The following is a 144,179-nucleotide window of genomic DNA, read 5'->3' as shown; positions in this document are numbered from 1 at the left end:
TGGGCTTCTCCTATGGGTCACAGGAGTGCCATTCATTTTGCACTCCTGTCCCCCGTTTTCAGCAGAGAGCTCTCTGAAATCCACTCTCTGCTGACGTCACTAAGATCAGTCCAGGCACCCCGTCATCCCGACTCTAGAAGTCTGCATTCGCCAGGTGCCTGGACTGATAGGCGTCCCAGCCAGGCGCTGAGATGGCTGCTCCCTGCCCCTCCACAGCTCAGCGCTTCAATAAGCGTGGAGGAGCAGAGCAGGAGAGCTGCTGATTGACAGGCAGCAGCACTCCGCTCGGGGAGGTGAAAGAACCAAGCCATCGGTAGTGTTCGATGGCTCGGTTCTCAGTGAAGAGGTGGCAGGGGACAGATGCAGCATCCACTTAGGCAAGTATGATTATGGGATATAAAAAAAAAAAAAAAAACCCATACTTCTCTATTTAAAAGGCAGCTCTAGGAGTATAGAAAGCCCGATAGCAATTACCAAAATGTCACCATTTACAATTGGACAGGAGGGATGCTCCAACTGCATGTACAACCATTTAAATTCAAGATCATACATTCCATTTATGAACGATTAATATGAAATACTTAACATTGAAAACCTCAATTCTTTGGAACATCTTGCAATTCAAAAATTTCAGTTACAGTAATTTATGCATTTCACAGTTATATGCAGATAAGGAAACCCAGCTAATACAGATTCAGGATTTATCACAAGTATCTGATTTTAATTACTGGGCTTGTCAATCTGCTCATCTTGGTAGGTAACATCTTACCCTCCTCTGCTTTCTCGTCCACTGAATACTTGAGCACTTTCTGCAGCTCTTCAGCCTCATTCCAAAGGCTGAGACCTCTGAGTAGCTCTGATGGGTCTTTCTGAGAGCAGTGCTGGGCAATCACCATCTTTTTAATGTCCTTCAGCTCATCATAGGTAAAATATTCCATCAACATTGGCTGAAATACCTGAGAAAATTAATGTCTCAATTAAACATCTAGACATATTTATATAACAAAAAAAAAAATATATATATATTATATATATATATATATATATATATATATATATTATATTATATTATATTATATTATATATATATATATATATATATATATATATATATATATATATACACACACACATATACACACACACAGGCCCCGAGTTACGAACATCCGACTGGCGAACTACTCCTACTTATGAACGGGAGGCGGCGTGACGTCTCTGCCGTTGTGCGCATGCGTGGGCACATCAGAAAAGGACGTCTGCTCATACGCGTCTACTTGAATGAACATCGTAAAACGACGTTCCTGCATATTTGATTCAAGAACAAACCGGCAGTCCCTAACCCGTTTAACTCTGGGCCTATATACATTTTTGTTAAATATAAAAGACATACCATTCCTAAAAGTGTCACTACATAAGCATACCTCTGCAGGTGGATCCATGACCATTTAATTAAAGTGGGTGTATCAATTCCCTACAACTTGTGATCTGGCCAGACTTACAAAGTATCTTTCCCCTGATCCCCATGAATCAATTAGCTACTCTGAAGCTGTACTCTGAATCTACTACTCTGCCTTAATGTCGGTTCACACTGAGGCAGAACGCCTTGCAGTGCGACTGCCTCAGGCGACCTGGACACGACAGAAGCGGCGACTTGCAAAACGACTTCTGTATAGAAGTCAATCCAAGTCGCCCCAAGTTGTACAGGAACCTTTTTCTAACTCGGAGCGACGCACGGTTCCATTGTACAGAACGGGGCACTACTTGTCAGGCTAGGTCGCCTGACAAGTCGTCCCAGTGTGAACCAGCACTTAGGGTTTATGCATCTGTGCTGAAGGGAGTCTGTAAAGTAAAGAGTTCCAACCGTTATTACAATCGCTGGTCACACTAATAACCACTAGGGCTGAACTACCATGTTTAGGACCTTCCATTAAACCTGCACATTACAAGACTAGGGGAAAAAAAAAAAAAAAAACACTTGAGTTCTTGGGCTGCTGGTGCAGCAGGAAATTAGGAGCAGCACCATATATACACCAGCAGGAATCTTAAACAAAAATGCTCTAAAATCATTTAATCAAAGCTACACAAAAAAAAAAAAAAGAAGTTGATGAAAACAGCATGCTGCAAATTTTTGATCAATATTAATTTGATTAATTGAAGGAATGTCAGGGCAAAGCAAATCAGTAAAAGCACAAAGAGGAACCTCTTGGTAGATTAGTAAAGCCAAGCAGTAGATAATGGAACATTCCACCCACCTCCTCTTCTTCCTTCATATGCGGAATGAAGTCACTGGTAAAAGCCTCTAGCCTCTCCTTCAGTTGCTGGGCATAGTTCAGCTGTTCATATTCATCCTGAGAAAGAACCATAATGTTTAAGGTGTGCCATTTTATATGAAGCTTAAAACTGGTAAACCAAGCCTTTAAACCACTAAGCTAGCAAAATAGGATTGAGAAGGGAGACCTGTAAGCAATTAGCTTCCTAAAGAACTAAGTGTCATGAAAAGATTTTTCACATGAGCAATGTCACAACTTCCTATAATCTCAGAGTTCCTTAAACACTGCTAGTAAAATGCAAATTGCCAGTAATGCTGGCCATACAATATACAAAAAATCAGCCGAATCAATTTTCGAAAAACGAACATTCGGCCGTGAGCGCAAACGATGCCATCATGTAATGACCGATAAATCGTTCAGTGGACATAAATGAAAGCATTTTTTGTTTGTTTTTTTTACATATACCTAGTGCAGACAGTTCGGACGGGAAACACATTAACCTTCGAATGTATCGTTTGTTTGTTCGTCAGAAAATTTCCAAACTTGTCCTTCATTTTTTCCAAGTTAAAATAATTTATTCTGCCAGATCCTCCTATATACTCCTTATTTAAAATGCTATGCATAAAGTAGTCACCCCCTTGTATGCACCATTGTTCTGTGGCCTTACATCTTGGAATGACACATCACAGGAAGCACCTCCATGGTTAACAGAGGACAGAATTAAAATTAGACTTGGGAAACTTAACATTAATAAATCACTGGGACCAGATGGCTTGCATCCGAGGGTACTTAGGGAACTCAGTCAAGTAATTGCCAGACCATTGTTCCTAATTTAATTGGCGAAAAGCCAGTGTAGCACCAATATTTAAAAAGGGCCCAAAATACATCCCTGGGAATTACAGGCCAGTTAGCCTAACATCAATAGTATGTCAACTCTTGGAGGGGATGATAAGGGACTATATACAAGATTTTAGTAATGAGAATGGTATCATTAGCAGTAATAAGCATGGATTCATGAAGAATCGTTCTTGCCAAACCAATCTATTAACCTTCTATGAGGAGGTGAGTTGCCAGCTAGATAAAGGAAGGCTCATAGACGTGGTGTATCAGGGCTTTGCAAAAGCATTTGATACAGTTCCCCATAAATGTTTACTGTACAAAATAAGGTCCATTTGGCATGGACCACAGGGTGAGTACATGGATTGAAAACTGGCTACAAGGGTGAGTTCAGAGGGTGGTGATAAATGGAGAGTACTTGGAATGGTATGGGGTGGGTAGTGGGGTCCCCCAGGGTTCTGTGCTGGGACCAATGCTTTTTAATATGTTCATAAACGACCTGGTGGATGGGGTAAACAGTTCAATCTCTGTATTTGCAGATGATACTAAGCTAAGCAGGGCAATAACTTCTCCGCAGGATGTGGAAAGCGTGCAAAAAGATCTGAACAATTTAATGGGGTGGGCAGCTACATGGCAAATGAGTTTCAATGTAGAAAAATGATAATGCATTTGGGTGGCAAAAATATGAATGCAATCTATACACTGGGGGGAGAACCTCTGGAGGAATCTAGGATGAAAAAGGACCTGGGGGTCCTAGTAGATGATAGGCTGAGCAATGGCATGCAATGCCAAGCTGCTGCTAACAAAGCAAACAGAATATTGGCATGCATTAAAAAGGGGATTAATTCCAGAGATAAAGCAATAATTTTCCCACTCTACAAGACTCTGGTCCGGCTGCACCTAGAGTATGCTGTCCAGTTCTGGGCACCAGTCCTCAGGAAGGATGTACTGGAAATGGAGCGAATACAAAGAAGGGCAACAAAGCTAATAAAGGGTCTGGAGGATCTTAGTTATAAGGAAAGGTTGTGAGCACTGAACTTATTCTCTCTGGAGAAGAGACGCTTGAGAGGGGATATGATTTCAATTTACAAATACCGTACTGGTGACCCCACAATAGGGATAAAACTTTTTCGCGGAAGGAAGTTTAACAAGACTCATGGCCACTCATTAAAATTAGAAGAAAAGAGGTTTAACCTTAAACTATGTAGAGGGTTCTTTACTGTAAGAGCGGCAAGGATGTGGAATTCCCTTCCACAGGCGGTGGTCTCAGCGGGGAGCATCGGTAGTTTCAAGAAACTATTAGATAAGCACCTGAACGACCATAACATACAGGGATATACAATGTAATACTGACATAGAATCACACACATAGGTTGGACTCACCTACTATGTAACTATATCTATGTAATGAATAAAAATGTATGCAATTGGGACTGAATGTGAGATCTGTTCAAAATATTCCATAATGTGCAAGAGGAAGAAATATAAAAGTTCTGAACTGCAGATTTTCTGATAAAGCTGTAAATTTGCTGTAGAGCAACTAATTGCTTTTTTAAGATACACATTTAGGTCAATGGAATCCACTGTGTGCCAATAAAATGTTTTGTGACCTCAAAATATACCTAATTTCTAGAAGGCCGTACAACTTAAAGCCGCATTCACGTGGCCAAATAGCAGTGGCTGCCAGTAAGAATCAGTAGATTGTGGTTGTAAACACTGCCTGCACAGAGTTGCAGCTGTCAGATTTGTACAGAGGTATTTGGCCATCTCCAAATGCAGAAAGCTATCCGCAGATATGCTGTGTGTGATTGTAGCCTAAAACAGAACACCTAAACAGCATTAAAAAGACCAATGGCCCTTACACACGATCCGAAAATTGGACGACAGATCATCCGTTAATATCGGAAGTGATGTCACGTGTTGTAGTGAATTTCTATTGTATTTTCGGACGACAACTGTACTGAACAAAAATTGTACTATCTGGTATCGTTCAAGAAAAATGTTTGTGTTTGTCCGATCAAATAATATCAGATGAGCTGTTGTGAACGGCTCTCGAAAGCTCTGTACTAACGATCCGATGATCGTACAATTAGGGCTGAAACTAATCGATTATGAAACTAATCGATTATGAAACTAATCGATTAATATTTTCATAATCAATTAATCGGCCAGTAACATAATGTGGTTAAAAAAAAAAAAAAAAAAAAAAAAAACTAAAATGAGCCCTTTAGAGCAAATAATCACTACTGTAACTATTTCTTTCACAGTTCTACAGAAAAAAAAAAGTGAACCCCTTACAGTAGTGATTTGCTTTTGTACTTTAACCGCTTCAATACCGGGCCAATTCTGACACTTTGCTCCTACATGTAAAAATCATCATTTTTTTGCTAGAAAATTACATAGAACCCCCAAACATTATATATGTTTTTTTAGCAAAGACCCTAGAGAATGCAATGGCGGTTGTTGCAACTTTTTATCTCACACAGTATTTGCGCAGGAATTTTTCAAACGCGTTTTTTTTTGGGAAAAAAAACTGTTTTGTGTTTAAAAAAAAAAAACAAAACAGTAAAGTTAGCCCAATGTTTTTGCATTTTGTGAAAGATGAAGTTACGCCGAGTAAATAGATACCTAACATGTCACGCTTCAAAATTGCACACGCTCGCGGAATGGCGCCAATGTTCGGTATTTAAAAATCCCCATAGGCGACGCTTTAACATTTTTTACTGGTTACATGTTTTGAGTTACAGAGGAGGTCTAGGGCCAAAATTATTGCTCTCGCTCCAACGTTCGCGGCGATACCTCACATGTATGGTTTGAACACCGTTTTCATATGTGGGCGGGACTTGCGTATGCGTTCGCTTCTGCGTGCGAGCACACGGGGACAGCGGCGCTTTAAAAAAATTTTTTTTTTTTTTATTGTTAATTATATATTTTTTTTTTATTTTGACACTTTTTTGAAAAAAAAAAAAATTGATCACTTTTATTCCTTTTGTAAACATCCCTTGTAATAGCAATATGACATGACAGGTCCTCTTAATAGTGAGATATGGGGTCAATAAGACCCCATATCTCACCACTAGGCTGGGAAGCCTGAAATAAAAAAAAAAAAAAAATAAAACGATCGCCGCTTCCAAGCCGAAGCGGCGCTGTTTTTTTGAATGGAGAGGCCGGGCGTGACGTCATAACATCGCGCCCGGCCTCCGACGATCATAGAGACTCCGGGGACCATCTGGTCCGCCAGAAATCTCTATGATCTACATCCGGAGCCGGCGGATCTACTCTCCGCCTCACCGATCGTAACGGTGAGTCGGAGCAGGCAGCGGAGGGCGGCGGGAGGACGTCCCCTCTCGCCTCCCATAGGAACGATCAAGCGGCGGAACAGCCGCTATGATCGTTCCTATGGTGTAGAGATTCGCCGGCTGAAACCGGCAATATCTGAATGATATCTGTAACTACAGGCATCATTCAGACATAAGCGCTCATTGAAGTGGTTAAAGGGCTAATATTCGTTTTTTAACCCCATTATGTTACTAAACGTCTTACACCTGGTTCACATCTTTGTGTTTTTTGGTGCTTTTTGCAGAAACGGACTACAGTTCATTTACATGGTTTCCTATGGGACACATTCAGATCTATGCTTTTTCAGCCGCCGCGTATTTGGAAAGGGTCAAGGATATTTTTCAATGTAAAAGGCTGCTTTTTTGGTTCAACATACTTCAATGGAGAAGCTGCAGAAAAGCATGTAATGCGTTTTTGCAGCAATTTGTGTTTTTTAATCTGCCCAACAACAAATTGGGCAAAAAAATGCAAAAACGCAAATCGCAGCAAAATCATGTGCGCAAAAATCAAAACGCACAGCAAAGGGCACTGCAGAAACAGATCAAAAGCAAACTGCATAGGTGTGCACCGAGCCTTATGCTGACCACACCAATCAATTTTCAGATGAGAATATTCAGAAGAAAAATCTTTGTACATTCAATGAAAGAAAGAATGTTTGAAATTTTCACTTGTTCTTAACATTCTGTTTTTAAAATAATTGTAATTTCTGAACGAAAACCACATACACTGTCTGATAATTCCTTTCACCAAGAAGTTTTTTATTATTTCCAAATTTTCTCATTACTGTGGTTGAAAATGAACGTCGTTTTGACCCCACTAGCGATTAGAAAATTGAACGAACGTTCTTATCTCTCCTCTAATAGTATATACCAGGGATATGGAATTAGCGGATCTCCAGCTGTTGCAAAACTACAAGTCCCATCATGCCTCTGCCTGTGGGAGTCATGCTTGTGGCTGACAGAGTCTTGCTATGCCTCATGGGACTTGTAGTTCTGCAACAGCTGGAGGTCCGCTAATTGCATATCCCTGGTATATACAGTATATCTCCTCTTATAGTATATACAGTATATCTCCTGTCTGTTATTCCCAGAGTGGATTAGATATTTTGCTCCCTAACCATATAGTTGGCTATTTTTATTTACCACTGCATAGAGATATTTAAGAATAAATTGCCTTTTTTTAAAACTTTACATATTAACTAAATTATACATCACGCTTTTTTTTTTTAAGGTTATTAACCGATTAATCGAAGCAATAAATCGGCCAACTAATCGATTATGAAAATAATCATTAGTTGCAGCCCTACGTACGATCGATTCGAAAGTGGTATTTTTCAGCCGATTTTCAGATCGTGTGTACGAGCCATAAGGAACTACATAAAACACATCCAAGATAAAGCTCTGGAGAAATACCAGTTAAGAGTGGGGTTGAAACAAAATACCCTAGGCTCTGAACAAAGTCTGTTAAATCGATTATTTAAAAAGTAGACAAATAGCAACTGTGCTTAAATAAGGTGGATAAGGAGTATAGCTGGCCATACATTAATCGAAATTCGGCCGGTTCAGCAGGGACCAGCCAAATTTCGGTCCATATATGGGCAGGCCGATTGTATCGACTTGGGAACAACCAGCCTGTCAGATTTTTCTGCATAGGATTACTGCCAGCTGCTATAGCTGCAAGCAGTAACCATTGTATTCTGCCTGCCGGGAATGCACTCTGTGCCCCCCCACTGGCAGAATACAATAGCACCTCGGGAGGCATCCCCTCATTAACACCAAATGTGCTGATGGGGGAATAGAATGAAAATCGAGTAATCTATATCCTGCTTAAGAAATATATTAGAGAAGCTACCAAGAGACCATGGGTAACACTAAATCAGAGAAGTAGCAGGTTATTGGAAGCTCTGCTACTCATCCACTGATCTCAAAAGCGGTTTCAGTCAATGAGAGATCTAGAAACCCAATACTCCCCTATAGCAGGGCTTTATAGAAAAGTGACATGGAAAAAACGATTGACAAATTGCAGGATCTATGTGCAAAGCTGGTAGGAGACTTGCCTCACAAGCTGTAATTACAGTAAATCTACAAGTGGGCCACTTCTGAAAAAAAATACAGCGGGTAAAATAAGTATTGAACACGTCACTATTTTTCTGGGTAAATATATTGTACTACCTTTCCTCATGTGTTCAATACTTTTTCCTGTGTTATTCCATTTTGATTTGTTTGTGTGGAAGAATGGGCCAAAATCACACCCGAGTAATTCTTTCGACTAGTTTCTCCATACAGGAAGCCTCTTGAAGCTGTCATTACCAACAAAGGACTTTGTACGAAGTATTAAATACATTTTAGTTAGCATGTTCACTGCTTTTTATCCCTGTATCATTCCATTTTATTACACATAACTTAATTTCTGAACGCATTTGTTTTGGTTTCTTTGTATGTATGAATTGCATGGGTTGTTAGACATGTGGTGAATATTTCAAGTCAATAGAACCTTTGGAAATATATTTACCTAGAAAAATGGTGACGTGTTCAATATTTATTTTACCCGCTGCATATATTTATAACTATATATACTGTAATTTTTGTGTCACATAAAACAAATTTGCACATTTAGAGTGTTGAGTATGTTGTGTTTATCAAATGGTGAATATCCCCATGAAACCCATTTCTTAACACTACAGACTCATGTCCAATTATTCTAACAGAAAAAAATATAGTTATTAGAATTTTTGGCATTTATATTTGATATGGGAGCACTGCTTAAAGTGTTTGTTACCACAAAAAAAAAAAAAAAAAACACAGATTCTGTTCCCTTAAAGCATGAACAGCAGAGTGCTTGTGTTGTGTAATTTGGCCCCTATCACCCAAAAAACCTGGCTGATCCTGCCTGGCTATACCTTCCCCCTGTAAACTGACCACGTTTTCTCTGCCCAGCTGACAGCTATAGTGGAGGAGGGGAGGAGGGAGAGCCGAGGAGTCACGTGAGCACAAAAAGACGCTCCAATATTAGGTACAGATTGGCAGCATTTTTATATAATACAGGGACACATATTGTTATGTTACAGAGGGAATGGGAGGTTTTAATTGTACTGGATTAACAACCACTTTAATGCTAGAGTCCTATGAGTTCAGGCTGCATTATGACTCAGACTGGGGGGAGCTTGTAAAGGATTGCACCCATGATCAACAGATCACTGGTGCAATCTCAGGCTCTTCAGACTGTCTGTGTAGCTGTCTGCCCATATCTCCCATACAGGTAGGCAGTTACTGAATTACAGGATGATCAATGGACTACCCAGAGCGCTCACCAGCGCCCTGGTAGTTAATTGAGAACTACAAGCCGACAGCCACAAAGGTCGACGCTACTAGTAGTCCATTAATTCACAGAACACTGAATGAATGATGCAACCATGTAGGCGGAGGCCCGCATGGCTGAGCTCTTTTTAAAGAGCAGGCAGATGCTGGACAAGTTAAACCCCAAATATGGATGTAACATGTTCACAAAGATGAAATTATCCTTTAAAGTAGTGACAATAATAGTTTCTATATCTTATCGTTTTATAGATTTATTGTATACTAGCAATAAAACTAGTTAGGGGGGACATTTATAATGAGCTCTTTCTGCTATAAACATCTGTGAGCCTACATTCACACTGACAGCTGGATTGAAATCGTGTGAGTTCAGCTGAACTAGCACAATTTCATTCCTGCATGTCAATCCGACTTCGGGGGTGATTTCATAGACATCTGTGTGAGTTGTTGCACAGATGTCTATACAAATCGCACCCCGAAGTCACCAAAGGTAGTACAGGAACTACTTTTGGGAATCGGTGCGGCGTCGCACAGATTTGGACGGTGTTATTGCCGCCGATTTGGCATGCGATCTGACATGTCAAATCGCATCAATGTGAACCTAGGCTAAAGCACACCTCTGCACAATTATATTTTTTTTTTCTCCCTCAAGCGTCAGCAGGTCAGCTGTTCGAACCATCCTAGGTAACGGTGACTGCAAGCATTCCTAACGCATAGTTTACCTTAATGTTTTTCAGACCCCTTTCAAACAGAACGAGCATTTCAGACAGCTTGTTGTCAGAATGTACATTGTACACGGTCCGGCTACGTTGCTGCAGCAGGCCAATGATGCACTCATTCTCAATCTGCTCATGCATCTTAAACTCCTTGAATGTCTCATAAAGGGACTGCAGAAGAGCTCGGAAGTCATTGTTGTTGGAAAAGTTGGTCTTGGAAAGCTGCAAGAGAAAAGAGAACAAACAGATTAGTTCTGTTCAAACAGCTCATCTCACAAGTTAGGATTATAGGTCAGATGCTTTTAAAAGTTTCTACAACAGAAACATGTACAGAGGAATGCATGGTTTATAGAATTTGATCAAGCAGTAGCTCTTTCTCTTTTACCAAACTTATTTATGAAAGTGCAAATATCCACTAAGAAAAGAAAACCTTCCAGTTCCACAGAGGACTAATTCCTAATGTTTAATAGTATCACAACCACACCCTTTCTGAAATTTATGTGGATACAGTAATCTGAAATATAATTGTGACAGGTTACTGCACCCTGTGCACCTCCTGACTTTCTGAATAACCTTAGTATGAAAAAATTACAGAGCAGGACACAGTGGGCAGAACCGTGTACTGATCAACAACCTGAAATTGCAATCCAGCAGACCAACAAAATGTTTTCAGTACTCCAGAACAGGGGTAGGCAAGCCCCGACACGGGTGCCACAAGCGGCACACAAAGCCTCTTTTGCCGGCACTCGACTCTCTCCCCATCAGCAGAGCAGCGCAGGGAAGTGTCAGTGAGACACAAATGCATTCTTAATTTTTAGAATTCCCCACACCGCACCTGTACTGAGGGGGAGGCACTGTGCACCCACACATTGTAAAAGAAACATTGTTTGGTTCTCTAACTTTGCTGTAGCTGCGATTGTCAGTTTTTGTAACGGGGAAGAGATTGAGTGCAGTTCTGCTAGGGTGGGGGGTCCCTGTTTCCAGGAGGACTGTCATTGGCCACTGCTAAAGCCAATCACAGTCCTGCTAGCCCCACCCACCATCTGGAGGAAGATGACTCACTTGGTTGCCACTACCAATCTCACACATAAGGGATTTTGACTGAGAAAACCACAATCAGATGACAGTTTGTGGAATTACTGTTGAGCTTCTGGGAACTTTGTTGAAATTATTTCTGAACCTTTACGTCACTTTCTACTAAACCCCTCTGCACTTTGTGCCCCTTTAAGCCACAGCCAGTATTCAGAGCAATGAAAAGCACACCCAACATTTGCTGCGGCGCAGAGCGCCACACTTTTTCTCAGCTGCGGGGGCCCAACTTATGATCCTGCACACAGGCCCACCGCTTTCAGAAAATGCCCCTGATCTGAGATCATTGCCATTCATTCCAGATGCTTGTATGTGACATCACATACATCACACACAAGCATGTGGGCTGGATGTGAGAGGTGGAACAACAGGATGAGTGTGCCAGGATAGGTAGATTTGACTCATCTGATTCCTATCACTACTCTGCATATCATAGAGGAGGGGAGGGTATAGCGGTGAAGCAGATTAGCAGGAGGGTACAGGGTACAGTGGTGGGGCAGATATGCATGGAGGTACAGTGATGGAAGAGATGAGAAGGGGGTTCAGTGTTGGGCCAGAAAAGCAGGGGGGTAGAGCAGTGGGGCAGATGTGAAAGGAGGTGTATTGGTGGGACAGATGAGCAGAGTACAGAGGTGAGACAGATGCGCAGGAGGTACATTGGTGGGGCAGATGAGAAAGCGGGTTACAGTGGTGGGGTAGATACCAAGATGGGTTTAGTGTTAGGACAGATGAGAAGGTGATTCAGTAGTGAGACAGAAGAGCATGGGGATACGGCGGTGGGGTAGATGTGCAGGGTAGTACAGTGATCTGGGGTGTGGCGTTACAGGAATTGGGGCTGATTTGAGGCGTGAGAGTGCAGGATGTTAATTTTTCACTAACAAAGTAGTTTACAGCATTTACTTTATAAAAAAGAAAAAAAAAAACAGAGTTAGGTACCTGGTAACTCTTTTTCTAAGAAGTCTTCCAGGGCAGCATCCGAGAGATAGGCTCCTCCTCCCTAAAACAGGAAACACATTAGTCCACCATTATAAATTTCACACTCTTACCTGTGTGCCTCAGTTATGTTAAAGCACCGAAGGAATTCCCTGTAAGCTGCAAGCTCCCCCTCTGTACCTGGTTTTTGTTGTTTCAAGGGTGGGAACTAGTGCTGCCCTGGAAGACTTCTTAGAAAAAGAGTTACCAGGTACCTAACTCTGTTTTCTCGAATCGTCTTCCAGGGCAGCATCCGAGAGGATATATCAAGCAATACTTACTAGGGTGGGGTTAGAGACTGGAGCACTTTACGATCAAATGCTTGGTCTTGGTCAGACAGCTGGTCTATGCGGTAGTGCTTAGCGAAAGTACTGAAGCTCGACCATGTCGCTGCCCTGCAGATCTGCTCCGGAGTTGCCCCTGCTTTCTCTGCGGCCGAGGTTGCCCAGGCTCTAGTTGAGTGCGCTCTGATTTCACTAGGTGGAGTGAGATTCTGTGCCTTATAGGTAATCTGTATGGCCATCCTTATCCATCTGCTGATGGTGCTTTTTGAAGCTTGTTTCCCTCTGTTGATTCCTGCATAGAGGATGAAGAGGGAGGTCGTTCTACGCCATTCTTTTGTTCTTTCGAGATACGCTATGAGCGTGTTCCTTACATCAAGTTTGCTGTAAATGTTTCTTTTCCTACTATCCATGGTTGTTGGAAGTGAGGGTATGACGATGTTTTGGGTTCTGTGAAATGTAGAAGAGACCTTGGGTAGAAAGGCCGGATCTGGAGAGAGAATTATCTTGTCCAGATGTATTAGACAGTATGGTTCTATTGAAGATAGAGCTTGGATCTCACTCACTCTTCTGGCGGATACTAAGGCCAGAAGGAGCGCAGTTTTTAACGTGAGGTTTTTGTCTGAGCTGTCCTCGATAGGTTCAAACGGAGGGGAAAGAAAGCCCTTAAGTACTGTGCCCATGTCCCAGGTGGGAGTTTTGTACAATTTGGCTGGTTTGGATCTTTTAAGAGCTATGAGGAATCGTCTTATCAGCGGGTCTTCCGCTAGTCTAGTATCCATGACCGAGGAAAGTGCTGCAACTTGTACTTTCAGGGTACTTGGTGATATGTTTTTGTCTGCACCATCTTGTAGGAAGTCCAAAACTATTGGAATTATCCCACCGTTGGAGATTGGTCTGTCTTCGTACCAAGAAACAAATTTTTTCCTTATTTTCTCATAGATGGCTCTCGTTACCGGCTTTCTGCTGTTTAAGATGGTGTTGATTACTCTGTCTGACAGGCCTTTGTTCTGGAGTTTTACCCTCTCAGTAACCAAGCCGAGAGCTTCAAGATTTTGTGGTTCGGATGGTTGACTGGGCCTTGTGACAGTAGATCCGGGCGGTCCGTCAGTGTCAGCTGAGGTTGTATGCTGAGATTTTTTAAATGACTGAACCATGCTCTCTGGGGCCAGTGTGGTGCTATTAGTATCACTGTTGTTTTCTCTGCCTTGATTTTTTGGATTACTTTTGGGATTATGGCAGTTGGAGGGAATGCATAGCACAGATGCCATTTCCAGTTTTGGTTGAAAGCATCCACCCCGCTGTTGCCATCTGTAGGGTCCAGGGAGAAAAATATCGGAGATTTTGCGTTCGCCCTGGGAGCAAATAGGTCTACTTCGGGTATTCCCCACTTCTGGGTGATTTGAGTGAAGGTTGTTTGGTTTAGCGACCATTCCGTGTGTTTTATCGTTTTCCGGCTCAGGAAATCTGCCACTGTATTGTCTGTTCCTTTTAGATGAATACCGGATATCGATCTTATGTTCACTTCTGTCCACAGTAGGATAGATTGTGTCAGTCTCATCAGTTTTTGGGATTTTGTGCCCCCTTGTCTGTTTAGGTATGCGACTGTCGTTGCGTTGTCTGATTGTATCTTTACATCCTTCCCCTGTAATGCTGGCTTGAAGGTTTTTAGCGCTTCCCCCACAGCTTTCAGCTCTCTCAAGTTTGAGGAGGCTCGTGCCCATTTGGGTGTCCATTTCCCTTGCGAGAACCGCCCTTCCATGTGGGCTCCCCATCCTAGGGCGCTTGCATCGGTGGTGATGCTGACTGGATTGACTTGAGCCCATCTGCGCCCCTCGATGACCCGAAGTGGGTTGAGCCACCAGTAGAGTGTTTGTTTGACTGTGGCGGGGACGGGAATGGATTTTTCTAGGGATGCTTGCCTGCCATCCCATTGGGACAGAATGTAGTTCTGTAAGGGTCGCATGTGAATTTGTGCCCAGGTGATGGCTGGAATGGAAGACGTCATCAGTCCTAGTACGGACATTCCGTGCCTGATCGTTGTGGAATGGTTCCTTAGCAGGGACGTAATTGCTTGTGTCATTTTTACGTCTTTTTCCTTTGTTAGGAAAATTTTTGACAGTCTGGAGTCCAGCACGTATCCCAGGTACACTACTCTCTGGCTTGGGATCATTTGCGATTTCTCTGCGTTTATTAACCATCCCAGGTTTTGCAGATAGATCATACTCTTGCGCAGGTTGTTTTCTAGGATTGCTGCTGAGTCCGCAAAGAACAGGAGGTCGTCTAAGTATGGTATTATTCCAATACCCTCCTGTCTTAGACCTTTTAGCGCTTCCGCCATTATTTTTGAGAATATTCTTGGAACTGAGGAGATTCCGAAGGGGAGAGCTGTGTACTGTAGGTGCAGCGTAGCTGCTGGCCCCTGGATTGCGAACCTTAGAAACTTTTGGTGATCCTTCCTTATGGGGACATGTAGGTAGGCATCCTGTAAGTCTAGTGTTGCCATGAATGTCTCCTGCGGTAGGATGTTCCTGATTGAATAGATAGATTCCATTCTGAATCTCTTGTATCTTATTCCTCGGTTGAGTGGTTTGAGGTTTAGTATCAGCCTTAGTTTGCCTGATGGTTTTCTTTTTGCGAAGATGTGTGAGTAGAAGCCCTTCTGTTCCTCCTCTTGGGGAACGTGACAAATCACCTTCTGATCTAATAGTTTCTGTAGGGATTCTAGAAACACCTTTGCTTGATTGCTGTCCTTGGGTAGCATGGTCGCTAAGTATTTGGTTGGGGGGCGGTTGGAGAATTCTATTGCGTAACCGTCCGCTATGGTGCGCAGTATGAATTTGTTTTCTGTTATCTCCTCCCATTGGTGGGAGAAAGTCGCCAATCTGCCCCCCACCTGAAGGCAGTCATTGTTTTTTGTTCTTTTGGGTATTAGGCTTGAGGATGAATTCACCTTTGCCTTTCTTGTTTTGTTGACCCCAGTGCTTTTTTGCCCCTGGCTTATTGAATTTCTTGAAATGCCGAAAGGGCGCCTTCCCTGGTCTCTTCTTGGTTTGAGGGAACCCCTTATTTTTTGCTGCAGTCCTATCCAGGACTGTTTCTAGTTCGGGACCAAACAGTAGGTCTCCAGTGAATGGTATGCCACATAAACGGTTCTTGGAAGGTGCATCCCCCCCCCCAGGATTTTAACCACAGGGCTCTGCCGAGTTTAGTAGTGCCGTGGTCCTAGAGGATATTCTGACAGTTTCTGCTGAAGCATCTGCCAAGAAAGCTGCCGCTCTAGTTAGTGTGGGGATGGTTTTAATTAGTTCCTCCCTGGGTGTGTCGTTCTCCAATAGATCTTGCAGCTGGGTTAGCCAGATTAGCAAGGTTCGGGCTGTGCAGGTGGAAGCAATAGCCGGATTTAGGTTTGCCGCCCCTGCTTCCCATGCCCTTTTCAGGAGAGCTTCTATTTTCTTGTCCATGGGGTCGCTGAGGGTACCCCCTTTGTACATTCTGTCATGCATAGTGAGTTCTGCGGTTTTCTGTTCTTTAATGCCTAGAGTGTCAGTGATGGCTTTGAGAAGACTGTCTGTGTCCTCAGAAGGAAACAGGTTGCAGTCTGTCGTGTCATCTTCCTCCTCTGAGTCTGAACAGATACCGTCTTCTGATTCAGATTGTTCAGATTCATCTGAATCCACTTCTTGTTCTGCCTGTACCTTGTTCTCCCTTGGAATGTGTGTTCCGCTGGTAGATGGGATACTGGCCTGAGCGACACTTGCTGGCGTTTCTAATTTCTCTATAGCAGAGCGTAGTGGTGCCATGGTGCTCTGAATTTCTTTCTTAAAAGAATTGAGCAGGTCTTTCAAAAATCCCTGTGACTCTTTTGCCACCATTTTGTCTAAGCATTTCTGACACAGGGGCTTTTTCCAATCTGGGGAAAGCCTGTGGCTGCATGAGGCACATGTTTTGCCTTTAGCCTTCCTTTCCTCAGGGGTCTTTGCCTGCAAGCGAGCATAGAGAACAAAAAAACCCCGTGAGTTTAGGTGGTCAAAGGAACTGCCTGTAGATAGGCAGTAAAGAGGTTAAGACAGAGATAATTCAAGAATATTCTGGCTTACCTTGGAGCTGTCCTGATTTGCAGGATCTGCAGGGCAGGGTGGGGAAGCGTCAGACATGATCAGCCACCAGGATCCTCTGCTTAGAGGCCTTTTTATCTGCTTCCTGCATAAGCTCCGGCCCCGCCCCCGGCTGACCCCGTGCAGGTTGGTGGACACACCTGCACATGCCGCTGTATTGTAGAGTAACTGTGCTGGTAGTGAAGGGTAGCATTGAACAAATTAGCTATTTGTATTCTGTTTTCTTTTTTTTTTTTTGAACTTCCCGCCCCTAGGTGTCCCTGCTCTATCTCCGTAGTAGATAGACTACGGGAAAATGGCCGCCAACCCGGAAGCGGAACTTCCTCGGCGCCATCTTGGTACACCCCCGACTTCCTGTAGCGGCCTGTGGCGGTGAGGACGCTGCTGCGCCGCCCGGAGAGCGGTGGATTCGTTTGGGGGGACAGCCGCAGCCACCAGGGACCTAATTTAGAAGGTGCAAAACCCTCCCTGCTAGACCCTCTGCTGCTGAGGTTTTCGGCAGCGGTCGGCGGCGGCGGCGGGGGGGGGGGGGGCGCCCATCTATGCATGTATCCATCCCCCCTGGCGGGCTCCAGATTCTGCGGAAAGCCAGAGGGGGGTGCTTGCGGAAGCATACACAGGCCTAACAGCGGCATGGGGTGGGGATGACAGAGTCCTCCTGCAGCCTGGGGGGATGATTGCAGACCCCTCAGTAGGGGCGAAATCTCAGGCTTTGAGCAATGTTGCCCAGTGCTGCGCCTGCTCGCCCTCCCAAAGCCCCTTGGGCTGTATGGGATGCTGGCAGGGGGTCTCCTGCAACAAGCACAGAGACAGGTGAAAATAAAATAACAAACGTTCTTGCAGCTCCTGTGGGTCCGGAGGAAACACAAACAACTGAGGCACACAGGTAAGAGTGTGAAATTTATAATGGTGGACTAATGTGTTTCCTGTTTTAGGGAGGAGGAGCCTATCTCTCGGATGCTGCCCTGGAAGACGATTCGAGAAAAATCCTTTTCATGATTGAGAGTGTGAAGCTGACATTTCTTATAAAATCGGCATGCTCAATTTCTTTCAAAAAAAAATTTTTGGCACACTGTGCTCAAAAGGTTGCCTACCCTACAGAGTAACTTCCCCTGAACCAAATCTGTAGGTTTTGGAGACATTCTATAAAAATGGAGACATGAATACAGTCAACATTTAGAAGGCCAAGCTCTCTCAAGAAACAAGTCATTGGTTATACAGTCAAAGCACCTGTGATGCATGGCTTAATTCCAGGAGTTCAGCTCACCAAATCAGTAAGAACAGCCGACATTTCAACATGAGGAACTTGGTGACATGATTGCAGCAATGTGGCAAACATTTCTACTAAAATGAAAAGCTGGATTTTTAGCATGACTACTTTTACAAAGCAAAGGTACTTTTAATAGGAAAAGGAAACTGGTGAGCTGGGGAAGGAACCCTCCCACAGGTGCAAAACCCGACTCACCTGCCGCGCAAAGGACATGGGAGGAAGAAATGGTGGCTGCACACCAAAGATGACAAAAAGTCCCTTTATTCCTTGATCAATAAAACATGATTTAACACCAAAGGATGGTAACAAGTGCAGGTACAGATAGACGTGTTTCACACAGTGACACGGTGCTTAACATTCATTATTCATTAATGAATAAGCACTGCGTCGCTGCGTGAAACACGTCTACCTGCCTGTACCTGCACTTGCTACCATCCTGTGGTGTTACATCATGTTTTATGGATCAAGGAATAAAGGGACTTGACATCTGCGGTGTGCAGCCACCATTTCCTCCAAAGGTACTTCTAGCCATAAAATGGCAGCCAACCAATCCAGCAGATTTCAGCTCTATAGAAGACAATCTTTAGGTCTATAAATGTCAGCACAATTGGAAGACTAAGCCAGCCAACCAGGTTCAGGGAAAAACAGCGCAAGGACATGTTAGATAATTTTAGCCCATCGCCATGGTGTCCCCTTGATGACAAATGCATACTCAGCCAATGCTAGCACACACATACTACAAACAGCATATTAAAGGAAGAGTAAAGAAAAATAAGAGGTGGTAAGGCCACAAACAAGTGCAGTATTACAGTGTAAGTCACATAATGGCCTGGGTCACCAAAGCTTTTTTTTGGCCATACTTCTCTTGTAGGTCATATAAAGTGCACTTAGACCCCTTTCACACTGGGGAGCTTTGCAGGCACTACATCGCTAAAAACAGCGCCTGCAAAGCGCCCTGAGAGAGCCGCTCCTCACACTCCAGTGTGAAAGCCGGAGTGCTTTCACACTGGAGCGGTGCGCTGGCAGGACGGGGAAAAAAGTCCTGCTAGCAGCATCTTTGGAGCGGTGAAGGAGCGGTGTGTATATATACCGCTCCTGCCCATTGAAATGAAAGGGGCAGCGCGGCTATACCGCCAGCAAAGCGCCGCTGCAGCAGCGCCTTGCGGTGGTTTTAACCCTTTCTCGGCTGCTAGCAGGGGGGTAAAATCGCCCGCTAACAGCCGAATAATGCCACTAAAACGACAGTGAAGCGGAGCTAAAAATAGCGTAATAGTGTGACACAGGATCAGCCAACTTCAGGCTCTGGAAGAATATTGTCAGGATTCGTCCAGCTGCCTCTGATTGACAGCTGGCTCCAGCTCAGCTGAGAGAGTTGAAGCCACCTAAAACCCAACCCCCCCTCCCAGCCTGGCACTCCAGTGAAGTGACCGACAATCACTGCTCTCCGCTCCAAGCGGACTGACAAAGGAGTGACCAGAGGTCATGTGATCTCTCAGTCTTAGAGCTGACATGGGAGTTGCAACACCACAGCGACCTGCAGAATTGGGGCAATGCCTCCACCACCAAAATGTATCCCACACTGGGGACACACAAAATACAGGGAGAGAGGGTCCCTTCCTCCCACCCATAGGTCCAACTGGACAGAGGGACCCAGGATGGCCCCTGTTGGGATATAACAGCCAGGATGCCCCTGCCACCTAGCATGGAGGCCAGACAGAGATAAACAAAAAAACTGACTGGAGTTTCTGTCTTGGAACCTGAGGGGCTACTGACTGTGGTCTCTCTTCTATAATGTGGATCACGCATTTCCTGTGCTAGGTGGGAGCCTCTCTGTAATTAGTGAGGGACGTTAGTAAGGGACGTGGCCAAGCTCGTCCAAACTATGTCCCTCACAAACATGTGAGGTCACTGGATGTGCGGTATAAACTGTATGTGGCTGTATACTGTACTTGTGTGTTCTGGGTTCGAGCCAAGACCTTCCGGTCTCATACCTGGAACAGACTAGAATCTATATGAACATCGCTCAGCCAATCAGAGAAAGCAATGTATTCTAGCAATCAATACAAAGCTTTCTCTGGCAGAGATTGGCTGAGTCAAAGAGGCGGGCTGATGATGTCACAACCCCTGACTCAGCCAGATGAAGATTTGTATTTATTGCTAGAATACAATGTGTTCTCCGATTGGATGAGCACTGATCAGATAGTCTGTTTCAGGTATGAGACAGGAAGGTCTCGGCTCGAACCCGGAACACAATGCGGTATGTTGTATGTAGCCTCAGCCACATACAGTTTATACAGCACATTTAGCGGCCTCACGTTAGTGAAGGACATAGTTCATTTTGGCCAAGCTGGCACAAACGAACTATGTAAAGTGTAGCAGAAGCTGGAGTTCAGCTTTACGTTCCAGAGGATTGAGGGTACCTGTTAGTTGGCCTAAGTGGTACCAGTGTTCTTGAAAATTAACATTCAAGTCAATAGGAGGTGGGGTTTGGGTAATTATGAATCATAAATGGGGTCCATGTTTTGAAAAACCTTAAAAAGCAGAAGAAGAAGTACAGCCAAAGCTCCACAGCTCAGCGCTCCAGTGAGCGAGGAGGGGGCAGAGCAGAGAGCTGCTGATTGACAGTCACCAGCTCTCTGGTCATGGAGCTGTGAGAACCAAGCAATCGGCGGTGTTCAATCGCTCGGTTCTCAGTGTTAGTGTCCCATGCTGCATCCACCTAGGTAAGTATGAATCGAAACCAAAAAAAACCCCATACTTCTCTTTTCAGTATTGTCTCTTTTGTGCTGTCTAGTCTGTCAAGGAGCATAATGGCCCGTACACACGATCCGAATATCGTATGAAAACAGTCGTCCGAGGAAGGATCGTACAATTTTCGGGTTGTGTGTACACTACTTTCGACAGCCGATCACGACAGTTCATCAGATATTATTCGATCTGACATGCACGAACATTTTCCTCGTACAATTCCATATGATTTTCATTTAGTCAGTATAGTTGTCATCCGAAAATACAATACAAATACATTACAACACATGACATCACTTCCGAAATTTTTGTCTGTCATACGAGAATTTTCGTGGCTTTATTTACCTATTCAATTTCTACTTGCGACTATTAAACGAAAACGGTCGTACAATATTCGGCTCGTGTGTACAGGCCATAAGATTATGGAGGGCGTGACCAAGGTCTGGAATCCCAGAGGCCTGGGTTTATAACCAATTATGTAACAAACAAGGTTTGGCTGCCAGGTGGCTAGTGTGTTTAAGGTTTTTTTTATTTTTTAATTGGGGGCAGTTGGGGGGACTCTGTCTGTGATTTACAAGACAAATGTAATGTATGGGAAAGGATCAGGCTTTCTATGATTATATTGTAAGTTACAGAAGGTAGTAGATCTTTGTACATTTCAGTGAGGCAACTTCCAGGTATAACACCCTTATCACAACATGTACACTTTCTAAGAGAATTTGTGTCAAATGATCATTTAAAAACAGTATCTTGGCAATAGGTAACAGACAGTGATGACGATGTAAAGATTTCACAACAGACCACATCCATGCTCAGCAAATACAAGTAAACCAAACAACTGTCTACAAAATGTAGCAATTGCATTACTAACAGTACTCAAAATAAACCTGTCAGTTCAATAAGTGCCGGTTCACATTAGTGCACGCTGCAAGATCGCATGTGATTCGCACTGCAAATCACATGCGATGTTCGTGTTATAAAATAAAAAATCAAAAGGTTATACTTACCTGCTCTGTGCAAGTATATCGCAAAGCAGTCCCTTACCTCCTCTTCTGTGGTCACCCGCCAGCACTCTCCACTCCTCCTCTTCCGAGTGTGCTCCCGATAGCAAGCTGTGCAGATGTGCTCCAGAGCGGAGCTGTGCGTGTCCACAGGTACTTTCAGCATGGCTTGGCTTCCCCTTCCCCTTCCAGGAGGATGAAACTTTTTTTCATGCCCTTGTTGCTGATCTCCAACCTTTACCAACTATGCCACCCATGTTCTTCTGAGCTCTGTAGTTCCGCTGCAATAGCCTGCTGATCTTGCTGAAAAAAAATTGTTACTGCCTGCTGACATCCTGTTTGTAAGACCGCTGGCTTCTATCCTTCTCCTAAGCTCAGCCATCGCTCTAACACTCCCATTTGTAGTTCAATCCACAGGGAGTTCTATTTCCTGTAATGGGCGGAGGGGTCTCACAGCCCCCGGTCTGTGCCGCCTATGGAGGTGGTGTCCACCGATTGCTGTTAGAACGATCTCAAAGCTGCAGCAGGAGCAATATTTCTAATACCGAGTTACAGCAGAGTAGAGTGTGTATAATATATAGTTATGGGATGTGTCTACAGTTCAGTAATGATTACATAAGGTAAGGGCAATATGATTATCTCCTGTTGTGGCTGGAGGGGAGAGAACAGACATGTTTTACCTTTATAAGGGGATGTAACCTATCATACCGTGTGTTATGTATGGCTTGCTGGCTGCAGAATGAGGGGTGTGATTTATGTTGAAGAGGGCTTGTTCACATTTACAAGCCTAGTGTACCTCCCACATTCATTAGATTTTGCAAAGCATGAAATGAGTCTTGATTACAGTGTAAAGAGAGGAGAGAGGATATGATGCAATCCCTGTTCTAACACCTCCTCTTGGGCAGAATACATGATGCATTTTTTGAATCACAGAGCTGACTTCCTGAAAATTCAATCAGACATATCTCTTAAACTGTAATAAATTTCACAAATTTAATAACTGTTTAATGGTGTGTATGTACTAATGGGGGATTTTTTGAAAATCCCGGAGTTCTGCTTTAAAAGTTAAAAACTTTTGACTTCAGAACCACTTCGGTATTCTATTTAACTTTGCTGTTCTCTGAAATTTTCTCTTATCATACAAGTAATTGTGCCCATGAAGTACTATCAGCTTGCTTTGAGCAATGGTAATCAAAGCCTTAAAGATACTCTCACACTGGGGCAGGCTGCTCTACTGTTTTCAATGGGCAGGGGCACTTTAGGAGCAGTGTATATATCGCTCCTACAGTGCTGCAAAGATGCAGCTTGCAGGACTTTGACCGTCCTGCAAGTGCACCGCTCCAGTGTGAAAGCACTCGGGCTTTCACACTGGAGAGGCTCTTTACATTCCTGCATTTTAATTTGTATGCTTGAGAACTTATCAAGCTGGCCACGCATTGATTGAAATTATATTTCAACCCATGTATGGCCATTCCCGTTCATGAGAAAATGATCAATCGACTTTTCATGAACAGGCTTGTTAGAAAAATTTTGCTCAATCAGCACATGCAGCCAATTGGCGGCAGCACTGATCAACGTATTCTGATGGCAGGGGAGTCCCCCTGTCAGAATACGACACAGCATGGAGTATTTTCCCATCCACCTCAAATGTATGGATGGGGAAATCAGCTCAGGTGTTCTCATTCAGCTGCCTGGCAGAACAAAAAATACTGTGTAATTTATAGCCAGCTTAAGGGTGAAGGAGATTCTAGAATAATAAAGGCAAAGCGATTTCATTTATATTCTCACCATCTCCCAAGAGCTGCCATTTAATTATCAGGGGAGCAAGACACACTCAACGTCATACACACATTGCCCCGCAATATACTAAACACAATTTGTACTTTTGTTTTAGTACTGGGTCAAGAAAGAGACCGGTACCACAGCTAGAGTCTGCACTACTTTCAGTCAGTCTAGTGCTGACAGAGGAACGGTAGAACACAATCAAAGCCTCACTGACAGAGCCCATACCATGCAAATTGTTTATGCGAGTCAGTGGAGATACAGCGGCTGTATGGAGCCACCCGAGATACTGCATGCCCCAAATGCTATTAGTATGCACCCGGTGTCATGCACCCGTGCCTCCATGCCGCTCATCCTTGGAAGTGAAGGTGACTTTGTACAGTCGCTGCATCTTCATTGACCAACATAAACTACCTGCACGCTGCTTCAGACACAAACGGCTCTTGCACGCTGTGCAGGCCTCTGAACACATGTGAGGTAGCCAACAGACCATGTATGGGGGTCTATATATAAATGTATTCATTTTCTAATTTAATCTCATGTGGAAAATTGGTAAACGTTGTGCCAATCTTGGTGAAAACATTAATAAAGGCTACTATCAAAAGCAAATGTGGTTGTCCCCCATACATATACAGGAGAAAGATTTTGGCTCAAACAAGCACTGATTTTTTTTTTCTTTTTAATTTAACTAAAAAAAAGAAGTCAGGAAGTTTTTTTTAATTAGCCACTTCAGCCCTGGAAGGATTTACCCCCTTAATGACCAGGCCATTTTTTGTGATACGGCATTGTGTCGCTTTAACTGACAATTGCATGGACGTGCAACATTGTACCCAAACAAAATTGACATCGTTTTTTTTCCCCCCACAAATAGAGCTTTCTTTTGGTGGTATTTGATCACCTCTGCGGTTTTTAGTTTTTGTGCTATAAACCAGGAGCAACAATTTAGGATTTTTTTTTTTTAACTTTCTGCTAATACATAAAAAAATTTTTAAAAAATCAGTTTATGCCAAAATATATTCTGCTACATATTTTCGGTAAAATCGCAATAAGCGTATATTGATTGGTTTGTGCAAAAGATTTAGTGTTTAAAAAATAGGGGAAAGATTTAGGGACTTTATTTTTTTTATTGTTTTTACTAGTAGAGGCACCGGTCTGATTTTTAGCGGGACTGCAACATTTTGCGGCATTGCAGCGAACAAATCTGACCCTAAGTGACACTTTTTGGTGACCAGTTCTATAAAAATGCACTGATCACTGTACTGTATAAATGGCATTGGCAAAAAAGGAGTTAACACTAGGGGGCGATGAAGGGGTTAAGTGTTCCCTACAGAGGTTCTAACTGTATTGGGGACGGACTGACTGGGAGAAGAGAGAGATCACTGTTCCCGATCACTAGAAACAGCTGATCTCTCTCTCCTCCCGTCAGAATGGGGATCCGCCTTCTTTACACTGGCTGATCCCCATTCTGTCTCTCTTTCCCGCGATCCCCCAAAAGCTAGTGCACGGACCGCCGTACATGTACGGCGATTCGGGCAGGAGAGCCAACCTGCTGCAGTTTAACTGCCAACCTGCTGGAACTGTTTAAAGTGATTGTTATTTTTTTTTAAACTAAACTTTACAAACATGTTATACTTTCCTCCTCTGTGTAGTTGGTTTTGCACAAGCGGAGTTCCACCCAAAAGTGGAAGTTCTGCTAAAAGGGGAAGGTGACCCACTGACATGCCACATTGGGCATGTCATTTTTTATGGGGGGGACCCTCTTTTTAGAGGGTTCCAACTCCCACTTCCTCCCGGGGCACTGCGGCGTCGGAAGTTCACCTCTCCCCCCTCCGTCTCGGCAACCATCTGGGAAGCGTCACAGGTCCCAGATGATTGCCCGGACAGTCACAGCGCGGCTCGTGCATGCGCAGTGCGTGCCCAGCTGTGAAGCTACAGCCCGGTGGCCACAGTGACAATGCCTGCGTTGCAGAGAGGAGGGGGGGAGATGAGCGGGGGGCTTCGCTTCCCTGCATCGCTGGACTCTGGGACAGGCAAGTGTCCAATTATTAAAAGTCAGCAGCTGCAGCATTTGAATTGAACGTTCATGAAGGTGGAGGCGAAGCGCACAGGCAAGGAATGAGCTTTACAGCAACACATCAACCAAGCTCAAACTAGTGTGTGTGTTACAAATACGCAGGAAATCAGTGCCTGCGTATGCATAAAAATGCTGATGACAGTATTGCAAAAATACAGAGCACATATAAAAACAACAAGGCCCTAACTGGAATTCACACGCAACGGCGTGCAGATTACAAAACAAAAAGACATTTCATCTGGGTGTGCCAAGCCATTATGCCTGTTCACATTAAAATTGTAAACATTAAACTAATTCTGTTTAAAGGGAACCTGTGAATAAAAATATGGAAGCTGCAATTGGTGGATTTTAGAAATGTGGGTTCAAAGCAATAAGTTGCTATGAGTGAAGCCCGTAAGGGTGGAAACGAGTCAGTGTTTGTGCATTTGATTATTTTGTATCCCTATGGGTATGGAATAAAGAAGATTTTTATGTGCATTGCACACCCGGGTGCTAACCTTTTGATTTGTGGATGTTGGGTTGACAGCTTGGCACGGTTGGCGTTTGCTACATTCTACATGAAATATAGGGGTTGTAGCACTATATCTACATGTTATGGACTTTCCAAGGCCATAAAGTAGAAGTCCAATCTAAACTAAATTATCATCTAATAATCCATCTATTTTATTTAATTATAAACCTGCTCCCACCCCCATTTTAAGTCCTATACTAACAGGCTCTATTCTAAAGCCTCGTACACACGATCAGATTTTCTGCAGACAAAACCTCAGACTTTTGTCTGAAGGGCGTTGGCCGGGAACTTGTCTCGTATACAAACAGCAAGGAATTGTCTGTCAACAAACACGAATGTAGTGACATACTACGTGGTTTTTCAGCCCTTTAGCACCACCCTTTGCTCTCCTTCTGCTAATTTTGTGTTAGTAGAAGTTTAGTGAGTGTTGATTCGCGCTTTTCAGTTCGTTTCTGAACGGTCGTTCGTCAACCAGTCATGCTGCGGAATCGGAGGAGATAACGTGTCATTTATTATTGGCCTTGGAGTTATTGCTTTGACCAAGTCCAGTCCAAAAACAGGAGGAGGATTTCTTGGACCAAAAATTGGTTGCTTTATTAAATCGTGACCAATTATGTCATATGCCTTTGCTGCGGGAGCTCCAGGAGAATAATCCGGACGATTTTCAAAATTATCTCCGGATGACGGACCCCTGCTTTCACCAACTCTTGGCATTGTTGACCCCCTATAATAAGAAGCAGGACACATGCATGAGGCTTTTATTTAATTTTTTGGTTGAATAATGATTTGGTATATTTTTGGATGCATAGAAGGCACTTTTTGGTTAAGTTCTATTGGCAGATAGCATGTCTAATTTTATTTGTTTTCTTTTTTTAATGCACAATAAAATAATTGTGTAGAATAATACTTGGCTATGTGTTTTACTTCAAATGACAGTTTGGGAGTAGGCAGTTACATTTAAAAAAATACAATGTAAAATTAACAAGGGACACCAACATAGTTGTATCTTTGATCTTAAAAACTACGGGATAATGATGTTGTGGTAACTTGCCCCCCCCCCCCCCCCCCCAAAAAAAAAAAACATTATTCTTGATATCACTAGAAAATAAAAGCCATTTAAAATATGTTTGGCAGAACTCATCAGTATCACCAAAGCAGCTTCATTATTAACCCATTAAAAGAAGAAGAGAATGTGTGCTACATTTCAAGATTTCATAATATGCCACGTCACAAATGTTAATTCTCCATTACGAACGCTAGTTTACAAGACCGACCGCTTCTGGCTCGTCCTTGCTTCCGAGTATGCGTGTTTGTACTTTGGACTTTTGTCCGACAGACTTGTGTACACACACTCGGAAAATCCGATAACAGACATTTGTCCGCAGAAAAATTTTAAAGCCTGGCATCCAACATTTATCCGCGGAAAATCCGACAATTGTCCAATGGAGCATACAAACGGTCAGATTTTCCACCAACAGCCTATCATCACACATTTCCCGTTGGAAAACCCAATCGTGTGTACGAAGCTTAAGGGCACTCCAGGCCAGTCATGTGATCAGCTCCCAGCGCTGGGTTCAGGGGAAGAGTGACAGCTGACAACAGATGCCCTATAGTAGGGCTATTGGTAACGTCACCACCCAGGCACTGCAGCCGTTGTCACCAATCTCCCCTCTACCCTGATGTTGGCCACTGGGAAGATCATATGACCAGAGCGGAGTGCCCAGGAAATAGATAAGTATACATGTTGTTCTTCTATAGGCTTGTTAGTATAGGGCTTAGAATGGTAGTGGAAGCAGGTTTAAGATCAGACAAGTTTAGACCAGACTTCTACTTCAAGTTATTCAATTTCCTAGGACAAGCAAGCAGCCAAGTGAAGCCTGAAAACACTGCATCCGGCTTCAATCACCACAGGTAATCGCTGGTCATCCGGACAGCCATGAATAGATGACACCCTTTCATTGCAATGCATTTGCTTGGTGGCCGCAGCTATCCACACACAGCTATCAGAGGTCTGCCGCCTCAGATGTGTTGCATACACCCTGTTCCTGAGAACTTTCCGTCTTTTACTATTGTGTATTATCTTACCCTGTTCAACTTGGGGCACTTTACAGAACGCACAGGGCTGTGCCAATGACACATGCTTTCATTCTGCAGCATATAACGTTACTGAAAAAGCAACATTACCGAGTTGGTTCTGATAAATAGATTTGTTTTCCTGTGGTAGTTCAAGACATACGGGTTCTGGCATTTAAAACATTACTCAATTATCACTTCCTTCCGATGTCTCAATTTTGTACAATGTGACATTATTTCTCGTGAATACGTTTCCTTGGACTTCGTATCACTTGCAGCAGTCTGTAAAAGTTCTAATTTATCTAGTTCCATGATATAAACTATTAGTACTAGTCAGTCATTCACATTGAACTGAAATTTTATAATGTTGAAGCCGTTTCATAGTTTATTCAAAACAGTAAAGCAAGAAGCGGCTTAGATAAGATGAGATGAGAAATGTCTTCAGCATTACAGAACAAATTCAGTTCAACTATCACTACTACTAGCGATACTTGCAGCAGTGCGCTTTGTTAAAGTTTAACCACTTTGAGATCGCCCGCCATCGCTAGACGGCGGCAGTATGGCAGTGCTGGGCGAATCACCATACCTGTACAGCACTTGAGGGCGCATGCGTGCCCCCACAATGCCCGCGGCGATCAGATTTGTTACAGAACCGATCAGTCTTCAGGTCCAGGCCATAAACCATTGGTTTATTACCTGGACCACCTGCTGATCGGTTCTGGCGAATGAAATGCCTCCCTGCCTGTGGAAGTGATGTCATCTTCCCTTGTGGAACGCTTTTCCGTTCCAGAGAGAGGAGAGATGACATCTCTAACAGCGAGTTGCACAACATAACACTAACTTGTCACCCCCCGATCGCCCCAACACCCCCCCCCGTTAACCCCTTCAATCCCTGTCATTGTCACCAAGTGCAGTTTTCTGATTTTTCACCGATCACTAAATGACACTAATCAGCGTTAGGGCAGATCACCCCCCTTCACCACCGTCACAAATGCAGCGATCAGAAAAGAGATCTGTACACTATATTTAGTGTCACGGGTGATGCCAGTTAGCTAGTTACTGTCACCGTCAGGCTTTTAAAGCGTCAGGGTAGCCACCGTATATTGCCGAATAAAGGTTTAGACACCCAAGGTATTTGCTAAGAGGCACGGTAAGTATTTTGCAGCTCTCATTTGCTTTTGAAAAATGAAGAACGAAAAAGGAAAAACATTTTTTTTTTTCAATTTTCAAAACTGAAAAAAGCGAGATCTGCAAAATACTCAACATGCCTCTCAGCAAATAGTTTGGGGTGTCTACTTTCTAAAATGGGGTAAGTTGGGGGGATTTTATGCTATCTGAGCATTTCATGGCTACTTATCACGAAACTGTGATAAGTAGTGAGGAGTAAAATCAAAAATTTACGCCTTTAGAAAGCCCGAAGGTAGTGGTGGTTTTCGGGGTCCTGTGTGCGGTTAGACTGCCAAAAAGTCTCACACGTGTGGTATCCACGTACTCAGGAGAAGCAGCAGAATGTATTATGAACATATGTGAAATTACACCGCAAGGCATGTTTAACCACTTAAGAACCAGTCTCGTTTTGGAATTTAGGTGTTTACATGTTAAAAAGTTTTTATTGCTAGAAAATTACTTAGAACCCCCAAACATCATGTATTGTTTTTTTTCTTAACACCCTAGAGAATAAAATGGCGGTCATTGCAATACTTTTTTTCACACCGTATTTGCGCAGCGGTCTTACAAGCGCGCTTTTTTTTTTGGAAAAAATTCCGTTTTTTGAATAAAAAAAAAAATAAGACAACAGTAAAGTTAGCCCAATTTTTTTTATATTGTGAAAGATGTTTCGCCGAGTAAATACCCAACATGTCACACTTCAAAATTGCGCCCGCTCGTGGAATGGCGTCAAACTTTTACCCTCAAAGATCTCCAAAGAAGACGTTTAAAAAATTCTACAGGTTGCATGTTTTGCGTTACAGAAGAGGTCTAGGGCTAGAATTATTGCGGCGATACCTCACATGTGTGGTTTGACCGCCGTTTTCATATGCGGGCGCTACTCACATATGCGTTTGCTTCTGCGCACGAGCGTCGGGACGGTGGGTTTTTAAAAACATTTTTTTACTATTTTTATTTATTTTCCATGATTTTATTTTATTTTTACACTGTTTGAAAAAAAAAAAATTGTGTCACTTTTATTCCTATTACAAGGGATGTAAACATCCCTTGTAATAGAAAAAAGCATGACAGGTCCTCTTAAATATGAGATCTGGGGTCAAAAAGACATCAGATCTCATATTTACAATAAAATGCAAAAAAAAAAAAAAAGGCAAATGTGCCTTTAAGACGTATGGGCGGAAGTGACGTTTTGACGTCGCTTCCGCCCAGCAGTGTCATGGAGACGAGTGGGCGCCATCTTAGCCTCAATCGTCTCCAAGCACAGCAGGGAGACAGACGCGATCGCATCCGCCGCTACCGACGGCTCTGGTAAGTGGCGGAGGGCACTGGATCGCGGCGGGAGACCACTTTTATCTGAAAGCCGACCTCCGCGCGAAAACGGGGATACCGGGGTTATGGCAGCTAGCTGCTGCCATAACAACGACATCCGCCGCCAAACTTTAGACGTACATCGGTGTGTGGCGGTCGGCAAGTGGTTAAGCAATATATTATATATATCATTTCAGTGACAACTTTGTGTAAAAGTTTTTTTTTTTGTCATTTTTCAATCACAATGACAAACAAAAAAAAAAATTTCAATGTGCTCAACAAGCCTCTCAGCAAACTCCTTGGGGTGTCTACTTTCCAAAATGGGGTCATTGGGGGGGGGGGGGTTGTACTGCCCTGCCATTTTAGCACCTCAAGAAATGAGATAGGCAGTCATAACTAACAGCTTGTAAACGCTATAACTTTTGCACAAACCTTATTGAATTTTTTTTACCCGAAACGTGGCTGAATGCTTTTTGGCCTAAATGTATTCTCTTGTAAAAAAAAAAAAAAATGTATGACTAAAATGGAGTTTATTGAGTTTATAGTATTTTTTTTATTACAAAAAGTAGAAAATGTCATTTGTTTTCAAAATTTTCGGTCTTTTTACATTTATAGTCCTCTGGTCAAGAAGGGGGTAAAACCTTCCGGGGCTGAAGTGGTTAACTTTGGGAACATGTTACATCCGTTTTTTTTAGGATACGCAACAAAAAATGAATGCACATTTTATTGCAATTATTGCATTTTCTTTTTTTTTTTTTGTTTAAAAAGTAAACTTATCCTTTAAGAAGATTAGTCCTCTGGTCTCTCATAAGCTAAAAAGTGAGACTGGACAAGTGTGTTAATTTTGTCAACGAAAACGTTTGACAAAGTTTTCGTTTTTACAGTGACGAAAACGAAGCGAAAAGTACAGCACATTTTCATCCACTGACGAAAACTACAATAAAAATCAAATCTGTTTTCATTAACTAACAAAAACTGGACTAAAATGTGAGGCAGGGACGTTTACCCTTGTGAACTAACTTCCAGTTTTCACTGGAGCTCCACCTGCTTCCGCACCCAGCAAGCAAGTTGAAGGCAGCGACTGTGTGCACCGTACGATGACTGCCAGAGACCAGAGCAGCACTGTGCATTACAGCCAGGCCTCCCGAGTCCCGACACAAGATGACCACCAGGGGCCTATGTCCAGAGCAGAGCACAGAGCAGACTGTGTGTAGTACATTACAATTACAGCAGCCTGAGGCCTTCCCTCAGAAGTCCGTCCATCCAGAGCACTGTGCGCGGCTGCGCGCATTACAGGCCTCCTCTGACCACTGGCATCCAGGGCACTATGGATTACAGGCCATCCCTCAGACCACCATCCAGCACTGTGCAGCATTACAGGCCATCCCTCAGACCTGCCAGAGCCCACCATCCAGAGCACCGTGCAGCATTACAGGCCTCCTCAGCCCACCATCCAGAGCACCGTGCAGCATTACAGGCCTCCTCAGCCCACCATCCAAAGCACCGTGCAGCATTACAGGCCTCCTCAGACCACCGTCCAAAGCACCGTGCAGCATTACAGGCCTACTCAGACCGTCCTGGGTGGCTAAATCTGTATCAGAGTTTGTTCAAACCATAAACACCATATTAGGCGTTTTTTTTTTTTTTTAAATAAAATTAAGACTAAAACGAAATTTGCTGCCAAAATTAACACTGCTGAAAGTCTTAATAAAAATGTGAAGCTAGTTCCAAAAGCCAAGATAGATAAAAGATTTGTACCATAAACAATTACAAAGCCATCATTGTGAAAACAACTCTACACAAAACCAGAAATAATGTTTGGTAGAGACAGCAACAGGGTTGAAATATAGGTGATGTGGTAATAGAGGGGAAAAAAGGAAGGGGGTAATTGGCAAGAGATGACCGAGCAGTAATATTTCCTTGCCCGTACACAACTTCATTACCTGCAATGGAGACAACTCAGTACAAACGCAATATAAGGCATCACAGACGACCTAAAAAGGAGCACTTCCAAGAATCACTGCATGTTCCAATGTCTGCATAAACTAAAACCAATAGATGTAAATAGTGTTTGAAGCTGAACTCCAGGAATTCAGCTACTTTGTAAAATGTTCTGGCATACTATGAGTTAAGTACAAACAGGTTGACCTGACAAATGTATGGAGCTCCAGGAGTACAGCTATGGCTACACTCCCAGAGCTATGACAGAAAAGATGCTGCCTTTTCACACAGTCTCCCTACTCAACCCTTCCCTCTGCTGTTTATTCATAGAAGCCCTTGTAGTTTGTGATTTGCCAGGGAGAAATGAGGGGAGGGCACAATGTCTGCATGCAACGGTGCAGCTGTAGGAGCCGAGATCAGAAGGTAGGAAGGCCAGAAGTAGAACGATAGCTATGCTCCCTGTGCTCAATAAAACTATCAACAAAATGTAAATTAAAAGAGAAGTCCATGAGTTTGTATGTGCCTTGTTGGACCTGGAGTTCAGATTTAATGTTCACCCCAGTATAATGCAGAGATGTAATTATTAGCAATGACTGTACACCTAATTAATGAAAGTGTGTAAATAAACTGTCCAGGACTGTTTGCTCTGACTCAATGCAGTTCACCTGTGTGAAGAAGAATGAAATGTAGACTCTTATAGGCTGCATTTGCACCGGAGTGTAGTGTTTGAGCGTTTTTCGAGCAACTGTGTGCACATTAGGCAAGTTAAGTTCATTATTGAACCACTACAGTGCTCTCGGTCAATCCAAAACGTAAATAAACCTCAAACCTGAATATTTAAGAAAGTAAAGTTTTGGCTTTCTTCTTAGGAGAATAGCTATGTGTGCGCAATTATTGGGCAACTGAATGGCCGCATGCAGACATCATTCCAGTATAATCACTGAAACCTAAGGACATCCATGGACATGATACGTGCAGCAAGTGGTTAAAGTTGCAAATGTGCATATTAACACACAAGCATTATGCGTATTCATCGCTCATGCTATACGTTTAACACACTGCTTGGTTTATGAGAAGCATATTGAGTCAGGACACAGGCATTTAAAAAAACCAATTGATGACCAGCACCATACTGGCTGGATTTTTCAGGAGGAAGGGGGTCCACCGCCCCCGCTTTTACCAGGCAATTGGGGAGCCCAATAAGGATGCAACTGGCAGCATCCAATCCCTGGCACACAGCGAGAACAACTGATGATGTCCCTCTCACTGTGTGATGTCAAACTGCAAGCGACGAGGAGTTCGTCACTTCCGGTTTTGGTTTGTTGTTTACAGTTACCGGCTTATACAAGCATCTGATCAAACCAATCTCAGTTTGATCAGATGCTTAAGAGGCAAGATGAGAGAAATGGGGTGTAAAAGATCTTTCTATAAAGAGGACCTGTCACGACCCATGCTATTCCCCTCCCCCCAGCAGGTGCAAGTATTTGACTTGTCAGAGCATTGAAATAAGTTACCCCCAGTTGTACACAGTGGTTCCTCCTACCAGATCATACATCCTTTTGTGACATACAAGTCAGCAGGAGAAACCACAAAGTGCAGCAGGGGAGCAGTTATTACACATACCTATAAGTGTGGAATAGTTGCTGTGTCAGCATTTCATGAAATGAACCACTGGAAAAATATGTATAATGCCTCTTTTAGCTGCATTATACCGTATAGAAATGATCCTGTGCTGACAGTCTCTTTAAGATAAGTTGTGTTTTCAGAAGATAGGAGATCGTGTGCAAGATCAGGCTGTTTACAAGTGTAGGACTTCAGATGACCTATGATCCTTAACACGCAACCAGAAGTATCAGACCCAGAAAAAGGAAGTAAAGCCAAGACAGGCCATAGATGATTTTGTTTTGTTTTTTTAAATTCATTCAAGTGTATTTTTTCCCCCAAAAATTGTGATTGAAAGACCGCTGCGCAAATAGTGTGACATAAAATATTGCAACAACCACTATTTTAGTCTCTAATGATATATAAGTGTCAGAAAAAGGCTGTCTCTTTAGGGCTCCGTTCACAGCAGGGGTCCGGTGCATGCCGGTTCACTGTTTCAGGTCTGATTTCAACCTGAATTTTGGGCTGAATTCGGACCTGAAACGGACCAAAAGACGCACCGGACCCACTGCGGAGATATGTGAGCCGGCTCCATAGAGAGTCGGTCAAAATCTCCTGCTATTGCTAATTGGATTTGGGGATCCCACATCCATTTCGCAATGGTGTGAACCCAGCCTAAAGGAGTTCTAATGTCTCATGGTTTTTCACCTTGATGCATTCTGTACATTACAGGTGAAAAACCTTCTGTGGTGCAGCTGCCCCCCCAGAGCCCCCCCTTTTACTTACCTGAACCCAATCTTTCCAGCGACGAGAACAAGCCCAGCAGCTCCAGCCACTCTCGGTCCTCATTGGATAGACTGATAGCAGCGGAAGCCATTGGCCTGCACCGACATGGATATCAAACAGAGTACAGCGGCTGTGTCTGTGTATCCACTGCATTCCAACTGACATAAATAGGACAGCCTGCATGCAGATACATGGAACACCTGTACATCCCATGCAGGTAAAACACAACCCTCACACGGGTGTGCGCTTAAGAACACCCATGTGAAAGGTCTTCATTTCTTAAATCACTTCTGAGACAGACAAGTCCTTGCCTTGCGCTTCTCTGCCCCTTGGCTTTGGCAACATTAATGTCATTTTGCTACCCAATGCTCTCATCTCCCCAGGCTCGAGCAACTCCCACTGCCTGAGCGGATAGCTCCTGTTCTGATGCCCTCACACCTCCCTCCGCCACCGGGCGCCGATCACACAGTACATCCTTTCCTGCGGGGGGGGGGGCGCTTGAGGGTGCAGAACTATATCCTGTAGTGTCACAGGGGGTTGGAGGTGGCTATTCTGTGGTGTGAGGTGCAGAGGAGTGTCCAAAGGCGTCACAGAGGAGGGGGGGGTGGAAGAAAGGGGAATCAAGTGGTGTCACTGAAGTACAGAGGGCTATCCTGTGGTGTCACAGAGGAGCCACGCATGCGTAGCTCACATTTTCGGCCTGCTCTCTGTGCCTTAGCTATGTGACTCTCGTTCGCATGTGCAATAGTGGCATCACCCCGGCCAATCAAGCAGCCAAAAGATACAAAACCCAAAAGAAATACCAGGCGAACATCATGAAAGCGATGGGGAGCCGGCCAGAGTGCAGCGCTGGAGGGCTCAGTTTGTCGATAAGTCTGTCATAATGTACCAGTATGCAGTGCATACTAGTACCTGCAGGGGGCCCATTTCTGTAGCTTTCTCGCTAACTTTACCACCACTTTAGGAGAACGCACCAACCAAAAATATGGTTACCTGCTAACTTCAAAAAAGCTGAAAAGAATAATGACAATAAAGAATAATAAAGTAATTGATCAAGAAAAACATGGCAGCTACTCTAAGGGCTTGTTTACACTTGCTTCAATTTCTGCACACATTAAAGAGCCTACCGCTTCAACCTGCTTTTTTGATGATTCTGGAATGCTTCGGTGGAGCTGAATCAAAGCCTCTCGAAAGCTGCAGGTGCTTCAAGCGAGCTTTGCCATAGGCTTCTATGGAGGCTTTGAAGTACCAAAGCGACATGGAGTATCATTTTTAAAGAAAACGCAAGGTGTAAACAAGACTGTAAGATAACCATTTTATTTAGGGACAGGAGCTTTGACTGGCATTCAGAGAGCTTTAACAAAGCGTGTCTGAAGCCATGTTTTGGAGCAAGTGTAATTGAGCCCTAAAGGTGCAACTGCCAGGACTCGTCTTTTTTTTCTGCTTCACTACATGGATTGTGTCAACGATTGTGCATTCTTATACAAGGCTGGATCTTCTGGAAGCTATCTGACTTCAAACATTGCAACTAGTCATTGTGACTGCCACAGTATTACTGAAGGCGGTCACCTGATCTTGTCCATTTCAGCACAGCATGTCAGTGATCACGATGTCTACAGTCATTCTTGTGGGATGGCGGAGGATGAATCAGCATGAGTGGATTTCTGACTGATTGGTGCTGCCTGAGATGTCTACTGAATAACCCTAAACATGTATTTCTATGACTGAATATGCAAGTTAAAATGACCAGAGGGCACAATCCAACTGCATTAAAGGCAAAGTTTACCTCACATTTTTACAGGAACAGCGACCTACAGGAGCCTGCAAAGAATTGCATCTGCAATCAGAGGATCATGGGTGGGGATTGTTGAAGTATGCTTAAAGTGGACCCTCACTCCAAAACTAGACTTCACTTTATTGAAATCTATCCCCCTCCAAGATACAATGCCATTTTTTTGTTTGCCTTCTTTTCCAGCTCCACCCCACCCCCTGCCTGCATTCTTGCTTAGGTGATACTTAGGTCTCCTACAGTCTCTTGGGATACGCATGTCACACCAGCTGGAGGAACCTTGTAATGTGCCATCAGGAGGCTGGCTGCCTGAACCAGGAAGAGACAGCTGTCTCCCAATGACATCAGAGGTAAAGATGGTGACAGGACCCAGCAACACCAAATTCCCCAGGCATGCGAGTACATTTTATTTTTTAAAGCTCATAAACCTAAATTTTATTTAAAGTGGTGTTCCACCCCCCCCCAAAAAAAAAAAAAAAAAAATGCATTAATGTGCCAAATAAAATTAAAAAAAAAAAACATTTGGAAATTTTTTTTTTTTTTTAAACTCACCTCTAAATGCCTGTTGCTAGGGGGTCCCTCGTAGTCTGCCTCTTCCAGTGCCTGGGCTGGTGACATCACTTCCCCTCGGCACAGGAAGGGCTCTGCTCCCTCCCTCTTGTCAATCATCTGGGACCCATTACAGGTCCCAGGTGACTGAGCGGCCAATCACGGCGCGTGGCGCTGCTCGCACATGCGCAGTGGGTGCCCGGCTGTGAAGCCACAGCCCGACACCCACAGTTGCAATGCCGGCGCCGCCGAACGGAGGGGGAGACGAGCAAGGCTTCGATCCCCCACATCACTGGACCCTGGGACAGGTAAGTGTCCAATTAAAAGTCAGGTAAATAGGGTAATTTTGAAATTGATGGCAACATGTCTCAAAAAAGTTGGGACAGGGCCATGTTTACCACGGTGTAGCATGCCCTCTTCTTTTAACATTCTGTAAACATTGGGGAACTGAAGAGACCAGTTGCTGGAGTTTTGGGAGAGAAATGTCACATTCTTGATGATATAGGATTCTAACTGCTTTAGGCCCCTTTCACATGTGCGGATCCGTATTTCACCATCCGCTTGCACAGCAGGGATCACTCCGTTGATCCCCGCTGAGCCAGCAGGTGACAAGTCAGTCTCTGCACACTGTGCAGAAACGGCCCTGTCAGATCTCCACTCTCCTCTATGGGGGTGGGAAATCGGATGAAAATGGACTGCCTAGATTCCATCTGGATTTGGCAGAGTGGATCGGATGTCAGCGGACATGTCACTGCTGACATCCGTCGCTCCATAGAGATGTATGGAGCGATCGTTCAGGTCCGCCTGAAAAAACTGACAGGCGGATCTGAACACGTGTGAAAAGGCCCTAACAGTCCTGGGTCTTTTGTCATATTTTTCAATTCAAGATGCAACAAATATTTTCATTGATGAAAGGTCTGGACTGCAGGCAGGCTAGTTAAGCACCTGGACAATTCTAAAGACAACAGCATGGCTTTGTGGTAGGTGTGATATAGCATTGTCCTGCTGAAATATGCAAGGCCTACCCTGAAAAAGACATCTGGATGGGAGCATATGCATATATCTTTTAGCATTGGCGGTGCCAATGTGCCCCCCACCCCCATACCATCAGAGATGCAGGCTTTTGAACAGAGCACTGAAAACGAGCCAGAAGGTCCCTCTTTATTCCAGAGGACATGGCGGTTCCCATAGTTGGCAAAAAGAATGTCAAATTTAAATTTGTCTGACCACAGAACAGCTTTTCATTTGCAACAGACCATTTTACATAAGCTTTGGCCCAGAGAAGACGGCGGCGTTTGTGGATCATGTTCAGATGTGGCTTCTTTGCATGATAGAGCTTTACCTTGCATTTTTAATGGCACAGCGAACGGTGTTCACAGCAAATGATTTTTGAAGTATTCCTGAGCCCATGCAGTGATGTCCCACACATAATCATGCCTGTTTTTAATGCAGTGCCATCTGAGAGCCAGAGATCAGGGGCATCAAATATTGTGTTTCTGCCTTGTCCCATGCACACAGATTTCTCCAGATTCTCTGAATCTTTTATGATTATATGCGATAGATAGATAGATAGATAGATAGATAGATAGATAGATAGATAGATAGATAGATAGATAGATAGATAGATAGATAGATAGATAGATAGATAGATAGATAGATAGAAGTTTTGAAATTTTATGTTGAGGAACATTATTCTGAAACAGTTTGACAATTTTTAGATGCAGCTTTCCACCCCTCATTACTTCTGAGACAGACTGACTCTCTAAGATGCCCTTTTTATACCCAGTCATGTTACTGACCTGTTGTCAATTATACCCTTGGCACCAGGCCCTTTAAGGAGTTTCAAAATGCCAGGAGGCAGGGTGGGGTTTCTGATCATGTGACTGCCAGTATGCATCAGGAGCTTTCCGGTACCCGCTGGCTACTGCACTGGGAGCGCACTTCTCAGCACAGTAAATTATTTCAACAAGACTGCATATATGCAGCCAATCGACTGTAAGGCCCACCCACCGAACGGCTGCATATTTGCATACGGCCGGCATCAGGGGGTTAACCACTTAAGGACCAAGCCTCTGACATTTGGTGTTTACAAGTTAAAAACAGTTTTTTTGCTAGAAAATTACTTAGAACCCCCAAACATTATACATTTTTTTTTCTAACACCCTAGAGAATAAAATGACGGTTGTTGCAATACTTTCTGTCACACAGTATATTTGCGCAGTGGTCTTACAATTAAAAACTTTTTTTGAATTAAAAAATAAGAAGACAATAAAATTAGCCCAATTTTTTTTTATATTGTGAAAGATAATGTTACGCCAAGTAAATTGATACCCAACATGTCACGCTCCAAAATTGTGCCCGCTCGCGGAATGGCGACAAACTTTTACCGTTAAAAATCTCCATAGGCGATGTTTAAAAAAATTCTACAGGTTGCATCTTTTGAGTTACAGAGGAGGTCTAGGGCCAGAATTATTGCTCTAGCTCTACCAATTGCGGCGACACCTCACGTGTTTTGAATATGCGGCGCTGCTCATGTATGCGTTCACTTCTGCATGCGAGCTCGGCGGGACAGGGTGCGTTTAAATTTTTTTTTTTTATTATTATTTTACCTTTTATTTTACACTGTTCTTTTAAAAAATTAAATACAAATTTTGTCACTTTTATTCCTATTACAAAGGATGTAAATATCCCTTGTAATAGAAAAAAAGCATGACAGGACCTCTTAAATATGAGATCTGGGGTCAAAAAGACCTCAGATCTCATATTTACACTAAAATGCAATAAAAAAAAAAAAAAAAAAGTAATTTAAAAAAATAAATATATGTCTCTTTAAGAGCTATGGGCGGAAGTGACGTTTTGACGTTGCTTTCGCCTTGCAATGGTATGGAGACGGGTGGGGGCAATCTTCCCCTCAATCATCTCCATACCAAGCCAGTGAGAGGACCCAATCGCCTCCACCGCTACCGACAGCTCCAGTAAGCGGCGGAGGGCAACGGAAAGCGGCTGGAGGGCCCCTCTCCCACCGCCGATAAAAGTGATCTCGCAATCTGAAACCCGGACCGCTCACTGAAGAGGATACTGGGGTTATGGTAGCTAGCTGCTGCCATAACGATATCCCTCTTCAAAGTGCCAGCGTATATCGGTGTGAGCCTGTCCGGAAGTTTTTAATCTAATTAGTTGCAAAATGTTCTTCCAGCTCTTCTTTGTTAGCATCACGTACTTTGCCAGCTTTTTGTTGCCCTGTCCCAACATTTTTGAGACAGGTTGCTGCCATCAATTTCAAAATTACCTTTTTTCCCCTTAAAATAGTACAATTTTCCCAGTTTAAATATTGACATGTTTTCTAATTTCTATTGTGGATAAAATAAGTGGGTTTATAAGATTTGCAAATCATTGCATTCGGTTTCTATGCAGATTTAACACAGTGTGCCAACTTCTTTGGAATGGGGGCAAAATATCACCAGCCCTTGCGCAATGGCGATCCAACTTGGTCAATCACTATTTAGTAGAGATGCACCGAAGTTTTGGCGGCCAAAACATAATCGGACGAAAATGGTGTTATCTGCATTTTGCCGATAATTGCACCGAAAACACACTTCAACAGGAAGGTGCGGTTTTTTTAACTGACCAAAAATGCAGCAAGCAGGATTTTTAACACCACAATGGACCAGTGTGAGGATATACATAGAATTTAAAGGGATGCATTTTTCTTGAGCTAAAAAGGTGCCAATAATGGCAAAAAAATGCATATAAATTCATGATATTAAATTAAAAAGTCAAATACAATTTTATATATATATATATATATATATATATATATATATATATTTTTTTTTTTTTAAAAACCTCAGGGCCTGCCTGATCAGATACAGACTGAATGGATTGTTTAGGTTTGTCCTCATATTACGTAATTTTGGTACATCTAAAAGACTGTATGGAGATTGTACAGTGTAAGACCAGCTTAATGGTAGCCATACACACTGAGCTGATGGCAGACCTAAAGGAGATCGTACCAAGCTGAACATAAAATGTGTGCCATTAGCTTGAGGGAGGTCATACACACTACAACCTGATTGAAAATCTTTGTACAAATACCAAACTATGTAATGTAAAGATAAACTTTAACAAGCCATTCCATTTGTATACAATCGGTCAGTCCCTTTGTTATCCCAACACTTCATATCCTCGATATGTGCCTGCTGTATCATGTACTTGTATGAGAAAGTATCCTGTTCTCTTTGTATTGCATCCCTAGTGTTCCTACCAGTCCTTCTGCTTTCCTATTAAAAACGGACCACACTAAGCAGGAGAACACATCGTGGTCAGTTCTCCAGCTGTGATAGGAACTCAGTGTACTCTCCTGCAATCATCAGACTTGTCCTGACACACCCCTTCCCCCTCACACAGCCATTTACTGGGAAGCTCAGGGTACTGTTGCTTCTCCTCCCCAAATCTTATGTAGCTGTGAACAGAGGTAATGTGATCACTTATGAAAAAAAAGAAAAAAAAGGATTTTTTTTTTTTTTTATCTGTACACATATGTTTTGCCTTTCATTTCTATTTTAAGCTTGCCAGATCAAAATTAGGTCAGTTCAGCAGGGATCAGCCAAATTTCAGTCCATCTATGGTCAGGCTGTTTATACTTAGACCCCTTTCTCACTGAGGCGTTCTTCAGGCACTTTTGGGCTAAAAATAGCGCATGTAAAGCACCTGAAAAACACCTCCCCTGCAGCCCCAGTGTGAGAACCCGAGTGCTTTCACACAGCGCAGTGCCCTTGTAGGACATTAGAAAAAGTCCTGCAAGCAGCATCTTTCTGGCGGTGGAGGAGCGGTGTATACACTGCTCCTCCACTACCCCTTGAAATGAATGGGCACCGCTGCTGAAGCGCCTGCAAAGCGTTTCGGCAGCGGCACTACATGGGCGCATTTAACCCTTTATTCGGCCACTAGCAGGGGTTTAAAAGTGCCTCGCTAGCGCCCCCAAACTGACGGTAAAGCACCGCTAAATACTGTCTCCCCCCAAATACTGTAGCCACTGACTTTTAATATTAGGACACGTACATGTCTGGGAATCCAGCGATGTCGACACCCAAGCCAATTCTTCAATCGGTTTCAGGTGCAGGAGCCGGTGTTCTGCCGAGAAAGTTCCCCTCGGCGGATAATGACCCCTCTGTATTGCGCAGGCGCAGCGCTTGTACAGTACGAACAACAAGGGAGCCGCTGAAAATCTCCAAAGCAGAACAGCTGTGAGTCAGCTGGAGACGGCGCCTGCGCAATGAGTAGGACATTCTGCCCGACCCTGCCGCACGCTCCCGATGCGCGTGCTACTCTGCAAGGGGCGGATGGTACAGAAGAGGTTGAATATTCAATTAAATTAAAGGGCAGAGCTGTTTGCATGAGCATCGGGAGCATGCGCATTGTCTGGTAGCATCAGAAGCGTCTGTTAGATTGTGGTGTTCATTGCGCAGGCGCGGTGTACAGCTGACTCTCAGCTGTGTATGTTTGGCTATTTTCGGCGGCTCTCTGCCGGGGGAACTTTTTCGGCAAGCTTCGTACTGTGCAAGCGCTGCGCATGCGCAGTACAGGGGGGGTCCTTATCCGCCAGGGGAACTTTTTTGGCAAGACACCCGCATCTTTTGCTCAGGGAAACCAGCAATTAAGCCTTCACAGCCGGTTTCCTCGCATTTGCGAGTCGTGCTGCACTTTCTGATGTGGGGGGGTGGGCTAGAGGGGCCAGACATACCTCGCCGCGGTAATCTTACCCAGAAGTGATACTCCACACTCCCATCGCTTTGGAGTTTTGGCCACAATGAAGAGATTTGCCAGCACACCACGGATCATCAAGTTGAGTCCAAGTGATTTTTATTGAAGCAAGATCACATCATAATAAAGACAGTGCAACGTTTTATGGCCACGCAGGACCCCTTTATCAGGTATGGGATCACATCATCACATACCTGACAGAGGGGTCCTGCGTGGCTCTAAAACGTTGCGCTGTCTTTATTGTGATTTTGCTTCAAAAAACTGGCGCGCGCCCGCTATCCCCCTTAAAGGAGCCGACGTACAGCTATGACTGTTTGCAGGATCGTGCCAACCTGCCGCAGTATAACGACGTCGGCAAGCGGTTAATAATTCTTACCCGGAGGTGGGTGTGGGTATCTGTCAAAACCAGGTACCCACCCCCCCAAAAGTGCCAGATGTAGCAGTAGAAGAAGAAGAGGAGGAGGGGTGGGTGTGTGCGAACAAGAGGAGTTTCCCCTTTTGGGCGGCACTCCGCTTTAAGTTGATCCGATCGACTTCAGCACAAGCAGCCTGTTGGGGTTTTACTTGTCTGATCGGTGCTGATGACTTTAGCCGCCAGCAGTGATCATTGTATTCTGCCGGCGATTAAGTTTCCTCACGCTGCTTAAAAAATAACGGCACCGCCGTACATCTGCTAAAGCGCGGCACATTTTTTGGCAGCGGGTACCTGTGGGAAGACGTCTGGTTTTCACGCGGTCCCGCAGACGGCGGGGTTCATATAATCGACACACGTTCCCAAATACACCGCTCTTTTGTAGACGGGGGGGGGATTAGTTCTGAAGGGCACCCCCTCCCCCCACACATTGAAGGCGCAGCGTGTTTTCGGGTGTGCAAAAATGAATCACGGAGTCCTGAGTTTCTGCCTTTGAGTAAAAAATAAATAAATGTAAAAAAAAGTTGGGTTCCCCCTCCATGTACAGCAGCCCATACAAACATCCCCTAGGATGAGCCTAGGACTAGATTACACATGTGGTAGATGAGATTGTACAGTGTATGGACACCTTATATACACCTTCACAGATGATGTGATGACCTGAGAGGGGTGTGTGTGCTTCCTGTACAATGGCCTGCACCCCCCACCACACACCTCCCCCACCACCAGACCACACACCTCCCCCACCACCAGACCACACACCTCCCCCGTACCCAGCACCGCTCCCTCACCTTGTCACAGTACCGCCCGACCAGCTGCTTCATCCTCCAGTGCGGCCCGGTGAACACATCCACCTCGTCCGGGAAAGGAGCCATTCTCCACTCTCCATACAGAGCTCTGCACGTCAGGAGTCTCTCAGGCGGCCCACCGAAGGCTCCAGCGATGCTCACAGGAATCCACCAACAGCAACAACCCTCCTCCTCATTACAAGTGCGCAACTACGGCCTAACACACTCTGCGCACGCGCGGCCCTCCCTCCTCACCTCACAAGTGTGAAATGCAAGACTCCGATGGGTGTAACAAGATGTCCGCTTGCACCGCCTTCTTCGGTGTAGCGTTACCGTGGACGAGTGTGGGGTGTAGCAAGATGGCGGGAAATAAACGTCACTTCCGTTACAAATTCTGATGGGTCGCCTAATCTGACGAAACACCGGTCCACATTTCACGGCGCATGCGTGCTGCGAGAGGTCGCTGAAGCGTCGCCTCCAAGCGCTTTATCACGCATGCGACTCTCTCTGTTGCCGCGTGCTGGTCAGCTCCTTCTGCCACGCCCAGGCGACGCTAGAGAATGGAGTGCAGGGAGTGGGTTTGGTTTGACTTGTTGGATAAGAGTCATGTAAATCGTTGTACTTACTGTGTGCCCTGATCTTCAGAGATAGCACACCTCCTCATCCCACTCAGAGTTCTTATGGTGCCACATGCAGTCTATGCAGACATTCTGATTAGACATTTCTAAATAATATATACATGATTTATAATATGTAAATGTTTTTTTCATTGGTAACGACACATGCAGTATCCTGTAATTGTACATTGAAGAATTTTGTGTTCTTCAGGTGGTCCTATATTTCTGTGTCACCAAATCAGGGGTGGATCCAGCGTCTAGTCTTGGGAGGGGCACTGCCAGAAAATACGTTTTTTTGCGGCCAATTTATCGGGGAAATGGCTGGCGTTGGCGCTTCAATCATCCCGGCACCATGGTTGTTAGGATGATTGAAGCGCATTATTTCTATTATTACGTTGTTATATAAAATTAAATAGTTCAACTCACCATGATGCAGAATCAGTGGAAGCCCTGAGCGTGTCACTTGCCACCAGATGCGGATTGTCACCTGCCACAAGTTGCGGATTGTCACTTGCCACGTCACCTCCCACAAGTTGCGGATTGTCACCTGCCACAAGTTGCGGATTGTCACTTGCCACGTCACCTGTCACTCATTGCCGATTGTCACTTGCCACAAGCTGCGGATTGTCACTTACCACGTCACCTGTCACTCGTTGCGGATTGTCACTTGACACAAGTTGCGGATTGTCACTTGCCACGTCACCTGTCACTCATTGCCGATTGTCTCTTGCTGTGTCCCAGAGTCAGGCAGCAGAGAGATGATGCAATCCATAGCATCAGACATTAAAAACACATTGTCAGCCGCTATTGCTGACCTCCGCTTCGACATTCAATCAGTTGCTGCACGGCTGGAGGGAGTAGAAGCCACCACAAACAGGCAAGAAGCCACCATTGCACAAATACAACAGGTCTCTGACAGGCACTCTTTCCAACTGAGGGAAATGCACAGGCACCTGGAAGACTTAGATAATAGGGGACACAGGCATAATATAAGAGTGAGAGGGCTCACTGAAGCTGTGGAACCCGGCAACCTCCACCAATGCGTCCAGTCTGTTTTCAATAGCCTGCTTGACAGACCCCACGACTCCCCTATAGACATAGAACGTATACACAGAGCTTTACACCCTAGGGGCAGAGATTCTAATTCCCCCAGCTTAGTAAACTTTCCACTGAAAGAAGATATTCTCAAGCGTGCCAGAGACAGACGTCAGGTTCTTTACGAGGGAACAGAACTTAAACTCTTCCAAGATTTGTCCCCCATCACACTACAACACAGAAGGGATCTTCGCCCTCTTCTGGATCTCCTTCGCTCACGCAATATCTCCTACAGATGGAAATTTCCATTTGCCCTTTCAGCATCAGTAATGGGGCGCTCCGCTATACTACGAGTCCCAGAAGACCCGCCACAGTTCTGCGCCATCATGGATATTCCACAACCTCCGTTGCCTGACTGGTACAGCGATCAACGCATCCGGACATCACGACACCCAGACCACCGAGAAGATCCCATGGAATGGAACTCGCAAAGACCCAGACGACAAAGATCTCCCCCCAGCAACTCCTCCGCATCAAGCGAGTCGCCAACCACCAGACGGGAACCCCTTAGCCTCACCAGCCTATAGGAGACCTCGACAGGATTCCTAAGTCGCCTTCTGCACTCCAGACCGACATCCTACAGAAGACCTGGTCCTACTGTTCCCACCAAGGTTTTGTGAATTCTTTACGAGCTATACACAGTTTTAAAATTCTTTGTTCTTGTTTTTTTTTTTTTTTTTTTTTTTTTTTTATGCCTGACATGCCTGACATTACTTACAGCTACCCATCTGGCAACATACCAACCCCTCACTGATTTGTTTGAAATCACACCACCTACTTCTCCTGAAGGGACACCAGAAAAATACTACTCAGGGGTATCTCCTACCCTATATCTGCTAACTCTCCACAGATTGCCCACAGCCACTCCCACGTTCCCAACTTACAACTGGGATGTTCTAAAAGAGCACTAGGAACTATCCGGAGATAACGAGGCAAAAGCGGCCCTAACAACTGTCTACCGGATTGTCATCACATATCATTTTGTCAGAATTTATCTTCACTTCCAACCACGCCATGAACCACCTGACACAGACGCTACACAGATACCCTTTTTTCCCTTATATCAAATGCCAGGACAACGACTCGGCCCCATACAAGGCTTTACGAACCAGGGTCCAAAATCTGCACCTACCTAATCCCACCCTTGGCATTATCCAGTTGGGTTTCCATTCAATTGTCACACTGAGCTTAAACATCCGCAACCCCTATAGGTTTCTCAACCAGCCTACTACAAGTCCTGTGGATCAATATCGCCCTCAACCATGTGAAGGACACTTTCACCTTTCAGCACACCACAACTGCTCACCTGGAACAATTACCCGTGCCTCCCTAGAACTTTTCTCAGCTGTGGGCCACCCTACGCTTCCATCATACTCCCTGCCACAGGGCGTACCTCTCCATATACAGCAATAAGGCGCCCCTCCCTTTTTTTTTTTTTTTTTTTATATATTTATATAAACTTTTTTTTTTTTTTTTATATATCTTGCATATGAGGTAAAAATATTGTTATTGATTTGCCCAAACAAGATGCGAGGGAGAATTCTAAGTCCAGCGCCTGAATGAGCAAAAGAACTCAACAAATTTTACCTAGTACCCATGACCCAGAAAATACTCCTACGTACTTCCACACAAGAATCTGATAGGGGAGTGCTTTCATCTCTATCAACATGCTTGATCCACTAATTAACGCCTAGGGTTTTAAATTAATATTAATACAACATTTCTAGAACTTCAGACCTAAACACGACTCCCTCGCATCCTGTTCATCCTGCTTATCCGGTTCAACCGGCTTATTATGCTTATTCTGCTCATTGTATATCATGTCAGGTTGTATGATGCTATCCTACTTTACCTTATTGTATTCAGCATATCCCTCCTAACACGTCCAGCCATATCAATCCTCCTTTCAATAAATACACTTTAGCACTCCACCAGCAATTAGACTCAACACCCCTTTGATACACAACCATACATTCCCCCAAGCAAACGATACACCCATACCCTCAAGGGCCCAACCAACTTATGGAATCACGCAACACTTAACCTTGCCTATATCTCATACCTCATTGTTCTTTACATAGGGACTTCACCTCCTAACGATCCACACCCTCACGGGCTAAGAACAGTAATTTACAGACATGATGACCATACACTTGTTGAAAACTCTTTCTAGGGGTTTTTTTTTTTTTTTTTCTCTCTTTTTTTTTTTTTTTTTCTGCGTTTTGAAGAAATACATTAGTTGCTCTAAAAATGTTAGCTCTAAACTACATTCCTGTTTCAAGTATACTGAATAGGAACTATTCTGTCTCCCCCTGTCTGTCTGCCCTTACCACAGCGACTTGCTCTTTCCCTTCTTGACACGAAATATCAGTCCTCCATAGTGGGTCCACTTTAGTCTCAACCGGTCCTCCTATCCCCCCAACCAGCAGATTCCTCGTGTCTCTGCTGATAACAACCGGATTCCATTTATTCCTTTAGGTAAGGTAGCTGGTCTATCCTCACCTCCAGTTTCACCCCCACAACCCCAACTAACATACTCTTATCCTCATCACGACACAATCCGATTCCCTCTTACCTGACCCTCCCCTCACCCTTTTTTTTTTTTTCTTCTTTGCCCGTACCCCCACTTAAGGCCAGCGCTCCACCAAATACCCTTCCCCTATCGGCCAGATAAAACAGCCCCAATTCACACCGAAAATGCCTCTAAAGACCCTGACAACCCCTCTTACGCTAAAACTTCTCTCCTAAAATACCAAGGGACTAAACGTTCCTGAAAAACGCTCACAAGTACTTGCCTCAATGGAAAGCCATAAAGCAGATATCGTCTATATACAGGAAACACAATTCAAAACAAAATGCCAACCCAAATTAGACAATGCTTATTATACGACTGCTTTTCGCGCTTCAAACCCCAACTCAAAATCAAAAGGAGTCTCAATTCTAATAGCAAAACATTGCCCCATTGAAATAACTGACTCGATAGCGGACACTGATGGTCGTTATTTCATTCTCAAAGGCCACCTATGGAACAGACCAATCACCCTGGCCAACATTTACGCCCCAAATGTGAAACAAGTCCCTTTCTTCAGCAAAATCGCCTCTCTCCTCTCTTCCTTCCAATCAGGTATACTGATCCTAGGAGGTGATTTTAATGTCCCCCTCAATCCCATTCTAGATTCTTCCACAAGTACTTCCTCTCTCACGTTCCAAGCTTTACGCCACATACATCGCCAATTACACGTGGCGCACCCTCCATCCAGGAGACAAAGATTACACGTATTTCTCAACCCCACACAATCGTTATTCTAGAATTTACTATTTCTTCCTTATTCAACAGGACTTATCTCTTCTTACCAAAGCCACTACTGAACCCATGTTTTTGTCTGACCATCATCCCATCTCCATCACACTGACTTTCCCAGAGACAGTTGAAAGATCGAAAGTGTGGCGCCTAGACGCTTCCCTACTGACCGACAAAGCCAACCTAGACCACATACACTCCTGCATGGAATCGTTCTTCCAAACAAATAACACACCTGATGTTCAAGGATATACTCACCGCCCCCTTTCTCTCTACATTCAACTCTCTAACGTCACCTACACGTCCACCACACCGCCTTCTAGAAGCCCACATAACTGTGTTACCTAAAGAAGGGAAAGATCACACCAAAGTCTCCAATTATCGTCCCATCTCCCTCCTCAATGTGGATACCAAGCTCTTTGCCAAAATTCTTTCTAATCGCCTTCTTCCACTCATCCCCTCATTGGTGTCCACAGACCAAGTGGGTTTTGTTCCTGGCCGCGAGGCCAAGGACAACACCATCAAAGCTATTGACCTTCATTCCTGGCTGACTTCCTCCAAACAAAACGGCTTCTTCCTCTCATTAGATGCGGAGAAGGCGTTTGACAGGGTGGCCTGGGACTACATGGCTGCAACCCTACAATCCCTTGGACTAGGGAATAATATGCTTAATATGATCCTAGCCCTCTACTCAAGTCCTACAGTGCAAGTGAAAGTCAATGGCCGCCTGTCAAACGCCTTTGCTATATGCAACGGGACCCGCCAGGGCTGCCCCCTATCCCCCCTCCTTTATATACTTACATTAGAACCATTTCTTAACTGCATCAGAAACAACCCAAATATCTGGGGAATTTTTGTTTCTGAACACGAATTTAAAATTTCAGCCTTTGTTGACAACATATTACTGACCCTCGCAGAACCACACGTCTCCATTCCAAATTTATTAAAAGATTTCGCCCACTTCCAACATACCTCCAACCTCAAAATTAATTTTGATAAGTCGTATGCCCTAAACATCTCGCTGCCAGAAGATAAAGTATCGCTATGCCAAAACAATTTTCCCTTCACTTGGAAAACCAAAGCGATCACATACCTAGGCATACAACTCCCAGCCCATTTGGATGAGCTATATTCCTTGAATTTCACCCCTCTATTAACCTCGATTAAAAATGATCTACAAAAATGGGACACACCCTCCTTCTCATGGTTCGGAAGAGCCGCAATTTTAAGAATGAACGTTCTACCTAGACTTTTATATGTAAAGCAAGCCATCCCCATCCACCTACCTCCTTCCTTTTTCTCCACCTACAAAGCCATCTGTACTAAATTTCTATGGCGCAATAAGCGTACACGCATTAAATATGAACACCTTGTACTCCCCGGATCCAAAGGGGGCATAGGTCTCCCAGATATCCGTAACTACCACAAAGCATGCCTTCTCACCAGAATAGTGGACTGGAATATTCATACATCCACAAAGCAATGGGTTACGCTAGAAGAATCCATTTCCTCACAACCCCTAGCCACCACGCCATGGCTTCTGTCTAGACATATCCCACCCACTACATCCAAAAACTTACTCATAGGTCCTACGCTACGCTGCTTTCATGAAACCAAGACCAAACACTCCCTTTCGTCTAGTCCAGGCCCTATGACACCACTCCGTCTTAATCCTGAGTTCCCCCCGGGAATGTCTAAACAATTCCTATCAACTTCATGGCCACATAAACACATTCTGGCAAACAATTCTTCAATAAGGCCACACTGCTATGACAAGAAGATCTAGCCTCCCAAATGAAAGATCTCAAGTTCCCACTATGGACATACCTTCAAATACAACACTTCCTCCTAGACCCGAACCACAAACCGCTCTGGTCCTGCCAACTTACCCCCCCTGGAATCCCTATGCTCAGAAAACACACCACAGAGACATGTGGTCTCAACCATCTATTCATTACTTTTCGCCAAATATCCCACGAAAAACAAAACATGTCAATCCTGGGAGAAAGAACAATCCCTAAACCTCACAGACACACAGTGGGAGCAAATATTCGAAAAAATACTCAAGGGTTCAATATATATATCAACACAGGAAAAGGGCTATAAAGTACTCACGAAGTGGTAGAGAGTGCCGACCATTATACACAAGTTCGCTCCATCCATTCCCAACAAATGCTGGAGATGCAATTCTGAACCAGGATCTCTTCTCCACATTTGGTGGTCTTGCCCCATCATACAAAAATTTTGGCACGAAGTCCACAACATAATTTCCAGGATATCTACTTTCACATTAGAATTCTCACCTTCACAATTTCTATTGCACCATACCTCTATACCCAGACGATCTTACTTCAAATCTCTTGTGATGCACATGCTGAACGCTGCTAAGCGATGTGTTCCAATTTTATGGGGCAAAACCTATGCCCCATTGATCAAAGATTGGTTTCAGAGAATTGATACAATTGCCAAAATGGAAGAACTTATAGCCATCTCCCATGACAACATCTCCAAATACACCACTACCTGGTCTTGCTGGTCACAGTTCAGAACTACTCCTGAATATATCCAAACCATGAACTCCAAACGTTAATGGAGAGAGAAACTTCCCAGAACACCTTTCCCTCAGCCTCCGGGAAACTTAAGGCAGGGTAGATGGCAAACCAGGGCTAGACAGGAGGCCTAGGCCCCCCTGTGCCGGTCTATCCTATCTATAGTCTTCGACACCCTCACATGCATTTTTCTTCTCACCCCTCCCACCCACCTCTCCCCACCTATCCAACCCTCCCTTCTTTCCCAACAGTCCCACCACCCCCCCTACCACGCTCCATCTCTACACACATATAACTAATACACTAAAATCTGGTTGTCAGCCGGCCTGTCAACCATGGAAACCACACCAAACGACTATTATACTCTCCCTGAATAATCTATCACTTCACAAACTCTGTTCACCCATCCTTATTTAGAGACTCCCCACACTTATGGAACTATCCCCCCAAAAAATTAAGCCCATCTGGGCCTACAAACCACATAGCTTGCTTGTATTCACTATACATTATTTGCCACCTTGCTGACTATCCTTAAAGACACCATAAATGTTCTACTTAACTTTTTGTCGTTATAGCGAGATTGAATGTTAAAACAATGTTTTTGTTTTGGTTTACCTGTACTTAACCAGGCCAATGGGCCCATGTAAAATATGTTTTTGTACATACATCTGTATGTATACATTAAACATCCTCAATAAAATATTATGGAAATGATATAAATCATAAAAGATGGCACCAAACTTGTCACCCTGTCACCCATGTATTTCAATGAGAAATTCTGAATAAGAAGCCAAGCTATTCCTATATGAAAACCATCTTAGCTCACCCAAATTCCATTTGTTTTATACTCATTGGGCATCCTATACAAAACAACTGGTCCTAAAGATCTGTGCACTCACTCTTTAGGTACCACCACTGAACCAGGAGTACCCTCAATGTGCAAAAGTTGCTGCTTTAAATTAAATGATATAAAGAAAAGTATTTACACTATAGGTTAAAGTAAATAGTAGCGCTGATTAAATAAACAATATAAGGCTATGTTTTCATTATTACATCCCCAAAGTCGTGCGATTTTGCTGCAATTTTTGCCACGATTTTACCACGATTTTTTGCCGCGACTTGAAGCAATGCCTGTGTATTCTTGAGGTCTATGGGCCTCAAGTCGAATCAAAGTGGGACCAAAGTAATGCAGGGACTACTTTGAAGTCACACAGATGTACTCATTGGAAATCATGGGGTACGACTTGTCATGCGACTTTTCAGTCCCAAATCGCATAAAAAGTCGCACTAGTGGAAACCTAGCCTTAATCAGTGAACCCAATGACAGGTGATAGTGAATATTTTTTATTATTTTACTAATGTATGAGGTTTAAAGTCCGTGATTAAACAGTCCATCAATGAAACCAGGATGTTTTAAATAAAAAAATGAATAAAATTGTCCTGATGTGAGATCTTCAAAGCTTTCACCACACCACGTGCAATCAGTGTTTCCACTCCCCTTTGGTTATGCACTCACTAAATAACGATGTCTTGCACTCTCATGGTCGGCAAACCAGCATCAACCCTTAAAGTGGGTTAATCATCCAATGATATCCAGACGTGATACCCGATATCATGGATTCTCCATACATAAAAAACAAAGGTGCTCCAATAGTGCAGTATCGTTATGAAAAATGTATTTCTATTATAAAGCTTCAAACATTGCTCTCACATGAGATAAGATCAAATAAAGCATAGAAACATCCACTTGCAACAGCAAGTACTGGCAAAGTGTGCACACAGCAGACCCAGAATGTGCAAACTGAACCTCACCGAGAGATCGCGCTCCTCGGAACGTCACTTCCAGTATAGCGTCAAGCGTTAACAACTGGTTGCCGTACAGCCAACGTCCCGACATTTCGTCATCACAACTTACTCATGGGATTGGCTGTACAGCACGACAACCCCCCTTTTATAGCGTCCTGTCAATTAAGCGGAAAACAACCTACAGCACATGTGCTAGCAGCGTGTCCCCGCAACCACAATACAACCATCACTTCCTCTGCTTACATTTATATTGTGGGATACAACATCAATCACAACTAGCACATTGGTATATAAAAATGACAGAATATAATGTATAGGTGATTCCGCAACTACTAATTACTGGATCATTGCATATACACCAAATAAATAAATATACATGAACCAAAAAATAAAATAAATAAAAATGTATAAAAAATATATTATAAAACATATAAACTAACCCAATACTTACAAATTGGAAAAGGTTTCCCCATGGGTTTTTGTATTGCAGCAAAAAATTCAAAGTAGATTGAAAAAATATATATTTATTAGAAAAAATATTCATACAAAAACATTAGTATATGTTAAAACATGAACTCTGTATACATAATGATACAGCCGTTGTATAAGCATAGAAAACATACAGTATCTCACAAAAGTGAGTACACCCCTCACATTTTTGTAAATATTTTAGTATATCTTTTCATGTGACAACACTGAAGAAATGACACTTTGCTACAATGTAAAGTAGTGAGTGTACAGCTTGTATAGCAGTGTAAATTTGCTGTTCTCTCAAAATAACTCAACACACAGCCATTAATGTCTTCTAAAGGAAGGGTTGAGCCCAGCCCTGACAGTTATACAGCATTAGAACCCATTATTCAATGACAACAATCCCATCAACTTAAAAATTATTCATAAAGCAATTGAGATCCAGCTCAATATTTAACCCTCTAGGAGAAAGGCTCTTTAATAAGAGTAACTACTTAGTTTCTTTTTGAGATAAATCCCGTACACGATTGGACCCCCTCCATGATGAAAACACGCAATCAATTCCACAGAATTGTAATAGTGTGGGATCTTGATTGTGCTCTTCCTTAAAATGAAGTCACACACTATGGTGTTTAAATCCCTTTTTGATATTAGCAAGGTGTTCAGCAACACGGATTTTGAGGAGTCTTTTAGTTTTGAAGATCTCACATCAGGACAATTTCATTCATTTTTTTATTTAAAACATCCTGGTTTCATTGATGGACTGTTTAATCACAGACTTTATTTTTTATTCGTTTACTAACGTATGAGGTTTATTCACTATCACCTGTCACTGGGTTCACTGATTTATATTGTTTATTTAATCAGCGCTACTATTTACTTTAACCTATATTGTAAATGCTTTTATATATATCATTTTATTTAAAGCAGCAGCTTTTGCACATTGAGGTTACTCCTGGTGCAGTGGTGGTACCTAAAGAGTGGGTGCACGGATCTTTTGGACCAGCTGTTTTGTATATATAGTAGGATGCCCAATGAGTATAAAACAAGTGGAATTTGGGTGAGCTAAGATGGTTTTCATATAGAAAAAGTTATTTATTCAGAATTACCCCTTTAAATACATGGCAGTTAGAGAGACAGAATTGTTGTTAAAGTTTACAATTTGATTATAAACGTTGCAGATGATTGTTTAGTAAATAATCACTTTTGTGAATAAAGATCCAACCTGAATAAGAAGCTGGCCGAATAAGGAGCTAACTTCAGCTCCATCATATAACTGTTCTGAATGAGCTCAAGTGCATAAAATACAGAGATCTAAGTTGAAAGCATGTGTTCAAATTTTATTAGAGCACTTATTGGCTTATTTAGCATAACCGTAAACAGAAGAAAGCAAAGTACAGCATGTAGTATCCAAGGACAAGCAAAATGGAGCCCTAGGTTTGGTTTGGTTTTCCTCATCCTTACCATTGATATTAATAAGGATTGCAATAGGCATAGAGAAGCCCCCAATTTGCATTGTATGCACTGGCTTGTATAAAAATAACAAATGTGGCGCTGACTCAGTAGGTATAAAAAAGTGTGTAGTGCAAAAACATAAAATAACAAAATCAATAAACAACAAATCCATAAATAGTCCAAAATATCATTAAAGTGTACAAAAGTGCATGTGCAAAGGTGAATAAGGATCCACAATCTTCTATATTATCTAGACACGTAAAAGGTGCAGTAATCAAGTGCAGGAAAATTCATACAATCCTAAATGTGTAATCACACTCTCTTCCACCATCCGTGATCCATCATAGGTGTGCCCCAGCCTCTCACCTCAGATAAAGACCCCAATGGGTCTAATGACACTTCTGGTAACTAATCCAAGGATCCTCTCCAATCACTCAATCTTCCCCTTGGAGTATCAGGGACGGCAGGATTAAGCAGCATTGTTGGTGGATAAGAAACCAGTGTTCTCCCTCTAATATTAAAATGTCCTCTTTAAACTCTTCCACTCTCCTCCATATAAAACTCATAGAAGAAAAAATAAATCTCCATGGTGTAGTAATTCAGTAAAAAAGATTTATTTCAAAGCAGCAACTTACATTTAAAATCAGAGTATTCAGCAAAGATAAACACATGGACTTCCTATCTCGGCTGCGACCGGAAGTAAAGCGTCACCTGATTCCTTCCGACGCGTTGCATCATAGATCACGTAACTTTCTCAAGAAGCCTTGGTGTTTCACGGATGGTGGAAGAGAGTGTAATTAAATCCCATCCCATTGGCTGAGACACCCCATTCATTCCTAATCTGGGATGGCGGTGTATGCAGATGCAACGGCTGGGTGCTCTGTACAGCAGTGTGAAAGAGGACTGTTTGCTATGAGCGAGAGGAGCTGCTGACTATTTGCTGTAGGCAGGAAAATGCTGTGTGTATTATGGGAGGCCAGCACTACGCTTTAGTGCCTTTGGTTTCATGTCCTGTTCGGCCACTTGCCTTGACACTGACTGCCCCACTGTGTGCCCTGCTAGGAGCTTTGCCAGAGATTCAGCACTTTGGGAAGTGTGCCGAGACTGCAATCGATGCCATGGCAGCTGCAGCAGTGCTGACAGGAAAACAAGAAAAGCACTGGAGGAAAATCAAGCAAAAATCTTCCTGTGACCATGCTGGGGCTGTTTCAACTGGGGCGGCTGTGGGAGCAGCTGAAGTTTTGGCAGAGGAACAAGCTAAGCAGTGGAGGTGCAGCACACTAAAACTTCCCCTGGAGAGCTTGTGTTTGGCTGAGTGTGCTGAGGCTGCCACCAAGGCATCCAAAGGAACTGTTGGAGGTGCTGATGACGTAGAATCAGCCAGTCCTGATAGGGGGCACAGCCTGTGCGATAGGTAATAGAACCAAATAGATCCTATAACACCCCAATTATTATAACATTAGTAAATTCTCTTGGTATAAAAAAAGGTCTACATTTTGGTATAAGATATTCCAAATCAGGTGAACAGTATGTCCCGACAATATTGATAGTTGTACTCCATTTATTGTTAACATATACACACAGACCACCTCCTTTAGTCTTTCCAGAGTGCGCAGTCCTATCCGCTCAATAGACAGAGCAGCCTGCCAGATCAATGGCCTCATCAGGTATAGAACCATCCAGCCAGGTCTCTGTGAGGACAGTCACACAGCTATTTAATTTGTGTGTAATAAACCACAGCTTGAGTTTGTGGGGGTATATCTGAATGATGCCTGCAGCTAGAGGCATCATTCAGATATTTACGTTTTCAGCCGGCGATTCCCTACACCATAAGAACGATCATAGTGGCGGGTCAGCCGCATGATCCTTCTTACGGGCAGTGAGAGAGGACGTCCCCCCCACCGCTGCCCTCTGGTGCTTCTACTGACTCACTGCTGAGATCGGTGCATCGGAGAACGGATCCGCCGGCCCCGTATGTCCACCATAGAGATTTCCGGCGACCAGATGTTGGGCACTCTGTGTTTTGTATTCGCGGTCTTTGTGTAGAATATAACGATGTGCTGAATTTGTCAAACCTATTGTAGCTTGTATATATATACCATAAGTTTCGGCTAACCGATATGAAGCCAGCTGTCTGTTTAGTAATAGTCCTTGCTTGTTATTTAATATAGAGTATGTTATACAATATAGTAAATTTTAATCTTCGGATTTCTATGTTAGAACCGAGATGTTGAGTCCATGCCGGTTATGGATTAGTGCCGGGATTGACGTTTTGAATTTACTCCATATTTTTAATATTTTTTTGAGCCAATTGATAGGAACGAAATATATGCATATGTAATATTAGTTTAGATGTATTAGGCCTAACGGGCAGAGGAAGTCTGGCAACAGTCACCCGTATTCCCTTGTCTAAAATGGCGTTTTTACAGCCAGACACCTGCAACTCAGAATGTGGCTTGGCTTTGTTATATATTAAGTGGTGCGTCAGTATGCCGCCTGTGCCCCATGACGATGTCAAACCTGTGACGAAACGCATCGGTAAGAGCGACATACTCATGTCACCGCGTGCTACGTACCGTTGTTTTGTTAGCACGGGCGTGTGTATTGCAGCCAGCCCGCTGCAACTTTTTATCTTTTTCTGTTCATGCCTTGTTGGCATTTTGTGCTTTTACTATTTAGAAATAAACCAAGTGGGTTTTACCTATGGCCTGCCATTATTATTTTTTCTTTCGGAATTATGCTTGCACCACCATCGATTGAGCTGTATGAAGGCTTCCAACGGAGGATTTAACCTGTCAGACTCTGGACCAGGAGATCCCCAAGTGATGTGGTGATTGGACCGATATTTGGAAACCTCACTGAGGAAAAGGCCCTGGCTTGGTGTAAGCCACAGGCAAATCTTGTCTGTGGAGCTGGTAAGTGCAATTCTTATGGTGGTGGGTTTGATAAGAAAAATCACCTTTGGAATTTATCATGAAATATTCACTAACTTGCCACTTATTTCTTTGACTGGATATCAGACTAATTGTCTTTCTACATCAACAATTGAATATTCAATTTGATTTTTTTGATTCATTTTTTGGGGACTATTTTTAGTTATTATTACAACTTTGATCACTAAATATTACGTTTATGTGGTTTTGGGTATAGAGCGCAACCATATTTGTTTTTTATTTGTATTTGTGTGTGTTCCACTTTTGTGTTGCAGTTTTCTTAGATTTTTATTTCCAGCGCAGTTTTCTCTTTTTTTTACTAATGTTATAATTGTGGCTGTGTACATACCTCTACAGGTTAATTCTAAGCTGGCTCTGGAGGAATTATACGATGCTATTAACATTCAGCTGAATGCACATCCAGAGGGGGTTGTGATTGTGGCTGGCGATTTCAACCATGTGGAGCTAGAAATGGTTCTTCCTAAATTTTATAAGAATGTGCACTTTCCAACAAGGGAGAACAATATTTTATAAAATGGGGGGAAAAAACTGCGCTAAACCAGAAAAGAAAATTTAGCTGCTAACACTCAAAGTCCAAGTAAATGTGTAAAATAATTAGTGTAGCTCTAAAATAGTAAAATTATACAAGTGAATGCATCTACTGTATTTCGAATCAGGTATATACAAATGTTTCCAGTGCATGCTACTTTGTTGCCACATCTTGGTCTTTCCGGTCATACCTCTTTAATGATGATCCCATGTTATAAGCCTCTTGTTTGCAGAGCAAAACCAGATATTAACCACTTCAGCCCCCTTCCTGACCAGAGCACTTTTTGCGTTTCGGCCCTGCATCGCTTTAACTGACAATTGCGCGGCCGTGCGACGTGGCTCCGAAACAAAATTGACGTCCTTTTTTTCCCACAAATAGAGCTTTCTTTTGGTGGTATTTGATCATCTCTGTCATTTTTATCTTTTGCGCTATAAACAAAATAAGAGCGACAATTGTGAAAAAAACGCATTATTTTTTACATTTTGCTATAATAAATATCCCCCAAAAATATATAAAAAAACATTTTTTTCCTCAGTTTAGGCCAATACGTATTCTTCTACATATTTTTGGTAAAAAAAAAAATCGCAATAAGCGTTTATTGATTTGTTTGCACAAAAGTTATAGCGTTTACAAAATAGAGGATAGTTTTATGGCATTTTTATTAATAATTTTTTTTTTACTAGTAATGGTGGCGATCAGCCATTTTTATTGTGACTGCGACATTATGGCGGTCATGTCGGACATTTTTGACACATTTTTGGGACCATTGTCATTTATACAGCAATCAGTGCTATAAAAATTACACTGGCAGTGAAGGAGTTAACCACTAGGGGGCAGGAGGGGTTAAATCAGTTTTAGGGAGTGATTACTAACTGTAGGGGGGAGGGGCCGTGTGTGATGTCACTGATCTCTGCTCTGATGACAGGGAGCAGAGATCCAGTGACACTTGTCACTAGGCAGAACAGGGAGATGCTGTTAACATAAGCATCTCCCCGTTTGTCCTCTCCGTGAGGCGATCGCGGGTATCCCCACGGCGATCGAGTCCGAGGAACCCGCGACCCGACTCATGGAGCTTGCGGCAGGTGCGCACGCTGCGGCAAGTTCAAAGTAACGTACGGGTACCTTACTTTGCGCAGCCGTGCCATTCTGCTGACGTGTATCTACAGGAGCCGGTCGGAAAACGGTTAAAACTATACAGGTTTGGAGCGAGGAGTCAAATTCACTCCTGCAAGAGTGCTTTGAATCAACTGATTGGAATATATTTGCACAGGATGCAGACTTAGAGGAATATGCTTCATCTGTTCTAACTTATATTCGCTTTTGTATGGAGATGTTCCTAGTTACAAAAACTATTAGACCCCATTCACACAGGGGCAACACGACTTGCAGGTCGCCTCAGCGAGGCGACCTGCAAACGACTGCCCGGGCGACTTGCAAAACGACTTCTGTATAGAAGTCTATGCAAGTCGCCCCCGAAGTCGTACAGGAACCTTTTTCTAAGTCGGAGCGACTTGCGTCGCTCCCCTTAGAACGGTTCCATAGCACAGAACGGGAGGCGACTTGTCAGGCGACTAAGTCGCCTGACAAGTCGTCCATGTGTGAATGGGGTCTGAAGGTATTCCCAAACCAAAAGCCTTGGTTGGATGGTAAAGTAAGGGCTCAGCTTAGAGCAAGGGATGTGGTCTTTAGATCGGGCGACCCTATGGCTTATAGGAAAGCTCGGAATGAATTAAAGAAAGGCATTAAGGAGGCATAGATATAAACAGCGCATTGAATCTTATTTTGAAAATCAAAATTCTTGTAGCATGTGGAAGGGGATTAAAACAAGGGTAGATTTTAAATCTAGGAATACACAGGTTTGTAAAGTGTTCCCTGACACCTTAAACCAACTTTTTGCTCGCTTTGAGGGTCAAAATATGAGATGTGAAACCCATAGTAAAGAACTAGTGGAGGACGACCATTTATTGGTATTAAAAATACATGAGGTCAGGTCAAATTTGAGGAAGATTGACATCAGAAAGGCAGCAGGACCAGACGGGGTGTCAGGCCGTATACTGAGGGGATGTGCAGACAAGTTAGCAGGTGTTTTTACTGATATTTTTAATTTGTCATTGAAGCAGGCTGCAGTACCTTCTTGTTTTAAATCTACTACTATTGTCCCAATACCTAAAAAATCTGCAGTATCATGCTTAAATGATTATCGCCCAGTTGCCCTAACTCCTATCATCATGAAATGTTTTGAGAGGCTCGTATTATCTTATCTTATCTTATCTTATGGCAAGCATTCCTGTTGATCTGGATAAGTATCAGTTTGCCTATCGTGCAAATAGATGCACAGATGATGCAATTGCTATTGCATTGCATACTGCCTTGACACATCTTGAGCACTCAAACACATACAGTATGTTAGGATGTTATTCATTGATTTTAGCTCTGCATTTAACACAGTAGTCCTTGAGAAATTAGTGAAAAAGTTAAAAGCTTTGGGCCTATGTCCATTGCTCCGCTCATGGATTATGGATTTTCTAACAAACAGGCCACAAATGGTGAAAATAGGAGATCAGGTGTCTTATTCCGCGTACACACGACCGGACTTTCCAGCAGAAAAGGTCTGACGGAATCATTCCGTCGGACATTCCGATCATGTGTGGGCTTCATCGGACTTTCTCTTTCTAAAATTCTGACAGACCTAGAAATAGAACATGTTTCAAATCTTTCTGACGGACTCAATCCCTATCGGGAAAACCGTTCGTCTGTATGCTAGTCCGATGGACCAAAAACGACGCAAGGGCAGCTATTGGCTACTAGCTATTGAACTTCCTTTTTCTAGTCCCGTCATACGTCATCTCGTTCTCAACGAATGGACTTTGGTGTGATCGTGTGTAGGCAAGTCCGTTTCAGCGGAACGCCGTCGGGAATACCATCAGAGTCTACTCTGACAGAAAGTCCGGTCGTGTGTATAACACTATTATTTTGAATACAGGGGTACCACAGGGATGTGTGTTAAGTCCGGCCCTGTTTACATTGTTCATGCACGACTGTACTCTCATACATGCGTCTAACACTATAGTGAAGTTTGCTGATGACACTACTTTAGTGGGACAATGATGAGACAGCTTATAGGCAGGAAATTCAACATTTGGTTGAGTGGTGTCGAGAAATTGATTTAATACTCAATATGGCAAAAACTAAAGAAGTAACAGTGGATTATAGGAGATCAAGAAAGATCAATCATTGCCTGGTTTATATAGGTGGTGAGGAGGTGGAAAGGGTGGACACTATTACATTTTTGGGAGTGCATATTACAAGGGAGTTGTCATGGTTTCAAAATACTTTTTTTTTTGTGAAAAAAGTGCAGCAGAGACTGTTTTTCCTTCGGAGTCTGAAGCAAGCTGGATTGCCCTTAAGGCTTCTGGTCAATTTCTATCATTGTACCATTGAGAGTATTCTTCTCCACTGCGCTGTAGTGTGGTATGCCAGCTGCAGGGCGGAGGATAAGAAGTGCCTGTCTCATGTGGTGAAAACAGCACAGCGGATCATAGGAACAGAGCTACCGAATTTGGACACAGCATATACCAGCTGATTAAAAAAGCGGGCAAAAGCTATTAGTTTTGATCCAACCCACCCAGGTTACAGTGTGTTTGTCCCATTGCCATCAGGGAAAAGATATAGAACACTTAAAACGCACACTAATCGCTTAAAGCATAGTTTTTTCCCTAGGGCCGTATTGTCCATAATCCCATCAGGTGCAGTGTTTTAGGAATTTAATGTGGAATTCTAATTTTTTTTATTTACTTATTTTTAAATAACATTTTATATTTTGATATATTTAAATAAATATGTGGACAAGTGTTTTTATTGCTGCTGTAAGGCCCCTTTCACACTGGGGCGGTGGGGGCGTCGGCGGTAAAACTATTTTTAGCTCTGTTTTACTGTCGTTTTTGCGGCTGTATTTGTCCGCTAGCGGTGCGGTTTTAACCCCTGCTGGCGGCCGAAAAAGGGTTAAACCCGCTCGTACAGCGCGGCTATAGCCGCGGTATTACCGCGGTATAGCCGCGCTGTCCCATTGATTTCAATGGGAAGGAGCGGTGAAGGAGCGGTGAACACACCGCTCCTTCACCGCTCCAAAGATGCGGCTCGCAGGACTTTTTTTTACCGTCCTGCCAGCGCACCGCTTCAGTGTGAAAGCCCTCGGGCTTTCACACTGAACAAACATCGGAGGCTGTTTAGGGGTGGTTTGCAGGCGGTATTTTTAGCGCAATAACGCCTGCAAACCGCCCCAGTGTGAAAGGGGCCTAAAGAGTACCCGGAAAAATGTTGTTGTATGTATACAATGACAATAAAGTATATCTATCTATTATACAGTAGTTTGTAATGCAGAGTGCAGGGGTCATTAGTAAGTAATACACAGTTCACAGGTCAGTAGTATGTATTGAAGAGTGTGGGGGTCAGTACTATGTAACACACAGTGCGGCGGTCAGTGTCACGTAATGCACAGTGCAGTGATTAGTAGTACATAACATACAGTGCAGAAGTTAGGAGTAACTAGCCCACATATTTCCTGCACAAGCAAAATGACCCCCTTTCCTGAGCTCAAATTGCCAACAGCGCAAAATTCCCTTCCCCTTGTAAAATTCACTTCAGGCCTCACAATGCAGCTGCACCCAGCAGTGACAGAAGTCCTTATAGGTCTCTCATAAGTTGTGTCAAATAATATGTCAGAGCCAAGGAAGAGCCTAGAACTTCCCTTAGCTCTGCAATGACTACTGCTGCTCTGATCTAAGGTCTGAGAGGCAGCAACAGTGGTAGAATTACCAGGGTCATACCAGTCACACTTGCGACTGGGCCCTGGCATTCTGCCACTGTGGGAGGGGCTCCAAGACTGCAAGAAGGACAGCATGGACGCTCAGGGAAGAGCCTGCCCCAGGCACTCTTAATCTGTGAGGTGAGGAGGGGGAGCGAGGGACACACAGGGAGCTTCTGCCACTTCTCCTTTCTGACAGGAGAGATTGTTATTCTCCCTCATATGTACAATGTGCCGATTCCCGAGCTCTGCAGTTCCAGTCACTCGAACTTTGCCTTATCTCTCCTTTCTGCAACTATTACTCAATTCCCCCCCCCCCCGACTCTCAGCATGTTCTCTTCCCAGTGTCACTTCACCTTCTTCTTCCTCTATCTTACTTAATCTGCTCACCTTCTCCAGCGGTAGGCACCTCTCTCTACCCCTCCACATTCATGCAGTAAGTTAGCAGTGATCCCCTTGAACTTTTTTCCCTGTTAACTTTATACCTTTTTCTCCTATCTGCTCTACCACCCATAAATCTGCACTACACAAACTCCATGCAGCAGACCCAGGTTTCACAGGTTGGGCTCTGCCAGGAGTAAAGAATCTGTCGCTGAGCAGACGGATGGCTGGTCCATGTCCACTCCACTTATGCAGAGCAGACACAGACAGAGCCTGTTCTCCTCTATGGGTGGGCGGATATAAGCGGACCACCTGTCTGTTTACACCCAATTGCCATCCAATCCACCAGAGAGATGGGGATCCCCATCCGTCTGTTTTTAGCGGTTCGAATTGGATCTCAACAGGTGTAAACGGGCGCATTTCTGTTTACACCTATCACTCCATAGAGGAGAATAGAGGGTCCAATTGGGTCTACCTGAAAAACTGACACGCTGACCCTATCAGTCCACTCATGTGAAAGGGGCCTAATAGTGGACTCACATCAGTGTGCTGCAGTTTGGCCACAGTGTGATTGTATGAGCAGTTTACATGCGGTTTATAGTACGCTACTAATGAATTATTTTAGGACATGCGTTTTCATGAAAGTACATCAAATTCCTGCATCCTGCATATTTGATGTGCTTTCAGAAAACACATTGCCTAATAGAATTCAATGGGAGCGCACCTAAAACTACATGTAAAACACACATACAATCACACTGGGGCCAATGAGGCTAGTTTTGTATCTTTTGCATGACAGGAATGTGAAAAAAATTGTGGCTTTCCTGACACACACAAACACACTGTCATTTAATAGACACACAGCAGTGCCATTAATTGTTAGTGGCACCCCAACACATCTGCTAACACAAACAACATGGTGCCACATGGTGTTCCTATCTCAAAAGTGAGCTATCATGGGTCTGTTTAGAGCCCTGATATTTCACCAAAGCCAAACAGCCGTCATTATACTGCGGCAGGTTGGCACGATCCTGCGAACCGTCGTAGCTGTACGTCGATCCCTTTAAGTGGGATAGCAGGCGCACGGGGGTGCCGAAGCGCATGGCCGGCGGTCGCAGGCACGAGAGCCAGAACAGGGACGTAAACACATAAAACCCTGTTCTGTGAGGAGAGGAGAGACAGATCATGAGTTCCTAATAGCTAGGAACAACGATCTGTCATTTACTCCAGTCACTCCCACCCCCCTACAGTTGGAACACACTGAGGGAACACAGTTAACCCCTTGATCGCCCCCTAGTGTTAACCCCTTCCCTGCCAGTGACATTTACATAGTAATCAGTACATTTTTATAGCACTGATCGCTGTATAATTGTCAATGGTCCCAAAAATGTGTCAAAAGTGTCCGATCTGTCCGCTTAATGTGATTTTTATTACCAAATGTATGTAGAAGAATACATATCGGCTAAACTGAAGAAAAAATTAGCTTTTTAAAAAAAAATTGGGGATATTTATTATAGCAAAAAGTACAAAATATTGTGTTTTTTTTCAAAATTGTAGCTTTTTTGTTTATAGCTCAAAAAATAAAAACCGTAGAGATGATCAAATACCACCAAAAGAAAGCTCTATTTGTGGGGAAAAAAAGACATCAATTTTATTTGGGTACAGCGTCGCATGACCGCGCAATTGTCAGTTAAAACGACGCAGTGCAAAAAATGGCCTGGTCATTGAGCAGCGAAATCTTCCGGGGCTAAAGTGGTTAACGTAAAAAAAAGTCAATAAATAAATTCTAAAAACTGTTTAAAAAATGTTTTAGTGCGTTTTTGATGCGTTCCAGTGCATTCCAGGGCATTTTTGATGCATTTAACTGCATTCCAGTACAGTCCAGTGCAGGAAAAATGCTGTATGTTTTACTTTTTGTGATTTATCTGGATATGTGTTGTCGCAAACAAGAAACCTATCATCGATTAAAATATCAATTAAAAAATCAAACTATTTTGCGACGCGGCACTGCGTCGCTTTAACTGACAATTGCAACGCTTTACCCAAAGAAACTTTATGTCAGTTTTTTCCCACAAATAGAGCTTTCTTTTGGTGGTATTTGATCACCTCTGCGTTTTTTATTTTTTGCACTATAAACAAAAAAGAGCAATATTCTTTACTTTTTGCTATAATAAATATCCAAAAAAAACAAAGCAAATTTCTTTATCAGTTTAGGCCGATATATATTCTTCTGCATATTCTTGGTAAAAAAAAATCGCAATAAGCTTATATTGATTGGTTTGCACAAAAGTTATAGCATCTACAAAATAGGGGATAGATTTATGTCATTTTTATTATTATTATTTTTTTTTTACTAGTAATGGCAGCGATCTGCATTTTTTAGTGGGACTGCGACATTGCAGCAGACAGATCGGACACTTTTAACACTTTTTTGGCACCATTGACATTTATACAGTGATCAGAGCTAAAAATAGCCACTGATTACTGTATAAATGTCTCTGGCAGGGAGGGGGTTAACACTAGGGGCCGATCAAAGGGTTAAATGTGTCCCCTCAGTGTGTGTTCTAACTGTGGGGGATGGGACTGATTGGGGGAGGAGACCGATTGCTGTTCCTAATTACTAGGAACAGATGATCACTCTCTACTTCCTGTTTACATTGACAGATCTCCATTCTGTCTCTGTGAGGAGCGATCGCAGGTGTCTGGCAGACACTGTGGCCACCGGGCACGTGCATCGGCTCCTACGTCCCCCTATACCCCTTAAAGCGGCCGCCATACACCTACAGAGATTCACGCAGGGGAGCCAACCTGCCACCATATAACGATGGCGGTTGGTTGGCAAGTAGTTAAACAATTGCTGCTCTCCCTGACTACAACATGGCTAAAAACTACATTTAAACAAAAGTAGCTTACTGGGGCACTACATTTGGTTTTAGAAAGAGTTAATTTGAAGAAGTGATTGACATCTGTGCTGATATGTCAGTTAGTAATCAATCATTTTCTAGGTTTAGCTTGTACACTTAAAGGGATAGTTCAGCTTTTCAGAAAAAAATAAAAAGGTGAACTAACACTGTACACCCACCCTAGCCCCACTGTACTTACTGTACCTCTGTGGGTGATGAGCTGTCAATGCCTACGTAGCCAGTGTAGCAGTCTGGAGATTCAAAATCCCTGCTCTTCTCCCTCTTCTTTCTGAAGGACTTCTGTGACGGATCAGATTTTCTGCTACAGCACTGACCAATCAGAATCGCACCTATCCATCCCAGAAGTCCTGCAGAAAAGAGGGGAAGAAGAGCAGGAATTTCAAATCGCTGAACCACTATAATGGCTGCATAGGCACTGACAGCTCATCACTCACAAAGGTAAGTACATTGGGAACTTGGGGGGGTGGGGGGGTGTAGGGTGTTAGTTTACCTTTCTGTTTATAATTTTCTTTACAAAGTACACTAAGCTGCATATGCGCTATGCCATACCAGCATAGCCAATAAAGATGGCCGATAATTCCAAACCTGGAAGAAGACCTGGCAAAGATAATGGCACCAGATCACAGACGACACATCTCTGGGGGCAAACTGAGTATAGTTCCACTTTAGGTTCCTGTGTCGGTGGGCTTGTGTCAATGCGGTTAATGTATCTCCCAGAAAACAAAACCTTTCCTATTAGGATTTTGCCAAGCAAAGGGGTTGATTACTGGTGCAAAAATTTAAGATGAGTGTGGACAGCCTTGCCTAGTGCCTCTCTTCTCTGGTATAGGGCGTGAGAGAGGAATGATAAGAATTACTCTAGCCATGGGTAGGAGTACATAATCTGTACCCATTTAATGAATTTAGGGCCGATTCCCAGTTTTCAGAGTACCTCCTACATATATTCCCACTTGACAATGGTAAATCTTTTGGCAGAATTGAAGGGGAGTATCACTCTAATCCCATATTTTGCAGGGTATATTGAATGTTAATGAATACCTTTTGAATATTCATTGCCTTCAATCCTGTTGGGAATGCATCCTGATTAAAAGTAGGCTACTAATTTATATAAAACTTTAGATAAACAAAGAGCCACATTTTTAGCTATATTTTAATATATAGTATATAGTTTGCAGTGAAATGGGTTGGTAGAAGTCTAGCTGGAGGGGGACCTTATCTGGCTTTGGAATGACCACTATAATTGCTTCATATATAGCTGCTAATAGGATGCTTTGCTGAGTGTATGCAGAGAGTAGGTGAGTACGGCTGGGAGATAGACCTCTGCTGGAAGACCATCTGCACCAGGAGCTTTGTTTGAGGACAAAGAGACAGAGCGAGCAAAATATTATCCAAAAAGAACGAGCCTCTGCGTTTGCTTTGTGAGTTTTCGCTAAACTCCCAAACATGTAAAATTTGGACTGAACATGGCTTCACTCTAATCAGAAAGCTCATCTCTAGATGAACCAAATTCACTGTACAAAGCCTTCTAGTCATGGCAAGGATCTCCAACTAGGCAGTGAGGAATGGGTGTGGAGTCAGGGTAGAGTAAGATACTAGTCATCAGCTTTTTGAGATGGAAAGTCTGGATTTAGTCCTGTGGGAAAATTGGGGCCCCAGCCATGATAATGTTTTAGGCTCACCCAGGGTTGCCAACTGTCAGTAAATTTACAGTTTGTAAAATCTGTAATTTTTGCATCTGTCCGTGAATGTCCATTCAGACATGCACTCTGCATGTCTGTAACGAATAGTCATGGACAGAGGTAAAAGTTATGGATTTTGCAAACTGTTTCTTTACTGACAGTTGGCAACCCTGGACCCACCTAAAGAAAAGCCCTTGATTCTCTCCCAAGTGAGCACACCCAGAATAGTTTGAAGTTACTAACAAAAGAAACCCCTGTTTGTGGATTTCTAGACTTGGCTATCCATGGAAGATGGATTAATATTTGCCTGTTAACTGATGTTATGCAGATTTCCAAACAGCAAAGAGGACTTAAATGAGGATGTGGACTGACTCAGTTGGAAAATGGGTGGGGGTCTGGTGAAGGAGAAGGATCTGACAGTGATATATAGGTTTGCTCTGTGATGCCACATACCAGTACCCTGGGACCCCTATGTCACCTAAGCCCAGGTGAAGCAGAGGTGCCCCTCTTATTGTGTTTGTATGGGTGTTTCCCAGTGCAGCCTAAATGCCGAAGAGTAGTGAACAGAAGTGGTGATTTCATTACCGGGTCTGGGACCCTCCATTACTGAAAATGTACTGTAGGCTATGTGGCAGGAGCTGGCTTTGCAACATGCTACTAGGGAGCACTGCAAATCTAGATGAAAATATATTATTTCATGTCTGTCATTCCTGTTAGGAAACTTTATAAAAACAATAAAGCTGATAAGTAAATGTCAATTCCTTATGAATGTGAATTTAAAGACAACCTCTAAAGATACAGCCGGTTTACCAGACCAAAGGATCAAAGTGCAATGATAGTCAAGAAAATGCTTGTCAGTAAAGTCATTATTAACTACGTGGAGCTGCAGGGAAGTTTCCCAAGAATCCCAGTGGTGAGGGTGAGTGTCGCTTTTCTAGCAAGCCATTCTATTGTGCTCTCCTTTTAGATCTGTCGTAATGTATTGTTTTCACATTATTAGGTTAGAGAAACTCAGTGTGGAGTGTCTAATCACATAAAGTCAGATGTTTGGATGTTTGGTACTATGTATCATTTTAGGCAAAAGCATAGCTTACACTTTCTAAGTCCTGATTCACAGAAGTAAGATGTTCTAAACTAGAGGTAAAGCCCAACTCTGGGCAAAAAAAAAAAGTTTTCCCATGCAGTCGGGCTGTGCCTGCACTGCACGGGTCAACTGCTTGTTTTGTCTAGGGGTGAGGAGAAAGCTGATACTCACCTGATCCTTCATGCCACTGGAAAACAGAGCTCCCCCATAGTCCAGCAGTGGACTGTTCCTGCCGGACCGGTTTTGTGCTGGGAGGATTAGGTAAGTATATCTCTGCTGTTCTCTCCCCTGGAAAAAAATTGAGCAGTTAAAGGAGAAGTCCAGCCTAAGCTCGTTTGGCTGGGCTTCTCCTATGGGTCACAGGAATGCAATTCGTTTTGCACTCCTGTGACCCGTTTTCAGCAGAGAGCGGACTGAAGTCCATTCTCTGTTGACGTCACAGAAATCAGTCCAGGCACGGCGTCATCCTGACGTTGGAAGTCGGGATCCGCCAGGTGCCTGAACTGACACCCGTCTCAGCCTCTCAGAGAGTCACTGAGAGCCTGAGGCGGCCGCTCTCCGCCCCTCCACAGCTCAGCGCTCCAGTGAGCGAGGAGGAGCAGAGTGGAGAGATACTGATTGACAGTCAGCAGCTCTCTGCTCGGGGAGCTGTGAGAACCGAGCCATCGGCGATGTTCGATCGCTCGGTTCTCAGTGAAGAGGCACCGGGAGAGAGATGCAGCATCGGACTGATGCTGCATCCACCTAGGTAAGTATGATGGGGGAAACCCCCAAACCCATACTTCTCTTTTAACTTGTGTGATGGAGATATTGGATATCATATTTATATCAATGAGATTCAAGTGGACCATTGCAAGGACTCCAGTTTAAACTGCCTTGCCCCATAGGATGTATATGTGTGTATATGTGTGTGTATATATATATATATATATATATATATATATATATATATATATATATATATCTACGTGTATATGTGGGTATCTATGTGTGGGTATATATATATTTTATATATGGGAATATGTTTCTTAATATCATGATAGAACAAAGCTCACCTTAAGAAATGTAGTTACCTTGATTAGATCAAAGGGTATTGGCAGACCTTAAGGCATTCATTCTTCAGGGGGCCATTAACATGCTTCCAATACACTAGTGGGAACCAGGAAAGGTCCCCTAGGTGGTAATCAACTCACCAGGGGGCCATTAACATACTACTGTCGGGACTGTTTGGGCTGGGAGATCAAAGGAGATTGTTCATTAATTCATAGACTGGTAGGCACCGAGGGGGTCGCACTGTAACAGCAATGTCCGAGCATGAACTTTGAGACATCTCTTTCATTTGTTCGCATCTGTTAATTGGTGGAGAATGCATATAAAAGGAAGTGGGCTAAATGGTTACAAACAGTCCAGACCAAGAACATCTGAGGAATATGTGTTGGCGTAAAGTATACTGGAATCTATGTCTATCTTTCTTTCTAACCTTTTTTGTATCCTAGGAGTTATCTTATGACTTTGTATATCTTGTATATGTCCATTGCAAACATTTATGAGTTTATGCCTAAATTAACTTTGCAGTCTAGAGCAAACACTATAGAGATATATGATAAATTCTAATCATTCTAACCTTCTTTTTCTGTGTAAATAAATGTCATTGTTTATCTTTTTTCCCTGTTATCGCTCGTTTTTATTTTTTATATAGACAAAGGTTTAATCACTTATATTTGTATCGTTAATCGGTTAAGTGAGGTATAAATATTTCCGAAACACTTGTGCAGTGTGAGTATAGCTTTATTGCATGGCAAACCTTTTTTTTTTTTTGCCCGCAGATGGGCTTTCATTTTAAATTAGACAAGATAATGTCAAAATTATAATGTGAATTGTTCTGAGTACGGACATGTAGGTTCACAAAGTGCATGCATAATGATGTAATTGAAGGCAACCTAATTTCATTATCATGTTACATGGGCTCACCGTAAGAATAGATACACTATACTGTCCAAAGTATTGTGACACCTGCCTTTACACGCACATGCACTTTAATGGCATCCAAGTCAATAGTTCAATATTGAGTTGGCTTACCCTTTGCAGCTATAACACCTTCAACTCTTCTGGGAAGGTTGTCCACAATGTTTAGGAATCTGCCAGAAAATGAATGCAATAATAATTCATGTGCCATAAAATAAATATCAAATGAGAATATACCTAGTGTCAATCTCCCAGGAGGTTGTGTAAACAAAACCATGTACAAATATGCAAATAAATATTGAATGTAAGATGATTCATACATATATATTCACACAGTAAACAATCTTTAGTGCCGGTTCACACTGTAGCGATGTCAGGCATCGCATGTGATTCGCACCACACTGCTGTGCGGATCACATGCGATGTCTGTGTGATGCAAATTCAGCCATACATATTGTATGTCTGAATTCGCATCGCATTCGGAACAAAATCATGCAGGACCCTTTTCTTTGTCCGCACCAGAATCGGATTGCATGGGTGTTCACACCCATGCAATCCGATGCCTGTCCGAATTCACAGTTCGCACTGCGATCTGCGAACCGATCTGGGGGGTGTCATTAACTTTGTATTGACACCCGCAGCGGTTCGCATAGGGCAGTTGGAACCACCAGTGATTCAGGTGCGATGCGGGAACCCTCACTGGATTTGCAGGGTTTCCCACATTGCACCAGTGTGAACTGAGCCTTAAAGTGATAAGTGCCTAGAAATATATGAATAAGTGCAAATATAAACAAGTAGTGCAACTTAAATTCATCCACCAATGAACTGTGACTGTAGTGCAATCAAAATGCAAAAAAAAATATTTTGAGCCAATAAAGTCCATATAGAAAAGACAGTGCACTCTGCTGTGGTGCTTTAAATGACTGGTGTATCCCTTCACCGTTCAGAGTAGGTAAGTGAGTGGTGTCTGTTCTTTCCAATGTTATGACACCTAAGTAATTCCTGGCCTCTCACCTTACTGCTGTAAGGCAACAGCATATATTGGAATCTTTATCTGGTGGTCCATATTTCTCCGCCTGCCTTTACGGGTCCTCCATTGGTCTTCCTGGCTCAAGGGTCTCTATGGTGATAATCTCTCCTCTATTGTGGTCCTGGGGGTTCCTCTCGGTGTCATCCATATTATATGTATAGATGAAAGAGACTCCCTATAGTGTAGTATCGTTTAAAAGGTTTATTTAAATCAAATAAAGTTTGTTTACTCACTTTTGAAAATATATACATATATATACGTGTATATTATCCACGAGCACTGAGCTCGTGTTACCAGCGATGTCACTTCCAGTATGCCTCCCTAGGCATCTTGTCTATAACACCCTGGTTGAGAATGGCTGGTGTAGATGATATTAGCAGAGTACCAATATGCTAAAATGTAAAGCAAAGTAAAGTGAAGTCAATTTAGACATTCACTTATGTGCTAAGGAAGCTCTTTGTATTTTTGTATAAAATTCCACTGCATTGATTGGATGTTTGAGATTTCTCTTGAATTCTGATTGCAAACTGCATATCAGTTTCTTTTCACAGTGGAGTAAATCACACTCCAAATGTATTACCCACAGTCTATGGATGACACAGAATCTATGAATGGAGGACAAGCAGAAAATTGATAGCTTCACCCCTTACATTCATAGATCCTGTTTCATTCATAGAAGCTGTAGTATGACTTTTATAAATGGTGGAGTTGGGCAGAAAGGGCGGACATAGTTGGGCTTTCATAATGACAGTCCCTTTAACCCTGTACACACGGGCCGAATGCCAGCCGACATCGGCCGGTTCAATAAAAAACGTCTGACTTTCGGCCCATGTTTAAACCAGCTGTTTGACCGGCAGCCGACTGGCTCCCAATCAGCAGATCGGAGTGTTCTGGTGGGGGGGGGGGCGTCTAAATTAAAAATGTTTTCACCTGACGATCTGGCCAGTGTGTATTAATAGGACACAGCTCTGAATGAATGAGCACAGGAAGCACAGCATACACCGTCGTTGTCAGTCTATGGGAGGGAGGAGGGTTAAGCCTGGTACACACTATGAGTTAAAACTGTCAGCTCCGGTCGGAGCCACTGTACTAACTATGCAAAGTTAGTACAGCGATCTCCCCTGCTGAGCTGTTGTGTTCTGACATGGTGACGTCCCCCCTGCCAGAACACTCTGATCAGTGCTCTTTGCCATTGGGCTGGGAGCGCTGTTCGGGAGTCATTTGGTTGCTGGCTTACCAGCATGCTTGTCTGACAGAAGCCGGCCAAACAGCTTCTGTCGGACATGGTGGCATACACACCGGCTGAACGACGGCCTGTTTTTTTTTTTTTAAACCGCCCAATGTCTTTTGAAATTTGGCCCGTGTGCTGGGCTTTAGATGTGCAAGCAGATTTAGATACACTAACAAATTGAAGACAGCTCATGCTTTATAACCCCTTCCCGCCGAGTGTACGCAGATGTGCGTACTTGGCTTTCGGGGGTTATACCGGGATGATGCCTGCAGCTGCAGGCATCATCCCGATACCGTTTTTTAGAGCCGGCAATCGGCTTTCCAGATATAACAACCGATGCGGCCGAAAGCCGCTCGCCTGTTATACCGGAGGAGTGGGAGGGGACATCCCCCCCTTCCGCCGCCTCCTGCCGCTCTGACCAATCTGCCGCCTCCAGCAGCTAGTGAAAGTCCATGTGACAGCAATAAAAGTGATCAAAATGTTTTTTTTAAAAACACAATGTATTAATATAAAAATAAATAAAATAAATAAGAAAAAAAATTTTTTTTAAAGCGCCCCCATCCCTGCGAGCCCGCATAGCAAAGAAAACGCATACGGAAGTCACGCCCGCATATGTAAACGGTGTTCAAATCACACATGTGAGTATCGCCGCGATCGTCAGAGCGAGAGCAATAATTCTAGCACTAGACCTCCTCTGTAACTCTAACCTGGTAACCGTAAAAAAAATGTAAAGCGTCGCCTATGGAGATTTTTAGGTAGCGTAGTTTGTCGCCATTCTACGAGTGCGTGCAATTATAAAGCGTGACATGTTTGGTATCTATTTACTCAGCGTAACATCATCTTTCACATTATACAAATAAATTGGGGTAACTTTACTGTTTGTTTTTTTTTAAATTCATGAAAGTGTCCCTTTTCCCAAAAAGTTGCGTTTAAAACACCGCTGCACAAATACCGTGTGATATAAAATATTGCAACAATCGCCATTTTATTCTCTAGATTCTCTGCTAAAAATATATATATAATGTTTGGGGGCTCTAATTAATTTTCTAGCAAAAAATATGGATTTTAACTTGTAAACACCAAATTTTAAAAATAGGCTTAGTCATGAAAGGGATAATCAGTTACAGAAAACTGTTTTTTTTTCTTTTGGGATAAAGCTTGTACATGACTAAATAAAAGCTGATCATTTTAATCACCCTTTCCAGTGTTAAATGATTTGTCTCATCCATGTAAGCTGATACATTCTTCTGGAGAGCTGGCGCTTTTGAAAAACAGTATACTTGCTGGCTGGATCACCAGATGAAAAGAGAAGAAAGAAAGTCTAAAAAAGGACACTGATACAGCAATCTCATCGAAGAATTGGTAAGGTGCAATATAATAAATGTTTGCTTTTGAGTTTAATTCCACTTTAATTGTAACATATTGCTGTTTATCAGTGTGTACTGACATTTATCTTGTAAATTATACATATCATGTTTTGTATTATCAATGCACATTCAACAGCTTTATTTTTGCCAAGCATCTTAGCGTCGGTCTTACAAAACAGAATCTAGTTAACAAAAAAAAAAATGGTACCTTTTTCTAGGAAACAGCCTAAGATCCAACATGAATTTATATGCTGCATCTTAGCGAATAAACTCTACAAGAGCTGACATGTTACCTTTGGATACCACAACAACACTCAAAAATCCCACAGGAACAGTTTCTTAATAATAACCCAAGTGCAAACATCTGACAATTAATGGGTAACAAAGAAGAGCACAAGAGAGATCATGTCTCATTGGGGCAATAAATCTCTGTTAGAACAAAGATTCGGAATTAGATGAATGAATGACACTTCTAGATATACATCCCATCCAGGAAATAAAACCCTGCCTGTGAAGGTGGATAATACTGAGTATAGCTTCAGAACAAATAATAGGATTACCGACATTCCTAAAGATTAACCTCACTTGAACTGCCGCCTCTTCTCCCCCACCCCTTCCCCAATGGTAGAGCGAACATTTTGACTAGCCCAAATAACAAGGGATTATGTTCTTAACTTTCCCCTTATCATGTCAAACTGTGTTCTGATAACTACTGTAACTGCGCAGCGAACAAAGACGGCAAAATCATTTTCTCGAAGTTCTATCAGAGCGCTCTGGAGCGAAACAAATTCTAAAACCCAGCCAGACTAGACCGGCAATAGGAGGCTGGGCGTGACACACGCCAGGATGTGGGTGACGCTCGCTTGGAAATTCCTGGCCTAAGCTCTCAGCTCAAAGCACACAGTTCTAAATGGTATCAGACACGTATTACATATTACCACATTCGTACTTTTATCCCTGAAAAACGGTTTGGTCATTAACAAAGTTATACCAGAAATCTGAATAAAATATTTAAAGTATAGATCTTACTATTAGCATAGATAGAGTAGGGAATGGATAAAACCCTTGTCACTTTTATTGTCCCTTTTGGGGGGATTTTCCTTCATCTCCTGTTCTGAAAGCAAGTCTCCCCAAAGAAGGAATTTCACATTTTAGACAGTTGTCAATGGAACGGATGTCTTTTTTGGAAGAATTCCTCTTACCTCTTGTTCCACTGACACCATAACATTCTTGAGTCTCCCCAGTGGGGACAGAGATCAGTAAACACCTAAAAAAGGCTCTGGTTGTTCTCTACCAGCCTGTCTCATCTTTTTTACTCTAAAGCAGGGGTCTCCAAACTTTTCAAGCAAAGGGCCAGTTTATTGTCCTACAGACTTAAGGAGGGCCGGATTGTGGCCAGCAGGGGCAAAAAGTGTCACGGGCCCGGCATGAGTGAAAATAAATATGGCATTAGGATTGGAGGTCAATAGGAGTAGGAGTAGTGTCCCTATTAGTAAGAGGAATAATCAACCACAGCTCATGGAACTCCTAGCAACATTCTGAGAAACCCTCATTGATAATAGCTGTTCTATACTCGATCCAAAACTACAAACAAATCAAAAATAAAAAATAAAAAATGCTTAGGCAATAGATAATCTTTAAGGGCCCATTCACACTAGGAAATTCATGTGAATCGCACAGGAACTCTGTGAGAATCCTGTTGCGATTCACATGCAGTTCTGTGCAGTGCGATTTCAGCCCTATTGATTTTGAATGGGCTAAAATCACACTGCACCAAAAGTAGTGCATGCACCGCCATTACAAGTAAAAGCAAACCGTGTGAAACGCACGGCATCTGCATCGCATGGTACTTTTGTACCATGCAACCCAGTGCAGGCCAGTGCGGGGTAACGCACTGCATTTGCGATCTGCGTTCGGGGTGTTGTGAACTTTGCACTGACCCCTACAGCAGATCACAAGGGCAGGGCAATTGGAATACGGTGTGGGAAGGCGCACAGGAAGGTGGCTTTTGTGCTTTGCATTCTAGTGTGAACGGGGCCTTAAAGATAACTAAACTTCCAAAGAAGGTTCACCTATCCCCTTTGCTTACCCATGCAAGTTAAAGCAGACCTTCAGTCATTTTTTCAACTTTCCATCTATTAAATCTTCTTTCCTTTTTGTTTTAACTTTGGATAGTAAAACATTTTTTTTTCTGCTAGTAAATAAATACCTTATACAGCCCACTCTCTGTTTCTTGTCTGGTAAAAAAAAAAAAAAAAAATTTGCAATAAGCGTATATAGATTTGTTTGCGCAAAAGTTATATCGTCTACAAAATAGGGGGAAGATTTAGGGACTTTTTATTGTTTTTACTTGTAATGGCAGCGATCTGCAATTTATAGCGGGACTGCAACATTGCGGCGGACAAATCTGACCCCAAGTGACACTTTTTGGGGACCAGTGACACCAATACAGTGATCAATGCTATAAAAATGCACCGACCACTGTATAAATGTCACTGGCAGGGAAGGGGTTAACACTAGGGGGAGATCAAGGGGTTAAATGTGTTCCCTGGGAGGTGTTTCTAACTGTATGGGGGATGGGCTGCCTGGGAGAACAGAGAGCTGGCTGTTCCTGATTTCTAGGAACAGCTGATCTCTCCTCCCGTCAGAACGGAAATCTGTATGTTTACATTGACAGATCCTCATTTAGGCTCTCTTTCCCGCAATCACAGGTGGCCAGCGGACATCGAGCCTGTCGGACCTGCAGTACCACATGCATAGATCGACGTACGGGTACGTTGGTTTGCGCAGCTGAGTCGCCTTGCCGCAGTATATATGCAGAAAGGCAGTCGGCAAGTGGTTAATATGGTAAAGTTAAAAACACTACAATGGTCAAACTCACATTGTGTGGAGATAGATACAGAATAAGGATCCCACTATGGCCGCACTCCTAAAACCACCTCAAGATCCCAACAGAGGAAGGGGTAGCCGTGGACGTTAAACATAGTTACTCGGATCCTGGCAGCACATCCGAGGCTATCCACCACAACGCTCGATGTGCAGGTCCTAATGCGCATGCGCCCGGTCCAGTCGGCGCTGCTCTCCGAGGACACATGAACCCACATGAGCAGGATACAGGGGGGAAGAGATTGAGGACGTCACGCAGTTGCCGTGACAACGCGTTTTGGAGGCATGGCCTCCTTCCTCCATTTCGCCATTATGTGAGGATTCAAATGTGGGCAATTGGGACAGACATCCTCTGTTATCATACTGGAGCAGATTGCCAGGACCCTCATTATTACTCAAACCGCTCTGTGAGCGTTTCTCTGGTAAGGCACTTATATTCGTTTGAATGTGACTTAAAGCACCTTGAGTCACTAGTGGACTTTTGATATAATTTTTGGACTTTTAGGTACATATGTATTTATGCTTTTATTATTCATAATTATGTTTTTTGGGTTTTGTTTCACTTTGTGACTGCATTTAAAGGGTACATGCGCACTTTTGTTTTATTACATTTTTTATGTCCTGTATTCACCCTTATTTTGTAGCCTCCGGCCCTCCCCCCTGGTCTTATACTCAGCTGTGCAACCCCATCAGCGCCGCACAGCCAATGTGTATTACATATAATATATACAGTATATTCTCAGTTGGCACACCAATTGGATTTCATAGGACCAGATCCAGTGAAGACACTGGTGCATAATACATGCTACATTAAACTGAGTGCGAGCTGCTCTCTCCAGATGCCACAAAATTTTACACACTACATTTTTAAGGCAACATAAGGTGTACACCCCTATATTTTAAAGAAGAACTTAAGAAATTGAGATAGCAGGCCACAGTAAGTATAATGATCTGTATTTGACTTCCCTCCATACTCCTGATAATCATTAGGTTGCCTAGCTAGTGCAAATCACCCTGGTAGTCTGCATTTCCGTCTGCTCCAAGGTTCTCAGGCAAGTCCCCTTTATATGGAGCCAATAACTAATTCAGAACGGTTAGAGAATGGAGTGCAGGGAGTGAACTTGTTGTGGCTTAGTCACTTGTTGGACTTGTTGGATAAGAGTCATGCAAATCGTTGCACTTACTGTGCCCTGATCTTCAGACATAGCACACCTCCTCATCCCACTCATAGAGTTCTTATGGTGCCACATGCAGTCTATGCATAGACATTCTGAATAGAAATTTCTAAATAATATATACATGATTTATATTATGTAAATCTTTTTTTCATTGGTGATGACACATGCAGTATCCTGTAATAGTACATTGAAGCATTTCGTATTCTTCAGGTGGTCCTATATACCAAAGATCCAGAATGCAGATTTCTCAGTGTGTTCTTGGAAGTTTGCTGTTAAATATATTTTATCTGATTCAGTTGAATGGAGCTGCAGAGAAAAAATGGAAGGGGCGAGGTACCACCCCCAACCTAGAAGATATTATTATTGGCCGGTGTTCTGATTACATTGCAATAGTAAATCCTTCCGTGGGGTAAGCACTGTCTTCTAACTGTTCTGAATGAGCTCAAGTGCAAAAAATACAGAGATCTAAGTTGAAAGCATGTGTTCAAATTTTATTAGAGCACTTATTGGCTTATTTAGAATAACTGTAGACAGAAGAACGCAAAGTACAGCATGTAGTATCCAGGGACAGGCAGAATGAAACCCTAGGTTTTGTTTGGTTTTCCTCATCCTTACCATTGATATTAATAAGGATTGCAATAGGAATAGAGAAGCCCCCAATTTACATTGTATGTACTGGCTTGTATAAAAATAATGAATGTGGTGCTAACTAAAAAGTGTGTAGTGCAAAAACATGAAATAACAAAATCAATAAACAACAAATCCATAAATAGTCTAAAATATCATTAAAGTGGCTGTAAACCCTTTCAGTGCACTTTTGACTACAGGTAAGCCTATAATAAGGCTTACCTGTAGCTACCCCAGATATCTCCTAAACTTGCACGTTACCAGCAGCTTCCATGCGCATGCGTGGGAGTGAGGTCATCGTGGCCTCGGCCAATCACATCGCCGGAGCCCGCTATTCCCGGAAGTAACTCGTCGGAGCGGTGTACGGGTGTAAGGTTTGCATTTCATAATGAGCTAGTATGCATACTAGCTCATTATGCCTTTGTCTTGCAGGTTTTTTTTTTTGGATTTACAACCACTTTAAAGTGTACAAAAGTGCATGTGCAAACGTGAATAAGGATCCACAATCTTTAATATCACTTCTGGTAAATAATCCAAGGATCCTCTCCAATCACTCAGTCTTCCCCTTGGAGTATTAGGGACGGCAGGATCCTCCACTCTCCACCATGTAAAACTCATAGAAGAAAAAAGAAAAAAGAAATCTCCATGGTGTAGTAATTTGGTAAAAAAAGATGTATTTCAAAGCAGCAACTTAAATTTAAAATCAGAGTATTTAGCAAAGATAAACACAGGGACTTCCAATCTCGGCCGCGACTGGAAGTAAAACGTCACTCGACTCCTTCCAACGCATTGCATCACAGATCATGTAACTTTCTCAAGAGCTCTTGGTGGATCACTGGTGGTGGAAGAGAGTGTAATTACACATTTAGGATTGGATGAACTTTCCTGCACTTTATCACTGCACCATTTACTTCCATATGTCTAGATGATATCGAAGAGTGTGGGTCCTTATTCACCTTTGCACTTTTGTACACTTTAAAGCGGGGGTCCACCCATCTATCGTTTTTTTTTTTTTTTTTGGAGTTCATTCACAAACTTTTCTCTACTTTTATCTACTCACATGTTCTGTGTAATAAGTCCACCTGTGTCCGATTTCATTGTAAAGAATAACTTATAAAATTCACTGAAGGCGGTTTCCATCTTCATTGTGGGCATTTGAAGCCCACAAGCATGTATTTCCTGGATGCGGTGAGTGCTGTGCTCCCAGCATTCACTGAGATGTTGTGATGACGCTGTTGCACAATGCATGCTGGGAAGCCTGAGACTAGCTCCCAGGGGACTGTGGGAGGTCTGGGAGAGGCTAGAAACACGCCTACTCCCATGGGAGGAAAACCAGGAAGTGCTAAAAAGATTAGAAAAAAAAAGGTAATTACGGCGATTTAAATTTTTTTACACAGCATGTCAGCATCTAGGCAAGGAAGAGAATGCATAGAGATAATGTTCAAAATTTGGGTGGAACCCCGCTTTAATGATATTTTGGACTATTTATGGATTTGTTGTTTATTGGTTTTGTTATTCCATTTTTTTGCACTACACACTTTTTTATACCTACTGAATTAGCGCCACATTCATTATTTTTATATATCCATTTGTGGGGACACATTCTTAATGTTGGCATCCACTCTGAAATTAGTTTGAGGTTCACTTGGTTTGCGCATTAGTTATTTAAAAAAAAAAATATGTACTGGAATGGCCCTCCCCATCAGATGCCAAATGCCTAAAAGTGCACAACTTTGATCAGTTGAACTATCCCCATTGTTTACTGCAGTAGGATGAAGGTTGTAGATCAGCCCCTGAACATCCATCAGGCCCTAGGCTCTGAAATCCTCTTGCACTGGCTTGGCTTCCAGTAGAGAATGCCCGCAATTATTATGGAGTATCTACTATCACTGAGAATTTATGTCTGTAAATATATTCTGGGATCTTATCAACTCTGTAATTAAAAACTATAAAGTTTATATTTAGATCGCAGATTAATTATATTTTATTGTTGTTATAGTGATAAAAACTGCTCTGCTATATGGGCCACTTTTAAGAGTGCCTTTGCCAGCAAGGATCCCTGTTCTGTCATTCCATCTGATTATGAGCTCTTTATCAACATGACACACCATGACATCCCAACAGATAAGGTACAAATCATTATGGTTTATTTATTTGTAACTGTGATAGCAACATGGAAATTACCAAGTACATAAAACAACATTTGAGCTGGTTGCAAATTTTCAGCTTTTAAGAAAATCAGTGGAATTGATCATTGACTGGAGAAAAGAGAACGATACTTCAGTTATACATCCGTATGGGGAAACGCTTGCAATGATTTAGATTAAGAGCATGTAGATCCCTAGGCTTCCAAGACTGATTTCCATATGTATGGACAAAACAATATTGATTCTTTTATGTTGTTTATTTGTGATGGAAACTCTTAATTCCTGACTTATGTGCCACAGGTTCGCAACAGCGCTAAAGATTCTGCCCCCCATCCCCAAGTAATAGGATTTGGTGGTTGAGTGGACAATTGCCAAGCACTAGCACTGTAATGTAGGTGGAAAAGGTGCGAGTCACGTGCACCTGAATGAGTTAGACCAGAGGTAGGCAAATCTACCTGAACAACATAGAGATCAAAGAACAGCAGGGTGCAGCACAACTTGTTTTAGGGAGATTACCTAGAAAGCCCCCTTTTAAAAGTAAAGAAGGTTTGAAGAGTCCAAGGGTCTGTTGTAAGTACAGTTCAGAGGTCAGTAGTATGTATTATAGAATTCAGAGGTCAGTAGTACATAACACAGTGTGCAGGGGTCAGGAGAAAATAATGCAGAGTTCAGGTCAGTGGTATGTAACCACTGACTAGTGTGCTGAAGTTAGGTGTCAGTAACGTAGTATGCAGAGGTCAGTGGTATGTAATGCACAGGACAGGGGTGGGTCAGGAGTATATAACACAGAGTTCAGAGGTCAGTAGTATGTAATGCAAAGTGCAGGGTTCAGAATTAATGCAGAGTGCAGAGGTCAATAATGACTAATGCAGAGTGCAGGGGTCAAGAGTAAGTAACACAGATTATAGAGGTCATTAGTATGTAGAGCACAGTTCAGAGGTCAGAAGTATGTAGCAGACTGCAGGGGTCAGTAGTTTGTAATGCAGAGTGCAGGGGTCATTAGTAAGTAATGCACAGTTCAGAGGTCAGTAGTAAGCAATGCACAGTTCAAAGGTTATAAAAGAATACAGAAACGCAATGATTGTACATATGATGAACGGTGCAAAAAGCTTAATACTGAGGAAATGGAAGGAAGTAGAGAGTCCAAAAATTAGAGAATGGTTTGATAAAATAGAAGATATATAACATGGAATTTCTATTACCTAGAGAAGAGGATAAAGAAGGGGTCTGAGAATGAGGTGGAAGGGAGGGGGGGGGGGATTGCAGGGGTCAGTACTATGTGACACACAGTGCAGTGGCGTTGGCAGGGGGGGCTGACCGTGGCTGAAGCCCTGAGTGGGTCCCCAAAAGCCCCGGGTCTCGAGTGGGCGAGGTTCTATTAATAGACCTAAGCACCACCGAGCGGGGACTGATCTGATGCCAAGCACCGCCGAGTGTGGCCGAGTCACATAGCAGGTCCCACCTTCTGGAGCCTGCAGTGCCTATTATGGACGTCCCACTGGTCCAATGGTGGGGCCGAAGGACGTGTGATGTCCATCATAGGCGCTGCAAGCTCCAAAAGGCGGGAATTACAATGCAGCCGCCGCACCACTGTGAGATCCTCATTCGGCTCTCCTCTCTCCTCTCAGTCCTCTGAGTCCTCTCCCTGCCTGCTGTAATGATGGGCGGGCACCACACACCACGGCTGAGCTGCTGCTGCAGGACACATGAAGTCTTCTGGTCAGGTAGGTCAGTGTGTGTCACTACCATCAGTGTATGTATGTCAGGTAGGTCAGTGTAGGTCAGGTAGGTCAGTGTATGTATGTCAGTGTATGTCAGGTAGGTCAGTGTATTGCCCCGTACACACGGTCGGATTTTCCGATGGACAATGTCCGATCGGAGCGTGTTGTCGGAAATTCCGACCGTGTGTGGGCTCCATCGGACATTTTCCGTCGGATTTTCCGACACACAAAGTTGGAGAGCAGGAGATAAAATTTTCCGAAAACAAAATCTGTTGTCGGAAATTCCGATCGTGTGTACACAAATCCGACGGACAAAGTGCCACGCATGCTCAGAATAAATAAAGAGATGAAAGCTATTGGCCACTGCCCCGTTTATAGTCCCGACGTACGTGTTTTACGTCACCGCGTTTAGAACGATCGGATTTTCCGACAACTTTGTGCGACCGTGTGTAGACAAAACAAGTTTGAGCCAACATCCGTCGGAAAAAATCCTAGGATTTTGTTGTCGGAATGTCCGAACAAAGTCCGACTGTGTGTACGCCCTATATGTGTGTCAGGTAGGTCAGTGCGTGTCAGGTAGATAGGTCAGTGTATGTGTGTCAGGGAAGTCAGTGCGTGTCAGGTAGATAGGTCAGTGTATGTGTGTCAGGGAAGTCAGTGCGTGTCAGGTAGGTCAGTGCGTGTCAGGTAGGTCAGTGCATGTCAGGTAGGTCAATGCGTGTCAAGTAGGTAGGTCAGTGTATGTATGTCAGGTAGGTCAGTGCGTGTCAGGTAGGTAGGTCAGTGTGTCAAGCAGGCACCAGTAAGCCAGGCAGCAACCAGCAAGTGAGCTTACCCACACCGCCCAGCCAAAAAACCCAGCTCCACTACTGTCGCCAAACCCCCCCCCCCCCGCCTGGTCTTTTTGCCACCTAGCAATGCCCCTGCACAGTGCAATGATTAGTAGTACATAACATACAGTGCATAAGTCAGGAGTAACTAACCCACATATTTCCTGCACAAGCAAAGTGACCCCCTTTCCTGAGCTAAAATTGCCAAAAGCACAAACTCCCCTTCCCCTTTAAAATTCACTTCAGGCCTCATATGCAGCTGCACCCAGCAGTGACAGAAGTCCTTATAGGACTCTCATAAGTTGTGTCAAATAATATGTCAGAGCCAAGGAAGAGCCTAGAACTTCTCTTAGTTCTGCAATGACTATTGCTGCTCTGATCTAAGGTTTGAGAGGCAGTAAGCAGGGTTAAAGGATGGCACCTGGTACATCTGGGTCACAATTTGCTGGCCCCAGGTAGGTAGAATCACTTGTGGCTGCAGGTGGCTGCTTGTCACAGGAAGAATTTCCAGCTCCTGAGCAGCTGAGCTTTTGATCTAATGCCATTAATAGTTGTAGTCATGCTCACTTCGCTCTCTCCGATCTCACTCTCTCTTTGTATCCAGTCTATATGCTCATGCAGTATTAGATTTATGTACAATAATTTCAACATACTAACCTGCCTTTTGTTTCTGCTTTATCATACTCTAATGCCCTGTACACACGACCAGTTTTTCCGTCGGAATAAACTCTGAAGGTTTTTCCGACGGAGTTCTGCTGAAACTGTCTTGCCTACACATGCTCACACCAAAGTTCGGCCGTCCAGAACGTGGTGACGTACAACACATACGACGGGACTAGAAAAAGGAAGTTCAATAGCGAGTAGCCAATAGTTGCTGTGTTGTACTTGCTTCAGAGCATACGTCGTTTTTGGTCTGTCGGAACAGCATACAGACAAGCGGTTTTCCCGATAGGAACTGATTCTGTTGGAAAGATTTAAAACATGTTCTATTTCTAGGTCCGTCAGAATTTTTGAAAAAAAAAAGTCTGATGAGGCCCACACACGAGTGGAATGTCCAGTGAAAAGATTCCGTCTGACTTTTCCTGCCGGAAAGTCCAACCGCGTGTACGCGGCATTAGGGCTCATTTACACTTTCTTCGGCTTCAACACACATTAACAGCTAGTTTACACTTGCAAATAAAAGAAAGGTCTGGTGTCACCAGTGACACACCTCCATCCCTAATAGTACAAAAAAAACATAGGTATCGCCCTTTGGGACTTTATATGAGGTGTGCACAATTGGCCGATGAAATTGACAAATATAAATAAAATAAAAACATATGTTGCAGAAATGATCGCACATGAAAGAGTAGCATAAACAAAGACAAAAGTCCAGATACATTGAATGAAAAAAAGATAGTTACCACCACTCCGGACAAGCCCAACTGAAGTCTCTTTTCCTCCAAGGCAAAAAGGCAGAGAGCCCCAGGGGCTGGCAATTGCTGGTACAGATATGGTCGTGTAGAAAGATCTGGACAGCTGCACACCAGGATAGGCACATAAAATTCTTCTTTATTTAATAAATAGGATTATAAGGTACATATGACACCGCTGGAGTGATACAGCTTAGCAGCTGTCCAGATCTTTCTACACAACCATATATATAAACAAAGGCAAAGCCGATACAATTTTGCACATGGTTAAGATTGCATTACATATGAAATACATGAGTATACATAACATCTAACACATCCGAGAGATGTAACTCGCTCTTCAGGGGTGGATGCATGTAGGATATATCTGAAAATGAATGACCAAAAAAGTAATGTAACACGTGAATAAATAATGGACAAATGGTAAGAGGGGCCTTACAGAAAAAGAAAAGACCCCATACTCGGCAATCAGCATGACCAATCGGTAATGGGTTACATTACCTTTTTGGTCATTCTTTTTCAGATATATCCCACACGCAAGAGCGAGTCACATCTCGCGAAACACGTCGGGTGTATTAGATGTTATGTATACTCATGTATTTCATATGTAATGCAATCTTTAACCATGTGCAAAATTGAATCGGCTTTGCCTTTGTTTATGCTACTCTTTCATGCGTGATCATTTCTGCAACATATGTTTTTATTTTATTTATATTTGTCCATTTCATTGGCCAATTGTGCACACCTCATATAAAGTCCCAAAGGGCGATACCTATGTTTTTATAGTTTACACTTTTTTCAAAACAAGGCTTCGGACAGGCTTTGTTAAAGCTCTCTGAATGCCAGCCAAAGCCCCTGTCACTAAATAAAATGGTTAGCTTACACTCCTGTTTACACCTTGCTTTTGCTTGGTGCTTCAATGAGGTTTTGGTGGGGCTTCAGTGAGGCTTTGTGGCAGCTTCGATGAGGCTTTGGTGGGTCTTCGATGAGGCTTTGTTTGGGCTTCAAGCGAGCTTTGCCATATACTTCTATGGAGGCTTTGAAGAAGCTTCGAAGCACCACCAAAGCTACATGGGGTATAATTTTTGAAGCGAAGCCAAAGCAAAGCAAAAGCAAGGTGTAAATAGGACTGTAAGCTAACTATTTTAATTAGTGACAGGAGCTTTGACTGGCGCTCAGAGAGCTTTACCAAAGCCTGTCTAAAGCCCCAATTTTGAAGCAAGTGTAAACTAGCCGTTAATGTGTGTTGAAGCCGAAGCAAGTGTAAATGAGCCCTAAAAGAAATGGTTAGTTTACAGTCCTATTTACACCTTGCTTTTGCTTTGCTTTGCTTTGCTTCAGCTTTGCTTCAAAAATTATATCCCATGTAGCTTTAGTGGTGCTTCAAAGCGTCTTCAAGGCCTCCATAGAAGTCTATGGCAAAGATCGCTTGAAGCCCAACTGAAGCCCCACCGAAGCCTCATCGAAGCCTCATCGAAGCACCAAGCAAAAGCAAGGTGTAAATAGGACTGTAATCTAACTGTTTTATTTAGTGACATGGGCTTTGACTGGCGTTCAGAAAGCTTTAACAAAAGCGTGTCCGAAGCCTTGTTTTAAAGCAAGTGTAAACTAGCCCTTAGAATGACAGTTGGAACAGAGAGCAGAACTTGCACTTGTATGCTTTGGGGGTTGGAGGGCAATAGAGTTTACACTAAAAGTTCATGAGATCTTATATTTGATATCTTGAAAAATATTGGGAAACTACTGAGTACTGACTGAGTAGTTTTCTGAAAAATGAAAAGTTAATTCCCTGCACTGCTGTCATCTATTACCTGAAAACCTATAGTACTGGTCCCTAGTAGTGTACTGACTATGCTGACCTCTCTCCTGATGTTTGTCCCTAATTTCATCATTCTTTAAGATCAGTGACAGTATTGTCACGGGTGACACTGCCAAGTGCCACAGAGAGAGGACACCAGGCCGCCCCATTACATTTTTTCCAATGAGGCCCCATGATCTGTAGTTACGCTCTTGGTGACACTTTGTATTAAAATATGATTTTAGGGTAGGTGTTTGGGCAGGGGTGGTGTACTGTACCCTGATATGGTGCTTTTTTCCATGTTTTGCATGCAAAAATAAAAGTATCCTAAGTTATTTTCTTTATCTATTAAAGTCACTTTTCTGGGAAAACAACAAAGGCTTGGTGAACAAATACACAGACAAGACCAAGCGGTACATGGGCCTTGGTGACACGCTAAGTGGATGGGTGGCAGATGATCTCAACTTCTGTGGATCAGTCACTGGGACAGGTGAGCTGTGGGATGTAAAATAATATGTAGTGTGAATTTGATATTTATTTTACTATATATTCACTTCACCTCTGGAAGGTTTACCCCCCTTCCTGACCAGGCCATTTTTTACGATACAGCACTTCGTTACTCCAATGCCCCGTACACACGATAGGATTTTCCTACGGGAAAACGTGTGATAGGACCTTGTTGTCGGAAATTCCGACCGCGTGTAGGCTCCATCACACATTTTCCATAGGAATTTCCGACACACAAAATTTGAGATCTGGTTCTCAAATTTTCCGACAACAAAATCCGTTGTCGGAAATTCCGATCGTGTGTACACAATTCCGACGCACAAAGTGCCACCCATGCTCAGAATCAAGCAGAAGAGCAGCACTGGCTATTGATCTTCATTTTTCTCGGCTCGTCGTATGTGTTGTACGTCACCGCGTTCTTGCCGTTTGGAATTTCCAACCAACTTTGTGCAACCGTGTGTATGCAAGACAAGTTTGAGCCAACATCCGTCAGAAAAAATCCAGGGATTTTGTTGTCGGAATGTCCGATCGTGTGTACGAGGCATTACTGATAATTGCGTGGTTGTGCAACACTGTACCCAAATACAATTCTGTGTTTTGTTTGTGTTGTGTTTCTTATTTTTTGCACTATAAACAAAGAACGTCCAACAATTCAGAAAAAAAAACAAAAAAAAAAAAACTATTTTTACTTTCTGCTCTAAAACACATCCAATAAAAAAATGTAAAAAAACGCCATATTTATCATGACAATGAGCTATAAACAAAAAAGTCAGACAATTTTGAATGAAAAAAAACAATATTTTTTACTTTCTGCTATAGAACATATCAGATAAAAAATGTAAAAAAATCAAATTTCTTCATCAATTTAGGCCAATGTGTATTCTGCTACATATTTTTAGTAAAAAAAAAATCCCAATAAGCGTAGATTGATTTGTTTGTGCAAAAGTTATAGCGTTTACAAACTATGGGATATTTTTATTTATTTTTTTACTAGTAATGATGGCAAACAGCGACTTATAGCAGGACTGCGATATTGCATCGGACAAATCAAACACCTAACTGACACTTTTGACACTTTTCTGGGGACCAGTGACACCAAAGCTACTTTCACACTGGGGCGGGGGGCATTAGCGGCGCTTTACTGCTGTAATAATGGGGCTTTTCGGCTACTAGCGGGGCACTTTTAACCCTCGCTAGCAGCCAAATAAAGGGTTCAAAGCTTTGCATGTGCTTTGCAGCCTTGCCCATTGATTCCTATGGCGGGGCGGTGGAGGAGCGATGGTACACAATGCTCTTGCACCACCCGAAAGATGCTGCTAGCAGGACTTTTTCTAACCTCCTGCAAGCGCACTGCCACGTATGAAAGCACTCAGGCTCTCACATTGGGGCTGCAGGGGAGGCGTTTTTCAGGCGCTTTACAGGCGCTATTTTTAGCCCAAAAGCACCTGAAGAAACGCCCCAGTGTGAAAGGGGTCTAATACAGTAATCAGTGCTAAAAATATATGCACTGTCACTGCACTAATGACATGGGCAGGGAAGGGGTTAACATCAGGGGCGATCAAAGGGTTAAATTTGTGCCTAGCTAATGTTTCAGTGTAGTGGGAGAGGTACTTTTACTACTGGTAAACATGGATCGGTGTTTCTGCTTTACAGAGACACAGGATCCATGTCTTCTGTATTGGCAGAATGACAGTCTGCCTTGTTTACATAGACATAGACAGATTGGCACTCTGTCAGTGTAACGAGCCATCGGTGGGAGCCGGTGGAGATCAGATCTGCGGGGACCCACTGATCAGCTCCTGCTGTGTTAAAACACAGTGGGAGCAAGCCACTGCCGGTGCGCACTCGCGCCCTAAACTTGGAAGTTCAGGATCGCATATACAATATACACGTGATTCTGCACAGCGCGGCCACCCTGTAGCAGTAAATCTGCTATGGGGAGGTCGGCAAGTAGATATAGTCAGTTTCTAATACCTCAAGCATTCAGTATCCCTGCCAATATCATGGAAGTGCAAGAAATGTATAATAGAGTTAAGCCTGGTACACACTAACACTAACCTGGTACACACTGACAGCTCCTGTTGGAGCCACTGTACTAATGATCTGATGTTAGTACAGTGATCTCCCCTGCTGAGCTGTTGTGTTCTGACAGGGGGACGGCCCCTTCATCAGAACACACCAATCATTGCTCTCGGCCATTGACTGAGAGCGCTGATCTGGAGCCGGTTGGCTGCTGGTTTTCCAGCATACTTGTCTGACAGAAGCTGGCCAAACAGCTGACTTCTGTCGGACCGGCTGACATACACACAGGCTGAATGTCGGCTGGTTTTTACTGAACCGGCCGCTGTCTCCCGACATTCGGCCTGTGTGTACTAGGCATTAGCATGGGCTACCCAACTGATAAGTCAATTTTAGGCTTTGGTTAAGGTATTTATGTTAAAGGGAGATAAATGTTAATTTTATGAGATTGGTTGGATTAAAGGTTTTATATGAAAATAGTTTTTTAGGGGGCAACTTAAAAGCTGGATTAGGGTTTGGGGTCAGTGTATGTGTTCATCACCCAATGCGGTGTGTGAATGCTATAAAAAAAAAAAACAAAAAAAACAGTGTAACACTATTGACAGTACTAGAAGTATACTACCAGCCTTTGATGTCAGTAGATGTAGTGTGAGTATGCATTATCAATTAACATGATTAAGTGCTGTGAACCTCCCCGTCCTCTAGGTACAAGCAGAAGGTCCCCATTTTTAGAATCCTTGTTGATCAGCTGTTTTCATAGTGCTACTAAGCATCTCTGAGGGTACAGCTATTGTAGGCTTCTCTGCACTGCAGAGCCTAGCGCAAAGTTAAAGCACAAATGACTGAATAAAACTGTTGCAGATGAATATAAGAATGGTTCTTCAAAAAACATGCTAAAAAGAATAAATTGCTAAATAAATAATTGCATAAAAGAACAATTTCAATGCTTACATTGTTCACCTTTCATTCACAGAAGTCCAAGAGTGTATAACTTAAGAGAACAAAACTTCCTCATTTTATCACCTTAACTATTCTTCTTTTATATAAAAATGAGCGATGTATCCCAACAGTTTAGGATTGTGAATGTACAAGACCCCTCAGTCTCCAAAGTTGGGATGCATTTACTTCTGCCTTGCAGCTTTTCTTGTAAATTGTCTCCATCTGGTGGCCAGATATAGCATTGCACCATTCTAAAATAAGTCCTTCACCATCTCTAACAAGGACACCTGTCTGAAATTTTAAAAAATGTAGTCAATATGTTTATAAATTAGGTACACCAGTGCAAAGAATTTTGCAAAGATTGTTTCCTAGTTGTTAATCACTTCAAGACTAAACACTTTTACCCCATTCCTGAACAGGCCATGTTTCATATTTCAGCTCTGTCACATTTTAAATAACAGCACTGTAACCAAATGAAATGATTTTTTTTTTTTTTATACAGATAGAACTTTCTTTTGGTGGTACTTAATCACCACTGTGCTTTTTATTTTTTGATATTATATAAATACAAAAAGACAGAAAATTTTGAAAAAGGATTAGTTTCTGTTATATTTTGCAAACATAATATTTCTTCATAAATTCAAGGCAAAATGTATTCTACTACATTTCTTTATATATATATATATATATATATATATATATATATATATATATATACAGTATCTCACAAAAGTGAGTGCACCCCTCACATTTATGTAAATATTTTATTATATCTTTTCATGTGACAACACTGAAGAAATGACACTTTGCTACAATGTAAAGTAGTGAGTGTACAGCTTGTATAACAGTGTAAATTTGCTGTCCCCTCAAAATAACTCAACACACAGCCATTAATGTCTAAACCACTGGCAACAAATGTGAGTACACCCCTAAGTGAAAATGTCCAAATTGGGCCCAATTAGCCATTTTCCTTCCCCAGTGTCATGTGACTCGTTAGTTTTACAAGGTCTCAGGTCTTAATGGGGAGCAGGTGTGTTAAATTTGGTGTTATCGCTCTCAATCTCTCATACTGATCACTGGAAGTTCAACATGGCACCTCATGGCAAAGAACTCTCTGACGATCTTAAAAAAATAATAGTTTCTCTACATAAAGATGGCCTAGGCTATAAGAAGATTGCCAAGATCCTGAAACTGAGCTGCAGCACAGTGGCCAAGACCATACAGCGGTGTAACAGGATAGGTTCCACTCAGAACAGGCCTCGCCATGGTCGACCAAAGAGGTTGAGTGCACGTGCTCAGCGTCATATCCAGAGGTTGTCTTTCGGAAATAGACATATTAGTGCTGCCAGCATTGCAGCAGAGGTTGAAGGGGTGGGGGGTCAGCCTGTCAGTGCTCAGACCATACGCCGCACACTGCATCAAATTGGTATGTATGGCTGTCATCCCAGAAGGAAGCCTCTTCTAAAGATGATGCACAAGAAAGCCCACAAACAGTTTGCTGAAGACAAGCAGACTAAGGACATGGATTACTGGAACCATGTCCTGTGGTCTGATGAAAGCAAGATAAATGTATTTGGTTCAGATGGTGTCAAGCATGTGTGGCGGCAACCAGGTGAGGAGTACAAAGATAAGTGTGTCTTGCCTACAGTCAAGCATGGTGGTGGGAGTGTCATGGTCTGGGGCTGCATGAGTGCTGCCGGCACTGGGGAGCTACAGTTCATTGAGGGAACCATGAATGCCAACATGTACTGTGACATACTGAAGCAGAGCATGATCTCCTCCCTTCGGAGACTGGGCCGAAGGGCAGTATTCCAACATGATAATGATCCCAAACACACCTCCAAGATAACCACTCCCTTGCTAAAGAAGCTGAGGGTAGAGGTGATGAACTGGCCAAGCATGTCTCCAGACCTAAACCCTATTGAGCATCTCTGGGGCATCCTCAAACGGAAAGTGGAGGAGCGCAAGGTCTCTAACATCCACCAGCTCCGTGATGTCGTCATGGAGGAGTGGAAGAGGACTCCAGTGGGAATCTGTGAAGCTCTGGTGAACTCCATGCCCAAGAGGGTTAAAGCAGTGCTGGAAAATAATGGTGGCCACACAAAATATTGACACTTTGGGCCCAATTTGGACATTTTAACTTAGGCTCGGTTCACACAGGGGCAACACGACTCTGGCCGCGACTTTGCGAGGCGACCTGGACACGACCTGAGGGCGACACCAATCAGCTCTGGGGGAGGGAGGGGTTTGCTTGAGAAAACCATCTTCTCTTCCTGTGAAGTCGCTTCACTATAGACCACGATCCGACTTGTAGGTGACTTCCATTGAAATCTATGGGTACAAGTCGCCTAGAAGTCGCCTTGAAGTAGTACAGGGACCTTTTCTGAAGTCGGAGAGACTTCAGTAGCGTACATTAAGACGGCTCTCATTCACTTGCATGGAATTTCTGATGTCAAGCGACTTGGGGCGACTTGAGGTCTGACAAGTCGGATCCTAAGTCGCAGTAGTGTGAACCGGCACTTAGGGGTGTACTCACTTTTGTTGCCAGTGGTTTAGACATTAATGGTTGTGTGTTGAGTTATTTTGAAAGGACAGCAAATATATAAGCTGTATACTCACTACTTTACATTGTAGCAAAGTGTCATTTTTTGTTGTCACATGCAAAGATATAATAAAATATTTACAAAAATGTGAGGGGTGTACTCACTTTTGTGAGATACTGTATATATACATATACATATATATATATATATATATATATATATATATATATATATATATATATATATTTAAAAAAAAAAACGATCAATCTCAATGTACTGACTGCCTAATTTCTTGGGGCACTAAAATGCCAACACAGCAAAAATACTCCTCAAATAATCCCTTTTTGGAAAGTAGACAGCCCAAGGTATTTAGTAAGAGGCATTTTAAGTTTTTTGAAGTTGTAATTTTTTGTCACAATTGATTTGTAAAACGAACAACTTACATTTTTTTTTCACATAATCAACCAATTGTGTCAAACCAACGTACTGTATTGATCGCCACTGTACGAGTGATCAAGGAATAGAGTCACCTCTAGCAGTCCCAGTTCCTATAAACTAAGTAAGCCTATCCTACTGGTATGTGGCTGCACCCAGGAATCCCTTGTTCAGTGGCCAGGAAGTAGAGTAGGCAGAAGAAAGGAAGAACAAAAGAGTTCCTGTGGTTCCTGGAGTGCAGTTTCACACAGAGGATGGCTGGGACTGGTGTCTCGCAGGAAAGTAGTCAGCGGGAGGTGCAGATGGGTCCGTTAAGGCCACAGGTAAAGGTCAGCAAACAGGCAAAGAACCAGTCCAGGGCAGCAGGCAGAAATGTGGTCAATGAACAGGCCAGGTTTAGTGAAGGCAGCAGGCAGAGGCAACACTGCACTGGTCTGATCACACTGGGGTGTAGTGTGGCAGTAATCAGAAACACTGCGGCTGATTTACACTGGTCTGCTGGTTGGAAGCTGAACAGTGGAAACCTTGAGTGGAGAGTGTGAACAAGATTTGCTTTTGACTGCTGGTGATTGCTGTGTTGCGTTTTTAGGTTCTTTTTGGGGTTTTTCCTTGCAGCTTTTTTAACACCTTTTTTTGTCACTTTTTAAACAGCCTTTTTTTTCTTTCCTTCCTTCACCCTACTAATTAAGGGGAGTGGTTAATTGGTCACAGGTGCTTAAGGCCTATATAACTTTCTGTAGAACTAATTTTGAGCCTGCTCATCTTTTTGCTTGCTGGAACTTAGACCAAGTGGAACTGGACTAAGTGGTGAGTTTAAAACCAGGGTTTATAACTCGGGGCGGCACAGTGGTGCAGTGGATAGCACTCTCGCCTAGCAGTAAGAAGGGTCGCTGGTTAGAATCCCGACCACGACACTACCTGCCTGGAGTTTGCATGTTCTCCCTGTGTCTGCGTGGGTTTCCTCCGGGTACTCCGGTTTCCTCCCACACTCCAAAGACATGCTGGTAGGTTAATTGGATCCTGTCTAAATTGGCCCTAGTATAGGTATGAATGTGAGTTAGGGACCTTAGATTGTAAGCTCCTTGAGGGTATAGAGACTGATGTGAATGTATAATATATATATGTAAAGCGCTGCGTAAATTGACGGCGCTATATAAGTACCTGAAATAAATAAATAAATAATAATAATAAATAAATAAATAAATAACAGGGGTCAAAGTATCTGTGTAGTGTGAGTGTGTACCTGTGTATTGTAAGTACACGAGTGCTGCGAGTGCACATGGACTGTATTGAGTACTAGTGTCAGGTAGTACCTGAGTATTGTGAGTGTTGGGAGTACCTGTGTATTGTGAGTACCTGAGTGTTGTCTGAGTAGTGTGTGTGGATCATTAATACCTGTGTATTGTGTGTACTTGTGTATTGTGAGTACCTGTGTACTGTGAGTGCACGTGGTCTGCGAGTGCACTTGGACTGCGAGTACCTGTGTATTGTATTGTTAAGTATTAGTGTCAGATAGCTAGTTGTTAGGTAATTTGGACAGGGTGTAATCCCCAATCCTCATTAAATTAGTAGGTATGATGCCTGGTGGGTGTGGAGATGCGACTTGGTGTACATCTTGTGGCATGTATGCATTCCTTGATCATCTGATCGAGGGCGAATACTGCTGTGCAAAATGTAAGCACATTGTTTCCTTGGAAGCCCAGGTTCTGAATCTAGGGAAGCAACTGTCAGCTCTGAGAAGACCCTGCATACTAAAGGAGAACTGAGAGCGTACCTGGCAGGTGGCGGCAGGGGCCAGCACAGAAGTGGGTGGAGACAAAGAGGTGCAGGCACTAGAAACAAGTAGATGGAAGGATAGAGGAAGGATAGAGAGGGAAGTGCCAGGGAGGCCGATCCTGGGCTGGAGCATCCCTATAAGTACGCTCCATTAAGTGACATTGGTGAAACCGGTCAGGGATCAGCACTGCTGGAGCTGAAGGACTCTCCTAGCTGCCAGAGGAAGAACTCCTCTAGTGAGATTGGGGGGGGGAAGTGAAGGGAAAAGATAGACAGATTCTGGTGGTAGGAGACTCAAGTCTTAGAAGGACAGAGAGGGCAACCTGGGACAGATTACTGGGAGGGGCTGGGGAAGACCCGGCTGTCATGGTGCATGTTGGCACCAATGACAAAGTCAGAGGCAGATGGAGTGTCCTAAAGAATGTATTTAGGGACTTAGGAGCTAAATTAAGGAAAAGGACCTCCAAGGTAGTATTCTCAGAAATATTACCGATACTTTGAGCCAGACCAAAAAGGCAGAGGGAGATTAGGGAAGTAAACAAGTGGCTGAGGAACTGATGTAGTAAAGAGGGGTTTGCATTCCTGGAGAACTGGGCTGACTTCTCAGTCGGTCACCAGTTCAATAGAAGAAACGGACTTCACCTAAATGAGGAGGGTTCAGATCTGCTGGGGGGGAAGATGGCCGAAAAGTTAGAGGGGTTTTTAAACTAGGCGATGGGGGGCAGGGTCCAGAGGTAGAGATAGTCAGCAATGAACATATTCCGGAGGGTAGTATTGGGGGCATTAGTGGTAGGTTGACTAAAGCACATAAACCCAAGGTAAGTATAGCAACAAGTCCTATTTGCAATCTCGGAACACCCAATAAGAGGACAGTATGTGACTGGTCTAAACTATGTGGCATGTTCACCAATGCCAGGAGCCTGGCGGACAAGATGGGTGAACTAGAGATACTGTTGAACGAGGAAGATTTTGATTTTGTGGGAATTTCAGAGACCTGGTTCAACAGCTCTCATAATTGGCTGGCAAGCATTCAAGGGTATTAGGAAGGGTAAAAAAGTGGGAGGGGTATGCCTAAATATCAAGAATAATGTACAAGTGAATGTGAGAGATGACATCAATAAGGGGGCTAGGGAGGAGGTGGAATCCTTATGGGTAGACCTCCAAAGGGATGAAGCTAAAGGGAAAATAATACTGGGAGTATGCTATAGGCCCCCTAACTTGAGGGAGGAGGTGGAGACGAACCTCCTATCACAATTTGGATTAGCAGCAAGGATGGGAAGTGTTATCATAATGGGGGATTTTAATTACTAGGATATAGACTTGGTGGAGGGAACCACACATTTGTCTAATGCCCTGTACACACGATAGGATTTTCCGACAACAAAATACATGGGATTTTTTCCAACGGATGTTGGCTCAAACTTGTCTTGCATACACACGGTCACACAAAGTTGGTCGGAAATTCCAAACGTCAAGAACGCGGTGACGTACAACACATACGACGAGCTGAGAAAAATTAAATTCAATAGCCAGTGCTGCTGTTCTGCTTGATTCCGAGCATGCATGGCACTTTGTGTGTCGGAATTGTGTACACACGATCGGAATTTCCGACAACGGATTTTGTTGTGGGAAAATTTTATAGCTAGCTCTCAAACTTTGTGTGTCGGAAATTCCTGTGGAAAATGTGTGATGGAGCCTACACACGGTCGGAATTTCCGACAACACGATAGGATTTTCCATTGGAAAATCCTATCGTGTATACAGGGCATAAGGCTCACCAGTTCCTAAATGTCTTGCAGGACAATTTCATGGGTCAGATGGTAGATGCATCAATTAGAAACAAGGCATTACCAGATCTACTGATTACCAATAATACAGACCTGATCACGGATGTGGAAATACAGGGCAATTTAGGAAACAGCGATCACAGGTCAATTGGCTTCAGTATAAAACACACAAATAGGAAACATGGCATGGCACTTTGTGTGTCGGAATTGTGTACACACGATCGGAATTTCCGACAACGGATTTTGTTGTGGGAAAATTTTATAGCCAGCTCTCAAACTTTGTGTGTCGGAAATTCCTGTGGAAAATGTGTGATGGAGCCTACACACGGTCGGAATTTCCGACAACACGATAGGATTTTCCATTGGAAAATCCTATCGTGTATACAGGGCATAAGGCTCACCAGTTCCTAAATGTCTTGCAGGACAATTTCATGGGTCAGATGGTAGATGCATCAACTAGAAACAAGGCATTACCAGATCTACTGATTACCAATAATACAGACCTGATCACGGATGTGGAAATACAGGGCAATTTAGGAAACAGCGATCACAGGTCAATTGGCTTCAGTATAAATCACACAAATAGGAAACACAAGGAGAACACAAAGATACTGAATTTCAAAAGAGCCAACTTCCCTGAACTACGATCCTTGCTAGAAGATATAAATTAGGATAAAATCTTAGAAACAAAGAACATGGAGTAGAGATGGGTTTGCTTTAAGAGCATATTAAATACGGGCATTAGCCAGTAGTGCATCCCATTGGGAAATAAATTTAAAAGAGCAAACAAAAGTCCTGGATGACTTAACCACTTCAGCCCCGGAAGGTTTTACCCCCTTCCTGACCAGAGCACTTTTTACAATTTGGCACTGCGTCGCTTTAACTGCTAATTGCGCGGTCATGCAATGCTGTACCCAAACAAAATTTGCGTCCTTTTCTTCCCACAAATAGAGCTTTCTTTTGATGGTATTTGATCACCTCTGCCGTTTTTATTTTTTGCGCTATACACGGAAAAAGACCGAAAATTTTGAAAAAAAATGATATTTTCTACTTTTTGTTCTAAAAAAAATCCAATAAACTCAATTTTAGTCATACATTTAGGCCAAAATGTATTCGGCCACATGTCTTTGGTAGAAAAAATGTCAATAAGTGTATATTTATTGGTTTGCGCAAAAGTTATAGCGCCTACAAACTAGGGTACATTTTCTAGAATTTACACAGCCTTTAATTTATGACTGCCTATGTCGTTTCTTGAGGTGCTAAAATGGCAGGGCAGTACAAAACCCCCACAAATGACCCCATTTTGGAAAGTAGACACCCCAAGGAATTTGCTGAGAGGCATGTTGAGCCCATTGAATATTCATTTTTTTTGTCCTAAGTGATTGAATAATGACAAAAAAAAAAAAAAAAAATTACAAAAAGTTGTCACTAAATGATATATTGCTCACACTGGCCATGGGCATATGTGGAATTGCACCCCAAAATACATTTAGCTGCTTCTCCTGAGTATGAGGATACCACATGTGTGGGACTTTTTGGGAGCCTAGCCGCGTACGGGGCCCCGAAAACCAATCACTGCCTTCAGGATTTCTAAGGGCGTACATTTTTGATTTTACTCCTCACTACCTATCACAGTTTTGAAGGCCATAAAATGCCCAGATGGCATAAAACCCCCCCAAATGACCCCATTTTGGAAAGTAGACACCCCAAGCTATTTGCTTTGAGGCATGTTGAGTCCATGGAATGTTTTATATTTTGACACAAGTTGCGGGAAAGTGTAATCCCCCCTCCACCAAATGATTTAGACCAGTGCACAAAGCAAGGTCCATAAAGACATGGATGAGTGAGTTTGGGGTGGAGGAACTTGACTGGCTTGCACAGAGTTATGACCTCAACGCAATAGAACACCTTTGGGATTAATGAATTAGAGCGGAAACTGTGAGCCAGGCCTTCTCGTTCAACATCAGTGCCTGACCTCACAAATTTGCTTCTGGAAGAATGGTCAAACATTCCTATAGACACACTCCTAAACATTGTGGATAGCCTTCCTAGAAGAGTTGAAGCTGTTATATCTAAAAAGGGTGGACCAACTCAATATTGAACCCTTCAGACTAATGCCCCGTACACACGGTCGGATTTTCCGATGGACAATGTCCGATCAGAGCGTGTTGTCTGAAATTCCGACCGTGTGTGGGCGCCATCGGACATTTTCCATCGGATTTTCCGACACACAAAGTTGGACAGCAGGAGATAAAATTTTCCGACAACAAAATCCGATCGCATCAATTCCGACCGTGTGTGGCCTGTTCCGACGCACAAAGTGCCACGCATGCTCAGAAGAAATTCCGAGACGGGACAGCTCGTTCTGGTAAACTTAGCGTTCGCAATGGATACAGCACTTTCGTCACGCTGCAATGTTCAAAATGGTTTAATACAGCGCACTCTCTTCTTCTTTATAATGTGACAAGAATTAAGTAGTTTTGATGCTCATATTCACACACACTTCTCACAAACTTCTTTCGTTACTATTTATCGGGATTCCCTCAATATATTTTGATTTCTCACATCTGACAACATATTTTTTTTTTGACTTTAATGTAGATTCTTTTTTTGTGTTTCTCTTTTTTAACTTTGTTTTTTGGTGATTTTGATTAGTACTCCCGAAAATGTTTGTGTGTTTTTTGTGACAAGTTCCCACAACACCATTGATATGTTGTTCTATTTAATCTGTAGGAGATTGTTTGGTGTTGTTGTCCCTTGTTAATTTCACATTGTACTTTAGAAATGTACCTGAATCATCACCAACAAACTGTCCTTTTTGGATGAAAACACACACAGGAGAGTAGAATTTACCTAAAAAAATTTTATTAAGGGGTCAAAACTATAAACAAAGAGGGAGGCAACGCTGGAGAAACTGCAGAAGTGGGCGAAGCCTTGGATCCCCAGGGCAGACATCAATTATTTCAAAGCAAAATTGGTGGCCTGAGGAGTCCTTATCTAAGGGAGGGCAGTCTGGTCCAGAAGTCCCAGAGATCCGGAAAGCAGCAGATGACATCTATGTCCCCAGGCTGTGGTCATACGAGAGACTGCATCTTCTGTCAGACCAGACTGAACCCAGGGCCATCACTCTTTGGTCTTCCTTCCACGCTTCCTTCCAGCCTTTGGCTGTGGTGGTGGAGTTGTGGCAGCAGGAGGAGGAGGAGGATCGTCGATCTCAATGACATCCGTCTTGTGTGTTAGTTCCCCACTCAACCCCTTACGTAGGACTTTATAAATCAGGTCCTCAGAGATCTTGCGTTGGCCCTCCTGCATGCCCTGCAATTTGGTGGCAGCCATGCAGGCAAAGGCCTCTTCAGGACTGGGGAAGGCTCTGAGGGACGCAGAAGCCTCCTGGATCAGCCTGTATGCTGAATCCTGCACAGGACTGGGAGTCATCTTCCTGGCTCATTTATGTGGCAGGCGGAGGGGAGGAACCTGAGACTCAGTCAGGCTGCGACTTGTCCCAGGCTTCTCTTGGCTGCCACTTAGCCCCGCCTCCTCCTGGCTGACACTAATCCCCGCCTCCTCCTGGCTGACACTAATCCCCGCCTCCTCCTGACTGCCACATTCCACAGCCTCCTCCTGGCTGAGGTCTTCCTGTGTATGAAAAAGGGACATAGTTTTAGTATTGTTTTCATCAATCACACACAATTTTCACCTCCTGACTGCTGCAAATTGAATGTTAACAAATATAACTGACTATCATTCTGAGCTCAGCATTTTGCATTCTTGTCCCAATTTTGGGTGCCCACTACTGTCTATTGATATGTAAAACACTTTTTTTAATCAGCTATTAATGATCAATAATAACATCTAGTAAACATCATTTATTTATTGACCAGAAATCTGTAGAAGAATGCTATACCTGACTCCAGCTGGGCTCCTCCACGTCTTCCTGGCTGGAAGGCCCAGGTTGGACATCGGAAGCCTCAGCTGGGGTGGAAGGAAGCGTGGAAGGAAGAGTGGAGAGGGATTCCCTGACTTCAGTGTGGTCTGACAGAAATCGCAGTCTCTCGTAGTACCACAGCCTGGGGACATAAACGTCATCTGCTGCAGCTCCGGACCTCTGGGAATCTGTGACCTTCTTGCGCTCCCTCAGATATGTGCTCCTCAGGCCACCAATTTTTGCTTTTAAATAGGGGATGGTTGCTGTGGGGACCACCGGCTTCACCAACTCCAGCAGTTTCTCCAGCGCTGCCTGCATCTTCTGTTTATGGTTATAGTGGGGGTGTCTGACCTGCCACAGACAGGGCAGCTCCCTGTACTTGTCAATGAACAGGGGCAGGAAATTGTGGTCATTGAACCCATCCATTTTCTCTGCAAGACACAACACAAGACAAACCCTAAAGTCAGGCCAAACTCCCCTAATCTTGTTACAATATAGGCTTTCATTTTGAAGCAGTATAGGCCCAAGTTTAGATCCTACCTTCGTTAGCACGATCGGCGTCTCCGATGCTCCTTCCTCCGCTCACAGATCGTACGTAAGACGCGCGCGTTACGATTTATACACACTGCGCATGCGTATAACTCCGCCCGCCCCTGACGTTCTTTCTATTCTATTCCCCGCCCCTTTTCATTCGGCGCAGTGGAGGAAGAGCACATGGCGGATAGACAGCAGGATAGTGCTAATTACAGCAACGAGGAGGAGGAGGAGGAGGAAAGGCCAGAGCCTGAAACGTCCCGATCCAGAAGTAGATTAAAGGACTCAAATATGTCCTTTTGGGAGATGTTGGAGATGGTGGACATCCTGAAGAAGGCCGACTATGATGGAAAGTATGGGCCTTACCCCAACCCCAATATACGAAAGGCCAAGATCATGGCGAAAGTGGTCAGGAGTCTGCACCGGAAATTCGGGGTACGACGATCGAAAGATCAGCTCAGGAAGCGGTGGTCGGACCTGAAATTACGAGAACATGAGCAGTACAGAAAGATCCGGAGAGTGCTGCAAAAAAGTAAGTAGTTGTGCTGTGTTCCTATTCTTTTTGGGTTTATTACGTTCGTGCTGCTCCATGTGCTTTTAGGAACTTTTGTACAGTTTAAAATGTCAACTTTCATGTTCATGGGCACATTATTCGTTCGGATCACACATTTTTATTTCGGACGATAAAATACCATTGTTTAGGCCATATGCATTTGGCCACCATTTTGACGCCCTATACTTGTCTTCAAAGAATTGGGTTGTGTAGATGGCTTTGTTAATAGAATGAAATGCAAACTGGATTCTGTGTAAGGAGAGGACACTGAGCAGCTGTTTTCACATCTGGACACTGGAGCACTAGTGTGGGACACAAGAACACCCTTTTTATTAGGGGGGCCACACAGGTGCTCCAGTGTATACTATAGGGGGGGATACATCTGTGAAGCTTGTATAAAACAGGTAAAGTCTTGCAGCTTGACAAAGGACACTAAAAAAGCTACATGTTGGAACTCTGCTAAAATAGATCATTGTACCCCACTTCCAAGCAATGTTTCATCTTTATAGTTCTGACATTAAATATCTGTGTGCTAATTATACCATTTTTGTTTTACATAGGGGAGAAAAGACTCGGAGGACACCCCTCATCTGAGGAGACCAGAGCCCCCCCCCGGAAGAAGGGGAAATCCCCCCAACACAAGATGAGCAGGAGGAAGAAGACGTGGTGGAACTAGTCACCACAACAGGTGAGTGTCTGCAACCACAGGCTCAGATAAGAGATGGATGGCGGCATTTTTTTTAGACCTAATTTATTTTGGGTTTCCTCTCTTTGTAGGTGATCGTGAGGTTGTGGATGAAGATCCTTTCACATCCGAAAGTGCCAGATCCTGATCGGGGAGATCATGGGGTGTAATTTACAATTGGAAAACATCAAGCAAAACATCAATGATGTTATTCCAAAATATAAAAACATCATTGATGTTTTGGGGCGAGTTTAAAACCCCTCCAAATCACTTTCTTCTTTTGTGTGCTACAATGTGTGAAATGTTTTTGTGATTTTTCCAAAAGCCAAATTTGGAGGATGCACACAGTGTGTCAACATGTGCTATCTGCCATCACGGGAGATCAATGGACGCGTTTTGGGGGTGCAACCCCTTCCTCAATAATAAAGTAGCGGTGAGGAAGGGCTTTCTCCCCCAAAACACGTCCCTTGATCCCCCGTGATGGCAGATAGCACATGTTGACAAATTGAGAAATTGGTGTGCATCTTCCAAATTTGGCTTTTCCTGGGGTGATTTCACCCCATCTGAACGCAATATCAAACACAGTTCCTAAATACTCATGTCTGATATTGCCTTCCAGTTCTACCAAATGTGAACTTTGTAAGATCAAGATTTGTGTCTTTCTTGTTGGTTTTACACAGGCCTGTTTTCTATAAAATGCACATTTTGATTTTGGATAATGACACCACAAAAATTGTTATACAACAAACATGTTGGTTTGTCAGAAAAACCTTTGGTAAATGCACATGTGATTGTGCAGGTATTAAAAAGATTGTTCATCAAGAATGTGTGGATTATTGTCTCAACACTACAACACTTTTGGGGTGATGTAATTGTTGTTTTATGAGAAAATGGGGATAATTTCCTAAGGGCAAATCCACTTTGCACTACAAGTGCAGTTTCAGTGCAGTTGCAAGAGCACTTGTAGTGAAAAGTGTCTTTGCATTTAGTAAATAACAGCCAACAGTGCTTTGTATAAGGTTACACAATCACGATATTTTCTGGACTCCACACATTTCTGTCAGGGTCAGCTCAAACAAACACAAGCAGTAAATGTCCACAAAGAAGAGCCTGGGGGGAGATGCCTGTCGAGAACTTGAGGTCCTGCAGGCTTCTCCCTGTGGCCAAATACCGCAGGGTAGCGACCAACCTCTGCTCCGCAGTGATGGCTTGCCTCATGCAGGTATCCTGCCTGCTGATATAGGGGGTCAGCGAAGCCAACAAACGGTGAAATACGGGGTCCGTCATCCTGAGAAAGTTCCTGAAATCATCAGGATTATTCTCACGGATCTCACAGAGCAAAGGCATATGACAGAACTGGTCACGCTGAAGCAACCAATTCTTGGTCCATGAACTCCTCCCCACCCTGTTCATGGACTGGACTTGTGTCAAGGTCAGGACCCCAACACCAAGCCCCCCGCACAGCACGAACTCTACGAGGAGTACGCATACGAAACATGGCTAGAAAACGGTCGGCTGCTCAGAACGAAGTAACAGAACGCACTGAAGAACAGCAAGGCCTGTGAAGAGCGACCTGAAAAACAGCAACGAGCAGGCAAGATCACACAGAAAACTCCGATACGAACTGACTGCACGCACTGAAGAGCAGATACAAACCCACAAGCACAAACTGAACGGCAGAAAACGATCTGAAAGCCACGAGTTTGAAAAAGCACGAATCGTCTCTCACCAAACTTTTACTAACACGAGATTAGCAAAAGGAGCCCAAAGGGTGCCGCGCTTGGTTCTGAACCGGCCTTTTCTAGTCTCGTTGTACGTGGTGTACGTGACCGCGTGGTTGTCGATCGGAAATTCCGACAACTTTGTGCGACCGTGTGTAGGCAAAACAAGTTTGAGCCAACATCCGTCTGAAAAAATCTTAGGATTTTGTTGTCGGAATGTCCGAACAAAGTCCGACCGTGTGTACGCCCTATAAGACTGGGATGCCAGAAAGTTCATGTGCGTGTAAAGGCAGGCGTCCCAATACTTTTGGCAATATAGTGTATCTATTTATGCCTCTATATATACATAGCTCTCCTTTTAGGCAGACTTTTATGAATAGTATGAACAATGTTGGGCAAAAATGACTCCATCCTTTCATTTTACCTGATAGTAAGTTTCTTTCAGTATGTTTTCAAAGGCCCACCAATCAGATCTCTATGGGACCTTTAAAAGTAAAAATAAAAATAAAACGAATGGAGGGAACTTCAAAGATCACTCCATGATTATACTATAGTCTTAAGAACCTAGGAGATTACAAGTGAAGAGGCAAAAGTACCTATGGCTCAAAATGGTAATACAGCTTAACGACACGGTATCATGTATAGTAGACAGTAGGAGGTATTTCTACCGAGCGGCCCCTATGGGAACTCATGGTGGTGGGAATAACTTCCACAAAAAACCTGTGGAGTGTGTCAACTATACATGATACCCCGGCGTTAAGCTGTATTACCCTTTTGAGCGGTAGGTACTTTTGCCTCTTCAAAACCTTTTATAATGCCATTAGTTTGATTTACCCGCAATTACCTCTATCTATGTGGGGTCTTTCCAAGCATTATCCTCTGGAGGGGACTCATCCCTTGATTTTATCTCCCCATTGGGGCCTTGGTTCATCTCCTCCCTCGTTGGTATACACTCAGGTAACTACGGAATCGCACTGCTGCAGATACATATGAATATGCACTGTGATTGTTATGAATGTGTTGTAATTTCATGTATTTTTATATATAGAAAATATTTATATATCCCACTATTAAGCACCTGATGAAGTGGATTCATTACAGGAAACATGTCGATTTTGCAGAGAAGAATATTTGAGCATGCTAGTTTGATTACGTGAAATGTTGGACTATAAACATATGCATTCTAACTGGGATCCTTTCGAGAAAGGTGGTTTATTTTTCATGGAAAATTAGAATTTATAGCCAATATGAGACTGCTTTTAATGAGTAATTTTGTTGAAGTACAATAAACTTTAAGATTTTACCTGTAGGTTTGTGTTGTGCCTTTAATGACCCGCCAAGTTAAATCATTTTACAGAAGTGCAGATACCTAGTTATGCATGTAAGTGCCCATATTAGTCTTAAATGAATCTCTGTGTACTCTGTGATCCAAAACCCAGATTGTACCTGGTGCTTTGACATAAGGTCCCTCTAGACACCACAAGGTGCAGCGCTCTTGCTACATTAAAAGCATACTAAATCTGGTTTATTGCAATTCTTGAGATCCAGTGTAATGAGGGGAATCGAAGGCAGTAAAAGGAGAAGACCTGTCAATCATCCTGTCATATTAGTATGTGATGGAAAATTCACCTTTTCATGACACAAACTTTATAAAATAAAATCTGTTTTTTTATGTAGTGGGTTGTTTAATGAGTGCTCATAATACCAAAGGTGGAGAGAGGTTATATCATTGGTAGAGAGATTATAGCATTGGTGGAGAGGGATAATATCATTGGTGGAGAGAGATTGTATCACTGGAGAGAGATTATGTCATTGGTGGAGAGAGAATATATTATTGGAAAGAGATTACATAATTGGTGGAGAGATTATATCATTGGTGGAGAGAGATTACATCATTGGAGATAGATTATATCATTGGTGAGAAAAGATAATATGATCGCAAATAGATATATTATTGGTGGAGTGATTACTGTATATTATTGGAGATAGATTAGTTAGGAGTTGGCTGTGATGTCGTCTTTCTTAATGCTGATTCTCCTCTCTGTGTTCAGGGATTGACTACGACTCCTGTCCCACTACAGCAGAGTGTGAGCACAATGCAGAGGAGTCCTTCTGGAGAATCGCTTCTGTAGCTGTAAGTTGATTTATAGAGAAACTGCTTTATTCCATGATCAATGCATTGGTCGCCTGAACAGCTCACAGTGGTCATCTGTACAGATGGGGGCTCAGACATACCACGTTGTGCATACCTCCCAACTTTCAAACTTGAGAATGAGAGACGCTTGAGGGAGGTAGAAGCCTGCAGCACACTTAGCGTGCTATGGCAAAATGGGTGTGGCCAAACATTTCAGGGGGAGGGGCTTAAGGGGCATGGTTAAACAAAACCCAGGCTTTGGGTATGTGCTGGGGGGTCATCTTGGCAGGTAGAGGACTTGCTAGAATGTGGGGTACAGTTGGGGACAGATATATACTTGGGGAGGGGTGCTTTAGGAGGGGAGAGGACTCCCCCCAGTTCACCCTTTCAGCAAAAATATGCACACCCTCCACAAAACCCAGCACTAACCTGCACATTCATCTTTCCCAGAACAAATCCTCTTCCCCCAATCCCCCCCTCCCAGCACAAATCCTCTCTCACCTTCTAGCATGGGAACTTCTCCATCCCAATACCCCCCCAGCATAAATCCTATTACCCTCCCAGCAAAACCACCACCCCACAAATACAGCTTCTGGTATAAATTCCCTTCTTCATCCCCACAGCACAAATATCCCCCCCCCCACAATCTCTCATCTAGCACAATCTCTTTTATCCCCCTCCTCACCTAAATTGCCCCTCCCAGCACAAATCCCTCCCCCCAATCTCCCCTTCAAGTATAAATCCACCTCCCCTCAAAAACCTCCTTCTAGAACAAATCTTCTTACTCCCTTAAATCACCCCTCACAGCACAACCCCCCCCCCATATCCCCCCTCTCAACAAAAATCCTCAGCCCCATATACCCCCCTCCAGCACAAATCCCCCCTCTCAGCACAAACCTTCCCCTCAATCTCCCCCTCCCAGCAAAAATCCCCCCTCTCAGCACAAACCTTCCCCTCAATCTCCCTCTCCCAGCAAAAATCTCCCCTCTCAGCACAAATTGTCACCCTCTTATACCCCCTCCCAGCACCAATCCCCCCTGTCAGCACAAAATCCCCTCATATCCCTCCTTCAAGCATAAATCCCCCAAACCCCTCCTTCTTATATAAATTCTCTTACCCCCCAATCCCCCCTCTCAGCATAAATCATCTCTCATACACCCCCAGCACAGATCCTCCCTCTCAGCACAATTTCCCCATATCCATCCTTTAAGCATAAATCCTCCCCAAACCCCTCCTTCTTACACAAATTCTCCTATCCATCCCCCAAGCCCCCCTCAGCACAAATCTCTTTTTCAACCCCCCCTGCCAAATCCCCCCTAGAAGCACAATTCACCCCTGTCAGCAAAAACCTTCCCCTCAATCTCCCCCTCCCAGCACAAATTGTCACCCTCTTATACCCCCTCCCAGCACAAATCCCCCCATATCCCTCCTTTCAGCGTAAATCCTCCCCTAATCCCTCCTTCTTACACAAATTATCTTACCCCCTCTCCAAACCTCCCCTCTGAGCACAAATTCTCACCCCCATATACCCCTTACAGTATTAATCCCCATTGAACCTCTCTTCTTACACAAATTCTCTTATCCCCCCCAAGCCCCCCTCAGCACAAATCTCTTATTTAACCCCTCCCTGCCAAATCCCCCCTACAAGCACAAATCCCCCCCCCCAATACAAATGCACTCACCTCCACATTTTCCCATGCAGCACAAAAATCCTCTTAATCCCTCTCAGTATGAGTTCAGCAAAAACTCCCCCTTCCTCTTTTTCTTGCCCCAAGCACAGACTTCAGTTCCTGGGACCTCAGTGCTGGGAGATCTCCTTCCAAAGCTCCTCCTCCTGTTCTGTCAGAACGCGTCAGAGCTGAGGAGGAACCTATGGGAAACTTCCCTCAGCGTATTGATACGATTGCTGCTGTAAACATGCTGCCAGCTGGAAGAGATACCGGCTGCTACAATGCCAGCGATCACTGTGCTGGAGACCCGGGGACACCCCGCAGGAGATGTGGGCAAATGCTTAGATCTTACTGTGACAGGCAGCCAGTGGGGAGATGTCGGCTGTAATATAGTGACTGGATCGCGGTGTGTAGTACCCAATACACCCCACACAAGCTGCTGCAGAGACAATCAGTGCCCATGCTAGTGTTCTCTCGCCAGACAAGTCCCTAGAACCAAGTGTTGGAATTGATCCACTCTGGGACTCAGCCTTGATTTGCCGGGATGTCAGGACTTACATCAAATCTCGGGACAGTCCCAGCAAATCCGGGACCGTTGGGAGGTATGATTGTGTACAACTATTGAATGACTGAAATTTATCATTTTAATTGCTGGTCATTTCATCAGAATAGGATGTGGGCTACTAATTAGTAATGCAGTATACTTGTATACGTGGCTCTGGTATTTTTGGGGCAATCATTACTGTTAGGTTAAATTTAGAGTAAAGGCCAAGTGTTAGATCCCATTCACACCTCAGTGTTTTGTAGCTTGACGCTTGAAGCACCGAAACGCTGGAGGAGAAAAAAAATCAATTATTCTCTATGGAGATGATTCACATCTCTACTCCAAGTCACCTGAAGCTAAACACCTGAAACTCCAAAAAAGTTCTGGAGCTTTTTTTGTAGCTCGGAATAGACGAACTGTATTTGCGCATTTTTGGTGCATTTTTATTCCCATAGAAATTAATAGAAACTCGCGATTTGCGCATTTTGCTGCACGTTGTTGCATGTTTTTGTGCGATTTTCTGTTCAAATGAAAAAAAAAATATATATAAATAGATATAAATAGATATATATCTATCTATATAGATATATTTATTATTGCATATTAATTTAATTTATTTATTATTTATGATGATTTTTACATATTTGTATATTTATTTTACATTTATTTATTCATATATTATTAATATATATATATATATATATATATATATATATTTATAGATAGATAGATATCTAGATCTATCTATCTATCTATCTATCTATCTATCTATCTAGTAGTAGTAGTAGTAGCAAAAAAAGTAAAAGTAGAAGTAGTAATAATAGTAGTAGTAATAAAAGTAGTAGTAGTAAAAGTAATAGTAATAGTAAAATAAGTAAAAGTAGTAGTAGTAAAAGTAATAAAAAGAAGTAGTAGTAAAAGTAGTTGTATTAAAAGTTCTAGTAGTAGTAGTAATAGTAGTAGTAGTAAAAGTAGCAGTAAAAGTAGTTGTAGTAGTAAAAGTAGTAGTAGTAGTAGCAGCAGTGAAAGTAGTATAATTAGTAGTAGTAAAAGTAGTAGTAGTAGTAGTAGTGGTAGTAATATAAAGTAGTAATAAAAGTTGTAAAAGTAGTAGTAGTAGTAGTAGTAATAGTAGTAAAATAAATACAAGTAGTAGTAGTTAAAGTAATAAAAGGAGTAGTAGAAAAGTAGTAAGAGTAGTAGAAAAAGTAGTAAGAGTAGTAGTAGTAAAAGTAGTAATAGTAGTAAAAAAAGTAATAAAAAAAGTAATAGAAGTAGTAGTAATAAAAATAGTAGTAGTAGTAGTAAAAGTCTCAGTAACAGTTAAAAAATGTAAAAGTAGTAGTAGTAGTAGTAAAAGTAATAGTAGTAGTAAAAGTACTAGTAGTAGTAGTAGCAGTAAAAGTAGTAGTGGTAGTTGTAGTAGTAAAAGTAGTAGTAATAGTAAAATTAGTAAATGTAGTAGTATTAGTAAAAGTAGTAGTAGTAAAAGTAGTAGTAGTAACACCCCCAAAAACAACAATAAAAAAGTGTTTTGGATAAACTTAACTTTACCAGAGAACTCATGGAGGGCTACTGATGCTGCCTACAATTTCAGTGCAGCAGTGACCAGACGTTAGAGGCTAAAGTGGAAGTCCATGCTAAAATTAAAATCCCTGCATCTATAGACACCAACATTCTAATAGGGCGTACACACGGTCGGACTTTGTTCGGACATTCCGACAACAAAATCCTAGGATTTTTTCCGACGGATGTTGGCTCAAACTTGTCTTGCATACACACGGTCACACAAAGTTGTCGGAAAATCCGATCGTTCTAAACGCGGTGACGTAAAACACGTACGTCGGGACTATAAACGGGGCAGTGGCCAATAGCTTTCATCTCTTTATTTATTCTGAGCATGCGTGGCACTTTGTCCGTTGGATTTGTGTACACACGATCGGAATTTCCGACAACGGATTTTGTTGTCGGAAAATTTTATCTCCTGCTCTCCAACTTTGTGTGTCGGAAAATCCGAGGGAAAATGTCCGATGGAGCCCACACACGGTCGGAATTTCCGACAACACGCTCCAATCGGACATTTTCCATTGGAAAATCCGACCGTGTGTACGGGGCATAACACTAACCTATCTAGCCCTGAAAAGAAAAAATTAGTATACATACCTTTTCTGCAGGCGATCTGACCCCATCTCCAGCAGCGGAATTTACTAATACTAATTTTTTCTTTTCAGGGCTAGATAGGTTAGTGTTAGAATGTTGGTGTCTATAGATGCAGGGATTTTAGTTTTAGCATGAACTTCCACTTGAATGGATTTCTGGCAGGATCAACTGGTGTTTTTTTTCACTTATCAAACAGATAAAAGAAAACACTTTCAATGATATTCTGTATATAACAGACCTAAAAAGTTGCAGATAAATGAAGTTCATTGTTATGGTTTACATACACTTTAACTGTTGCCTTCCCCAGCTGCACATTCCCTGCACTCCCCTGCTGCTCTGTACTTCCAGGTAAGAACATGACTCACGCTTCTTTCTCCCATGTGACATTGCTAGTGCATGACTGCCCAGGCACCCATCAAATGGGGCGGTGAGAGTGTACTCAGTGTCAGGAATCAGCAGCAGCAATGGACAAATCTGCATAGCTACACTAGGAAACTGAGACCAATCTATACAGTATATAGTAAATCAATTGTATTAATAGTAAAACAAAAGACATCCAAACACCAGCAAATAGAAAACACAGCAAACAAAGATATCAGTGAGCCATAACCCAATAACAAAATACCTAATTAGCAACCCAAGAAAGTGACAGAAAGCCTAACTAGAAAACAAACATGATACAATATACTGTATACAAAAAGGGCAACACGGATCAACAGGGTAAACTGCAGACGCAGGGAAGAGATAGGAAGGGGGAACCAGGACTATGATCAGGAACACGGGGAGCAGATAAGTTGTAGCAGGGTACAGGATGAATGGCAGGAGCAAGATCAGGAGCAGGATAAATGTCAAGCAAGCAAAATACTGAGGGCTAGTTCACATCACAAAAAGTGTAGGTGTATTCCAGTGCATTTATGTGTTTTACCACGTTCCAGTAAAGTGCTGTGCAGGAAAAATGCAGCATGTTCTACTTTTTTTCTCTGGAACTGGAATACACTGGAACTGCAAGCACCGGTGTGAACTATGCCATTGAAAACCGTGTAGCCTATTTTCTATGCGTTTTGGATGTAGGAAAAAAAATACTGGAATGCATGTGGTGTTAACTAGCCCTGAACGAAGTGTAATAGTAGAGGAGGGACTAAATACCCTCCCAGCAGCCAACATCAGGTGGAGACTGATTACTGGAATCTGCTGGCTGCTGGGAGACACCCACTGGTGGACATGGGAACTACAACCTCCCGCTCTGGGAAGCACAGGGCCATCAGCAAGTGATCCACGTCCTGACACTCAGCAAATGCATGAAGAATTCTTAGAGTTATGTGTTTGATGTCCACTCTGCTGATGTAATATGTGAATGTTTTGTTGCAATTTGTAGTATGCCAAAGAAAGCTCTGGGGAAATCCAGATCCTGCTGAATGGATCCACACCAGGAGGTGCTTTCCCTGTGCCCAGGTATAAATAAGTAACTTTATCAGTCATTCTGTTGTGTACACATGCGTAACTAGCTTGCAGTTGCTCTTGAGTTGCATCAGATTACTTTTGCAATCACATTGGCTTGTGTGAGGAAAAAAATGTAACCTATACTTCCTTTAACTCTATGCACAGCAGAGCATTTTGATGTGCTGATGTGTGTTGTAATGCATTTTTGTGTGCTGCAAAATAATGCAGCATGTATAGACAATTTTTGTATAGATTTTTTTCTCAGCGCACACCAACGCAACGCAATAGTGTGAACTGGACACATAGGGGTTGATTTACTAAAGGCAAAAATACTGTGCACTTTGGAAAGTGCAGTTGCACACTGCAAAAGGAGTTGCTCCAGAGCTTAGTAAATGAGCAGAAGCTGATTTTCATCAACCAATCATGTGCAAGCAAAAATGCTGTCTTTTTATTTTCCTTGCATGTGATTGGGTATTCTTTGCAAAGTGAAGCTTTACCTCATTTACTAAGCTCTTGCAGAGTGCAATTGCACTTTCCAAGGTGCACAGTCTATTGGCCTTTAGCAAATCAACCCCATAGACAGCAACTGTATTTGCTGTGTCTTTGTGTTGAGACTACATTGATCAACAGAACTCAGTGCACTAGGTGGGATCAAGTTCTAATGCACGTGTAATATCCTATAGAGCGTTTATAACACTCTGTATTTGAGTGAGCATAATATATAAAAAAAACTTATGAAAAGTACCCTAAACCACACCCTAGTTCTCCTGAACACAGCTATTATATACAGCAAAATGTATTGAGCTACTAGCCAGGACTTAAGAGTTATTTGCCATCAGTCGCCCCACCCAACCCCTACCTTGTCTCGCACCTAATTCCGCTCCTAAACATGCTGTTAGGATACACGACCCTTTCACACTCCCTTGTAAATTATCATATTTTACCCTTATTTTATTTATCACAGTCAGATCAATGAAATATGATTGCCGCTTGCTGGTATTGGTTATGTTTATTTTTTTCCTTATTCAGTGTAATAATTACACTGAATAGGAAAAAAAAAAATAACCAATACCAGCAATCGTATTTCATTGATCTGACTGTAATAATTAGGGATGAGCCGAACAACCCCTCCCCCACGGTTCAGTTTGCACCAGAACATGCGAACAGATAAAAAAATTTGTGCGAACACCGTTAAAGTCTATGGGACATGAACGTGAAAAATCAAAAGTGTTCATTTTAAAGGCTTATATGCAAGTTATTGCCATAAAAAGTGTTTGCTGACTCGGGTACTGCACCAAGGGACATGTATCAATGCAAACAAAGTTTTTAAAACTGCCTTTTTTTTCATGGAGCATTGATTTTAAGAATGCTTAAAGTGGATGTAAACCCAATTTTTTTTTTTTTTTTTTTTTAATGTCATAATGTAGAGTATAAGATTTCCTATCATTTCAGCCCAGTCTTGCCACAAAGAGTTAATCCAGCTCTGAGCAATCCTCTTTTATTGTTCAGTGAGATAAAACTTGACAAACAGAGAAAAACTTTGTCAAATCCTCCCCCTTGCTGTGAGTGACAGGTGATTTACATCTCGTGCACTAGCCTAAGACACAGGCATTATTTTTTAATTCCTACCCCCACTCCTTTCTTCAGCAGCTCTGCAAGGATTGGCTGTTCCACACCTCAGCATGATTTGGCATGCTGAAGTCATGTGGTTACTTTCCTGTCTTTTCACTGGATGTTAGAGATCATAGCAGAAGTTCAGTGTAAGAAATACACAGGAGAAAATGCATATTGACAAGGGGAGTGTAGAGATGGACGGGGAGTCTACTGACATCACGACTCCACCCACCGAGCTCCAGACAACAGACCCACCCACAGAATATGCAGTTTTTCGGGTCTCATAACAGACAGAGGGGAGACATTTGACAGGTAAAGATACATGCAGGAGGCATGATATCCTTATAGATAACTCCTATGGCAGTAGTTTAGTAAGGATGACATTGGGTTTACATCCACTTTAAAGTGAAACAATAAAAATGAAATATTCCTTTAAATTTCTTGGGGGGTCCCCTTAGTCTGCCTGTAAAGTATCACATTTGTCCCATGTTTATAACAGTACCACAGCAAAATGACATTTCTAAAGGAAAAAATGTCATTTAAAATTGCTCGCTGTAATGTATTGCTGGATCCCATAAAAAATCATAGAAAAAAACGGCGTGGGTCCCCCCCAGTCCATTACCAGGCCCTTTTGGGTCTGGTATGGATATTAAGGGGAACTCCACGCCAAAATTAAAAAAAAAAAAAAAGCTGTGGGGGCCCTCCCCAAAAAATCCATACCAGACCCTTATCGAGCATGCAACAAGGCAGGCCGCAGGAAAAGGGGGGAAGAGAAAGTGCCCCCCCCTCTTGAACCGTACCAGGCCACATGCCCTCAAAATGGGGAGGGTGCTTTGGGGACAGGGGCCTAATCCCTATAACCTTTGCCCGGTGGTTGTGGGGGTCTGCAGGCGGGGGGCCCGTCCCCCCGAAAAAAATTGTCAAAAAAGTAAAAACAACAGCAGACAGTTCTTGACATTTCCTTTACTGGAGGGGGTCCCGAGAAATAAAAATCCTTCCGACTTTTCGCGGTGACAGCTGTTATATAGCAAAGGGCGGGGCCACCAGTGATGTAAATGGGTGACCACACCCCCTCTGACCTTACATGATGTCAGAAGGGGGCGGGGTTACCCAGCAGATCTCCTCATCCCTTTTCCATAAGTGACATTTCTCCGGGATCAGCTCGGTATCCCGGGGGTTGGCTCTAGAAGTCGGTATACGCTGTATCTGAAATATGGCTGAGGGCAGATTATGTGTTCCTAGAACAAAGAGGAGGAGGTCGGAGAAGGGACAGGAAGTGCCCGTCGCCATCTTTCTACCTCACAGGTGTGCCAGGTCCCCCATCTGATGCAGCTCCACTCGCCCTCAGCTTATTTCCACTCGCCAAATGTGAGCAGGCAAGTGGAAACTTTGAGGGCTGATATACAATATATTTACAGATTAACCCTGGTGTACACAGACCTTTCCATGGCAGCCTCTGCTTACCATGGCTCCATAGTAATCCACCATATTGATTGGAACCATCTTCCCTCACTAGGGACACTCTGGAGACAACTCCATTCAATTATATTACAGTTGTACCCATTTTCAACAAAACGGGGGCTGGAAAGGAAAATTCCAGCCCCCACTCCCTACCCCACTAACCTACTCTAATTGACCCCCCTCTGATAGCAACTGCCAACCAACCAAAGTGTGTATCCTTTGTTCCTATAGATTTGAATGGTTTGTGCCTCTGTCATTGGAGCAAAGCTGGCCATACACTAGTAGAGTTTGTTTGAAAAGTTTGGTTTTAAGAACGTTCTTCAATTTTCTGTTTATTAGTGAGGGTCAAATTGACGCTTGTTTTTCGATCGCAGTGACGATAAAGTTTGAAGGGGCAAGATGGGAAATTTTTCTAGTACTTTTTTACTAAGTACTTTTGAACAATATTCATCATGTTATCAAATGCACTGATGAGAATTTTTGAACAAACATTTATTTTAAAATCTATTTGTGTATGTCAAGCTTTAAACCTTATTTAGCGTCAGAAATAGGGGCACCCTATGGACCCTGCATCAGTTTTAATGACATCCCTAGACCACTGGAGCATCGAGGAGAAGACACTGTGGGGACCGGTCTAGCAGAGTCGAAGGGCGGATAAGTGGGTAAGTACATCTTCATGCCCCGTAGACTAAGGGTGGGTTCACATATGTGCTAATAGGATGCGGTTTTAACCTCATCCAATTTGCATGACAGGTGAGTGTGACCAACTCTCAGTTGAGCCAGTTTACTTAGGTCTGGGGTGGCCGTGGAGCGGATTGCAAAAGGGTCCTGTGCGCTTTTGGGTCTGGTTCAGGTGCAAATTCAGTCAAAAATTCAGACCTGAATCACACCTGTACCAGTGAACAGAAACGCATGGGACCCCAGGCACGAAACCGCACATACAGTATGTGAACCCGGCCTTAAACAAGCACTTAGCCAGCAGTGCTGGGACAAGGTCATCTAGATTTCAGGGAGAACATGCGAAACTGCACCCCCCCTCCAAGATGTATGAGCATGATGTGTCAACAAAAATCCCCCCCACAAAAACACTGAGAATTAATCTCCCCCCCTCCCAGCGTGGATATTTGCCTCACCTCATCCCCCAAATCACCCTAGCTTAAATGCCCCCACCCCCCCCCAAAAAAATTCACCCCTCCTAGTACACATCTTATCCTACCACTTAAAATCCCCCTTCCCAGCACAAATCCCCCTTCGTGCATAAATCTTCCCTCCATCCCCCCTCCCAACACAAATCCTCTAAATCACTACTCTTAGTTCCCCCCAAATTTCCCCTCCTAGAACAATACTTTCACCTTTGTGACCCCCAAATTCCCCCTTCCGACACAAATCCCCTCCCTCATATCTAATTGTGCCCCCACCCTCCACCTCACATGATACCACAGTGCCCAGGGCAGCCGCCCCTCCCGCCTACCCCTTGTTTTGGCCCTGAATGCAGGAGCCGCACCACTGCCAGGATGAATTATCATATTTTCCCACAATTTTCTTGGTTTTGGGCTTTACCCATCTTAAGGTCTCACTTCCTGGCATAGCGTTTGAAATCTATTTGAGAAGGCCCTAAATCTAATAATCTATGAACGTGTATGTTGACCATACACCATACAATCTGATTTTATACTCTTCTTTAGATCTACGATCTACTATTAACCTACCCAACACATATGTGTGTGACAGTAAAAGGATGGGCTTTCCCATATGGGTATAGCAGTATGGTGTGCTAATCCTACCTACTAGCCAGGGTTCCATTTATGTTTATAGAATGTAATTCAAAAATTGTTTTAAAATAGGCTTTTTAAAATCCCTTGAAGCCTGTGATGGCTCTGTTCCAATTCTTTGTGAGGACAGAGAAGCTGTTGGGCTCAGTGCCCCCTAGTGCCACGGGAGGGAGTGCTACACTGTTTTTTGGGGCTGCACATGCTCAGTTTGTACTCTCCCCTGTTGCCTATGAGGAGCTCAGCAGCTGTGACATTAGAGAGTACACACTACGCATGTGTGGCTTGAAAGAACAGGCAGTCAATCAGCTTTATTGGCCAAGTCTACGGCATACAAGATGTATTTATTACACACAGCCGATGTCATGATAGTTTATGTAAAATTCATTTTTTTTAGCTTTTTATCAGAATATGAAATTCCCAATTTTCAAGACGACAAGGTAACCAAAATTAACATCTGGGTGATGGATGACGTTGGCGGAGTTGATGTGTAAGTAGCAAATTTTACCAAGTATGCTGAGTAGTAATGACCTTTCTGTATGTGTCACTCGCACAAAGGTATAATTGTGTCCACACTACAAAAAAAATTAACAAACAACTTGAATTTACCACGACTCCTGATACGTCTAAGTAACCCATTAGGCCTGGTTTACACCTATGCAGGTTGCAGTTTGCATATTCTGGGTGCATTTTGCGTTTTTCAATGCACATTTTTGATCCGTTGAAGTCTATGGAACTAAAAACCAGAAAAAAGTCTCAGGCCCTTTCTATAAAATGCACAAATGTGAACATGACCTATAGGAAACCATGTATAGGTGTGAACCAGGCCTTATCAAAGGCATGTGAGTGACTGTGACCTCTTAGGCTTGATTCACATCTACGCATGTTGCTTTTGAGCGCTTCTGCAGTGATTTTTGCGTTGCTTGCCGTGATTTTGGACACAAGTTTTTACTGCGATTTTTCCGCAATTTAGCGTTATGCATTTTTTTTTACACTTTTTTTATATAGCTGGTTGCTAAGGAGGGGGCCGGGAAGCCAGCCGCCATGTCCTTAACAACCAAGAGTCATCAGCTGTCAGCGGGCTTCCCCGCTGAATGTAAAAAAAAAAATTTGCTGGCTAAAAAAAAAATCATGAAAAAAAAATGGCGTAGGGTCCCCCCCAAAATCCACACCAGACCCTTATCTGAGCATGCTGCCTGGCAGGTCAGGAAAGGGAGGGGATGAGCGAGTGCCCCCCCTCCCGAACCATACCAGGCTGCATTCCCTAAACATGGAGGGGTGGGTGCATGTTTATGGGGACAATGACCTCTTCCCAACAACCCTTGCCCGGTGGTTGTCGGGGTCTGCAGGTGGGGGGCTTACCAGAATCTGAAAGCCCCCTTTAACAAGGGGGCCCCCAGATGCTGGCCCCCCCAAGTGAATGAGTATGGGGTGTACCCCTACCCATTCACCCAAAAAAGTAGTGTAGTGTTAAAAAATACAGTAGACAGTTTTTGACAAGTCTTTTATTCAAAATATCTTCTTTTTCCCCGCTTCTTCCTCCGCTCTTCCTCCATCTTCTCCCTCATCTTCCTCCTCTGGGCTTCTCCTTCTCCCACTTCTTCTTCCGCTCTTCTTCTTTCTCCTGTTGACTTTGTCCGGTGTTCTTCCTCTGCCACTGATGACCCTCCTCCGATGCTGCGTACCGCTGATCTGTCCACGCTGATGTCAAGCATGACTTAGATAATGACGGGGGCGTGGCCATCGGATGATGTCATCCAGAGGCCCAGCACCTTGTGACATCACCGCCCAGGGCATGGTGGTTCCCTGACGTCACAAGGGGGTGGGGCCTCCATATGACATCATCCGATGGCCACGCCCCATCGTTATCTCAGAAATGCTTGACATCGGCGTGGACAGATCAGCGGGGACGCAGTATCAGAGGAGGGTCCTCGGGGGCAGAGGAAGAAGAACACCGGACAAAGAAGACAAAGTCCCTTTCCTGACCTGCCAGGCTGCATGTTCAGATAAGGGTCTGCTATGGATTTTGGCACCAAATTTTAAAAAAATTTTGGCGTGGGGGGGTCCCCTCCGAATCCATATCCATTCAACCCACGCTGGTTTTTTTCAGTTTTTTTTAGCCAGCAATTCTTTTTTTTTTTACATTCAAAGGGGAAGTGCGCTGACAGCTGATGACTCATCAGTTGTTAACCATCTCAATACAGGGCATTTTAACCCCCTTCCTGCCCAAGCCATTTTTCAGCTTTCAGCGCTGTCACACTTTGAATGACAATTGAGCGGCCATACAACACTGTACCCAAATGAAATTTTTATTATTTTTTTCCCCACAAATAGAGCATTATTTTGGTGGTATTTGATCACATCTGCGTTTTTTATTTTTTGCGCTATAAACAAAAGAAGAGGGACAAGTTGGAAAAAAACACAATATTTTTTACTTTTTGTTATAATAAATATCCATTTTTTTTTTTAAACAAATTTTTTCCTCATTTTAGGCCGATACTTATTCTTCTACATATTTATGGTAAAAAAATCGCAATAAGCGTATATTGATTGGTTTGCGCAAAAGTTATAGTGTCTACAAAATAGGGGATAGATTTATAGCATTTTTATTATTATTATTTTTTTTTACTAGTCATGGCGGTGATCTGCAATTTTTATTGTGACTGCGATATTGTGGCGGACACATCGGACACTTTTGACACATTTTTGGGACCATTCACATTTATACAGCGATCCATGCTATAAAAATGCACTGATTACTGTATAAATGTGATTGGCAGGGAAGGGGTTAACACTAGGGGGTGATCAAGGGGTTAACTGTGTTCCTAGGGAATGTTTCTAACTGAAGGGGGAGGGGACTCACAAGGGGAGGAGACTGATCTGTGTTGCTCTGTACTGAGAACACAGATCGGTCATCTCTCCTCTCTGACAGGACGTGGATCTGTGTGTTTACATACACAGATGCACGTCCTGCTGTGTTACCGGGCAATCGCGTGTGCCGGAGGACATCGCGGCCGCCGGCACGCGTATCGGGTGCCCAGTGACACGGCGGGTGTGCGTGATTGCCGGCGGCGACGCGCGCGCTCCCCCTGGTGGGTAAGGAAGGCGAGGGCGTCTTATGACGCCCTCCCAGAACGAGAGCCGCGCCGCCTTGCCGTCATATGACAGCAGGCGGGCGGCAAGCGGTTAAGGATGCGGTGGCCGGCTTCCCGGCCCCCTGCTTAGCAGCCAGTTATATACAGTGAATGTACAAGTATAAAAAAAACACAAATCGCAAAACGAAAATCGCGTCAAATCGCAGTAAAAACGCGGTACTTGCGTTTTGGACGAGGGTCCATTGAAGTCTATTACATGCAAAACACTGCTGCATTTTGCGGGAAAAAAGTCCCCGACCTTTACAAAAACGCAGAGACACAAAAATGCATTGATGTGAAAATATGTTCCATAGGAACCCATGTTAAAAAGTTTCCCTGCATTTCTGCAAAATGCATCAAAAAATGCATTAGTGTGAATCGAGCCTCAGAGGAGGCAAACATTATAAAATCACGACTGTTTGCAGTTATTGAGAGCTTCATGTCTAGTGTAGAATGGATAATTTAAAGTAAATCTGAACTCAATAAATAAAGATTTTCTACCTTATAAGGAACATTTGGTTCTGTTAAGCAGTACCCTGAAAGATGAACCTTTGTCTTGAATTCCTCCTGAAAAAGTATTATTATTATTATTATATAGGATTTATATAGCGCCAACAGTTTGACATTACAGTTACAATACAATTCAATACAAGAGGAATCAGAGGGCCTTGCTCGTTAGAGCTTAAAATCTAAGAGGGAGGGTCAAGTGATACAAAAGGTAATAGCTATAGGGGATGAGCTGATGGAGAAAATATAAATAAAGTTATTTGGTAGGGGCAGAATAGGCTTCTCTGAACAGGAGGGTTTTCAGGGATCGTCTAAAAGTGGACAGAGTAGGAGATAGCCAGACAGATTGTGGTAGGGAGTTCCATAGGAGAGACTCAGGAAAAGTCCTGTGACAAGGGAGCTAGAAAGTAGGAGGTCTTGGGAGGAACAAAGGAATGAAGAGAATGAGTAGATTGGTATTTTGAGACTAGGTTAGTGATGTAGCTGGGGGCTGACTTGTGGATGGCTTTGTAAGTTGTTAGTATTTTGAATTGAATTCATTGGGTAAGTGGAAGCCAGTGGAAGGATTGGCAGAGAGCAGTATCGGACACGGAACGGTTGGTAAGGTGGATGAGTCTGGCAGCAGCATTCATGATAGACTGAAGGGGGATAGCATATGTAAGGGTAATCCCGTGAGGAGGGAGTTGTAGTATTAGAGGCAAGTGATGTTCACCTTGATAATCACAAAAGGCTTTAAAGTGGTTGTAAAGGCTCAGAGTTTTTTGCCTTCATGCATTCTATGCATGAAGGTAAAAAACCTTCTGTGTGGTGTGCAGCAGCCCCCCCCCCCTCAATACTTATTTGAGCCCCATGTCAATCCAGCGATATGCATTAGAGCAATCACAGCCAGTGAGCCAATGAGGAGAGAGTGGGGGCAGCGCTGAGCTTATGCTCCATGTGTGAATAGACACACAGAGCAGCAGCTCGGGAGCACGCCTGCTTGGGTGCCCCCATAGCAAGCTGCTTGCCATGGGGGCACTGGGTATGAAGGAGGGGCCAGGAGCGCCAGCAGAGGACCCGAGAAGAGGAGAATCGGGCTGCTCTGTGCAAAACCATTGCACAGAGCAGGTAAGTGTAACATGTTTGTTATTTTTATTTTTAAAAAATCTGCCTTTATTATCACTTTAAGTGCAGCGCCCAACATATCCAGAGCACAGTACATGTATGTTGAGGTGTGTTATGCCGTGTGCACACGGGCGGACTTTTCAGCATCAAATGTCCGACGGTCTTTCCAACGGACTTACAACGGACTATCGACGAATTTCCGAATGAACGGACTTGCCCACGCACGAACGGACTAAAGTCCGTTCTAAAGTCTGTCGAAAGCCCATTCATTTTGAAAGTGATGACATACGACGGGACTAGAAAAGGAAGTCAATCTCCCTGCTTTTATCGGCGGGATTGACACCTTGCGAGCCCCGCCGCGGGAGCCAGCGCCGAGCTGGCTCGCTCATCGAGAAAGGAAAAATGTTTTTTCCTTTCCCAATGAGTGACAAGCATTGCTGACATTAAGGCCGGGTTCACACTGGTGCAGGGATGCGACTTGGGTCCCCGCCGTTACCAGGCACTGTGTTTGGTATGAATCTTGAGGGGGAACTCCACGACAAATTTTAAATTAAAAAACTGGCATGGGTTCCCCTCCAGGAGCATACCAGGCCCTTAGGTCTGGTATGGATTTTAAGGGGAACCCCCTACACTGAAAAAACGGCGTGGGGGTCCCCCAAAATCCATACCAGACCCTTATCCGATCACGCAGCCCGGCCGGTCAGGAAAGGGGGTGGGGACAAGCGAGCTCCTCCCCTCTTGAGCCATACCAGGCCACATGCCCTCAACATGGTGGGTGGGTTCTTTGGGGAAGGGAGGGGCCCTGCGGCCCCCCCACCCCAAAGCACCTTGTCCCCATGTTGATGAGGACAAGGGCCCCTTCTCGACAACCCCGGCCATTGGTTGCTGGGGTCTGCGGGCGGGAGGCTTATCGGAATCTGGGAGCCCCCTTTAATAAGGTTGCCCCCCAGATCCCAGTCCCCCCGCCCTATGTGAATGAGTACGGGGTACATTGTACCCCTACCCATTCACCTGGGGGAAAAAAGTGTCAATAAAAAAAACACACTAGACAGGTTTTTAAAGTAATTTATTAGGCAGCTCCGGGGGTCTCTTCTGACTCCACCGCTCTCTCCTACTTCTTCTCCCGCTCTGCGACCTCTTCTCCCCCTCTCCTGCTTCTTCTGCCTCTCTCTGACCTCTTCTCCCGCTCTCCAGTTCTTCTGCCGCTCTCCGGTTCTTCTGCTGGGCTCCTCCACTATCTTCTGCTCTTTTGCCGCTCTTTTGAGTATGGGGTACATTGTACCCCTACCCATTCACCTGGGGGAAAAAAGTGTCAATAAAAAAACACACTAGATGGGTTTTTAAAGTAATTTATTAGGCAGGTCCGGGGGTCTCTTCCGAATCCTCTGCTCTCTCCTGCTTCTTCTCCCACTCTCCGGTTCTTCTCCCGTTCTTCTGCCAGGCTCCTCAGCTATCTTCTGCTCTTTTGCCGCTCTTTTGCTGGTGGTGGCCCGGTCTTCTCCATCGTCTCCTTCCCTGTTCTCTTCTTCTAATGTTGCATGATGCTCTCTCCCGCTGTAATGCCGTGGGTGCTGTAGCTGCCCTTGCGTCACATTTGGTCCGTCGGACCAGCATACAGACGAACGTTTTTCCGTTTCAAATCTAAATTCCGTCTGATTTCTGACCGAAAAGGTCCGTCGGAAGTCCGATGAAGCCCATACACAGTCGGATTGTCCGACGGATTCGTTCCGGCGGACAAGTTTGGTCGAAAAGTCTGCTCGTGTGTACACGGCATTAGGGTCTGTGCACACCGGAACACAGTTTGCTGCAATGCATAAGTTGTCATGGGTTGATGCAAACTGCATTAAACAGTCCATTCAAAATGAATGGCCTGAAACCCCCTCAATGTATGACAACTGGGTCAGGCTGCATTTTTTTGCAGTGCAACATACAGTTGACTGTGCATTTTGCTCTGGTGGGTTGCAAGGCACATGCACTTTAGAGGTGCATTGGGGTGCCCTTCACAATGAATGGCACACCAATGCATGTAACCTGTATGACTACAAGTTACAACATGTAGTGTGGAGGAGCTTTGGGCAGCCAATTCAAAATGAATAAGCTGTAACATAGCACAATCCCCGAAAATTACAAAACTTTTCTTTTGCAGCAAAACAGGGCCTTCTGCCAGAATCTTCTCCATTGGGCCTGTGCATGCATGCCCCAATAACTATGCAATCTTATGGAGAACTTGCATTCTGGTAGAGTACACATGTAAACTTTCAGGTATTTATGCAAATCGCATCACTTCCAGAAATCCCCGATCTCCAAATCAATGTAATGCTCCTGTGTGGGAACAATGCTATTAACAGGGCCTTTGTAATGTTTTATCATTAGTAATCAGTAATGTGAACTCAGATATACGTACGTATACAGTACATCACTAATGATTCTATCAGAAAGGTTGAGCAAACAGGCTATCATATGATTTAATGGGTTAGATCACCTTTTAGAAAAAATGAAAAGGTGAACTAACACCCTACAGCCTCTCTGACCTCCCCAGTACACGCTGAACTTACCACCATAGGTGATGAGCTGTCGATGCCCATACAGCCAATACAGCTGTCCCAGGATTTGAAATCTCCACTCTTCTTTCCCTTCTTTCTGCAGGACTTCCGGGACAGATCAGAGCAATTCTCTGTTCCAGAGCTAACCAATCAGAATCATTCTGATCTGTCCTGGGAGCTCTGTAGAAAGAAGAGGGAGAACAGCAGAGATTTAAAATCCCCAGACCGCTGCACCGACTGCGTGGGCACTGACAGCTCATCACCCACAGAGGTAGGTGTAGCCGGAACAAGCTGGGGGGGGGGGTTTGGGTGGTGGTGGGGAGGGTGTACGATGTTAGCTCATCTTTTCATTTTTTTCAAGAGGGATGGGTTATCTCTGTTGCCTAATCTTTCCCAACAGAGTAGTGGTTGTTTTCAACTGTATTGTTATCATTGCATATCTTTGTATCTGCATCTTGCATATCCTGTGTATTGTATATCCCATCTTTTAACTTTTTTTCTAATAAAACAATACCTTTTTTATAATTAGGTTTTTTTGATCTGTAGAGGAGCATAGTGCTTTAAAGTCCCAGTTAGAGGAAAACTTCCCCTGTTTGCAATTTATCCAGTTTAGGGATGTGGGCTAGATATCCTTTTTTTTTTTTTTACAATAAGCACCATTTAGTAAACTATCATTTTTTCAGAGAAGGTGAAACTATACTGTTTATTGTGTGTTTCAGAGATTCATGTGGAAAGAACAGCACAGCGATACTGGAGTCTATTTTAATGTCAAGACATTTTCCATACAAGTGTGTAGACAATTACAGGCAAGTAACAATAGCAATACACAGCATAGAATTTATTATGTTAAATACTGTGTAAGTATGTAGTACACACAGAAAATATAACACCCGGCATTGCGTTTAAGGTGAGAGATAAAACATTTGATGTGTGCATGCGTGTGTCTATGGAACACAATAGAAAGCCTTACAAGAAGTAGCTTAAAAAGCCTGAGATGCTCCTACCAACCAGATTCCACACATCACTTTTGGCCAATTTTAATTAATCTAACTTGAAATACTTTAGTGCAACTGTCCATTTACCCTTCTCCCACTCCACTATCAGTCGTGATCTGTGGCAGCTGAAGGATGTACAGGAGCAAGCAATGGAACGGAGCATGGTATCTCTCCTCATTTGCCACTAGGTCACAAAACACATTAAATTATAAGTGCAAATGCTTGTGTTCCTTTTATAATCGTTATTTATTCAAAGAAAAGAGAGGCCATAGAAAATGTTACGGCAGGGGTCACAAATTTCTGCAGTCATTACATTGACATTAATTAAAAAATCTTGAATTAACAAAGCTGTATGTGTTGTCTTCAGTTGGCGTCCAGATTCAGGCCTTATGTTGTAAATAGGTAGGATCCACTGCATGCTTTTACATCCAGCCCCCCCCCCCCTCCCCATAACAAGCCTTTAATCACACTTTGGCAATGGTAAGCCGTGGTTTCCAAAGCGCAATTATAGGGTATCGTTGGAGGATATCCCTTGCTGTGTTCTGTGTAATATGTGCTGCATGCTGAAGTTTTACAAACCAAGGACAGGAGCTCACGTGTATGTCTGATGCATCTCCTTTCTATTCAGGGGAGGGGGGTGCATTGGAACCTTGATGCCCTGGGTTCACAGAAAGTGGAGTAAATGATGCTAGGTGTGGAAGAGGAGTGGGGATCACCATTTTATTTTGGCCCAACTTGGGATTTTGCTTTAAATAACTGTAATCCTTTTCAGCGTTAGAAAAAAGAGATCTCTCTCTCTCTCTCTCTCTCTCTCTATACAGACCATTGGACTGAGGCCTTGGAGTTTGTCCATAGCTGCTCTTTGAATGTAATTCTAAGATTGTCACAATTCAACAGTATATACTATTATGAGTACATTGCACCCTTCTTAAGTTATATAGTCTGGGGTTACGTCCTGATCTATTATGTGCTAGGTGTAGTAGGGACAATGGGGACCTTATACACCTTTTATGGAGGTGCCCGAAGTTGCATAGGTACTGGACTTGTGTAGTAAAAAAACATTAACAGTTCTTATCAATTGTCTATACCCTTTGACTCTCAACCATGCCTGTTAGAAGATGTTATAATACAAGATGCTTATGTCAGAGAGGTAGTATCCAGAGCTCTTTACCAAGCCCCTAAACTTACTTATCTTGCAGCATTGGATTTCGCACCCCTCCTACGTCAGACATGTGGATAGCCCATATGGGCATAACATTACGCTATGAACATCTGATAAATCAACATAGAGTAATCTATCCCGGTTTGATAAGATATGGGGAAGCTGGCTAGCTATAACAGGCATGGCTCCAGTGGACTTAGTCCTGGATAGATTGCTATTATAAAAACTGAATATATATATACATACTGTAAATATATGTTTCCATGATTGTACTTCGTTAGGTATTGTGGGGTTAGAGTGGGTTGGGGGCATTACTATATGGTGTTTTCATGAGCATTTATACAGTACAGTGGGTTGTTGACATGGTACGCATACTATGTCTAAACTTGTACCTCTCTATTTTGTCTGTTTAAGTGAGCACTTTTGTAAAAAAAATAATTTCTGCAAAGTAATGTGTGACATATCTCTGCTTGCACGTGATTGAATAAAGGAGGTCAGCAGAGCTTAACTCCATTCACAATAAAAAAAGGAAGTTCCCTTACAAAGTCAATATTCTATTTGCCTTTAGTAAATTAACCCAAGATTGTCTGAAAATAAATTACTTTTGCTGTGCTCTCTCCTTAGAAAACTAATTGTAAATTTAGGTGGGATTCACTAAAATTGGAGCACACAGAATCTGGTGCAGCTGTGCATAGTAACAAATTAACTTCTAGGTTTTAGTCCCTGTTCACATCGGTGCGATTTGACATGTCAAAACGCATGTCAAATCGGAGCCTATTGCTGGCAATAGGAGCATCCCAATCGGTGCGACTTTGCGTTGCCACACCGATTTCCAAAAGTAGTTCCTGCACCGATACTTGGTGACTTCGGGGGCAATTTCGATAGACATCTGTGCATGAACCCATACAAATGTCTTTTAAGGCACTCCCGAAGTGGGACTGAAATGTAGCTTTGAAATTGTGCGAGTTCAGGTGAACTCACACAATTTCAAAACCATGTTCAGCGTGAACGTGGGCTTATTGTCAATCCTTAATTGAACAAACTGAAGTTAGATTGGCACAGCTGCACCAGATTCTGTGTGCTCCAGTTTTAGTAAATCCCTCCTTTAGGCCCGGTTCACACTAATGCGAATTCTTATGAAATTTTGATCCGTTCCGAAAGCATAGATTCAAATATCATCTGAAATAACTTTGCTTTCAGTGAAGGCCATTCACATTAATGTTTTGCGCTTGTGATGCAGCTAAAAAAAGGGTCATGTGTAAGTTTGGTCCAGGGTGAGTTAAGCTCCATAGACTTCACTGGGACCGGATTGAAACATCAATGCAAATCCAGCTCCTACTCTTTCCCTCCTCTCCTGTCAAAAAGCGGCTTGTGCAAAGCTGAGATTTCTACAGTTCGCATTGAAACTGCACCTGACAAACAGAAATCGGGCTGTGCAATTTGCACCGTAGCAGTGTGAACCGGTGTTCCAATTCCAACCATGAAATTGTCTACATGGAGTTTGCATGTTCCCCTTGTGCTTGTGTGACTTACCTCTGTGTACTCCGGTTTTCTACCACACTTCATAGACATGCCGGTAGGTTAATTGGCTCCTGCCTAAACTTAACTAAGTGTATGTGGGTGTTCGAGAGCTAGGTACAATATATTGTATGTAACACGCTGCATAAATTGTCATTGACATAAAAATCCCTGTGATAAATAAAATAAAGAAAAATGTTATATGCTTGTTCAGATTTTTCCTAAAAGTTATATATTTTGAAGTAGAAAGTTAATACAGTGTTGCCAACCGCCAGTGTTTTAACTGGCAGCCAGTAAAAAAATGGGCGCTGTTCTGCTTCCAGTAAAAGCCAGTATGGAAAAGAAGAAAGGTAACAGCGCTCTCTAGTAAAAGCCAGTGACAGGAAAAGTTTGGCAGTGAAAAATATGGCTGTGATGCTCAACTCGGAATTGTGCATGCGCAACTCTGGTCCGGAGCCAGCAGAGACCAAGTGCTTTCTACAGTGTGTTCGGGCGGGTCTGGTGGAGGCGGTGTGTGAGCGTGTGATTTCATGGTGCAAGGGAGCTGAGCGGCCGTAGCCGAGCGTGCGGGTCTGTGGGATGGGAGTGAGGCAAGCCGGGAGTGGGACTGTCAGTGCTGCTTGGACTGGAGTGGACTGAAGGGACCAACTGGCATGGAGAGAGATTGTCAGTGTGACTCAGGAGGGGTTGTGTCATGTTGGTGATCTGTGCTGCTGCACACTGCTGTCAGTGTCACTGTAAGAGTCAGTTTCATGTGTGTGTGTGCCTGTCCATTCTAATTTCCTGCTCCACTGAGTCCTGTCCCTGAGCTACTTACTTACTAAATCAAAAATAAAATAAGAAATATGTTTATTGCCTTAGTATCTACCTTAAATCACATTGCTGACTGCATATTGTACTTGTTTGTAGCCTAAATCCTGAAATTTGCATTTAAAACTGTAATTTTGTAGCTTTTGGAAATGCCAGTAAAAACTTGGCTGTGCCAGTAAGTTTTGGGTGTTGTGTCAGTAAATTTCAATCTGGTAGGTTGGCAACACTGTTTATAAATGATATGAGGATTTCAGAAAGAGCGTCATAGACAAATGTTGGCGCAGGCAGATTAATGTACCTCTTGGGAACAGATATATATGTAGCGGGTGCCACCTGCCACATCTGTCCTTCCTGCACTTGCCAGCAGGCTCCCCCCCCCCCCCCCCCCGGAGTCCATGGGGCAGATCACTGACCACGGCACTGTGAGGAGAGGTGGAGAGCTGTGGGCTGTCACTGTCTCCTTCCCCGGCTCGCCCCCCCCCCCCCCCTCTGCCCGATCAAGGCACACACTGCTACAACGGGAGCAGCTGCGCCACAGTAAAAAAAAAGAGCATCTGTCAGTGTCTCCTTCCCCTACCCACCTCCTGTCACAGCACGGGAGAAGGAGAGGAGAGACAGGGCGGCTCTGTGGATTCCGGCTACCGAAGCTCCAGTGCCTCTCCCATTGGCTGCAGCGGGGGGGGGGGGGGCAATCATGAGGAGAGAGGAGAGGTTCACGAGACACGTCCCTAAGACAAGCGGCCCCTCTGTGGACCACAGTGGGTAAACTAGAGCCCCCAGCATGCCCAAAAATAAGTGAAGGGGTAGCCTGGAGCCCAGGAAAGGGGAGGGAGGAGTGTGTGTAACAGGAGAGAGAGGCGGCTGAGGAGAGACAGAGGGACGGAGACCAAGCCACAAAAGCCCCTGGGCAGTGTGACAGTCTGGACCCAAGAGAGAGGGAGAGAGAGTCACGCTGACATGAGGGAGTGTGTGGTGGAACTCCACCTGAGAAAGAGAGAGACATGCTTTTCCCGAGACTGCTGCCAGGAGACTGAGGCGAAAGGAGCCAGGAACAGCGACACCCACACCATACACCACCGTTTGGCCCAGAGACCCTGCTAACCAACTTAGCGCCGCCTTTCCCAGCGGAAACGACCCACACCGCTTCAGGGATCACAATACCCATCCAGGTGTCTGGTCAGCCCCTGTCCAATCACCCTGCCAGTTTAGCTACAAGCCATCCTGATTGGCCGACAGGAGGTGATCCAGTGCCTTACAACATTGCCAAGAGCCTGAACCAGCACTGGGAATCTCCGCTGTATTATCGTACAGAGGATTGGTGAGCGGGTGTAAAACTAAACATCCTTCTTAAAACAGGACAGTCACTGCATGCAGACACCTATTCCCCTTTCTAGTGTCAGAGGATGCTTGTTTGGAGCTGCCACCTTTTGCCAGTTTGTTCTTACAAACCACTACCTAACGGAATATTCTAGATCATTACTGTCTCAATTTTGCTTGATTAAACCTACCTTCTTAGTGCCCCAACGTTTGCTAGCAGAAGACACTAGTGCTCTTTAGTAAAATGTGAAAGTATATCTGTGCTAGGAACTGGAACAAACAGCAGCTATGCACTATAACCTAGATACCAGGCACAAATAATAATATATAAATAAAGTGCAGCACTAAACAAATAAAGTGTATTTCTTGCGAATAACACAATGCACGTGATATGTGCAAATGCAAACAAATATCAAAATACATAAAAAAGTGCAATCAGTGCTATCAATTGTATATGAACAATATGAAAACCCCAAAATAAAGACTGTGGATGAAGTCTACAACACATATGCAATATTACATCACATATGAATAAAGTGCAATGACTTGCAAACAGAAAAGTTCATGTAAAGCTGAATTTCCTCAAAGTGAGTCCCATCGAGGAAGAATATGTTGGAAATGACGATCAAACACCTGAGGGAGTTACACCCATCACCACAACAAAATTGGAGGCTTACCAGAAATCTGGTGACCCCCCTTACTCAGGGAGGTCACACAGCACTTGGTTGGATCTATGATCCACAGAAAGGAAGCCCGGAAGTTTCTCTTCAGTAGCCGTAGATAGTATACACCGGAAGGTTCATAGCAGTATTAAGAAACCTTGATACCGGCGTGTATATGAAACAAAAAACTCCACAAATCTCACCTGCACTAACACGTGCCCTTTCACCATAATGGTATAATGCATCCCTAACTAACCCATTTCTTCACTGTTCCCCAGTAAACATACATCATCACCACCATCTCAGCTCCATCGTTCCTTCATCTGCTCTCTGGGCAGAGAGCCTCTCGGCTTTTTAGTCACACACAAACAGGAAGCCACAAACAGCATGTGACCTCCACACAGGATATGACCAAATAAGCATATGACAACACAAAAACTCATGGCCCCAACAGCAAATCGCTTCCTCCATGCAAAATGACATCACAGGAAATGACAAACAGTAAAGGGGAGGGCACTAACATGAAGGGAAAGGGGGGGGGTGCACACGCCCCATCATTGTCAGTGTGACAGGAGGCGGGTAGGGGAAGATGTGGTCATCTGCTTGGGCTCTGTTCACTCGTCCAGTCAGGCAACAGTAGCACCTCATCACGGCATATAGAAGGAATAGAAACAAAAATAACATGAGTATATATACCCCTACTTCCTTAAACTATGATCTGCTGCAAAATGAAAAATTAAATCCCCAAAGATTCCCAGACTCTTAAAAGGACTTCAACCTTCACTAGATATAGCTCTGGCTTTGCCTTGCAGGGATCTATGCCTTATCCATATGGGCCTGAACTTTGCCACTAGTATCCCCGATCCAGGTATAACAATCATTACTTATGAATTCCCAGAAACCCCCCTTGGACTGTGAGAACTTCTGTCACAAACATGGCTAGAATTAGAGAGGTTAGTATTATTGGTTTGAAAATGCGTCATTCTCTCCACTCTCATCCCAAACCCTTTTTTTCCTCCTCATTACAAACTGAAGACACGCAGGGTTTAGAATGGTGCAGAAAAAAAACGATGAAAACAGTGAAATAGCCTATGATACTTTTACCTTCTTATACACCTGCTTTCTATGTACTTTCAGAAACTCCTTGGACCTGAAAAGATACTTATAAACAAAAGTTATTACTCTATCCTTAATATTTAACCTGCAAAGATTGATAAACAATACAACATTCATGTACATTGGTAAATTGTCACTTGACATTCCTCAAAACCGACAATAACTAAACCCGCTGTAACCCTTACTTTCACATTCTTACTAAAATACAACACCCGTGACACGTAAGAGGGCTGTCGCGGTAGGTTCAAACATTCTTGTTACTACATACAAAAAATGAGACAAACATTTTGATACAAATGTGGGGGAGATATTTCATAGTTCCCAAAACAAAAATGAAAAAACAAAACAACCAGATGTAATGCTGCCTTCACTCTTTTAGCGATAGAGAAAAATACAATGGGAGAAACACGAGAGCAGCTTGAAATCTTTGCATGGACCAGCCACACAAAGTCCAAAAACAGGCCTGTGAATTTTTAATCACACAAACGTGTATTACACATCCATCAACTTGCTCATCATTACAGATTTCTGAAGCCACAGCTAAACTACTTCCAAGGTATTTTTATTCCGGGGTCTCGTACCTCCAGACATCAAAAGTACCTTCCAAAGGAATACACCTTACTGTACCCTCTGACCATCTCTGCCAATCTTTAAGGGGTTTAATGGCCTTTTCCCCAAAACTAGACTTTATGTACTGTGCAACCGTCTGACTGTGGGAAGCCTCGTATTCCTTCCCTTGCATGGACTGCCATTGCCCATGGTGATTTGAATCGGCTTATCGTCTTACCCCTGCGTCCAGGGAAACCATTGCACCCATTTAGGAGAGCACCGCCCGGTACCTTCTTTTACGGTGGATTGACAGACTACAACCACTATATCTGGTCCAGTCCCCAACTAGAAACTCTAACCAAGGCGTCAACTCTATGGCTTGCTGTCCCAACACTTTTGGCACAGAACTACAGAGTACCACTCTTTTAACAACCAACTATTAACTATGCCAAATAATTCATCAACAACCACAGATCAACCCCCGAATTGTGTCTCTACCCCTCACAGTGTATGCATACACAAGCGCATTGCGCTTTACGACCGTACACTGCGTCGCCCGACTGAACTACACAGAGCACTTATGCCTGCTTCGTTACAGAACAATGTGGCTTCTCTCTGTACCTAGATATTACAACAATAACTTGGATGCCTCCTGTTTGCTCTCTACCCAAAACTGTATTTCAGTATAAACCATAATTACATTTAAAAATCAGAATGATTTCGTCCTTCCAAACACAAGTTAAAAGACCCCCAGCTCCTCCCACCAAATTCCTGTTGCACACCTGAACAGGAAAAGGGAGGGGGAGCATTGTTTCTACTGCAAGCTATTCAATACAAACCTCAGCTCTAAAAACCCATCTAACTGGTTTATTTAAATATCAATGAACAGGAAGAGGGAGGGGGAGGGGAAGCCTAGTTTCATATTTTGTCTATCAAGACATTTAAGAAAATCTATGGCTAAACATCATATATATTTCAACAATAAAAAAACTTTTGTCCAGGAGAGGGTGGAATACACTCCCATATTGCAAATGGGAGGGAATCCCCCTTGACTCACATATCCCCTTGGAAATTAAACCACATACATACAAAGGAATTGGAGCAGCTTCCCCTCTAGGATGACCCACAGGTCAAACGGCACAAAATCCTTAAACCGCACCTCTCAAAATGGCCAACCGTGGCCACATGGCGGACTACAACAAAAGCCAGGTCACAACAAAATAGCGCAATTTTCCCATCAAACACATACTGACTATACAATTGAGGCACCACATGAACACTTACAAACATTTTAGGAAAAGTTCCATTAGGACCCATACTAAAATATAGGCATATTTAAATAAACAATATATCCAAAAACGCAAAGGATACATAAAACATGAAATGGTAGTTGTAACAAACGAACATCGAGCCACGGCTGCATGGAGACTACAAAATGGCCGATGACAAAAGGGCCACACTAAAACACCAACACATGAAATGCAATTGTTGATCCCACCAAAATCAGTCTTCTTCACTAGAATCTTTCTCCACAAAGACTGACAAACAATTGAGACATCAAAATGAACATCTAAACCATAGACAAACACTTTAGGCTAACTACTAGGACCCTTGGCCAACCAAACAACACAAGCTCTCCAATCACACATACACTCTTTTCTCAAACAAAGTTCACACCAGCTTTCACAGGAAAAAAGACATTTGAGAAATACAAACTGCAATCCTAGAAACCGAGACCATCCCACCCACAGTAATGCTTGCATGGTCTTTTTATCTCAAAACAAAAGAACTCCTCCATGCTATTTTCTGGCTTCCAGCAAGACATGTCCCAACAATGCATGGCCGCCTTTCCCCCCAGCCGCCTCATGGCACACAAACAATCATCAGTTACTTACAAACTGCTCAGTCACACACACATTCCAGGTTGCAAATAATCCCAATTCATACATTTCTATTTCTCATTCAGTTACTTACACAACTTCAATATTAAACACCATAAACAATTCATACATTTCTCTCATGCATCACAAACTTGTTACACAGCATCAGACACACACACACACACACTCAACAGACATATGATCAAAATTCTAGCATTATACCAAAAGATAAATAATTTGTTCTTTTGCAAAGCAGAACCTACCTAACACATCAATCCGATTGTGCAGGAGGTTCTGTTCACTCCTACCTGGCTCGCCATCTGTGGTGGAGAGATTGGCTATACATAACCAATCTCACCTGCGCTAACACGCCTCCCTTCACCATAATGGTATAATGCATCCCTAACTAACCCATTTCTCCCCTGTTCCCTAGTAAACATACATCCCCACCAGCTCAGCTCCATCGTTCCTTCATCTGCTTTCCGGGCAGAGAGCCTCTCGGCTTTTTATTCACACACAAACTGGAAGCCACAAACAGCATGTGACCTCAACACAGGATATGACCAAATAAGGATATGACAACACAGAAACTCATGGCCCCAACAGCCAATCGCTTCCTCCATGCAAAATGACATAACAGGAAATGACAAACAGTAAAGGGGAGGGCACTCACAGGAAGGGAAGGGGGGGGGGTGCACACGCCCCATCATTGTCAGCACGGATCCCACTCAATACTGCTCAGAGTAACCAGTATCTAGTAGGATCATTCTACTTGTTCCTACAGGCTTCAGAAGATCTGCGGGGACATTGCTACTGATGTTGTCAATATACTGTACGAGTATATTAACAAGGCAGATATCAATGTCCTCTTATTAAAGCAGATATGTATCCAACAGGGATAGCGTAGCCACATAGAGATAAAATAATATGTTTCTCTCGTTATGCGGACTTCGCCTCTCTAATGCGCATAGACATTTGAAGGCAAGAAGTCCAGCGCATTGCGCTTGATACTTACAAACCGGCAAAGGCCCACACACACAGAGAACATGTTTCCAAGCCCATGAGAAGGTTTTCATACTGACGGTTTTACCGCTGGTCTCGATTCAACCCAAGTGCGCTCTGCTAGAGCGCTCCTTGGTTAGATCAGACACAGGGAGACCGATGACAATCTATAAAACACACATCCTAGAATAAAATGTTCACATGAGTCCATATAATAAAAATTTCCACAACAGTATTGACTAAGCTTAAGTGCAAAGTCACACGCTCATAGGTGAGCGTTTAATACCCAGGGGGGAGCATCTGAGTGTGATCACTGCGGCTTGCTTTGGATTATCTACACAGCAGTTTTCAAATTGCATGGACTTTAGAAGCACTTTTGAATTGAAATAATTGGATGACACATATGCACACAGAAGCATTTTTTATCATCTATATGTTTTAGTGGATTGAGTCCACTATATATTTTTATGAACACTATATGATTTTATGAACACTGTATGATTTTATGAACACTAAATGACTTTATGAACAATAATTTTGACACAACCAATCACCATATGGATGTACGTTATAGCACTTTTTACTAGTATGATTATTTATTTTCATTTATATATTAATTTTAAGTGTTAATAACTATTTGTTGCACTATTGTCACTTTTTACAGTCACTAGTTACTGGATGTATCACGGTGTGTGATTCACACGCACATTTGCACTTTGGCTATCACATGTATATAATGTGAAGAGTATATTTGAAAGCGCAGCGTATATATTTATTTCTCCCATTCAGCTACCAGCCAGAATTTCCCCGGCCAACAGCTGAAAGTAAACAAAGAGATGGGGATGCTGTCTGATGTCATCACCCAGATATGGCCACATCTTACCCTGTAACCAGACTTCATTGCTAGTCTCAGCTGTCCACATGCTCATACTGTATATCTACAAACAGATTTAAGAGTGTCTCCGGGTTATTCAGTGGTAGGGGTTAAATACTGTTTAGTATCTTGGTTTCCCATTATGCTCCTATTATAGTAACGCTGCTCTCTTTCTTGCCCACAGACCAGTCAGGATTTTGCAGTGTGTGGACTTCCCTGATCACCCGGATTGTACAACAAATAGGAGCGCGTTTACTGCCTCATCGTGGATGATGATGACTCTCTCTTTTATCACCTTAATTATCAATCATGCCAATATTTTTAGCCATTAAAAATTCTTCTTCTTCAGACAATAATAAAGCTTCCAATAATAAAACTGTTACTGTGCGTTTCAGCATTTGAACTGCTAAACTTTCTTAAAATGTTAGTTGCCTGGCTATCATGATGAAACAATAGCTTCCGCATGGTAGCCTATGACCCGGAGGTACACACATGCTATTCAGGTGTTCAGAATTTACTGCCTGCATACTTCACTAGCTGGTTCTGTGGTTATGAATGTGTCTTCCTTCACCTCTTCTGCTACTTCTTCATTACACCATTAGTCATCAGGTCACCAGTCATCAGCAAGAAAGCTGATGGACTGCTATCCAGCCAAGCCATTGGACTGCCACTGAGATAGGCCCCAAGTCTGCCACTGAGTCAGAGCCCTGGACTACCATCAGACTGGGCCTCAGGACTGCCACCAAGCCAGGCCCTTGTACTGCCACAGAATTTGGCTCCTTAACGGCAACTGAGCCCTTGCATGCCCCGGAAGCCAGGTCCCTGAACAGGCCCCAAACTGGGCCCCTGGACTTATTCCAGGCTTGGCCCTTTAACTGCGACCAAACCATACGTTTGTACTCTGTCTGAGCTGTGTCCCTTAATTCCTACTGAGCTGGGTCCTTGAACTCATCCCGAGCCAGGCCCCTGGTCTCATCCTGAGCCAGGGACCCTTACTTTTCCCTGAGCTGGATCACTTGCTAGTCCCCGGAAAAGACCCCTGAACATAGCCCAAGTTTGCCACCTCATCCCTTTAAACCCAAACACATATGAAATACACAGGTTCTGAGGCTAATTTAATGCAGATAAGGCACCAAGTGAGTTTCATTACCGCCTTAATCAGCCACAGAACCTGTATAATTCATATGTGTTTGGGTTTAAAGGGATGAGGTGGCAACCCTAACTGGGCCCCTTGTCTGCCCCTGAACTGGGTCCTGGACTCTTCTTGAGCCTGGTCCTTTGCCTGCTCCAGAGACAGGTCCCTTAACTCGTAAAGAGTCAGGGCACTCACCTTCCACCGAGCTGAACACCTGGACTCATTCTGAGCCAACTCTTTGCCTGCCCGAGCTGGGCCCCTCTGCTCTTCACGAGCCTTGCCTTCCTTTGAGCTGCACCCTTAGTATCCTTCCAATCCATCCAGGCTCCTGGATTACTCCCAAGTCCACAAATAAAATTGTTTCAAATCATTCCAAAGTGTAATTTTACATCGCTGATATTATATGTGGATATTAACATTTATAAGTAACAACTCTAGGGGTAGTTGATCTAGGGAATATCTGATTACTTCCTGGGGGATCAGGAAGGATTTTTTCCACCCCACTGGAGCACATTGGATCATGCTTTATTCTTTTTTTTTTTTTCCTTCCTCTGGATCAACTGTGGGTATAGTATTGAGTATATGGAGGTTTTCTATTTTTTTCTGGTTGAACTAGATGAACTTGTGCCTTTTTTCAACCTAACTATGTAACAATGTACAGTATTTATTTTACAATGCTTTGTGAAAACCTGAGCTCCATATAGGCACTGTAATCTCTATTTCGGGCTGCGACAACAGACTCACGTTCTGATTTATGGGGCTATGCATCAGGGCTAATCAGTAAAAAAAACAAGATTCCCCAATCTCTTCTTATAGGATGCTGGGGAGGATCAAACACAGTGAGCTCTGTTCACCTGTGTGAAGGCAAAAAGCTAGAATTACAAAATTTGTGTTGTCTCCATAATTAAATAATTAATAATCTCCTGCGCTTCAGAGGTTGCTGTGTGGCTGATTGAAAACGTGTGTCTCCACTGATGCAGCCACCACAAAGGCTGTGCTGCCTCTCACAACAGGTCAGGAAAACCCAAAGGGACTCTAGAATGAAAGAAAACAGAGTGTGCACCAGCCTAGCGCATTACCTTTGCGACAATTTAATGTTTAAAATGTGTACATTATACTCACAATTGAAGGGCATGTCAAGCAAAATATAAAATGAACCAGATGCTCCATTCAGCAAGGTCCGCTGATGGTATTGGTCATCATGGAATAAAAATCCAAACACCTTGGACTTTTATTCCATGACCAATACCATCAGCGAACCTTGCTGAATGGCGCATCTGGTGAATTTTATATTTTGCTTGACATATGCCTTTTAATTTTGAGTATAATGTACACATTTTCAACATTAAATTGTCACAAAGGTATTGTGCTAGGCTGGTGCGCCCTCTGTTTTCTTTCATTCTAAAGATATTATGGAGAACCTGGGCTATAAAAATACAGCTTTCACCTAAGTGGTTCAAGAAACACAAGGTGCACAGAGGTTCATTTGAAAGGTATAGGTAAATGCTATGCAGCAGATTGTAAAGTCAGCTTACAATTAGAAACAAAGTACTGTTCGTGGTTAGAGACTCATTCATTTAACCCAAAGCCCACCCCCTGATCCAAATGTACTCATCTTCCCTACACATGTATACTAACTATACCATTCTCCATCAGAGCAGCTGCAAAATACCCAGGGCTTTTGGGTATGGGGGAGCAGGAAACCTTCCTTGATTCAATACTTGGACCTAGCACCTAACTGCTGGGTCCAGACACTGTCGTGTTTGGCGTAAACTCTAGAGGATCATGATATATAATCTTATGGAGTTGGGCAACAATAGGGGTGGCCATACTTTTTCTGAATAATTCCAACTCTTGGTTTAGGAGTAATATCAGTCAATAGCTGGTGCAAAGGATGGCTACATTTGTTTATATAAATGTAGAATGACATACAACATTGTGTTATGGTTGCCTTAGCGCTAGTAATGCCCTGTACACACGGTCAGATTTTCTGATGGAAAATGTTCGATGGGAACTTGTTGTTGGAAATTCCGACCGTGTGTAGGCTCCATCGGACATTTTCCATCGGAATTTCCGACACACAAAATTTGAGATCTGGATCTCAAATTTTCCGACAACAAAATCCGTTGTTGGAAATTCTGATCATGTGTACACAATTCCGATGCACAAAGTTCCACGCATGCTCGGAATCAAGCAGAAGAGCCACACTGGCTATTGAACTTAATTTTTCTCCGTTCGTCGTACGTGTTGTACGTCACCGCGTTCTTGACGTTCGCAATTTCCAACAAGATTTGTGTGACCGTGTGTATGTAAGACAAGTTCGAGCAAACATCCGTCGGAAAAAATCCATGGATTTTGTTGTTGGAATGTCCGATCGTGTGTATGCGGCATATGATATAGCAATTTTTATTGCACAAGCTCAAATTGATTACTTTCAAAAAGAGAAAATGATTGCTTTTTATGGGATCTTTTTGAGGTGAAAAGTTGGATGTTGGTGCAAATAAAAAAAAAGTACTCAATTGTCTTTATGGTTTCTGCTCCTTATTCTGGAGGCAGTGCATTACCTCCAGCCCAGAGCAATTCAAATGTGTCACTCTGAAGCACAGTTCTAAGCTAATGCTAGCAATGTGTATCAGTCCTGTGAGAATACAAAAAGCTAACTAGAGGATGCACAATCAACGGATAAAAAGACACAAGTTTTAACTAAGTCCATTACTTAGTTTATGTATCACACTTTTCAATAATTGTATTGATAAAAATTGCTTTCTCTGTTTCTATGACTTGAATTGTCGCCGGCAAGCCATTACCTGTTTTTATTTCTCATAACTCTGGAGATGAAATCTCTGCAATGTTGCTCCAGTCCTATGGTCAATGGCGTAATGATAGGCGTAGTAGCCCCTATATCTGCTATGAGAGTAAGAGGTGGGAAGGGGCCCCTTAGGCCTGCTTTGTTATTTTTACCTAGAGGTAAGCCTATTGTAAGGCTTACCTCTAGGTAAAATTAATAACTCCTAAATGTACACCGTTTAGGAAATATTCACCCTGCATGCAGCCGCAAACGCTCCACTACCTGTCCTGGCCCCTCCTTACCCCCCCTTCCCATCTATAAACACTTATCTAGCTCCTCTCACTGCTCCAGCGCTGTCCCGACTGCAGCACCGCTCCTCTCACTTCCTGGTCTCAAAGGAGACACTGAGAGCAGCGGGAGCCATAGGCTTTAAGTGACATTGAAGGTTTGGATTTTAAAAAAATAAAAATAATAAACATGTCATGCTTACCTGCTCTGTGCAGTGGTTTTGTACAGAGCAGCCCCGATCCTCCTCTTCTGGGGTCCCCCAGCGGTGCTCCTGGCTCCTTCCCCTTGACCAGTGCCACCAATATCAAGTCATTTTCTATGGGGACACTGGTACGTGCTCACTCCCGAATCCAGCTCTATGCATCCATAAGGCACATAGAGCCGTTGCTCAGATTCGCCCCCTACTCTCTCCTCATTGGCTCACTGGCTGTGATTTGACAGAAGTGGGAGCGAATGGCACGCTCTGCTGTCTCAGCCAATGAGGAGAAGGAGTCCCCGGACAGCCGAATCTCTGGTTCACATTGCTGGATCGAGAGGGGGCTCAGGTTAGTATAAGGGGGGTCTGTGCGGGGAACAGCACCCAGGAGGTTTTTTACCTTCATGCATAGAATGCATGAAGGTAAAAACCTTTCACCCTTTACAATCACTTTAAATTGTTGGATGCGAGACACTGCTGCTCATAGCCACACACATATAGATTGCATTTGGGTCTCATTGAAATATAGAACTTTAATTGCTTTTACTGAATGATCAAGAGACTGGATAGCTACAATTATAGAATGATGTGACGAGTGCATTCAATAAAGAGCAACTTCAATACTAAAATAATGATGGCGGGGGGGGGGGGGGGGGCAAGTTTAGATTTTTTACGTAGTATTTAAAGTGTCATAAAACCCACATCATAAAAAAAACTATCAATAAATGCTGTGTTACATGTTGTTCATACTCACTCAGTCACTATGAGATTTGTTTTCGGTATACTGCCAAAAACCTGTTCTATTTCACTGCTCTCTATCTCCCCTTCTGTTCACGTCCCCAGTTAGGGAATTTGCAGCTGTGGTGACAACTCTGCACATGCTCAGTTTCAGTGAATTTCTATGCTTGGCATTTTCTCCCTATCACATCTGAGCAGCCCAAGTGACTATAGAGTGACACACGTGGGTGTATACACAGTGGTAAAGGATAGCCCACTCCTTCCCTCTTCCTCCATGCCCACTAACCAACTAAACACAATGGGGGGGGGGGCAAGATATTACATGTAGATTTATGGAGGCTTCACCTCCCCCATATTCTAAGACACAGGCTGGAGGGGCATGACACAGCCTGTGACTGGCAGAAATCCACCCACACCATGTTATTGCCAAAAAATAAAAAATAAAGATTTTATTTCAAATATATATTTGTATGCCAATTTAAAACAGTTAATTGATATTAATTATTTATTTTTACTCTGTATTCCAAAGTCTGTTTTTTTTTTTTTATTTTGAACATGTGAGCAGCAGCAGAGGACTAGAAGCTCCTCCTGCTTATGTTTCCCCGCAGACAGGCTGGGAAAGAGCTGGGTCATGTGACAGCTGTATATCGATTAGAAAAAAAGTACTTAGATGGGTTTTTTTAAAAATAATTACAGCACCATCATTCAAATACAGAAATAGAAGAGATATTATAAATTAAACAGTGTGTGTTTAGTATCACTTTAAGGAGTGAATGGCCATACCCAGGATCAAAGGACACAATTGTCTTAACTAAAAAGCAGTGTTATGACCATTAACAGATTTAAAACAGAGACTCCCATTTTTAATGGAAAAGTCACACAGTTTTATTTATTTATTTGCTACATACTGAAGTGCCTTATATTGAAAAGCGAGTTAGATAAATTATAAAAATACAGGAAATATTATTGATTTCTTATATTATAGCATGGTCCCAGCCTATAAAGAACAGATCCTTACAAATTGTGGATAGACAAGAAGAATGGTTGTCATAAGCCTCGTACACACGCTTAGATTTTCGGACGACCGAACGTCCGTTTTTTTTGTGGCATGCTAGTCTCATGTTGAAAGTGAAGAGGTTACTCACAATTAGGGATGAACCGAACACCCCCCAGTTCGGTTCGAAGCAGAACATGCAAACAGGCAAAAAATTTGTGCGAACACTGTTAAAGTCTATGGAACACGAACATGAAAAATCAAAAGTGCTCATTTTAAAGGCTTATATGCAAGTTATTGTCATGTATCA

At 43.2% G+C, this 144,179-nt stretch overlaps 2 protein-coding genes across 6 annotated transcripts in view; one reads left to right on the top strand and one right to left on the bottom strand.

The window, feature by feature from the left end:
* FBXL5 (F-box and leucine rich repeat protein 5) overlaps positions 1-44,751 on the bottom strand; it is a 72,070-nt gene extending 27,319 nt beyond the window's left edge. The window contains exons 1-4 of the mRNA XM_073609849.1: positions 44,504-44,751; positions 10,483-10,698; positions 2,253-2,348; positions 770-956 (exon numbers count right to left, since the gene is read on the bottom strand). Of these exons, the coding sequence (XP_073465950.1) occupies positions 770-956; positions 2,253-2,348; positions 10,483-10,698; positions 44,504-44,587 (583 nt within the window). The 5' untranslated portion in view covers positions 44,588-44,751. The remainder of the gene's footprint in view (positions 1-769; positions 957-2,252; positions 2,349-10,482; positions 10,699-44,503) is intronic.
* A 19,379-nt stretch (positions 44,752-64,130) lies between these two features.
* LOC141117152 (ADP-ribosyl cyclase/cyclic ADP-ribose hydrolase 2-like) lies at positions 64,131-138,106 on the top strand. 5 transcript variants are annotated; one of them, XM_073609808.1, is made up of 11 exons: positions 64,131-64,222; positions 67,661-67,824; positions 75,581-75,737; positions 80,017-80,215; positions 82,433-82,562; positions 88,696-88,831; positions 107,817-107,899; positions 113,649-113,725; positions 118,955-119,047; positions 126,565-126,651; positions 137,915-138,106. In XM_073609808.1, the coding sequence occupies exons 4-11, from the start codon at positions 80,043-80,045 to the stop codon at positions 138,060-138,062; spliced, it is 927 nt and encodes a 308-aa protein (XP_073465909.1). In that variant the 5' UTR covers positions 64,131-64,222; positions 67,661-67,824; positions 75,581-75,737; positions 80,017-80,042; the 3' UTR covers positions 138,063-138,106. The 5 variants fall into 5 exon arrangements, with proteins under 5 accessions (XP_073465909.1, XP_073465899.1, XP_073465929.1 ...); XM_073609819.1 differs by lacking the exon at positions 64,131-64,222 and adding an exon at positions 64,501-64,517; XM_073609798.1 differs by lacking the exon at positions 67,661-67,824 and having other exon boundaries at positions 64,136-64,222.
* The last annotated feature ends 6,073 nt before the right edge of the window (positions 138,107-144,179 follow it).

The sequence above is a fragment of the Aquarana catesbeiana genome, linkage group LG01 (genome assembly GCF_042186555.1).
Source record: "Aquarana catesbeiana isolate 2022-GZ linkage group LG01, ASM4218655v1, whole genome shotgun sequence".
Lineage (NCBI taxonomy): Eukaryota > Metazoa > Chordata > Amphibia > Anura > Ranidae > Aquarana > Aquarana catesbeiana.
The sequence above is the reverse complement of the archived record's forward strand: the minus strand, read 5'-3'. Positions and strand labels throughout refer to the sequence as shown.

Excerpts from the sequence above, each read along its gene's own strand:
- LOC141117152 (XM_073609808.1), top strand. The coding sequence starts at position 80,043 with ATGCAGATTTCTCAGTGTGTTCTTGGAAGTTTGCTGTTAAATATATTT. Across the intron at positions 82,563-88,695 it reads ATGACATCCCAACAGATAAG|TCACTTTTCTGGGAAAACAA; the intron begins GTACAAATCATT and ends TATCTATTAAAG. Across the intron at positions 107,900-113,648 it reads GGAGAATCGCTTCTGTAGCT|TATGCCAAAGAAAGCTCTGG; the intron begins GTAAGTTGATTT and ends TGCAATTTGTAG.